We start from the raw sequence: 144,179 nt of genomic DNA, 5'->3' as shown, positions 1-144,179 counted from the left end.
TGTTCAGCAATGTGCCTTTAATCTAGCAGTGTGGTAGTTAATTACTAAACACCACCTGCCTGATTAGATTGTTTACAAAAAGCCTGCCTTTGAGACAGGAAGTGACTCTCTTTAGCTCTGACTGAGAGCTGACCTTTGGAGAGACAGAGCAGAGGTTCTTGAGTCCCAGGAGAGACTGACCAAAAGAAACCCAGATCTCTGGAGCTGACCAGTCTTGAGCTCTGCCAGCCACACAGCAGAGCTGATTGCAAGACACCAAATAAGACTTCTAAACCTGGATGCTGATATTTTTCTGTGCACGCACGGGTGCGGTTCCAGGAGAGCAGAGAAGCTTACTGTACAGCAACTAAACAGATAAGACTTTCATTATTAAGGGACTGCTTATATCTGCTTATTTTCATGTTATGTGTTTGGGCTGGGAGAAGCTTAACTAATGGAGATGTGTACTAATTGCAAGGATTTCACTACAAATACTCCCAAGTGAATGGAAGCTTTGTTCCCCCCCCCTGTGTTTGGATAATTTCCTGATGAAAAGGAAAAGGCACAATAAAGCCTATTATAATTTCACATTATAAACGTCTCCAAATTGTGTACCTCTGTAAACGTCTGTCTACAAAGACCAAATAAAGAGACACTGCATTTTCACCTATACCTCCTGCCTGAGATTGGAGTATATTGGGAGAAGGGGAACGAGTTCTCTTGCAGATACTTCACCCCATACAGCTGGGGGCTGCATGAGATGGAGGCGCTGCACCAGTAAGTGAGATTGAGGCACAACCCCAGAAGCCTGTCCTGTTCATCCCCTATACCATCATGCGGGAGACCAAGGGCCTCCTGTTGCCAGCAGGTATGCACCACCCTAAAACATGTAGCCAGAGCAGTATATGCCCTTGGAGACCCTATGTGAGATTGGGGGGGGGGGGGGAATAAGGATTACACATATATAGTACAATATAAGTGATACGTGAATATACTGTAAATGCAAAAATGTGATGAAAAGTGTCTGACAAAATAATGTAACACAAATAATAAAAATTAATAAACCAATCTGCCGTTCTGAACCCAGATGAACCGTCCTCTCTAGTTCTTTTTCGTAGGTTTCTTAAGGATATGGGGAGTGCAGATATGAACCTGAAATGAAAATACAAAATATGGTGCAATGCTGTTTGATTTGTTAAATGTATGTGAGTAGAAGAAAGTCTTTGAATGGCCCTAATGTGTTAACAAGCACTTTTGTATTTCCCCTGGTACTGTATATTGACCCCCTCCGTACTGTACTTTTAGGTAGATTCACTCATTGTGATAATACTTATAAGTATTGCTGTTGTGCCCCAAAATTTGAAAGAGAGAGCAATGATCGTGCAGAGCGTCGTTTCAAATAAAACAATGTATCAAACATTCGCAGATTTGCGCTCACACTTTGTACGCTCTTTAAAGATTTAGGTAAATAGGAGGAAACAGAGGCTTGATCTCCCTGCTTTGGGACAAACTGTCACCGCTGCTACAAAGATGATCCGACACCATCAGCTGACCGTCAGCATCTCTTCGGATCTCGTGCTACCCAGCTGTAGTTGCGTCTTCTTCTTCTGGCTGATGACCCTACTCGTTTCGCTACATTCTTCATCAGGAGTCTTCTGTCGCAACACTGTATGAGCTCTCTCATAGACCCCACTTTCCTAATTAGTCGTTCCAAGGTAACGAATAACAATTGGAATAATCTGTGACAACTAATGTATCTATATTTCAATGTCTCTCATAGCCTAACAATTTCGTGGGTATAACATACTGTCAAAAAGATAAATAGATGACTAAAAATACTACAATACATCTTAATATACAGTACATAATGAAGTGCTATTTTAATCAACATAGACGCGCTGATAGAAAACATAACTGGTACAGAATATTTATACACATACATAAAAATACATGTGAACCTATTCATAAATGGCTAACCAATCCTAAATATCCCTATAAGAATAAAGGAAGTTGTATGAATTATATCTATGAATTGTCAATGATAAAGCATACCAGGTGTCTTGTTTGGGAAATAGGAATACAATACAACGCTCAGCTTGTATTTTATTAGCTACAACTTGCAGCAACTATACATGACATAGCAGCACTGTATGAGAATGCAGGCATTTCAGCAATCTTTTATTCTATAACTCCATGGTGGGCAAATCCAATTAGAATTGTGCTTGTATTTACTGTGCATTTCCCCCCACTCTGCTTTTTTCTTTTGTAGTGTTCAGTACATTTGAAGCTGTTATTTTGTAAACATGGTAGTAGATATGTAAGCAAAGTTGCATTTTTATTTAAATTATTTTCTTGAATCGATTATAACATTTCAAAAGAGGAAATAATAATAGACTAGAGATTCTGCTTGACTTACCTATAGCTCAATCCTTGCGGGGTATGGAGGGGGGGTTTGGGGGTGGTACCTTGGATCCCTTAAACTTACGCTTAATTAAACACACATACTAGTGATTGAAAGAAACAGGTCACAGCTTTTATTGATAATGCAAAAGATAACCAATACTAGTTTACCCCGCTTAGTTGCTCCGTGAATCATCCAGAATCCTGAGGGATAACCCAGCTTGAACCTCTATTTGCCAGCAGCCTACCAAGCCACTTGGTCCAATCCAATACTTGAAGGTCACGCACATACCAGCCACCCAAGCCAAGTATGACACCACCTTCCTCCAAACCACTACCGGAGGTACCTTACACCTCCCCACTAGGAGCCAACATCCACCAGGGTCCCTTCTCCCTCTATCACCTTCCTGCCAGGGTCCCTTCCCCCTCTAATGCCTTCCCTCCAAGCTGCAACAAGAAATAAAACAGTTAAAACCCAACAAACCCAAAACCCAATCATTAACCCAAAAAAGGTAGGTAGGGTGGGGCTTCTTTACCAATCCCCATATGAAGAGCTAGGAAATTCTGCCCCTCAACACTAATATAACTTAAACCCATTCCTTACTCCTTCCCCCCCTCCCAACTACAAGTCCTTAAAAAGGGAGGAAAGTGCATCCAACCAGGTACCATGCAGTATGCTTCCCTCCCTTTAAGGTGATGTCACATCAACCAAAAAAGGGACAGCATCCCATGATACATCCACCAATAGGATTGGTGGATGTACAATATGATTCCATTAAGTTTCGTTGATGGGTAATTTTCAGCCATACTTGATGACTGTTCACATGGTACAGTACATTCACCAATTATATAAAGTCTGTCAAGTCTCATTTGACAGGAAATGGATGATGCATGAACACCTGCCAGAAAGAAGAAAAGAAGATCTACTCACCAGTGAGTTTGGCTAATAGGGCTATTGCCCATTATGGTGTGTTGTGGGGTGTTTTGTTGGGGCTAGAGAAAGTGGTTAATCCCTTAATTACCTTAGCGGTTACTAGTGCTAAGGAAATTAAGGGGTTACTGGCCAGAAGATAGTGTTTTAATGGTTGGGTGCAGCTGAGGATGAGGAAGAGGATGGCCTTCATCCCAGCATTAGATAATAAGATGGATGGCCATCATCCTGGCATGGGTAAGTAACACATTTATTTACTATAGGGTATCCATTGAATACCAATGTAAGTATCTGTGTCCTCATTGAGGGCATAGTGGTGAGGATCGGGCTTAGGCCATGCCTCCACGAAGTGTCTCGTGATGCTCCCGGTGACGCATCTCACGCTGACAAGATTGTGCGCTGGCGCCGTTCAGGGGTTGTCAGGTGCAGGATCCAAATACAGTTTAGCACTGGCAGCAGAACAGCTGATTCATCTAGAACACATTCAGTGCTAACTCCGTCCCGTGACGATCAAGTAGTACAATAGTGATTATCGTATTCAGCGATGTTCCTTCTCTTGGTTTGTCTACAATCAAGAGTCAATTATCTGCTGCTGCTGTGTACCTCTCATCCTATTGGTTCACCGACCTTAATATGCTCAGCGATCCCTGCTCCAAATCGGCTCAGCATAGTAGTCCCTACCTTGTGACGAATTGCTGACCACAATCTTCTGCTTGCCGTACCCTGCCTTGCTTTGCGTTTCCTTGTCTTGCATTCCAGTTACCTTTACCATGGACCTCTACCCTACTTCCTGGACCTCTGTAACCCTCGACCTCGGCTTGGATATCTACCACTCTACCTTCTGCAACCCTCAACCTCGGCTAAGTTACCTCAACTACCCTCCAGTCTCCTACCCGTAATAAAGAATTGTTTAATATATGTAGAAAAACAGTGCTTTAGATAACAGAAAAAAAGATTATAAGAACATACACTTACAATAAATGCAGAACAGTTTCTTCAACGAACAGGATAAAACATAAATCCCTATACATTACATTACCATATGTCATAGGGTTTCCCCCAGAGAGGTCACTGGTGTAGAAATATGAAAATACATGTGTTTGCGCCAAAACACACCTCTATTGAATTTTTATTTTATAACTCCAGGGCAAGCCCTAAATACCATTCTTTTCCCATCGAAAATCACATCAGTCCAGCCCTGTCGTAAATCAGCTGCTAGGTTGACGATTTTACGACACAGAAAAAAACCCTCCTAAATATGTTTAAATTCATGCCTTAATATATAAACGAACTCATAACTTCCTTTCTCGAATACTTAGACACACGAGTCATATCAATAGATTCGGGCAACTATGACTACGTAACAAAACTAATTTTCACCATCTTGCACCTAAATTTGAGTGAAAGGGATATCTGTCCTTGGCACCTCCTACCAATATAGTGTGTGGTCTTATTGCATGCACCTCCTTGCAACGATGACAAATATGCACCTGTTTTTAGGAAGCGTAGATGATGTCACATGATATTCTTAATAAAGTCCTCCTACTAAGTGGTGGCCTTTGGGTCACCTCTCTCTGGGATGCACAAGGGATATATCTGGAATGTTAGTTTCCTTTGAGACTGGAAGACTGATATCTGGCTATCGTTGATTGCCTTCTAAATGACACATATGTCCCATTTAGGGGGCACTCAGTGATAGGGCCCTCCAATTAAGCTCTTTTTGAAGATTAACACAGACACAGGAAAAGTCTTGACCTATCATAAACCCAATATATTGCGTTAAAAAAAAAAAATCACACTGTAGCTATGTTAACCCCTGAAGCACCAGATTGATTAAAAGACTTAATATCTCATGATATTATCATGACACCCCTGCTTCCGGAGATATAGACCATCATAAGGGGTGCCGGTAGCCACTCTGGCTGGGCCCACGTGGCATGGGAGCTTTAAACCCCAACTGGAGCGGCTACCGGCACCCCCTACAGGGGTCTATATCTTCGGAAGCCGGGGGTTACCAGAATTGAAATTAATGGGGTTCACCTCCAGAGACCCTCTGTTTTCAATACAGTGTATAAAAATAATAAAACACTGGATTGCTGTAAGAGCTGCTCAGAGAGACATAGAGAGAGATTGCTTCTCTCTTAGACTCCTCTGCAAAGCCCCTACGGACTTGTGGCTGGCTCGATAGGATTAATGTTGTGGGGGTCCCATTCAGAAGCGGGGACCTCCCCTGATTTGATGCTCCCGGGCAGCTTACTGATTTCTTTGCCGCAATCAACCCCCGGCCTGGCTGTGCTTTTACATCACAACTTCTCACACCCACGCAGGCAGCAAGTCTTTCTACATCTGTAGCAACATTAGGTCCCTCCGCCACCCCACTTGGTAGGCAGTCATGTTGCCCTACACCCAAGGGCTCAGAGCCTGACTTGATTTACCTGTGGTTTAATCCTTGGGGGGTGTACCTTGGACCCCTTCAACAAACAGTTTATTAAATAGCACACATACTGTAGAAGTGCTCAGAAGAAACAGATTGCAGCTTTTATTGACAATACAAAATATAACAGAAACAAGGGTACACCACTAAGTTTCTCGTGAACCGTCCATTAGCCAAAGGGATACTCCTGGCTTGAACCTCTATTTGCTAATAACCACCCAAGCCAATTGATCCAAACAAACAACCCTGAAAGGTCACTCCCATACCAGCCACCCAAGCCAAGTATGACACTGCCTTCCCCAAAATCCCTTCTGGAGGTATCTTAGACCTCTCCACTAGGGTTCCTTCCCCCTCTAGCGCCTTTGCATCATCAGGAAGGACATTTAAACCACTTAAACTGCCCTTGCAACTGCCACCAAACAAAACACCTTTTTAAGACCTGTCTGTAAACTCAAATTGAAGAGGTCATTCCCTATATCCGACACATGGACCCCTTCACTTCTAAACAGACCCCCCTGACCACATTCCAGATCTTTATATCTCAAAGATACACCCCCCAGCTTCATCACAAATTCCACCCTGAAACCCAACTGCTTTCCCCCCAACTTTTTCTACGATCTTCGTAACTCTCCCGTTAGAACGCCCCAAAAATGTATCTCACACCAACAGGTCCTTTCTAATACCTTTTGATACCATAATGAAATTGTGGTCTGCCCTAATCCCTGACATAGTAATTACCAGCTGCTGCAAAACACTCTCCCTGTGGGTAACACCTGTGCAGCAATGTTCGAATGCCCCTCTAAGGGACTCAATGAGTTAAACTCCCTTCACAGGGCAGAACATTGCACTGGTGTTGGGTTTCCTACCTGAGCTGGGAGGTGGACATAATTAACTCCTGATTGAGCAAGGATAAAAGGCAGGAAGTTGCCAGAGACAGTGAGTTAGTTTTACCCCAGGAGGGTAGAGAGGCTTCTCCCAACCAGGAAGGACGCTGGTTGTTCTGGACCCTAGGACTGCAGGAAGCAGGCCAGCGGGGTCCAGCTGGGAATTCCACCCAGGATAAAGATAGCTACAGGCTGGACACAGCCTGCTCCCCAGAACCGGAATTCCTGGCTTGCTGAAGGAGCTACAGTACACAGAGACCCAGGGATGGAATCCCCTGAAACATACCAGATAAGAACTAAATACTATACTGCTGTGCTAATGACTGTTTTGTTTGCATATAATATTGCATGTTGTGGACTGGCAACCAGGTTAGCTGGTGGCCCGTTAGAAAGGGCTGAAGTAGTAAGTTAGTTTCCCTAAAGGGAATAGGTGTTTATTTTAAGATTTCGTTTTGCTTAAAGGGACAGTGCACTTAATGTTTAGTTGTTTTGTGGAGAATAAACCACTACAGTTAAGCTTTACATACTGTCTTAGCGTCTAACTGACCTTGCCTACACGCCGCTCCGTGACAGCCCCAAAAATAATGGAAATTCCTTAAGTGTAGCCTTCTTAAACTCCCCAAAATTGTGTACCATACCCACCAACTTCCTTCGGGGCAGCCAAAACACTCTTTCAAATCGTATCTACCTCAATACCCAGGAGAGAAAGACAGGTTACAAGGCCCCTTGTCTTCTCCTTTGCCAGCGGCACCCCAAAATATTCTATCAGTCCCTGAAATTCTTGCAACAATCTCGCACAAACACCCGAACCAGCCTTACCCACCAACAAGAAATGATCAAAATAATGCAAGATGCTATGTAACCAAGTCACATGGTACAGAGCTCATTCCAAAAATGAACAACAAATTTTGGAATAAAAGAAGAAATTGCGCACCCCATCGGCAGACACAAGTCAACAAAAATGTCACCCTCCAACCTAAAACCTAGCAGATGGATGCAAGCAGGGCACACAGGAAACAAATAAAAAGTTGACTCCATGTCTGCCTTTGCTAGCAATACCCCTATGCCAGCTTCTGTGCTGTCAAAAGCAGCATATTGCACCCCGCATAAATCTCTATCAATTCAATAATTTACTGACTATCCCTCCAGACAGTAAAGGTGGTGAATGAGCTAAAATGAGCTGGCTCCTTCTTGGGTATTACTCCTCGTAGGGATATTCTCAAACATTTGACTGGGGGGGACTTGGAATGGACTGCCATCCTACCCAACTTGACCTCCTTTCTCAGCTTGGTCGTTGCCACCTCAAGATGTTCATCCACGGACATAATATTCCTCCCACAAGGAGATGCTCCCGCCTTTTAATAGGGGATTAAGAACCCCTCCCTAAAGCCCTCCCAAATAATGTCTGATACCACCCTGTTTGGGTAGCAAGTGAGCCAGGGTTCCATCCTTTCTATGCTCACTGGTGTCCTTGCTTTACTCCAATCTCCACTACTGCTTCCTAGTCCCTTCCTAAAACCTGCCTTTGTGTTAAGGAAGCACTTCCTTGTGGGATGACTGCTGCTCCCCTCCTCCCCCCATAAGACACTACCTTATGCCCACAACTCCTACCTGCCCCCTATCCAGCTCCCCACCACAAACAGAAGCCCTACCACCTGCTGCCCTTAAAAATCATAACTGCCCCACTGCGGACAAATCTCAGCTCCTGCTAGCCCCGTAGTCTGCCTGTTTTAAAATGGCTAACCTGGATTGCTTCCCTGCACTCCACCCCCATCATTTCTAGCCCGTCCCTCACAATCCTCAGTCCTCATGATGAGCTCAGCTGCTCCTTCTTTGCCCCTCCCACGCAGGCCACAACTCCTCTCCGCATCTTCCACCCAATCTCAAACAGATGCCACCATTCATCAATGGCACCAGGCTCACCAGAGGCATGGAGGAGCAGGAAGTTAATGCTGAACATTGCTGAGACATTGGTAAGTAATTCCTACGTGTCGTTAGGATATTTTACAAGCTGATGAGTCAGTCCTAAGTATATTCTAACCTTGATTTAAACCTCCTAAGATACTCATTAACCTGGTGTGTTATTTATTAAGATACCACTGTCTCTGTTGTGTTGCTTATTCAGATATTCATCCACCAGCTGGGATTTATAAGTTCTAAGTTAAAATCCCTCAGGCAGTACTTACGAAAAACACAGAAACATTCACCACTCTTATAAAACATTAAAAAAAAACATTTTATTTATCATATTTCTATTTTTAATAATTGTAAAGGTTATTTAAAACGCCAGTCCCCCCTGGTCAACATACAATTGAAATGCAATAATGTATATACACTTACCACCTCTCCGACCATTTCTAATGGTAATAAAGTAGTTTTGCTAATTATGAGCCCTAAAACCTAAATGTGTCTGTGAGCTATAATAACATGTTACGGCAGCAGGACATACAATATATCTACTGCTTTGATTAGACGCTGCCCTGAGGCTTAGCTCATCCATAGACCTGCATTTCAACAAGGGGATCTTGCTCTGAAGCTGGCAGGTGGCAGGCTAAGGAGGTGTGAAGAACTACTTCATGGAAAGGGTGGTGGATTTGTGCAATAGCCTCCCAACAGGCGCCAATACGGTGATAATAATAATAATAATGTTATTTATATAACGCGCTTCTCCCAATGGGATTCAAAGCGCTCACAGTGGCAAAAGCTCAAAAAGGTTATAGAAGAGACAAAAACACAAGGAAAGATAGAATACAGGATGGAACGGTGCTGTAGTTATTAAATGCCGGACAGGTTGTGGTTCATTAACTAAATACCTGGGAATTTAAAACAATGCCTTGGATAGCCACAAGGCTTCCCCGAGTACGGAAAAAAACCAAGGATCAAATCGGGTCTGGTGTTTTACAGCAGATAGCAAAATGGCAGCCACGGGGGCCAAGTGGTTCTTATCTGCTGGAACAGTCTATGTCTGTATGGAAAATGGAGTCTTGGAGAACCAAACATCGTGATGACATGGAGCTCGGTTGACTGCGCTGAACATGTATTGACATTCCATAGTAAGAAACGACAGTGAAAAGTTAAAGAACGGCGCTACGTAACTCCGTTTCTGCAGCTGTTTTCATTTTTTATATCAGTTGATAACTTAGCACATTTAGCCCTACAGTAAATCTAAAACATTTTTTAACAGTACAACTGAAAACAACAAAGAATATGTACAGTATTAGCAAGTAGAATATGTAGATATTATCTTTGAGGAGAGAAATTAAGCAAGAACTCTTTAACTGAACTTTGGGCGTTGGGGCAATGTTGAGCTTCAAATGACATGTGCAGCGTATGTAGTTGTCGGGGCTACAAGAGGCTTCTTATTGATCCTACACATTAATTGATCAGAGTTCTGATCCACTTAAATCTTTTTCTATTTTAAATCCAATAAACTTCTAATTTACATAATTAAATCTCCAAAACAGAAAAGTTCAGGAGTATTTCACAGATAAAAATGAAAAAGCAGCGGTAAGAAGTACAGGAAACATATTGTTTCAACCACATGTACAGTACGGTAACAGCTCCTTCATACTAAAGTTGAATAAAACATCCCAATAATAAGCTTATTGTTGTAGGGCTGCTTTAGCATATAAGTCTTACGCCGGTGCTGCCCGCAGACCAGACCCATCCCCTGAGCTGAAGGGGAAGTGGTAATACACGCACCCGCAGCAAAGGGAGCGTGTCCAGTGTGTGGTATAAAGTGTTGCCAGGCCAGATGTAGTCAAGTAGACAATACTTGCCGGTACCGGTTGTAGAGATAGAGTGAAGAATGCCTTGCCGAGGTCAGGGAGTGGAGAGCGGAGGTAGGTTGTAGTCCAAGCCGTGTTCAAGGGGTAACCAGAGTGTGCGTTGTCCAAGGAGTGCCGAGATCGAGAGCCAGAGGGGGTAGTCGTACGAGCCGCGTCAGAACCTGAGAAAACACTAAGAGAATCCAGGAGTACTTCCATGCAGAGACTATGTCAAGCAAAGACTGAGAGCAGAGAGGAGCTAGATAAAGCAGGGAGATGCAATCAGGAATGGAGGCGGGACAGGAAGAGCTACAGGGAGACACTGCAGATTGGTGCAGGCATAACAAGCCAGGTGAGTCTTGTTGGTAACCTGAGAATGCCCGTGCGGCGTGCGGGGGCGGAGCCTGAGGTCTGGGGGACAGGAAGAAGAGTGTGCAGAATGAGCGCAATCCGTAATGCGTGGACTGCGCCAGAGGAGGGTGCAGGTGTGTGCGTGGGAGGGCGCGCCCGGCGCTGAGCAGAGGAATCGCCGAGGGGAGTGATGCCGCGACGGCGGCAGGGGCGGGGAGCCGCGGAGTCCGGTAAGGTAGGCTTGTGTTGTGTGTCCAGGGACTCCCTATGGAAAGAGAGTGCTCTGTGTGGGGAGCGCGGAAAACGCCGATTCCTGACAATAAGTCCCATGCCATATTACCCATTGTTCATACTGCAAACCTGTTTTACATTTATTTTGCGTGGAAGCAATTATACAATAATCCACATTTTTGTTTAAACCAAAGTAGCAACATATTTATTATTTTCTTTTTCTTTATTGTTAGTTCATAAACAAAATGATGCCATGACAGTCTATCCCTCCTATCTTTGCAGATTACAGCATAGAGACATATCCTCCTCTGTACTTTCTGCCCAGTGTGTCCTTTGATTTAATGTCTCATCATCAGTAAACTTGATGTCTCCAGCAGCTGTGCTTTGGTTTGTCTAAATGAAGCTTGTCCCGCCCCCCCCCCCCCCAAGGAACTTAAACCTCTGACCTTTTCTCTCCTTCTTTGGGAATTAGACACCGGGCAAGTAAATGAAATAATAGTTTATCCCACCTCCTTCCTCTCTACGTCTCATGTCAGTGCCTTGCAGAATTGATGGCTCTCACATGGTTAAGGGATTGACAGCACTATGAGTGGCACTCTCTCTATGGTAAAGACAGCATCTGCCATGAGTAATTCCTTGCGTCCTACAAGTGACCTTCATATGAAGAGCATCACTCTTTTTAAGGGTCCAAGAATATGGATTTTCTGCAAATCAACTTTACTTTCCCTTGCTTTAGAGCCGTTCCGTGAGGAAAGTCACTGAATGTGAAATTGCTCCCTTTAAAGCACGGGAGCCTGTTTCAAATCCCAGGGCCAGCTCCTTGTGACCTTGGGCAAGTCACTTTACCTCCTAGTGCAGTGGTTCTCAACTCCTGTCCTCAAGACCCTTCCAACAGGTCAGGTCAAAGACAGAGCAACTGATTGAGCCACCTGTGCTGAGGCTGGGATATCCTTAAAACCTGACCTGTTGGGGGGTCTTGAAGACTGAAGTTGAGCAGCCCTGTTATAGTGCCAAAGGCACCAAAATTAGATTGTAAGCTCTACAGGGCAGGTATGCACTGTGCCTGCAAAACTCTATATGCAGCGCTTCGTACACTGTCAGCGCGATAAAACGCTATATGCAGCACTGCGTACACTGTCAGCGCGAGATAAGAAAAAAAATATTATTACACATCCTGATCATCTACTTCACTGGGAAATTCTCCAGAACTTGTCTATTTGGGGAAATATTAAAGGTATAAAGGGATATAGCAAATAAGTAAACATGGGAAGGATGTTGATCCAGGGAGTAATCTGATTGCCAATTCTTGGAGCCAGGAAGGAATTTATTTTGCCCGTTATGAGATATCATCGGATGATATGTCACTGGGTTTTTTTTTTTTGCCTTCCTCTTGATCAATAGACTGTAAGTATACTGTAGATATAGGATAAAGTATCTGTCGTCTAAGTTTAGCACAGGTAGAACTTGATGATGACACATGTCTTTTTTCAACCTAATCTTCTATGTAACTATGTAAAAGCAATAGTTTAAAGCCCCCCTGAAAAAGAGCAGAAATATGTTTTCTACGACTTACCAATTTCAACGAAATGAAGAATACACTTTTATGACTGGAATTCAACATTATATCAATAACTTGATCTTTTTTTTTGTTCTGGCCGAAAAATCCCCATTGAAGTGAATTGGGATCTTCAGACAAAAAAAATCTCAAACGGCCGCTTTGGACTATATATAATTAGCCCTTATGCTATTATTCATATGACCACTATTAGGTCATTCTATTAGGTCAAGATAGGTATAAAGATGTACCAAGAGAGGTACACAGAGAAGATCCCTTTGTAGGCGCACTGCAGACCTTTATAAAATAATGCGGTCAGGGGTGAAAAAAATGTGTGTATAAATGAACTGATTTTATTAATAGATATATATTAAAAACAGTGTATGTTGTCTGTATTACGTACTCATATACAGTATTAAAAATAGACACTATATGGTCTATGATCTATTGTGGTCAACCTGTAGATATTTGGCCAGAGTGTCCTTGCTTACTATTAACCTGTTTTAGTTCAATGTAGTATGGCGTACTGTAAGTAATAATCATTTAGTCAAAATGCATCTCTTAGTCCTACTAGTCAGTTATCTATTAATAAAATCAGTTCATTTATACACACATTTTTTTCACCCCTGACCGCATTATTTTATAAAGGTCTGCAGTGCGCCTACAAAGGGATCTTCTCTGTGTACCTCTCTTGGTACATCTTTATACCTATCTTGACCTACTCCCCAGGTAGCACGCTTCTACCACCAAGGGGTCTGAGCGATTTTCCTCTCTATCGTCATTCTATTAGGTCACTTTAATGGGAGTGTGTTGCTATTGGCCACTTTAGAGCTTGTTGAATAAGCCCCTACTTTTGAGATACATTTGCTATACTGTACAACAAACAGGAAAATGGTAGACAAGTGTACAGTAACGCTGCGTTGTGAAACTATTAAGGCAGAATCTATCCCTAACTGGATAATGATAATGCTGTATAATACCACGACCTCTATAAAAATGAAATTGGGGAAGACCCTGCAAGAACAACCTAACGCAACATAGGAGACTTTATCCATGTCTCGTTAGCTTGTAATATCTTTGTCAATTAGTGTGTTACCATACTACAGGTAACAAACATTATGCCCCAGATAACAATGTTGATGTTAGATTTTGGTAAGGTGCTTATAACTGCTATAGCATACTTTGCTATCAGATAACATGATTGTATATGTTACAAATCTGTAATAAAATGTTACACAGGAAAACAAATTGTAAGGCAGCAGATCCAAGGAAAAAGGCGCAGGGGCGACCATAATAACCAGAGGCCGTATGAAAATATTGTCCACTATTTTTTCAGTTCTCCATAGAAACATAATGTACAGCTGGGTGTAAATAAATGGAGTTTGAGCTCACTGGGAATGTGTGTGTTCATTTTCGTGTTAAACTTCAATGGAGGGGAGGGCAGGTTCAAAGCAGCATATCATGGTCTCACTCTGAGTAACACTTTGTCTACTCATGGATCAGTGGGTGGGGTAAGTAAATAATAAGTTACCCCTGTATACACTTTAGGGTACCCGAGTTCTCCGCAGTTTCAGTACTTAGGTTCCTAGCAGTTTGTCGGTAAGATATTCAGAGCTCACAGTTACTGTATCTTACCCATCTACAGCAGCCACTAGTTTCAGCTTGAGACGTTCAGCTAATTAGAACAATTAGAGGACTGTTTGTATACTATATGTAGAAATGTAATTATCTACTTACAGGATTAATTAATCAAATGTACTAATTGAGAAGCACACAGTTTTTTTTTATCACATGCAATTTATAACCAATCCTACTGCATAATAAAATTAATCAACTCAGACATTTCAACCAATAGGAGCACGCGGAAGTCACTTCTCTATGTGCACATGTAGTGTATACTGTTTGCAGATACTGAGGTGTGTATGTTTTGTTCTTTATTGGACATGTTTCACTCATTCAGACACAGGCTTGACCTGTTTTCCTAGAAAACCGCCTACGTGAATCTGTGAATCCCAACAGGCTTGCTACCTGCCGGCTCCTGATGAATGTGTGTGCTGTAATGACAGTGCTATGATCCCATAATGTTACCCTGTGGTCTCCAGGCAGATCAGCAAACCAAATATCAAATGATACGAGGATGAAAGCAGCATTACAGGAGCAAAATGTCAGCCCATGCTAAGCCTCTAGGATAATATTTCTTTATGTTGTAGCATGTACATTGAGTATTTATACTACATACACAATACAAACAATTCAAAGTTTAGAGCACTGATTTTCAACCGGGGCTCTGCGGGCGCCAGGGCGGGGTAAGAGCTTGGACGCGCAGCGCTGATCAGCAACTCCAGAGCTAAGCAGCAGCATCCCAGGCACTGCGATCCTTCCTCTCCCTCCTGTCTGCGCCGGAGGTCGCGTTCAACTTCCGGCTGACAGGAGAGAGCTGCAGATTTGAATGAACGTGCTCGACGTTTTTAGCACCCAATCCACAGAAGGAATTTAGGGGGGCTGGGGGGGGAGGTGGAATTCGGGGGAAACGGATTTGAACTGTTCCACCCATCTCTATTAGCACATCTTTGGAAAAATTGAAAAAATACATCAGCATATTGACACTTAATGCAAAGGAGGAAACTAACTTTCTAAGCCTTCGTTTTATAAGGAGGATACACATACTATAAATATCCTCCATCCATCAGCACAAAAGGATTTAGAAAAAGAAGTTGATTAATTTTAAGAACATTTTCATTTCAATGGGTCAATGCACTGACTTTAAATTATATTAAACCGTCTGTCTTAATATCAGTATATCAAGCAATTTTAGATTACTACGATCAGCAAGGGATATGGGGAAGAATACCAATTATAATATATATTTTAGGCACAATGGGATATCTACTAACGGTCAACATAGTTGCAATAAGTTTTCCGTTATTAAGAAATTGAATCAGTGTTATATATTTTTTTAGCTTTACCACCGTATTCACCAAGATATATTTATTCATAAAAGAGAAGAGATATTCATCTCATTGTCATGCACCAATAATTTGTTAACTCAGTTTTAAAGAGTCAGTTAAAGAGTGAATAAAAGACTGTTGTATGACAAACGTTCCTGGCGCCCCCATTATATCACAACCTCGCTATCTCATCGCCCAGCTGCCTGAATCCAGCACCCAGAGCCAAGGTAACCCATGCAGGTACTATGAGAAAATACTTGTAGCAGTAAAAAAAAAAAAAAAAAATTCTGAAATGACATTTTTAATGTATTATAATGTACCAAACATTTTTTATTTCTATAGCAACCATTTACAAAGTCACATCCCCTTCCTCTTCTGAAACAGGCTCTGACACACCCCTTTTTGAGCTGCCCTCTCTCTAGTAGTGCACTAATTGTATCTAGTGACTGCCTGGTCACATGATCTACCCCGCAGAATTTTGCATCTTTGGTGCTCTTCTGCTCCACTGACACCCATTTAGTGAACCCCTGAGCCAAATATTTGCCGATCGATCACAGGTGAATGGATCGATCGGCATCTTAGCTAATTACTTATCATTGTGTGGATTGTATTGATGCACATATTAAAGGGAAAAAATACAATAAAAAAAAAAAGAAACAGCAGCTAGGACTGATGCTTTAATATATGCAGCATATATGCAGCCTTTGATTTTATTTACTGAAAACAGATTACTTAAGCTGCCGATGGATTCGTTCTCCCGTGATTGATCAGCAATGAGCCTGCTTTCCTGGGTTCTCTTAATGGCCGCCTTTCAGTTTTAAGCAATCTTTCAGTGAGTGTAACCAAGCAGCTACAATGTATCCTTGTAACTTTGCCTTTTGTTGCAGTTTGCAGCTCAAACTGCTGGAAACATTTGCAACAAAGTTCACAAACAGGAAAGTGTTGCAAAGATCTTGCTCTGCTTGGGACCTATGGTAAAGCCTGTTATGGAAATACTCAGTATTTGAAAACTCTGAGAGAAAAGGGGGCAGGGGGGAAGAAGAAGGTGTGAGAGGAAGGGGGAAGGAGTTTGATTGAGGAAGAGGAGAGGGGGGTGATTGAGGAGTGGGAGGGAGGTGAGATAGGATGAGAGGGGGGTGAGAGAGAATGGGGCTATAATATAATAATAATAGCATTGTAGACGGACGTACACAGAGGTACACAATTAGGAGGCTTTATAATGTGAAATTATAATAGGCTTTATTGTGCCTGTTCCTTTTCATCAGGAAATTATCCAAACACAGGGGGAACAAAGCTTCCATTCACTTGGGAGTATTTCTAGTGAAATCCAATGCAATTAGTTCACATCTTCATTAGTTAAGCATGTCTCGCAGCCCCAAAACATATAGCATGAAAATAAGTAGATATAAGCAGTCTCTTAAGAATACAAGTCTTATCTGTTTCTTGGAGGGAAAATCTTCTCACTTCCTGGTTCAGCTTCAGGTGTAGTAGTTTTCCCTGTGTCTTGAAATCAGCTCTGCTGTGCAGAGCTCAAGACCGGTCAGCTCCAAAGGTCAGCTCTCAGTCAGAGCTAAGGAGAGTCACTTCCTGTCTCAAAGGCAGGCTTTTGTAAGCAATCTAATCAGGCAGGTGGTGTTTAGTAATTAACTACCACACTGCTAGATTAAAGGCACATTACTGAACAGGGATTAGTCCCCTGTTACAAGCATGTTCTTGTACAGTGCTGCTAGTTTTATATAGTGTCTTTACTCAATGAGCCACTCCTTCACCCATAATAATATTACTGAATGTTCACCTACAGTAGGGTGCTGACGACCAATGCACTGGCCTTGCATACAATACAAACACCTGCAAATAAAACACAAAAGCCTAAACACCCATATATGCACATGTTGACCCCTTAGCAGCCCAATTAGTCAGCTAGTCATGGGTTGACCTTTAAAATTGCATGCCAGGAAAATAGCATACTGTATTTCACTTCTCTGCTAAATGAAAAACAAATCATTCATGTTAGATGTTAGCCCTAGCAGTATACATGGTGGATTGTAGGGTTTAGGCAAATACGTCAAAACCACCTTCCAATAAGGTGACATGACTCAAATCTTGCGGCCATGCCCATTTTTCATAACTTTTAACACTTAAAACGAAAGGGGTGGACAGGGACGGACTGACACAAAAATGTTCAAATGGGGGGAAAACTGTATGTTCAACACAAAAAGTACAATAAATATAGAGTGACCATATTCCCCAAAGCAAAGTAGAGCTCTACTTACAAAAAGTCTTGCAAAAATGGAATTCATTTATTTCAGGAGCAATGGAGACAGCAACAATGTTTCAGGTCCTAATCCCCTGATAAAAGGTCTGACCTGACCTGTAGGACCTGAAACATTGTTGCTGTCTCCACTGGTCCTGAAATAATGGAATTCCTTTATTTCAGGACCAGTGGAGACAGCAACAATGTTTCAGGTCCTAATCCCCTGATAAAAGGTCTGACCTGACCTGTAGGACCTGAAACATTGTTGCTGTCTCCACTGGTCCTGAAATAAAGGAATTCCATTTTTGCAAGACTTTTGTAAGCAAAGCTCTACTGTACTTTGTTTGGGGATTACCATCACTCTATTTTCATATCTTTGAGCGGCATTTCCCTTCTCAAACCTATTCGCTCCTATAAAAGTGTCCAAATTCTGAAGAAGCACGTGCAGTACCCGCTTTTGTATTTCCAATGTGTGACTCTCCAGCCGGCAGGTTTTAGTGCATGAGATGTGATAGGTAATTGCTCTTCTGCGAGGCTCTAAGGGATTGTACATTTTAGCAAACGCCTGATCGCAACAAACTGCCCAGGAAGGCAGTGATCAGATTCAGAACTACTCATCCACTCAGATGATTAATGAATAGCATTAAATAAAAGGGATTCCCATGGGGAGCACATTAGATAATATTATGGCTGGAGGTTATTGGGAAAGCAAATTCATGTGGTCCTTGGGTCACTGTTTCAGCAGGAATAATATTGCGGGCATTATAAATGTTGGACAGTAGACATAAGGATCAGGGTGGATACAATAGTCATTAATGGTTAGATTGCAAAGCGCAGCATTTAGCAACATAATACAAAATACTTTCCCGGTGACATCAAAAGTTGGAGTCAGGGGTGCTTAGCCGGTCAATAGATACTGTAGTTACAAATTTCAATTGGTATATATTTGTATTTTTTTATACAAACACTGGTATACATTTTTCTCACTATAATAGGAGCTTGGAGGAGCTGGAGGGTCGGGCACTACAGATCAGTTGGGGGGACACCCCCAATGTATAAATTAAATGCTAATGGATTTTTTTTTTTATTATTTCAAAGATAGAGAGAATGAGAACAATCCGTTCTTGACTGCACTCGGTATCATAAAGTTTAAAAAGTGGGAAAGATCAATAAAATGTAACCTTTACACATTCTTTCATTAAAAAAATCGCGCGATACATACAACTTACATTTTTAAAAAGGCCAGTTTATATTGACCAAAGTACAATCCAAATCTTCAGTCTATAATATCACTAATGTGTTCGGAAGAGTATCTAATACTATTGTTTGTAGGATTGATCTGTATTTACACAATCTCAACCCAATATTAAACTATAAATATACCTTGCAGAGTTCTTGTTCCTTTGTTATATATATATATATATATATATATATATATATATATATATATATATATATACTTTAAAAGTGAGGAGGAGAATTGAGTGTGAGATGCGGGATTTGATCGGAAGTCAGGAGAGTGATTTCAGCAGGGGAGATGCGGAGACAGATTTAGGAAAGAGCAGAGTGATTCCGGCAGCAGAGTTTAGGATAGATTGTAAGGGAGACAGGTGAGAGGCAGGAAGGCCGGACAGCAGGAGGTTGCAGTAATCAAGACGGGAGAGAATGAGGACCTGAGTCAGAGTTTTTGCAATCGAGTAACAGAGGAAAGGGCGTATCTTTGTGATATTGCGGAGGAAATAGCGACAGGTTTTAGAAACGTTTTTAATGTGAGAGGAGAATGTGAGAGAGGAGTCAAGTGTGACCCCAAAGCAGCGTGCTTGGGGTACTGGGTGAATGATCGTACTTCCAACAATAATGTGGAAGGAGGTAGTAGGGCGGGGGGTGGCGGTGCTACAGGGTGGGGGTGGTGACTGCGGCGGCTGGTGGTACTGCGGGAGGCCTGGTGTCTGGTGGTGCTGCGGGGGGGGTGGCACCGGCTGGTGGTACTGCGGGGGGCCCGGCGGCTGGCGGTGCTGCAGGGGTGGCGGTGGCAGGCAGTACTGCAGTTGCCACCGATCCCGCCCCGCTGCAGGCAACTGTCGCACGCTGCTTCTCAGGCGCGCGGCGGGCCTCCCTCTCACGTTGACTCACCGGAAGCTTTGCCCAGCTGACTTCCGGTGCTGCCGTCAGAGTGACCCGGCAACGGGTGCAGCCACACTGCGGTTTTTAAATTTGTATTTATCATTACCAACGGCCACGGCCACGCAGAGGTACAAGGAAAGGGTCACAGTGTAGTATTAGGACCTGCAAATTTGGTTATACCTTGGCGTTGGTATGCAGGCTTATGACACTTTGGCCAAAGGGGTTTAACTAAATGACCAAGAAAATATAACTACTGAAGTATTTAACTTTATACTTATTACCATATATGTTTTGTCAGTTGGATGTAGTATTGGGCTCCCCTGTCTTTTGTTGTATACATTTGCCACGCTCAGTAGCACTCCCTTTGACATAAATATATATATGTGGTGGATGTTGGAGTTTGAGCAAGCTGGGAATGTGTGTGTGTTAATGGTAATGAGTGCAATCAGAAATTAATATTTGTCTCTAACCGTGTTTGCAGTATTCCCATCTGTCACGTTCATCTCTTCTAGTCTTAGGCCGAGTCCATAGAAGGACAGGCCGCGCTGAGCCCCTGCATCTTCAATGAGGATGCCTTGAGAAGGGGCTCACGCGAGCGTCCGCAGGCGTGCTGAGGCTTTGGAATTTTCAGCCGAGCGCCAAGCTGTTTTTCAGCGCGCTGTCGGCTGAAAACGTCCAATCAGCCTGAAGCAGTGTCAACGTCACGGCGCCGTGACGTTGGCGCCGTGATGTTGACATCAGTGCGTCGCAAGCGATTGGCCCAGCGACGTCACTGCCCCGCCTCCAACCACCTCCCCCCCGGCTCCCTTCGCGCACGCTGGCTCGCCTGCAAGTCCATGCGATCGCGCAGACTTCAGCAGGCGAGCCTCAGCGTCAGCGCGCCTCTGCTCTGATCATGCCTCTATGGCCCCGGCCTTAGGCTGAAGCAAGAGTTTCTTTACTGGTTAACATTTTTTTTTGTTTATTTGACATGGAGCAACCTTTTTTTTCTCTCTGAAGAATTGCATCACTTTTGCCTTGATGCACGGACCCCAGAGAGAAGATTCATTCATACACAGAAATCTTTGGGCGCACTGCAAATTAGGCAACAACCTGTCACCGTCATAAATCAAACTTGAAAGGGCAGGAACTGCACTATTGAACACGTATTTTGCCATAACTATGTGTTCAATAGTACAGTTCCTGCCCTTTTGAGGTTGATCTATGATTAAGCCGAAAGTTACCATGTCAAAAATAACCAAGGATATAAATGCCATAAGTACGTTATGGGTAACAAAAGTGTATCACATGTTCTTAACAAAATAATTTACTAAATGTCACACTGAAGTTACTGAACAACGGGCAAACTACATTTTGTTACTATACTTATGTAGCCCCCTCTGGATTTCCCCAGTGTCCCCTCACGACCCCCTTTACCTCCGCGGGTGCGTTAGAGGTTGCGGTTAGACCGCTGTAGGCAGGGAGATGCTGGCAGGTTGAGGCAGTGGTGACTGAGTCGCCGGAGATCCGCGGCGGCTCCCATATGCAGGGCGCCGCCATGTTCAGCCTGCGTGCCAGTGTCTCCAGCGCGCAAAATGTATCATTTTTCCCTTCCAGGGGGAAAGCTGCAGCCCTATTGGCCGTACTGGACCACCTGAACTATGCAGAGGCTCATGGGACACGTAGTCCCTGCTGCGAGCCTTCTCCGATTGGCTAACGTTCGCGCACATACACTGCGCATGTGCAATCTTCTGTAATGGCCACCACACTGGGGAACCTAAATGTGCATGCATATATGTCATGCAGATTATTAGATATTGTAATTCTAAGTGTAGCCCATGTATCCCCACCCTCTGTGAGATATATGTCTACAGTGAACGTGTGGTGCAATACCTGTGGCTCACATTTCTTGCTGCAGGTACTTCCAGGGACACAGATGGACCACTTTATATATTAAACATACAAGTGTGCTTTTTTAAAAAAAAATTAATAACCCAGAATACAGAGACAGTTTGCTTAGACCAGGGGTTGTCAACTCCCGTCCGCAAGAGCCATCAACAGGTCAGGTTTTCAGGATATTCCTGCTTCCGCACAGCTAACCCAGTCTCCGACTAAGCCACTGACATTGCTGAAGCAGGGATATCCTTAAAACCTGACCTGCTGGTGGCCCTTGCAGACTGGAGTTGGCCACCCCTGGCTTAGACTGAGCTGCAGGTGTCAGTTTTAAGAGCACATTGTGTAACACGACTCTGGAGCAGTTTGGGTTAAGCCTATGGTGGAACCAGTAATACATCCTTGGAAGGTGCTATAATTAGCCATCCTAATTCCAGAGAGTAAGGAAAGCCACAGAACATCTCATCCTTCTGCCCTCTCTTGGACAAATCTTGTGGTCCAGTATAGAGGTTTCTCCCTATGATGCACTGGAAAACATCCAGGAACAGAGGTGCAGATGGACCCTTTGCCTTTAGTGCGCTTGCGTTTCAACAGCATACAGCATCCCCCAACCAACCAAATACTCCCTTAGCACTTTCCCCTGTAGATTCCTCTCCTGGAAGGTTCCTGGGGTTGTTTAGGATGGAAGGTTTTAGGGTTCCACAACACAAACATTGGTGCAATTCCCTCTATCCTTTACCTACAGTAAGTCAACAAATGTTACCCCTTCTATTCCATAAGACATTAAAAAGTAACGATCCTACTTACACGTTAACTATGGCCAGTGGGTGACCTGCCCCATGGGTCCATTACACTGCCCTCCCTCCTGTAAGGAAGGTGTGTCTTCCCCTCCTGCCTAAGCTAGAGAGAACCTTTAATTGTACACAGGACCTCATACACATTAAGCACTAAAACATTACAATTATTTAACAGTTTAAATTGCATCAAAACCTCTGCTACATGTGCTTAAAAATGTGCAATTACTAGAATTTGTATAAGCAACTGGATGTAGGTTTAAAAGAGCACTTCCTCCAGAGGCAGGGGCGGGGCAACTCCAAACCTCAATGGCCACCAACAGGTCAGGTTTTCAGGATATCCCTGCATCAGCACAGGTGGCTCAATCAGTGGCTATCTCAAAGATTGGACCCCCTGTGCTGAAGCAGGGATGTTCTTAAAACCTGACCTGTTGGTGGCCCTTGAGGACTGGAGTTGCCCACCTCTGTCCTAGGACAACACTGAGTGACAGGTGTTGGGGGTTAAACCTGGGTCATGAATGCCATTTTCCCCAAGATCTCACACCTGAGTGCTTACATTGGGGTTATTAGTTACTGTAGTTTGTAAACATGATGAGGTGAGATTTTGAAAGGGGATGGATTTTTGGGGGGTTATTACCTTTTGTCTGATGCCTCCTCCCCAGCCCACTCTTACCTTTTATTGACTCTCTGATAAGGACTGGGTGGAGTAAGGGAAAAACCTGAAAAAAGAGCTCAATTTCCAGAGAAAGGAAAGTGGCATCATATTTACATTACGCATGGTTACATTTGTTTAAGGAATACAAGTAGATTGTTCAATTATTTACAAAATCTGTTTCTTGTGGACAGTTACTATGGATTACCTATTTAATGATAAATACCATATGTACAAAGAGGTAGGGAGTTGGACGGCACCATATGTCCAATTTAATTGATTGGCCCACTCTAGGATCATTTTCCGTAGTTAAAGCTGCAGTTCAGGCAATATCCTGCATGTGTGTTTTTTTTTTAATAAATCAGTTCTGTAGTAAGAAAAAATACTTTTAGCATTTTCTGTTTTAAAAAAAAACAACTTTGAAAGACCAACTTTCTTGTATTCTATTTTAACAAGCATGCTTGTTCCTATAGCAACGATTTACATTCCCCATATTTAAAGATGTCGCCAAACTTTGCCGATCAATAGACGGAGAACGAATTGGCCGGCAGCTATGCAGTTTTTTAGGTAAGTAGAGATTGCCCAGATAAAACTATTGAAGTTAAAAAAAAAACGGGAGCCTGAACTGCAGCTTTAAATTCTTTGACCAAAGAACTTGCAAACCACGTCAATATATCCCCTCTTCTGCAAGTACTATCTCTACTGTATCTGTAAAAGCTCTCCTAACCACTCTAAGGCTAGGTCCTCGCTACCTACCTTGACCACTGCACGGCCAGATTTGTCTGAAGTCAGAAAAACTGTCTTCAGAACTGACAACAGAGCGCTGGCCACGCCCCCCCGGCGGTTCAGCCAATGAGTGCAAACCTGCCGGGTGACGTCATGGCTGCCAACCCCATCTTTCCTCAGTGCAGCCCGGGGATCTCCCCTACACGCGCCGCCCGCCTGGCTGAGGCGCGTGCAGCGCCGACACTGGGGCCGAAGCCTAGTGGAGAGTGAACTGTCTCAATAGACTGGTCATTCACGGGTGCATAACGAGTCCTGCCATGGAAAAGGTGGGATGAGTGAGCTTAAAACCAGGGAAGAGGGGTCACTAACCGCCAAACAATTGAAATTTACAAACACACACAACCCCTGGAAGCTCGGAATTTAAGCATAACTATTTAATTTGTCATATTGGATCTAGCACTGAGGCTTTTTGCCTCTTTGTAAATCTAGCTGAAGATCTCTGCAGTGGGCCTTCCAATAAAAATGCAAATACAATAAAAAAAGGAAGGAATACAATGTAAAAAAAAAAAAAGGCCTTGTCCATGCTGATCACAAGTGATCAAATCGATGTAAATCCATTGGAGCGTCCATACTGTGCGCACGTGCACGTGAGCGTGGGTAGGTGCTATGCGTGCAAATACCACATTTTTATGTCTTTGTCGCACGATGGGCCGGTCAGCCAATGAGGTTGAACCACGCCTGTGACGTCACGGGTGCTCTCTCCCGGCAAGCCCTCACCACGCCCCCTCCCCCCCACCGCGCAACAATGCAAGCCAGGAACCGCCCCTGCTGCAAGCGAGAGCCACGTCAGGCACGCTGTCAGCATGGACGAGGAATTAGGTTCATTTTGGGCAGGAATGCAACTTTAAAATATAACTGAAGATAAGAGGTTAAGAGAAGAGAGAATAATAATCCATGATATTTCAGCACCTCACTAGATTTTTTGGGGGGCTATATATTCCATTCTCTTGGCTCCAGTACTACAGCATAGGGTGAGCAGATGTCCCGGTTTAGCTGGGACAGTCCTGTTTTTTTAGGTTTGTCCTGACTTTTTTGGCCAATGTCCCAGTTTTTTATTGGCGCTGACCGCACTTACGCAATCGACACTTGCTGTCCACTCGTGCACCTTCGCGATCGGCGCTTGCAGGCCGTGCATGTGCATGTGTGGCCGGCAAATGCCAATCACGCTTGCGTCGGGCGTCAAACGCCGATCACGCATACATGATCGGCGGGTTGTCGTTCACGCATGCACGATATTTGTCCCGGTTTTTCCCGGGATAAATGTGGTCACCAATTCTACAGCAAGAACACAAGGCCAGATTCATCAAAGCAAAAGGTGAAATGGGATTTTGGGGCTTCAACTACAGTAGTACTATGCCTAAAAAAATTACTTTTTGGTGTATAATTGGGGCATAGAAATCTAATTTTAAATTGTACTTGTGTACTAACCTGAATTTTCTCCATCTCCAATATCAGTATCAATTTTTTCCCCATTTGTTTTGACACACAGAAATACACTGTGCTAAGTGTACAGATGTAAATGGTATGTATTAAAAAGGAATATTTCTGTGCACCCTCCCCCCCCCAAGAATAAAGTGTGTCAAAAGTGTAATAGTGTTAGCGCAGAATTAAATTTCTATGTACAATATCAACTAAAAATCCATTTGGCACAGCACGGATGTTTCATTATATTAATTAACAAAATGTATTACTTTCACAGTATGGCTTTTTAAAAGTAATATTACGTTAATAATTTATATCTACTGATACTAGTTATAAATTAAAAAAAAATACACATCATTTTACTTTAAATTGTATTAATCAGATATTCAACATGATGTAATAATTTAAAATGAATTTCAAACAATTAATTAATTATGCATCATATGTATGAAGTCTCATAACGACCTTCATACATAAGGTATGATGCACATTTTAGAAAACCCAAATGTGATTTTAGTGCATAACAATAATAATAATAAAAATAATAACTATTTCATATAGTGCTTTTCTCCCAATGGGACTCAAGGAATCTCACAATTTACAATCTATGTTGTTGGTGCCTGAGGCACAGGGAGATAAGGTGACTTTGCCCAAGGTCACAAGTGGCTGACGCTGGGAATTAAACCAGGTCCTAGATTCAAATTGAGTGTCCTTGTTCTCAGAGTCAGAGCCACTCCTCCATAAGCCCCCTTCATCTTTGTACCCAGTGGCTACTTTCCGGAGGAGACATGAATAATGTCGGACAGACGGAAGGAAATGCGAACTCCTAATGGGAAACGTGTAAAACTTTTATTACTGGGGTAATGAGCGGGTTCTTAAAAGTGACAAGGGAGGCACATTGTTATACCTACTTCCGGGCTATCCAGAGGACGTAGGAAATAACTTGATGCTATGCATACATTGGTGCTGTTTTTTTGTACCAAGATTTTTAAACAGGGATCCTCCTGTCTGCAAAAAGGGGTTAAGAAAAAAAGCGTATAGAAGCCTGAGACAATCCATAATCTGGATGGAATATATGAAAGCAGTGAATATACAGGTACGTTTTGTTTGATATACATTAGAAATAAGAGAATGCTAGGAAATAGGCCATACTGACCCACATCTGGATATTTGGTAGAAAAATGCGGATCTTTTCATTATCCAAAGGAACTTTTTTTTGATGGAGAAAGTAAAAATTGACTATTTTTCTTTCAACAAAATATGGGGTCTATATAATTAACCCTTTGACGGTGCCATGGCATAGCCACCACCTCATTGGCTCTGGTACTCTAGGGACACATAGACGCAGCGGCTATGTTATGGGGAGGAGCTATAGGTAGGTAGGTAGGTAGGTGTGCGCCCGTGTGTGCGTCCCCTCAAATAAATTAGGGCTGTATGCCTGTTCTGAGAAAGGAGCACACCTGAGGTACCATGGGAGATATGCAAAGTATATTTAAATTAGTTACATGCCACACTTACTTAAAAGGCTATCCATAAGACCTATATAGTCGTGACAAGGTTTTTAATTTATTTAAACAGACAGATATAGCTGTGTGACTTCCTCTTAATCTACATAATTACCCAACAGTTCCAAAAATTTTTCACACTCTCTCATATACATCTATCAAGAATCAGTCCTGAAGAACCAGTTTAATTATCCTTTTTTCAGGCAGAATCCAGCAGTAAACTGCTTGCCTTTGATTTACTTTGATGACACGTTCACTTTTGTTACAATCGAATCATCATTTATCATTTATAATACTAATAATGTTTGAATTTTGCAGGCACAATGAATCTCTGCCTCGAAAAAAACTTAAATAACAGTAGTATATTACAAAATATGGATTATGATTGTGTCTATTGTAAATAGGCTAGTAGAGGAAGCCTTCTGTATGGTTAAAGCAGTGTTTCTCAAAGGTAACCCGACCACACTGAGCATTAATGCCTAAATATCACTACCCTGACGTAACACTTGTTTGGGCCGGGCAAGGAGGGGTCACACAAGCAAAGTTCTTTACTTCAGAGATTGTTTAGTTATTCATTTGACTAAGCTGGTGGGGGTTTCGTGGATGCCAGATTGGGTCCTAGGGCAGGTGGTGGGCTAATGCCCCGGGTTGTTTGGGCAGATGTTGTAATGCCCGGTTGGTAGGTATTACCATGGTGGCTGAGCCGGTTACCCAGCCAGCATGGGGGGGAGGGGTCACAAGTCACGTGTATGCATGGGCTCAAGACACAGCCACAGGCACAGTTCTGTATACAGGTCATATGTTGGCGTTTAATTAAAGCTGTGGTTGTTATACCCCATACAGTGTGACATTTTATACTGTACGTGTCTGTTATTGGGGTGAAGGGGGGAGGAAAGTAGGGGAATCCATGGTTCAAGCAGCAGTGCTCAAACTCAGTCTTCCAAGGGCCACCAACAGATAAGGTTTCAGCACAGGTGGCTCAATCAAAATGACTTAGTCACCGATTGAGCCACCTGTGCTGATGCAGGGATATCCTCAAAACCTTGAGGGGGAGATGAGCACCACTGGTGTCAAGAGTTATGTTTCCTGCTTGTGAGGGGATAGTTGTGTAAGACTCTGTAACTATTAGGGAGCAGTTAATTTACTGATTCTGCGTAAGCTAAAAGTGTGCGATGAATACTGTACTGAAATGGCAGCTAAGTAACCAGAGAATGAGAAGGATAGAAAAGAAGTGAGCAGGGATTTGAGTCAGAAGTCTGTAAATAAAACTGAAGGGATTGTGAAGGTCAGAAGTTGAGTCTCTGAGGCAGAGCCTTGGAAGTAGTCAGTAAGACCAGTGACTTGTACTGCTAAATCGTCACTAAAATCCAAGAGGTCTTTACAAGTGCCAGAGGTCTAGTAGACAAGAGCCCTATGACTTATAGGACCTCCTTATGCTAAGACTCAATAGAGTTCTCAATAATACTGTAGGTTGTATATTCCACACCCCTTCCACATGGAAGTGCCTGGTGAGAATCTGGGGATCCCGATGAACCTTGATGGGTGAAGTGTATTTTTGCTTTCGGAAGATGTCATATTACAAGGAACTTTTCCTTTAAAAATAAATAAATATAAAAAGACACCCCACCTTTCCAGAACTAAACTGCATTAATTTGAGCTTCGGGGGGGCCCCTGCTCCCCAAGATACTTATGTAAAAACCTTCCCCTCCCACACATGGCTGCAGAAAGTTATGTATGCATGCTGCCTCCAGGTAGATGTAGGAGTTTATCTGCTCTACATGCCACAGAGTCAAGTTCTGTAGTGTGTTCATGATGGACAGGCCCTCTGGCCAATAACTGTGACTCAGGAAAGGAGTGATATCATTGGAGAGTATGATGGATGATGTCAGAGGAGGGACGGAGACATAAAGAAAGGAAGGAGCACGTGAAAGAGAGGGAGAGTTCCAGAAGGAGGCAGAGAGAGGAAGTAGTTCTGTTCCAAGGCACCTAACAAGATCTACAGCGTGTCAGCAGAGCCGTCCATGCATTGTATTCTGGAGGCACTGAGAGCGAGTCTGGAGAGGGTACCGATTGAGTAACAGGGACCCAGAATACCTGGGGGGTCCCAAGCAGTGAGTAACCTAAGTGGAACTACATCCCGGAGACCACCCAGCTACCCTGCAGTATTCTTTTGCCATCACACACTGCTATACACACACTTGGCGAAGTACCAGGCCTGCACCGCTAACCATCAATATATTTCATAAGAGCTCCAATGCAGTGTCGGCACAGATAGTGGTCTCTCAGTCCGTATCTGAGCCATCTGGACTGAGCAATAAACCAGTGTTTATTGGTCCATTGCACAGTGGGGTACATTATATCTCTTTATGTACATGTGTAAAAAGGGTCCTCAAAGTAAGAGGGCCCCTGTATGTTTTATTATTGTGTTCCTCATATATATATATATATATATATATAAAATATAGTTATCCCAAACTATATCTGTCACTCTGAAGATGTCTGACCTCAGCCAGGCCTACTGCGGGCTGCTGCTCATCTGCCACACACAGGGGAGGGTGGACTCAGGCTCCCGTCCTAGTGATGACAAATACATATAGGGAAATAAGGAGGGGTTGCACTTACATCGGAAGGTGATGCCAGTATCTCACTTCTGTTTAAAGTTCCCGCGTCATGCTGGCCAAAAAAAAAATCCATAAGGGATGACATCACGGCTTCCGTGAGATTCAGGACCTTTAAACAGACAGCTAAATGGGTAATAGGCCTGCGGTGGATGTAAAGGTGTAATGGGCTTGGGGGGTGTAAGGCGGTAATGGAACTTGGGGGGGATGTAAGGGGGTGATGGGCCTTGGGGGGTATGTAAGGCTGTGATGGGCCTCAGGAAAGGACCTTGGATTGGGTTAGGCCTTGGAATGTAATGGGTCTGGGGGAGATGTAAGGTGGTAATGGGCCTTGGGGGGGATATGAGTGAAGAGAGTGATTGGCCTAGGGGGGTATGTGAGGTTGTAATGGGCCTTTGGCTGGGGGAATATAAGGCATTAATGGGACTGGGGAGGGGGGATAAGGGGTAATGGGACTGACTGGGCCCAGTCTCAGTGGAAACTGTATTCCTGGGCCCCAGGAAAGCTGTCTGCGACCCTGCAGTTTAGTGTACACTTTATCTACAAAGGTGTAATAATTCAGACAGCTATCCTTCCATTACAATTTCCACCCAGCCCATGACCATCTCCAGGGATCTACCTGACTTTAAGGAAGAATCGGCACTGCCCGGCTCCATCTAGCCCTCCTGGGCAAGGTCACACTGACCAACTCTCCCAATCCCTGATTTGTAGCTGAAAAACACATCATCATTCATAATCTCCCCGAAAATAATTCTGTCTCTAAGATCTGTATTCTCCCATGAAATGGAGCATTCTTAAAAGCACTCATTTGTTCGATTAAATATGGATGCAGCTGTGTAAACACCGTAGCTCTTAAAATCTAAAAATCCTTCTACCACCTTTTCTTCCTCATAAAATACCACACTGATAATACCACTTCCTTGTGGTTTTCAGCGTTGCTTCCTCCTAAGTAAAAGGCTTGGAACAAATGGCACTGAGAATTCCATTGGCCGTGTTAGCAGCGAGGACTTAATCAATAATATGTGTCGCTTTGTTTGACCACCGCCAGCTTTTTCTGAATCAGGAAACATTGCTTTCAATATTGTGCTTGCAGGATTTGCAGCACGCACAGACAATTTATATTTTATGATAAAATAAGTAAAAAAACGGAAAATATCTGTTAACGTATCTGGTGTTGTGCCAGATCTTGCTGCATTCTCATGCCTGGAACTGAAATATCATTTGCAGTGGACATATGTTTTAACCATGCTTGATTTCATATATTTATAGAGTATTTTTCTGTCAGGTTGCTAGACATTGGCTAGTCACACTTTTTCTTTATACCCATTGTAAGCTCATTTTAACTGGGACTTATCCCTGTTTGAGAGAAACTGCCTCTAAATCCAGCAGTGTGCTGGTTAATTGCACACAGGCAACCAACCAGACTCCACCTGACTGATTAGGCTTTTTAGACAAGCCTGATGTGAGAAACAGGAGAGAGACTCCTAAGCTCACATTTGGCCTGACAGAAGGAGAGCAGAAAAGCCTGCTCACAGACAAAGTCTTGAGCACAAAGGCTGTGGTGAGATCAAGACACCCAGACACCTATATTTCCTGAACACAGAGGACCCAGGAACCTGCCAAGGTCTGACATGGGAGGCCATCTGCTTAAGGTACTTCCTAAGACTTTGGGATGATAGGGTGCTTATTGGATTATCCCTCCAGTCCTGCAGATAGGGTCGGGGGAAGTAAGTTAGCCCTTACAAAGGGATAGTGGTTTGTTTTTTGTTTTGTTGTTTTTGTATGTTTTGACTGGATAAAGGAACAGGCTCAATAAAGCCAAGATAATTTCAACCAAATCGGTCTCCATTAGGCTACGCTTATAGTGCCGGCTACGGCTACGGCGATGTCAGGATGCGGTTGCTAGAAAAACCAAATTGAGATGACTTCCAGAGATCGCGACCAAGCCGGTGCTCCATCGCGCTTTCGCGTCGTGCTTACTATAAGCACACGCGATGGCAGCAATGCATTTTTGACGCGACGTCGCATCGCTGTCGTCGACACTATAAGCGTAGCCTTATATGTACCTCTGCACACATCTCGTACATTCATCTGCAGACGGATAATACAGGTACAAACCTTTTTGCAAATCTGCACTTTGCATTATATCAGTTGACTCTCTCTGCAGTTTTATCCTCAGATACTTTAACCCCTAAAGCCTCGAACATGGTGAAAAGAAGAGCGCTGAGCAGCACTGACGCTCATGCTCTCCTGCTCAAGCAGGAGCTTTTTCGTGTCCCTGCATGAGCATCAGCGAGCGTGCTTGTGTGCCGGGTAGGAGGCGGGGCTGGAGGTGGAGCGGGAGGCGGGACAAGCGCGCCACGTCACGGCGCCGACGTCACGGGCTGCCATTGGCTTTTGGCAGTCACGTGACCGGCCGTGCTCTTCCCTCAGCGGGAAAACTTAAATTTCTCTGTCGGCTGCAATTCCACACGCCTACGCACGCCTGCGGAAGCGTGCGGAAGCCCCGTCTAAAGCTGTGCTGATAGGGATAATGTTTCCCCTCAGCGCCTTCCGAGGCCTAAGAGAGAAAGAATCTTGCATAAATACTAGAGCTTGGAAAGTATCTGGAAATGAGTAACTGTTTAAAGATATTAGTAGCAATACTCCCAGTTTTAATGGCTTTTTGCTTTTATTATGATTACAATTTAGAAGTAATACAAATAGCTACAGGTTGTAATGTATTAAAATAGTGTTATATAATGTACTGCCCAATTGTCCACAACAAGTATCTACAATACTGAATGAATACACCCAATGTAAAGATACAATTCGGCCTTCTCTTGGCAGCTTCGTGTCAAATATGTACGTGACGGCCTCTGGGACGTGGGAGGTTTTGGCACATCCTTGCTCATTTGACCGCTTGATATAATGGAAGTGCACACAAGAGACTAGGGCCCATATTCACTAAGCTGTGCTTTTCCATAACACATCTACCGGCACCGCTGCCCACTCACAGCCCACTCAAGTGAAAGGTGTCTTCGGCAGTGGAGAGTGTCTTAGTAAATATGGCTCTACCTGCTGTTACTGTTACTTACCTACCAGATGTTGTTAGCTCAGCGAGCTGCAAATGTACACAACAGACACTGTTTAATAACTGGGAGAGGTGGCCAGCCTGGCTTTAGGGTGATGCTATGCATGCTCAGAATCTGAATAAAGATGTGTTCAACAGTGTTTGCCCCATTCCCGCTTCTACGTGCACTAGGAACTCGTCATCGACAATGTGGGACGTTTACATCTTTTGTGTGTGTGTGTGATTTTTAAGGCAGCAGTCCAGCAACTCGATTCTTTTTAGAATCGGATCTGGGGATGAGCGTCTCCGGATTATTATCATCTCCGGGGACCCTGCAGTTCATACATCTTGCTCTAGGTTTGCCTTACCACATCACACCCGTTGTGTTTATCTCAAAGCTGATTTAAGACAGAACTGCACCTATAAATGAACAACACCCTAAGGATTCAATTCCCCCTCCCCCCCCCGCCTTTTCAGAACCAGCTCAACCCTACTCTGGGGACCACCGGGCTGCCGTGAAAATGGACTTTTAATTGACTACAAATATTGCGATGGGGTCAGTAATAGAAAGCTGCAATGCCATCTCTTCCTCTCAATATGAAAAATGATTTATTTGGACTTTGGTCCAGTTGGTCTGATGCTTGACAGCAGCAACTAAATACTTGAATAAAGGAGAAGGATATCGATGATTTAATTTCATTTCCCAATCAAATTGCCATACTGACATCCTAAATCCGACATCAGAGAAGATACAGATGTAGCCAGACTCACTGTCTCCGGTGGACGAGGCCACAAAAGTGATAGTCTGCGTCACCGGAGACTGTCTGCCGCATTCGCGCTGCAGGGCGAGGGGTCCATTTTTTTGGATTTATCCTGCGCCAGGAAAACTATGGTTGCCTGACTGTAGCTTGCTCTAGTGCCAAAAAACAATAAATCTGGCTACATCTGCATCTTTTCTGATGTCTGATTATCGGACAGATTGACTTGTAAGTGTCACAATGTCATTGGAAAATATAAATAAAATCATTGATATAATTATTCTTTTTCATGTATTAAGTGTTTCAGTTATTTGATCTTATCAACACTAATTGTTGCATATCTGTGGTGCGGCGGTCATGCTAACTATCCTTACTACATCTGTTTATACACATAATACTCGAGCAATGTGTTAAATTTATATATTTATATACATAATAATAATAATAATATAAATTTATATACATAATACTCGAGCAATGTGTTAAATTTATATATTTATATACATAATAATAATAATAATATAAATTTATATACATAATACTCGAGCAATGTGTTACATTTATATATTTATATACATAATACTAATAATAATAATATAAATTTATATACATAATACTCGAGCAATGTGTGTAAATTTGCCATTAAATAAAAAGGACAGCCTCCAGAAATATTATGTTATTTCTCTAAAGCCATAAAAAATGTGCATGATTTCCCAGTAATCAGTGTAAAAAGTAAGTTTTAAGGCAACTTGTTCAAAAAAAAATAAAATAAAGGTGTAGGATTGCGCCTTTAAGAAAGGCCTGCCCACAACAAATATGTGTCAACAATTCATAAGAGAATATGATACGCACGAGGGGAATCGTAAATACAAACACCGTTAAAGGCAAGCGTAGCGGGCATGGCTTGGATGTGTAGTGCTTTCGCTGGAATTGTGTGAGCTTCACTTCCTCTTCTGTGATCTTTCTTCTGGGTGAAATATTGACAAAGGGAGAGCTGCTATCACACAGACTAAACGTAATCTAATCACAGTTTAATGGCACATCAGCAGACACATTGCTGATTAGGAGAAGCAGACTGCTGGAACGCGTTCCTTCAATATGTTCGATGCTCTAATAGCTGTGATTCAAAGTATTATCATCCAGAATTGATTGCCGTGTGTTGCATAATGTCCATGCAACTTACAAAATACAATATAACCTCACCACATTAAGTGCTTTCAACCAGTAAGAGCATTACTTAGGATCAAGATGTTGTAAAGATGACCACGGCGGTCTCTGGGATACTTAACATAGCAGTTCAACTCTAAAATATCTTTTGAACTTCTTATCCCCCAGAATTCCGGGGATCATTTTGACAAAATCCGTCCAGCGCACTAAAATCCGCATGCGGATTGCATACGCACAGTCCGGACGGATTCATTCAAATACGTCATTGCATACAATCCAGACGGATTTTTAAGAATTCCTTTTTGCACAAATGCAGGAACACACACCGGGACACATAGAAGGTTAGCATGTGTTAGCTAAAATATTGTTATAAATTGGGAAAAAAAATATTTTGAACTCTCCCTACATTGGACACCCCCTTCCGAGGGCTGACGCGAAGGATGTCTGCAAATCATTATGATGTCACAAGTATGATGTCACAGGCCAGAATATAGCCTACCAGGTACAACAGCCAGTGGCTGACTCGCCACACATTTTGAAATATATAGTAGATTGTTTAAGTTAGCCAAGTGATAGTGATGATTGGACAGAATCAGCAGGAGGGGAGGAGAGACAGCAAGGAGGGGGAAGAGACACAAAGAGAGACAGCGAGGACAGAGAAGACAGAGAGAGAGATAGCAAGTAGGGGAGGAGAGACAGCAAGGAGGGAAGGAGAGACAGCAAGGAGGGTAGAGGAGACAAAGAGAGAGACGGCAAGGAGAGGAGGACAGCAAGTGGAGGAGGAGACAGGGGGATGAGGAGGAGGACGGAATGGAGAGCAGTATGCACATGGGGCAGGAGGGAGTGCAAAGAAAGGGGAAGAGAGACAGCAAGGTAAGAGGAGTAAACAGAGACAGCAAGGAGAGGAGTAGACAGATGAGATGAGTAGTAGAGGAGGGAGTATAGAGCACACAGAGAAGAGCAGACACAGTAAGGCTGCGTCCATAGAGAGTGCAGCTGTGCGGAGGCGCGCGGAGGTTCAGGGAAAGCGTGTGCTTTCCCTGGCCATAGTACTCGGGCTGTGGGGGCTTTGCCAGTGATGTCACGGAGCTGGTTCGCCCTCAATGGGCGAACCACTCACGTGACCGCTCTATCGCGCGAGAAATCAGTTTGATTTCTCGAGCATCGCGCGCCCCCTCCTGCCTTCGCACGCATGCGCCCAATCGCGTAGTGTGCGGACGCGTCCACGTGGTCGTCCATACTATGGACACAGCCTAGGGCAGGGAGTGCGGAGAGGGGGGAGGAGGGAGTACAAAGAGGAGCAGGGCATGATGGAGGAGAGAGAAAGGTGGGGAAGAGGGGACAAGAGACCTCAAGGCATTACCGGGAGGGGTGAAAACAAAGAGACATTTTTCATTAATAACCTTTAAGATCTGCTAGATCAGTGTATTTTATGCCGGGTACAGCTGGTATTATTTATAATAGTCATACATGAAAATAATAAATTTTGTTAACATATGTAGCCCTTTTTGTGAACGCCTGCAATAAGGAACTACTGTGGTGCATGTACCTGTGTCCTCAGGAGCTCTGAGCCTCCGCTATTTGGGAGCCTGGGGTCATACCTTTATTAATCGCGGTGCAGCGCCTCCACTTGCCCAGGATCCCCATGATAGAGATTATACCCTGAGCAAGAACATCACAACAGCATTATGCAACAGCAACCTTTTATATATCATGCATAAAGAACAAATGATCTGCAGAATAAACATATAACATTACACACACACACACCGTGGCTCGGCCACACCTTATTAGGGATAATGTCCTGTACACAGGTGGCTCTGCCACTCTCCCTAGGAGTATGTCTTATAACCAGTATAGGTATGGTACCATAGGATTTGCACAGTTGGCCCAATTAGTTAGTGGGAGGCGGGATCAGCGCCTGGTGACCGGTGTAGGTGCACTTATAAACAATGATACCTTCCGGTCAATGCGATGACCATCACACTCCACGCAGGGTCCTAGCGTTGCTCCAGCCTTTCGCCGTCACTCCTTGCTGCAGCGCCGTCTGTATCCAATCCAAGATGGCGGCCGCAGCTCCGCAGCCAAATCACACTAATGGGAAATGTCCCTACCAACTAAGGCCGTCCTTACAAAACAGCACCCTACGATGACAGGGGAATACTCCTCGGGCCGGGGGGGTACCTTTCACCTAAGCGGACGGGTCACTGACCCTCCGCTCGCGCACACGAGGTTCCGCCAACCTCCTCCTTCACCTCCCTCTCTGCTCTCTTCCACCGCCCACACGCATCCGGTTCCTCTATATCCAGAGTCTCGCACCCGATTGGTTCTCAGCCTCAGCTGACTCTCTCGCAGTTCGGAGTTCAGAGTTCAAACCCCCAAAGTCTCCACAGATTGGTTACCCTTCGCGCGCTTCTCTCGCGCATGCGCAGCCCAACTTGTACACAGTGACCTTGCTGACAGAATGACTAATATGGCGCTGCCTTTGTGATTGACAGCGCGGAACCTTTAGATATATATATGCACATCCTTACATTCTCCCCTCTCCAGAATCCAACGTCCCCGCTGGACTACATAAACCACATATATATCTAACTATTCACACAACCCTCTCAGTCCTAGATCAGGTTACACATTCCGTTAATCAGTACCATCATAGCTTGCATCCTATGCCGAGCCCACTGCTGAGCCTCATAATGGGGTGCCCCAAATTGATCATATGCCATTCGCATGGGAGGCTGACAGGCTCTTTGACTTCGCCGGGGTTGATTCTCCTCTGCTTCTTCTGCAGAGTATCCAGTCTCAATTTGTGCTTCCATCTCTACCCTTGAGGGGTTTCCAACATTAGTACTGTCTCTTTGGGGTGTGAAACATGGACTTTGAGGATCTAGGGGCTGACTCGCGGGAGTCAAAGGGTCAATGTTCGGGCCAAGAGGCTCTTTACCCGTGGCTCCTTCGGGAGATGCCTCCGCGGCCGGAAGGCCCCTTTGAGAGGTTCCTTCCATTGGATCCTCAGAGGTGGCAATTTTTACAGTCTCTGGGCCATCCTCTGTGTGTTCAACTCCTCCATCTATGGGCGTGGCTGGGACTTCCAATTCATCCGTCCCTACTCGAGGTATGGGAAGCAGATGATTCCTATGCCACACTTTTACGCGGCCTTCAGAATCCTTGATCCGGTACACAGGAAGACCAGGCATTTGTGACTCCACCTCATACACACCCTCCCGCCACCTGTCTGCCAATTTATGCTTCCCAGGAACACCTAAGTTGCGTAAGAGGACCGCATCTCCGGGGTGAATTTCCTTATGACGTACTTTGTGATCGTAGCGCCTTTTATTTCCCGCATTCAGTTGCGCAGTCGTCCGTTCAGCCAATTTATAGGCCAACTGTAAACTGTCCCTTAGTCGCTGGACATATCGGAAATGCGTCCTATTGGATACCCCATCGGTAGATATCCGCAGGCGCACATCCACCGGTAACCGGGCTTCTCTTCCGAACATCAAAAAATACGGGGTATACCCAGTGGACTCATGTCGGGTACAATTATACGCATGTACCAATGCCTCGACGTGTTTACTCCACTCCGTCTTTTGCGGGCTCGTCAGAGTTCCTAACATATCTAACAAAGTGCGATTGAACCGTTCAGGCAAAGCATCCCCTTCGGGGTGGTACGGGGTAGTACGCGACTTGGCAATGTTCAGTAGTGTGAGCAACTCCCGTATCAGTGTACTCTCAAAGTCTCTGCCCTGATCAGAGTGAAGACGATTCGGCAACCCATAGTGAATGAAATATTTCTCCCATAGTACTCGGGCCACCGTTACGGCCTTCTGGTCTTTCGTAGGGAACGCTTGGGCATACCTAGTGTAGTGGTCAGTGATCACTAGAACATTACTAACTCCCCGATTGTCGGGCTCGATACAGAGAAAATCCATACACACCAAATCCATTGGACCCGAGCTTTTCAAATGTGCCATAGGAGCCGCAATGGTGGGCAGTGTCTTTCTTTGTAAACAGCGATTACACCTCCGACAATGTTGCTCCACGGACTCCCTCATTCTCGGCCAATAGAACCTATCCTGTAGTAGCCCAAATGTCTTGTCAATGCCCAGGTGACCATGGTCATCATGAAGGGCCCGGAGGACTAGGGTTCTCAAACGTTCCGGCAAAAACAGCTGACGCCGATCGGGATGGTTGTGATAAGGTATCACCCGATATAACAAACAATTGTCCATTTCGAACTTCCCAAACTCATTTGACAGGAGTTTCACCAAGTCTTTGGGGGCTCGCTTCAGTATAGAAGGGTTATCTTGTTGTACCGCTTGACGTGCTAGCTCCACTATGGGGTCTTGTGTTTGATAATGCACTAGATCCCTCCACGAGATGATATTATCGTCAGTGATATTCATCCCTTCTCGACCCTGATAGGCCCGAGGAATAGCCCGCGAATGGCATCCCAACGAGTCAACGACCCGTAATTCCGAGAACGCCACGTGGTCGTCGACTACCGCAGCCACAGAGCAGAGGGCACGAATCCCGGGACCCGGTATCTCTTCCCAAACTTCCTCATCAGGGGTGGATTGAAGGCCAGGTCGACGAGACAGGGCGTCGGCACCTATGTTGGTGGGTCCGGGTTTGTATTTGAGGTTGAACCTGTAATTGGCTAGAGCAGCTAACCACCGATGTCCTGTGGCGTCCAATTTGGCAGACGTATTGATATAGGTCATGGGATTGTTATCCGTGCGTACTTCGAACTGTACCCCATATAGGTAGTCATGCAGCTTATCTACCACAGCCCATTTTAGCGCCAAGAATTCCAGTTTATGGACCGGGTAATTCTGCTCGCTAGGGGTTAAGCTTCGGCTCGCATAGGCCACCGGACGCAGCCCGGTCTCATACTTCTGATGCAAAACCGCTCCTAATCCGCTAAGGCTAGCATCGACATGTAGAACATAGTCTCTGTCGGGGTCCGCGTAGGCCAAGACGGGAGCCCGAGTGAGGCTGGTCTTTAAGTTCTTGAAGGCCTGTTCACATTCTGGAGTCCATGTCTTCCCAAAGGGTGTCTGCGCCGAGATTCCTTTTCTCCCGGTTTCTCCCGGATACACCTTTAGAAGATCATTCAGTCGCTTGGCCTTGCTGGAATAGCTCTCTACGAACCGCCGATAATAGCCACAAAACCCCAAGAAGGACCGCAACTCTTGAACATTTTGGGGTCTAGGCCAATTCACCACCGCCTCTATCTTCCCTGGGTCGGTGGATACCCCATCAGCCGATACAATATGGCCCACATACGTCACAGAGGACCGACAGAATTTGCATTTGTCCAGCGACAGTTTGAGGCCCTCCCCCTGAAGTCTATCCAGCACCTTCATCAGTCTCTCGGAGTGCTCCTCTAGAGTCCGCCCGAACACGATAATGTCGTCCAGGTACACTAAGCACTCTCGCGGGTTAAGATCTCCGAGGGTCTTTTCCATTAGTCTCTGGAACGTGGCCGGGGCACCGCAGATCCCTTGCGGCATGCGGGTAAATTGGTAAAACCCTAATGGACAGATGAAGGCCGTTTTTTCTTGGTCTTCCTGGCCCATGGGCACTTGATAATATCCGGACCTGAGGTCGAGCACACTGAACCATTTGCTTCCCGTCAGAGCGTTCAGGAGGTCCTCGATTCGGGGCAGTGTGTACTGATCGGGAATAGTACGGGTATTCAGAGTTCTGTAATCCACACATAAACGGACCGTCCCGTTCTTCTTGCGGACTACCACAATGGGTGAGGCGTAAGGGCTCCGAGATTCCTGCACGATGCCAGCCGTTTTCATCTCGTCGATTAATCCCCTCACTTCGTCAACATCCCTGGGGGCAAGCCGGCGGGAGCGCTCCCGGAAGGGGGTAGCGTCGCTCATTCGGATGGTATGGTGGGCGCTGCGACTGCAACCCACGTCCATATCACCAGTGGAGAACACACTCCTTCGGTCGTGTAGCTCGTTCTGCAACCTCTTCCTCCACACATCCGGGAGTGGCGAGTCGCCGAAGTCAAATTCCAACACTGACTCGACGGTAGTAGGTGGGCACCTAGAGGGTCCCGTCGAAACCTTCTCCTCAGGAGTTACAGGGTATATCCTTCCCAGCGTCTGCCGCCTGTCGATAGTCATGGGGTACGGGGATATATTCTGCACGTACACCCAGGTGCGCCTCGGAATCTTCCCGGGCCATTCCTTGACAGAGGCTAGTACTTTGTATCCCAAGCGTTGTTCGTCCTGGGCCATACTTTCCACGGTGAAGAGTTGATCCTCCAACCGTCGTCGGGGGTAGTGACAAGCGGCGACCATCATTCGTCCTTCCCCCGGGGGAATTTGAGTCAGTCCCCATTCTTGACTGTAAAGGACGCCATACTCTTCTTCAGCCGCAATTCTACCGCAGACCTCTTGGAGGGCGGGGCAGGCCGCTAAGGCCAGCAGTGGGGCTTCTCCCGCTTCTTGCAAAAACTGGCGAAACACCGCGCGCACAATGTCAGCGTTGGTCCCTAAGATGATTGGGGCGCTGGGGTGGTCCTGAGGTTCGGGGCACACTAAGGCCTCCACTTCCATGGGGTGATGTTTACCAGTATTCAGCTGGAGAATATCTAACTGCACCTTTACTACTCCGTCTATGGGGTAATCTTCATGACTCAATCCCCGTAGTCGCAGGGCATCCGCAGATAACAACGGCAGTCGGTGGAGATGTTGGTCGTAGAAGGGCCGGTACACGATGGTTACTTGAGAACCCGTATCCAACAATGCGGCGGCGTAGATGCCTTCGATAACTACGCGAACAATGGAAGCGGGGCCAATTCGGGAGCTCTGAGAGGGCGGCAACACCTTTTCATCCTCCAGGGGTTGGCACGGCATCGATTGCGCCGGTCGGGACGACGTCCTCCGCGAGGTGGGGCAGTGTGCCCGTAAATGTCCCATCTTTCCACATGCGTAACACTGCATTTGACTGAGGTAAGCTTCGTCTCTCATGGTTGGGGGACTTCGCCCAGTCGGGGGACGAGGTCTGGGTGTCACTGGGGTAGGGACATCCTCGGAATCGGGATCCCCAGGTTCGGGCACGTCGGGCTTTGGGTCCACTTTCTTGGCTTCTTTACCCCCGGGCGGTGGCTTCTTTCCAGTGGCTAAATCACGCCCTAACAACACCATCTCGTGCGCTTGGACCCGATCCATTAAGTCGTGAAACGACAGGGCTTGTCCGGGCGTTATGCAGCTACTGACCCGCACCGACACGGGGTGTAGGGGTAGGAGGCCCCTCAGCAACTGAGTGGTACGTAGTCCGTTGGCTTCTTTCCTTGGTAACACGCCTTTCCTCACCATATTCCAAAGATCCAGGTGTAGTCGCCTGAGAAAATCGGATACCATTTCCCCTTCCTTCTGGGCTAACGCATGAAATTTTGACATCAAAGTGTACATATCCACCGGAGCTCCATACGCCTTGGTTAGGCAGTAGATGAGATCCGCTGCATCAGCTTCCGGGTTGTCATCACGGTAGTAGTGTACCATGTGGGACGCGGGGGGTCGTAGGCACTCGACGATGCGCTGTCGGCGGACCGCGTCCGTGCAGGTCCATTCAGGCAGTACCTGTTCGGTATGATCCAACCAGTCCTCTATCCCTACTTCCCCTTGGGGCGTGGGTTTCTCACCGGAGAAGGCCTTTAACTTCCTGTACTGGAGCGACTGGGTGGTATTGTGAATAGCGGCGGCTAGTGCGGGAAAAGAGGTGTCTCCCGGTAAGCTATCCCCAACGGCAGGTTGAGCGTCCAATCTTGATAGGCTAAGTCGGTTGAGGCCAGCCCGCAGGCCGGACGGGGTAGATGAGGAGCCTAGGCTCAGGGCTGCGGGCCAGCGAGGGTGCAGGCCACGGTCAGGGGAGTGGTCTGGGCCCCCCGTCGCGGCGCCAACGGTGGGGGTATACTCTCTCCGGGGGGTGGAAGTGGCCAGGGGCACAGGGGTGTCCGCCTGGACTATGGGACAGCGCACCCCCGGGGCCTCGGGCAGCAGCAGTATATGGGGCAAAGCCTCGGGGCATATATCTTGTTCAGTGGCATACAAGATCCGGCGCCAGGTCTGGTCGCGGTCATAAAAATGGTCTTGTACTTGGGCATTGTCCAGGAGAGGGAGCTTTCGGACCTGCTCGGTCACTGTGCCTAACGAGATCATGGCGGGGACATGGCCCAGCGCGAAAACACGGTTCAAGGGAATCCCGCGCCGTTGGGCCCACTTGCGCACCTCGAGCGCCGAGGGCACCGACATGATGTGGGTTGGTTGCACAATAGAGACAAAAAAAAATGTGGGGGCACCCCAGGTCTAAGATCTCAGCAGCGCCTCCAAATGTAGCCCTTTTTGTGAACGCCTGCAATAAGGAACTACTGTGGTGCATGTACCTGTGTCCTCAGGAGCTCTGAGCCTGGGGTCATACCTTTATTAATCGCGGTGCAGCGCCTCCACTTGCCCAGGATCCCCATGATAGAGATTATACCCTGAGCAAGAACATCACAACAGCATTATGCAACAGCAACCTTTTATATATCATGCATAAAGAACAAATGATCTGCAGAATAAACATATAACATTACACACACACACACCGTGGCTCGGCCACACCTTATTAGGGATAATGTCCTGTACACAGGTGGCTCTGCCACTCTCCCTAGGAGTATGTCTTATAACCAGTATAGGTATGGTACCATAGGATTTGCACAGTTGGCCCAATTAGTTAGTGGGAGGCGGGATCAGCGCCTGGTGACCGGTGTAGGTGCACTTATAAACAATGATACCTTCCGGTCACTGCGATGACCATCACACTCCACGCAGGGTCCTAGCGTTGCTCCAGCCTTTCGCCGTCACTCCTTGCTGCAGCGCCGTCTGTATCCAATCCAAGATGGCGGCCGCAGCTCCGCAGCCAAATCACACTAATGGGAAATGTCCCTACCAACTAAGGCCGTCCTTACAAAACAGCACCCTACGATGACAGGGGAATACTCCTCGGGCCGGGGGGGTACCTTTCACCTAAGCGGACGGGTCACTGACCCTCCGCTCGCGCACACGAGGTTCCGCCAACCTCCTCCTTCACCTCCCTCTCTGCTCTCTTCCACCGCCCACACGCATCCGGTTCCTCTATATCCAGAGTCTCGCACCCGATTGGTTCTCAGCCTCAGCTGACTCTCTCGCAGTTCGGAGTTCAGAGTTCAAACCCCCAAAGTCTCCACAGATTGGTTACCCTTCGCGCGCTTCTCTCGCGCATGCGCAGCCCAACTTGTACACAGTGACCTTGCTGACAGAATGACTAATATGGCGCTGCCTTTGTGATTGACAGCGCGGAACCTTTAGATATATATATGCACATCCTTACACATATATAATGAAACATCCGTGCTACATCAAATACATTTTTAGTTGATACATAACAACTGTATTATGTGCTAACAATATAAACAGACTTTGGGGGATTTACTGCAGCTTAACCTTGGCAGACGATTTTGTTACACTTTTTTGTGAAGAAACATATATTTTCTATTACATACTGTACCATCCACATCTATATGCCTAGTGCCGTCCATATCTATGGGACAAAAAAAAACAGTTCATTTTTGACGCCGATGGCACAGATTAAGAACCGTAAGGTTAGTAGATGTGCAAATGAAAATGACATTTCTGTGGGCCAATTTTGCACCACAAACTCTGTTTACGATGCTTAGTACACACTGCAGGCCCATAGGTATTTGATAGCATCAATTCTAACTTGGGGACTCCCCTATTACAGATATATTGGGCCATATTTACAAAGAAAGCAATGCCATAGGATGACCAGAAGACACCTTACATCTGATTCATTTGAATGGACTACAAAGGGACCAAGCTGCCAACTGACTGTCTAAAATCCTTAAAGTGTGTTAGTATAGCGCATAGGTATACCAAGCACTGATGAAGTCTAGTGATGTTACTGTAACTCTAATCATTGAATTACTGGCCAGGAAATCCCCCGAAGAATGTATTTCTGGGCTAGTTTTCAGGTCCCCAAAATCTGATGCTCCTGATGTTTAGCAACGATGCCTTCTCCGACAACACCAGAAAAAACATCCTTCGGAAGAGTAGGATAAAGAACAGCAATATCCCTTAGATAAGAGTCTTGCACACTAAACCATAAACTCCAGCAAGCAATGCTGGTAAATTACCTCTCCAAAAAGAGAACACAGATCAATAGAATATCAGCATTCGGAATTCAGCACACTGTGTTGAATAAGCACACAGCAGGATGTGCAGAATGCAATGAGACTGGGGGCAAAAGTAAACAGAGACAGACAGTAATTGTTGTTTGACATGTTCACATTTGTATATTACCATTGCAACAGGAGGAAAGGGTGACTTTGTGGAGGGCAGGACAAGGGACATTAATGCAATATTTAGTAAGGTTATTGGATTTCAGACATATGTAGTAAATCTTAAAAAATATCATTATAAATCCTGTGCATATCAAAGAAGGAGGTATTTTGTTTTATTCGGGAAGTATGGCAAAACGCTGAAACAGGTAGCAGAGCAAAGACAGTCTGGCTAATGGAGGAACAAAAAGGAAAGGGACGAGGCCGACCCAAGGTCAAGTGGAGGGGAAACAAATCTAGCCAGGAAAGATAAGGAAGGGGACAAGATTGTGTGTGAGCCAAATGAAGGGAAGAGTGGATATGTGAATGTAGACTTGTGCAAACAAGGAAGAGAAGAAGCGGCAGATCCAGATGTGTCCTGTGCTTTTGACCTCATTCCTGCCTTTGGACCTGGTAAAGAGAACACAGAAACTTAAACTTGTAGCCAGGCCAAATGTATGCAAGCATTATGCAAATATGTTGCACTGGTGGCATGTGCTTAAAAACATGGGGGGAGGGGGGGGAGACTGTCTAAAATTCTATAAAGAAGGAATAAATAAATACATTTTTTTTTCTTACTTATTTTCCTGCTTGTATGGATTTAAAAAAAACATGTATGGCAAAAAATATATAATTTCACAGTACCCAAAAAGTAAACAAGTGCATCAGTGCCATATGTAGGGATTTATTTTAAATTAAAGTCTATATAAGCCTGGTAGGAAAAGGCAAATTCATCTGTCCTGAAAAGTTAGTATGGGCCGTTTTAAAGAGACAAGAAAAATAGATGTACTAAAGGTACACGGAATATTTATAGACAGACTAAAATAGAATGTTATATCTTTAAAATAAACCAATGGAATTGTCCACTGACTTTCAAATCTTTTGTGGGGAACGTTGGTCACATAGAGTACAAGTTTTTGTTTTACAAGAAAAGGATGTTCCCAATTTATTTGCTATAACATTTCTGCAATATTTCTAAGTGTTTGCTATTCACCACTGCATTATTCCTAATAAATTTGACATGAAAATTAGGTAATTTCCATTTTTTTTTTAATAAGTCAACGGGCTTCATGTATCAAAGACAAAATGGTGGTGTAAAGTTATTTTGTTGAAACTCACGCTGTAATATACCGGAGCCAAACGGCACCTGTGTATTAATGTTGGTTGCACCATTTTCTGGTATGTCTGCATCTAACTTTTTAACTTTCACTTTGTAAATAAATAACACACAGAGTTTGATGTATGTTAAATGACATTTTATTATTTTTTTGTCTTGTTATATTCTCCCTGAGAGGTAGTATTTCTGACCAGTCTTCCTATTTATCCTACTGTAGTCTACAAACTATTGTGTATATCCTACCTATTATAGGTTTTGACATTACATTTTATCAGGTTTAGTGCAATTTTCTGGGATCTATTCTGATCTTCTTCGATCAGACTTTGTATCGAAACAAACGGTGATTCCTGGTCAGAGACAATCTCTGAGGGTACTCTGTGCAAACGGAAGATTTCATAGATGAAAGAGTTTTGAGGCGGAGGGTAATTTGTTCATGGAAATGAAATGGGCCTGCTTAGTAAAGTGATCAACCACTACTAGAATGGTAATCATACCTTGTGAAGGCGATAACTCAACAATGGAGTTCATTACCAAGGCCGGTCACGAATTGACAGTGATAGGAGTAGGCCGCAGGAAAGAGCTCAGGACACCTTGGTTTGAGCACAAGTGGCCACAAAATCTATGACATTGCTCAGAATCTCCGGCCACCAGTATGTGCGTGATAAATATTCAGACATTTTCATCGCTCTGAGATGGCCGCCTAACTTGGACTGATGACCCCCAACATAAAAGTCTATGTCAGGTTGGTGGCTAAGCCCCGCCCCTCGGACGGGTCCCGCAACCAACCCAGGCGGCAAGAGGTAGCTCACGCAGACAGGCGCCCGTGACATAATCAGGGCAATCAAACCTGGAGGCGACGCACTCGCCTCGCGCCACGCTCCTCCCACGTGTGCAGGTCACGTGGCGGCTAATGTCAGGACTGCCCTCAGCTGTGTCACACCTGACTGTCAATTAGCTACCTCCTATTGGCGCTCAGCTTACGTCTGAGACCACTCCCCCTGCTGCCTTTCCATTGGCTCCTGCCCCTTCTTATGCCCTATCTGCCCTCTGTTTGTTGCTGAGCATAAACTGTTGCTTGTGTGCCATGCTCACTGCATCCAGAATTCTTTGCCTGACCCTTTATTGTGACCCCTGCTCGTACCTGGACTTTGCTCTTCTCTATCCCTGGTCCTCGGCTTGCTCCAGTACACCTGCTCTTTCTTCTCCTTGACCTTGGCTATGGATTACGACCACTCCTCTCTCCAGCCCTGAACCATGGCAAGTACCTTCAAACACTCAGATAGGCACTGCCAGAAGATGGCCCCTAGAGCCAGGATATTTCAACCTGTGTTGGCATCTTGGGTCCAGAATTCAATAGTGTATTTCCCCACAGTGTGTGCACCCTGATGGATCCAGAGATGTGATGTGGAAGCGGACTATACCCATCCTGTGGCATCAAAGACCCTCTGAAAGGCCTGCATGAAGACAGTTGAGTAATATACCAGGGGAAAATCACTCTCCCATAACAGAGATGCCCATGTCAGGGCCTCGTTGAAGAGCAGGGAGCTGATATATACCACCCTTGTCCAATGAGAAGCAAACATGGACGGCAGGAGCATGAACTGAATTGAGCACTGGTTTAAGAATCTTCTGCAGGCAGCAGGATCTTCTTCATAACATAGAGAGGCAGGTATATGGAGTTCCCGAAGGGCAGGAGGAGCCATGAGTTGCAGAGCCTGCAGGGATTGGAGCAATCTGGAGGGAATTCAGTCAGGCAGCAATGGTGTTTAGAGATGAGGAGATTAGGGCCAGTTGTTGGTCTTGGTCCGAAACGCATTTCTCGTGGTTTCCTTAAAGATTCCCTTTGGAGGAAACAGGCTTTCCTACCTCAGCGGGGTCCATGTCTGGCCAGAGCATAATGTAACAATGCTCATCTCAAGACAGGAAGCGTCCCAGAAGGATGAGGTAGGATATTAAATTACCGACCTGAACCGGCAGTGTAAGGGAGTCAAGGAGTTAATCTCCCTTTACAGGGCAGGAAATTGCACTGGTGTCGGGTTTCATGCATATGATATGTGAAACTCCTGATTAAGCAGGGTGTAAAAGGCAGGAAGTAGCTGCTTTTCAATGTCCCTGTTGGAGTCTGTTGGAGGAAACAGACAACAGAGCTCCCGCCCACAGGGATCCAGGCTTGTTGACCAGAGGGTTTTGCCTGGCAATATTGGGGAACCCAAAGCCCACACAGCAGAGAAGCCTGTAAAGAAATAGGGCAACAAATTTACTGGGAGCAGCAGGACTTCACCGCCTGCATTTTAAGTCCCTGGAGAAATCGGAGATGCCGGACCAGAACACACAGATAAGACTTTCTATATGGTTCCCTGGTATTGGTAGTGTTTTATATGTTTTGGGGTTGGTAACCAGCTTAGCTGGCGGTCCAGTTAGAAAGGGCCGGAGTAATGTTTCTTTAGTCTCCTAATGTAAAGTAGGTGTTTATGTTATGATTTATGTTTTGCCTTAAAGAGGCAGTAGCCCCAAAGTTTTAGTTGTTTTTGTGGAAAATAAAACCACTCAAATATTATGGTTTGCCCAGAAATGCATGTGTGGACTCTTCACTGACCTCGCTTTCAGGCCGCTTCGTCACAGGGAGACAGAGTCCTGAATTGATCATAGAGTAGTCGGGGTCACAGGCTGGGATAAAGGCAGATGTCAACAGTGCAAAGTCGAGGTCACAGGCTGTGGTCAAGACAGGAGGCAGACGTGCAACGTCTGGGTCACAGGCAGTGGTCAAGGCAGGCGGCAGTGCTAGAAGATTGGGGTCACAGGCAGTGGTCAAGGCAGGTGGCAGAGGTGCAAGTTTGGGGTCACTGTCTGGGATCAAGGCTGGGTGCCAACAAATAAAATCACTGGAGTCTAACAGAAACCATGCTATGGAAGCTTCCTGGAGGAAGTAATCCAGTAAACAAGATGGTCTCGGTATCTTCAGTGTGGGTGGAAGTGAGGAAAGGATTTCCAGGGAATAAGATGGTTGTCGGAGCTTCAGTGTGGGTGCTGATAAATGCAGAAGCTTTATACATAGATATGTATGTCTGACCTTGCATAGTATACGAGTAATGACATCCAAGGTGTGACAGAGTCTGGAAGAAAAGACATACAAAAAGAGCTAGCACTAAACAATACTCTGTATTGTGTGTGTGAATGTGATATACAATATTGTGCAAAAAAAAAAATATATATATATATACATATTATGCAAAAAGAATGATAATGTGTCCAAAGAAATGTCTCTGATAGAAACAAAGTCCTAAAAAACTGGATTCTCTCGGAAACCCAATTCAGAAGATAGTTGGGGTAGGTTCTCTTGGGCGCAGGATGGGGTTCCAGAAGATATGTTGAAACAAGAAAAACAAAGAATATATAGTGTAGTATGTTCAGGTGAAAAACACAGCTTGCTGATACTCCTATAGAGTTTAAACTCACACTTTAGTCATCTCAAGTTTTATGCTTGAACCGCTGTAAAATGGTAAATTCACTCAGCTGGGTCCTCTATGATGCTAGGATCTACATTAAATAAAATTTCCAATCAGGCATCGCTCGGACAGCTTTATGTGACAGGTCTGATAGGTATCAGCGTATCAAGGATGACACAGGTGGGCAGTGTCACAATAAGTCTAATAAGGAAGATAGATTTCACATTAACAAAGCAGGTAGTAGTGATGGTTATTAGTGTGAAATGTAGGAAGATCGAGTGCCATGGTATCCAAACAGATTTGTGTGAAAAGAGCAGGTCTGGCAGGAAAGACAAGTTCACAGTTTCAGAGACCACGGAAAGCAGTGCGAGGTCAGATGTGTCACGATCAAGCGAATTATAGCACAGAAGTGTGTAGCAAGAGATATTATGAGCAACTGTCAGTGTCAGTTTTAGCAGGCGTGAGCTATATGAATTTACCAGGTTAATAGGAAGGACACTCCACACCAAGCTTAAAGCTGCAGTTCAGTCAATATGCTGTATGTGTGTTTTTTTTTTAATAAATCAGTTCTGTAGTAAGAAAAAATACTTTTAGCATTTTCTGTTTTAAAAAAACAACAACTTTGAAAGACCAATTTTCTTGTATTCTATTTTAACAAGCATGCTTGTTCCTATAGCAACGATTTACATTCCCCATATTTAAAGATGTCGCCAGACTTTGCCGATCAATAGACGGAGAACGAATTGACCGGCAGCTATGCAGTTCTTTAGGTAATTAGAGATTGCACACATGAAACTATTGAAGTAAAAAAATAAATTAAAAAAAAAAAAGACTGAACTGCAGCTTTAATGTGAAGATGTACTCACGGCATTTGCAAACTTCAGTAACCAGAGTATGTAACATTTGGACAGATGCCACTGATGGCAGAACGTCCCTGTGTGACACAGGTTTTACTGGAGTGACAGGTGTCACAGTGCCAGTGTTGGCAGAAGGAATCTACATTACACTAACTGGTTTGATGGAAAGGATGGATGACACAATATCTGGCATGTTGGAGAGGGACTGTCTGACACTCACAGGTCTGATAAGAATGATATAGTACCAGTGTCAGAGCTGAGCGCTTTGATAGTTATGCCAGACAGATGTGGCTATGGGTAGGGATGTGACTGGTCTGATTGCAGGATGTGACATGGACAGATGAGGTGCCATCACGTGGCCCGGCCTCATGAAAAGAGGAGGTTGGACTCATTGATCAGTGATACAACAGTGACAGAAATTAAAGCACGCCAGTGCTGGTGACAGATTTTAAAACAGAGCATTTTAGTCATTGACAGATGTTGCAGTAGAAATAGATATGGCAATAATAGCCCTGGTTATGATAAAAAAAATTGGCAGAGGAGAGGGAACAGTGATAGTAACAAATCTGACATTGAGTTGTGTGAGTGACAATGCTGACAGAAAGGAGAAGTGTTAAACCCCAAACATGTCTTGGTCAGTGCTCCAAAAAAAAAAAAAATGAAGTTAATATAATATAATAATGTGAATTTTAGTGAAATACTAAAGCAAGTCAAATATCAGATAATATTAATATAAATGAATTCGCAAATATACTCTGCACAAATCATGATAGTGAATGTGGCTCAGTAAATAATAAACCAAATAGCAAGTGCCAGAAAATGGAACCCACAAAAAAATCTCCCCTCAGACCCTAGAATTAGGAACCGTCTCCTAAATTCCTTGGTACTGTATGTGTTTTCTACAAACGAAAGAGAAGCGTAGGATGGCACCTAAAAAAAAAAGGAAAAAGACAACCAATAGCAAAAGAACGTTTGGACACAAAGTTGAGGTCTTGTTGTATCTTCTGAAGTGTCCACTCACATTTATTCAACTAAAAACTGACATATCTCAAGCTCAGTCTCTTCCTTTGTATAGATTCTGGTGGATGGAGAAAATCTCAGGAGAGATGGATAAAGAGACACAATATTGTAGATGGTACACAAACATGTATTCAGGCATAATCTTTAGCGCATTTAAAAACAGTTTACAAATAGAAGCCAAATCTGCTGAATCAGGCACCCGCTCCAACCTCACCACATCTATGAGTGTCGACGTCTCACGTAATGGTTCCATCTGTCACTTCCAGTAGCGGCTGCCTGGGAAAAGCGAACGCATTTCTTTTGATCTCCTCTCACTTCCTAGTCTCCAGATGCATTTCGCCGCTTAACTGCTTCCTGAAGAGTCAATTATTCCCCTTTACCAGAGGGTGTATATTAAGGAGTGGTCTAACAGCAGGGAGTGGTGTGACAGTTCTAACAGCAGGGAGTGGTGTGATAGTGACAGTTCCAACTGCAGGGAGTGGTGTGACAGTGACAGTTCTAACAGCAGAGAGTGGTGTGACAGTTCTTACAACAGAGAGTGGTGTGACAGTGACAGCTCTAAAGCAGTGAGTGGTGTGACAGTGGCAATTTTTACAGCAGAGAGTGGTGTGATAGTTCTAACAGTAGGGGGTTGTCCGACAGTTCTAAGAGCAGGGAGTGGTGTGACAGTGACAGTTGTAATGCAGGGAGCGGTGTGACAGTGACAGTTCTAAACAAATGGAGTGGTTTGACAGTGACAGTTCTAACTGCAGGGAGTGGTGTGACAGTTCTAACGCAGGGAGTGTTGTGACAGTGACAGTTCTAACAGCAAGGAGTGGCATGACAGTGACAGTTCTAACAGCAGGGAGTGTTGTGACAGTGACAGTTCTAACAGCAAGGAGTGGTATGACAGTGACAGTTCAAACAGCAGGGAGTGGTGTGACAGTTGTTCTGCTCCGGTGACCCCCTGCCCATCTACACTATTAAAATTTATATTAAAACAGCTTCATTACCTTAGCGGCATGCGCAGAAGCGTTGTGGCGGCCATCACAGGGATCGCGGACTGGCATATGTGTCGCTCCGTAGCTCAGGGCCTTCCCAACGTCGCGCATGCGCAGTGCTCATAACGCACGTGGTGGCAATAGGAAAGGGCTCCGCAAGGGACTACAACACCCAGCAGCCACTGGGGCTGCTAACCACATGACACCTGGGAGCCAATCGCGCGACTGAGATCTCCTGCTGAGAGATACATTTGGCACACTCAGGGCTTGAGAGGCAGTCGGTGCTGGGACCAGGACAGGGTAGGAGGTAGGTGCAGGGGTCTGTGACCCTCTGCACTAGGCCAGATTCCCCCGAGGCCCCAGCTAGGCCCCGACTCAATACCATAGATTGTGATTGCTCCAGGGACAGGCCAATAGGTAGGGACCCTGCCCTTTTAGCTGTTAGTAAGTACAAGGATACAGCTACAAAGCTGCACAGCCCTGATAGGTGTGTTCTGGGACCAGACCACCACAAGAGAGAGAGACTACCTGCGTGTGGGGCCGCTCTGCAGGATACCACCTCACGCTGAGGTGGACGTGTCACGGAGGACCTCGCTGGATCGGCAGATCCTCTCCGTTATCTCCTCGGCGCGCCCGGCTGCTGGAGCACCCGGCAGGTACCTTTATCCTACAGTGCACCAACAGTATACACACACACCATAGTGGCAGCGCTGACCACATATAAGGGTGGGGCAGTTATCCTTGTGGACACCTGGGTGGTTGGGTGCCCGAGGGCCCCTCAGGTACGGTGGACACTTTGTGAGTGACACGGTGGTGGGATAAGGCCCTGTGTGGCAGAGGTATAGCTGTAACCAGTAGTGCTACCATTATCATTGTTGATGTTATCTGCTTATATACATATATTCTTAATCAAATGTTATAGATATATGCCTTGTGTATTATTGTGTGTTCCTGTGTGGGGGTATCCCACACTAATTAGGATCCTGCACAGGTGGAGACGCTGTCACCTAGTGAATCAGGTACACCCCAAGCTCCCAGCGGCGGAGGCACAGACCTCCTGTGAGCCAAAGGTAAAAGCACCACATACACCGTTTGCGCACCCCTGGTGTAAGTATTATCATATGAAATGAACCTACAGTACAAAGCTTTTAAGGCAGACATAGACCTGACTGTCTATTTATATTTGTTCTTGACATAATTTAAACCAGGGCAAGGAGCAGTGAAAAGGGCTATTCGGTGTTGGGGAACCCAATGGTTCAGATTGGGAAACAATCCATAAATAAATAACCTGGTTTAGGGGTTAGACCTTGCTGGGATTGTGTGTTTATTCATTTTAATTTTCTACTGGCGTCAGTTGATTGGAGGTTAGTGGCCCCTCCTCCCAGGGTTTAAGTTCCTGTGTGGACAAACCCACTGAGGTCATTCTCCCTCCACCAGAGGTAAATGAGAGTTTGCATAGGTAGTCTTAGGACCTGCTTACTGGTCATGCCTTGGCGTGGCTTGCAGGCTTATAACGCTTTGGCCCGAGGGTTTAACTTAATGACCCTTACTCATGAAAATACTGACATTGAGGTATTTAACTACACAGCATATTTTGTCACATTGGATGTAGCATTGGCTATTTTTGTCTTTTGATGAATAAATAATCCATACCGGGGGGGAACTAGTACTTTAAAATTCTACCCGGAAACCTACCCCCAAACAGCAGAAAAAAAAATGTCATGGAGTACACAATATAGAAAGTTGTATTTTATGCCATTTAAATGTAATACGTGCTGTTCTCCTGAGGGGCTAGTTAGGTACTGATATCTGAATGAGAACAGCTAGCTGCTGCCGTGCAGCGAAGTGCGTTGGGGTTAGGAGGAGAGCCGGGCTGTTTTAGGATAGGTTATTTTTTTTAGATTTTAAACCCGTTAGCTGCCATAGAGGTCAGCATCTCATTGTAAAACAAAGCAATGCACAAACCACTTCAAACTTCCTAATTCTCTTTGGTTTTATGAAAATCTTCTATTTGCTGTTATTCACACGCACACGCACACGCACACACGCTATGACGTCTGGGTTGCAAATGAGACAAATGTGGCAATTAAGTGATTTTACATTAGTGACAATCTGGACTTTTTCTAGCTCTTCTTTTAGATTTTTTTAACTGTAGCAATTAGCATGGGAAAAGCCCTTCCGCTGGCTTATTAATAACATAAAATTGTGAGTGAGGCATGATATGCTCAGGGTTTCCAGTTTAAAAAAACAAAATGATATTATAGGACAATGAGGTACGATGCCTTTTTGTGTGTAAATTATTACTGGTGTCTGGAGGATAGAATGGATGCAATAACAAATCCAATTACTGGCAGAACAGCACAGGCACTTATTATATCATAACTTTTTCAATGTATTAATATGCAGACTGAGATTCTGAGATAATGGAGGTGTAGCTCACCCCCAGCACTAAAATATATAACAGATTGTGAACACAATATTTGATCTAAAAGAACACACAACTCATTATTGTGTGGCTCATGCAGCTCACATATAACAGAGGAAAAAGACGCACAAATTGTTGCTAGCGCCTTCTTTTCTCCATAACAGATACCTACTAGAACATTTGACAATGAAGTACGTGACTAGGTGAATAAAGAGTAAAAGGGATGTGCTTTGTAATGTTTTGGAAGGGAAGGAGTTTGGAGATTACGATAGGCACAGGCTTTGATTGCTGGATCGGAAATGACCAGCACTGGCTTGAGCGTGCCTCGGAACCGAATGTGATCAGAACACTAATCGTACAGGGTTAAACCGAGACGCGGAGAGAGCATGACTCATGTAAGGCCGTGCAGGCAGTGACTGGAGACGGTAATTAGGCTCAGTCCAGTCTGTTCCAGTAAAAAGCATTGCAGCTCCTGGCAACATTTCTGCTCTGTGATACCATTACTATGACAATACCAGCAAGCCGGCGGATAAGAGGAAAAAAAAGCTACAATATCTCCGACAAGAAAGTAGAAAATGATACGTGAGAATCCCTGCTGGTTAGGGAGAGTTAACGGCCAGTACATGTTCTGCATGTGCAGTTTTTGGGGTGCGTGGACATAGCGTTGAACAAGTACAGTAATACACCACTGACGTATTAGTTATCACATACCTAAGAACACTAACATTTTCAATGTAACCCTTTTGCTGCTCAGTGGCAATGAAAGGGTTGAAGGCAGATTACAAGCAAAACATTCTACGCCCTTGTAGTTTTTTCCCCCTTTTATTTTTAATTTAAAGCATTTCTGTGTGGTTGTTTAGGCTATATGATTTAATTTTTTTTTAATTTTAAAACATTGGAAAGCGGTCAGTTACCACATTGGAGATTTGTTGATGCAGGAAAGTTTCAGGTATCATCGATATAAATCAATGTGATTTCACATAACTTTCTGCTCTCTCTAGGCTACAGGAAAATACAATTGAGTTACTGTAAATGATCTAGCACAGGGGAGCGCAAACTTTTTGTGCTGCGCCCCCCCCTTCGTCTTCCCTGCTGCGTTGCCCGCGCCCCCCCTTCCTACCTTAGAGCTGCGTCGCCCGCGCCCCCCTCCCTACCTTAGAGCTGCGTCGCCCGCGCCCCCCCCCTCCCTACCTTAGAGCTGCGTCCAATAATGCTGCGGGGTCATGTGACGTCACGTGAACCGCAGCGTCATTTGACGCGTGTGATGTCACGTCACATGACCCCGCGGCGTCACTTGATGCCGCATTGTCATGGCGCCGCGTCACAGAGCGGCTGAATCGGGGTAAGTAAAGTGTTGCGGGGGCCTCACGCGTTCTCCCGGCATTTAATTTAAATGCCGTGGGGAAGAGCGCGGGGCCTCTGCAATGGCCCACTCCTCCCCCCCCCCCCCCAGCAAAATCTCCCGCCCCCCCACAGTTTGCGCACCCCTGACCTAGCACATAGATACTTCTAACAGTTATGAAATATAATTGTTAAAACCCCCACTGTATCATTTCTACAGCTCCAGTGGAGTAAGCGATGTTGGAACCATGCAATAAGTAAATGAATATCTCTACATATATCAATTATACATTTTACCCCATTAAGAAAGTGTGTGTATATATATATTTATATAAAAAATCAACCCCACACTGATGAGACCCATTAAGGTCGAAACAGCTGTCTGTGGGTGGTTTTCTGGGTATACACCTTAACCCTGGCTGTGCTCAAAGCTGTGACCATGCAGCAAGCTTAAGCCTATAGGGAACCATGTTAAAAATGGTTTTTGAAGCAAAAAGTGGCACTGTGTGCTCATTTGCATGTCATTTCCCAGAATCCCTTGCTGCAGTGGAAGTGCTGTATGCTGGGTGATAATGGGGAAAGGCGGGGTTGCAGACCTGCCTAAGACATGCAGATGAGCATACAGTTGTATTTACATTTGTGTGTGTGTATATATATATATATATATATAGCAGCTCACATTTCTCTTTGTGACTATTTTACATTGTCATTTTGTTACATATTAGACCTTGTTGGTAAATGCAATGACAACTATTACATGTGGATTGATTCCAGTCTCCACCAGGCAATTCCAATTTACTGGATTTATGTGGTCAGATGTCGCTGAGCCTTTTCAGCTGACTAAGCTTCTCTTCCAGCCAGTGAATCAGGTTCCCGACCCTGCTCTCTCTCTGCCACTACTTTACTTCTCACCATTGCATCCTCACACGCTGTGATTCTGTGCATCACTTGGATCTCAACCTAACAGAACTCTTCTGAATTGCTAAACTAAATGGTGACAACCAGTGGTTTCACACGTGTGTTCCGTGGTACTCTGGGGTTCCCGGGTAGGTTGCCACTGCCCCGGGGTTAAATGAAAGAAATTTGGTAATGGCATACATGTCATTTTTCCTGACACTCCAATTCTTTTTTGCTACAAGTATATTGTTACTAATTAAAACACAAAACCCAGGATAAGAGGGAAGGGGGGAGGGAAAGATACCCTCGCTACTGCTCTATACCAAAGGAATGACGGTGCTGTGATCTGGGGTAATATCGAATACAGACCAAGAGAAAAAGGACCCCAATGTGACAGCACTTAGTAGAAATAAGAAAAATGAGGAGATATTGGTAACTGAAAATGCACAATGATTCTCTTGGGTATATAGTAGATTTATGTGTTGGTTAAATTAAAATAATTTTATTTCGAGACATGCGCGGAGTTAAAATAAATGAGAGGAAAGACAAACACACACACAACTAGCCCTAACAAGTTGGGTCACTAGGCCCAATTGTACAAATATCTAATAAAACTGATGCTTCTGATATTCTCCAGACATAAATAGGGGTAGACCAAGCTACCCTCTCAGTCTCTTAAATCCTATTGGATCAGTATTGTTTCCACTTAAACACTAAATACAATCAAAACCAGATATCTACAGACAGTAGAGCATACTGATGCACTCATCCATTGACCGCTTCTGATATCAGCCGTGATGGTAAATCTAGAAGGTAGCTTTGACACATCATGTGCCCTGCTACTGTAGTATTTAGCATTTATTTAGGTTCCATATATAAAGTTATTTTGGGGTTCTGTGGACTCCTGATGAAAGCTTTGACAATGTGAAACGCGTTGAGTGTGACCAGTGAAGAGGTAGTGGAAGGTGAGACACAGCGCGTCCTGCCTACTTACCAACCCGCCTCCAGCTCCGTCCGGGGATTCCACTGAGAGACGCGAGGACGGATGATGCTAGTCCTACAATGTGTAGAAGCTGAGAGTTTGCTGCAGCCGCCGGCATTAATGTAAGGATCAATATGCTTGATTTTAGCTAGCACCGTGTGAGTGTAGCTCATCATTTACTCATCCCAGATAAAGTTTTTTTTTATCAGTCTGTGCTACGTTCCGTTTCCTTATTCTATTCCACAAAGGTTCCTGCATATGCGGTCCCTATACTTGCTGATGCGTTTTGGTATTACAGAGCAAAGAAACCTTTACATACACACTTATACTTAGAAATTTGTGAGTACAAATTTCTTTGGGTTTATTGAAAGGGCTCTAGTGAAGATTATAATTTTTAAAGACATATCGCACTATTTGCTTGTGTTCTTTATTCTATATATATTTGGCGCTCCCCGAATCACCTGGACACCTGAAATATCTTGGATTGAGGTAGCAATCCACACAAAGGGTTGAAGCTGCAATTGATTATTTGTTTGTATTGGAATTTTCAATTCACATTCACTTTAAATCATTGTGAAATACGCGTGTGCACGATTTTGCACTTTTATATAATTTGGTATTTTCTTTATTAAGATTTACATCACTGAATAGAAAAAAACACAAGGCGCAAAAGCGCACCGCGGATTAGCATAAAAATAGTATTTAATATTTAATAATTGGTCACAATGACCACAGAGACAAATACAAGAAGGTGATGTACAATGCTAAACACCACACACACAATTTAATAATGAAAGTAAAAAGGGGGAATCCCAATGGATACTACCCCTTGTAGTATTACCGTGCACCCCAAAGCTGGAACAACCTACTGGAGACTCTTACATCCACCAGTCTAAGTTCTTTCAAATCTAAGGCTGTCACACATTTTAATCTGGTCTGTAACTGTTTCATACGCCCATAATACAAATTATCTTTAACTGTGCATGCAATGTCTTGTATATAATGTACACCCTGCTCATTATGTAACTGTATTTGTAAACATGTATTATTTGTCTTAACTCCGTGCCAAGGACATACTTGAAAACGAGAGGTAACTCTCAATGTATTACTTCCTGGTAAAATATTTTATAAATAAATAAATAAAATAAAGTTGTAGTTGCATTTTCTCTGCTGAACATTATCTGACATATGTGAAAACACAGTTATAGGATGTATTCAAATTGTAAATAAGAGAAGCCAAAATACCAGTAGTTCAGAGAAATGCTGTTATTATAGATGGGGTGGCATGCATAAACGTGAAAATAATAGTATTGTGATGTTTTATGTGTTGATCAAGTTTTATTGTTAAGGTTTCCGTATTTAAGACCATAGTATGCTTATGCAATTGATCTCTTGACGAGCCAACGTAATGACGCAGAACGCATTGAGAGTATAACGTGGGCAGGCCCTGGCCTAGGAATGGTTCCTCTGTGTGCGCTGTAGGATGTCTGTGATGCACGTCTGAATACACAATATGATGGTGGCATGTCTTCTCGATTTATTTTTTTGCTATGAAGAATAAGGAGATAAAAGAATAGTTTTTTTTAAGGAGAAGTTGTGTTATTATTATTAGAAGCAAACGGTAAACGCGCAAGTGAGTAGTTCTTTCTATTAGTATACATCCTGTCAAAAGAGAGTTTCAAGCTTATATCATGACTTTTGCTGCACATGCCTTTCCGCTAACTCATATACTGTACAATACTGTAACATATATGACTTGAAGGGGTCCTGCCATTATATTGATACACAGCATGTCAGTGTATAAAGGCCGTCTGTGCCAAACTAGTGTCGCCCATATCTGTGAGCGGTTGGAGAGTGGTTATAAGAGTATTTATTTGGCACAATATTATAATGATATGTATCAAATAATATATAATGTATAATATATGTATCAAAGTTCATCTGGACAGAGATTCACCATACCCACTGGTCCAAACTGCAGCATATATTAGTAGAGGATATTTGCAGTCATACTTTCATTGATCCAGAACACCACATTTAGTGTTCACATTAAGGATCCAAGCATTTAATTCTAGTTTTATCACCCATTTTTTTAAATTATTAGAATAAAGTGTATGTTTTAAAGTGTTCACCATATCACCACGTGTTTAGAGTGCCCTTACTGGATGCAAATTAACCGACCAGGACCCAGGGACAGAGTCCTGTTAGAGTATCTGTAGTCGGTAAGCAGGCAGGAGGTTAGGACAGGCGGCAGTGGTGCAAAGTCCAGGCAAAGGGCTAGGGCAGATGGCAGGCAGCGTGGTCGGGGTCACGGTCTGGGGTCAGCAGCAGGGATTCCAAAGGAACAGGCTAGGTACAGCAACAGGCTAACCTCCAGTGAAGGCTCACAAACAAGGAAGGCTCAGTAACTAGAACCCAGGGTGGCCAGGAACACAGGGAAACGTATACAATGCTCATGTAGGGGCTGGAAGTCACTGGCTGCTATTTAAGCCCTTGAATAGGTGCAGCCAATATAGCAGGCTGCCAGTAATCCAAATGTCCACAGCAGCCAGGTAAGGGCGGGTCCCAGCCAAGGCCTGCACTGGAACCCTTACAGTTAAGAAATGTGTTACGGGCTGACATTTTCCTGCCTAATTGAATTTTACATTGTGCAACATTTACTGCAATGCTATACAGATTAAATAGCTTTAAAGTGTTATTCTTAATGAATTTGTACATATGGGTCATTGAGCCGTTGTTTAATCCGCACACTGTGTTGTTATTTGTTCTGAAACATGCATTGGCCCCAGGATTGTGGAACAGCCGCTGCTGAACCTATTTCCTTTTTGGTTTTGTCAGTGTTTTGTGACAAAGACTGTAAGTAGCATCTTGATAATTGTGTGAATTGAAGCATTAACACACATCCAACATCCTACCAAATGGATTAGCCAATAGCCACCGAAACATACAGAATCGTCAGCGCCAGTTATTGTTCCCCTTCTAGTTGTTGCTAAAATTAGCATTTGTTGACACATCCCGGCCTTACAGAGGCATCATTATTCAAATGAGCTAAATCGTTCAGCAGCAATTAAAGATTTTCAAGTTGACATTTGCACTTTCAATGTGTATACAGTAGAAGCACCAATTACCACTTAAAGACGTGGCAATAACATTTTTATTGCCTGTACGGCATTTCTTTTCTGGGAACAATATGGAAAGGATATGTAAAAGTTACACGTGCAACAAAGTCACTCACAATAAGTAAGTAACAAGTGATATTTAAAATAGCCCTTTCTTTTTATCATGGTTTTTATAATTAGTATGTGCAATCCCTCTGTCTGAATATCCTATTGCCCTTGTTAATCCAAACAGATCAATAGAAAGAAAGGTGTCAATAATCCATACCATATATTCAGACCTAATCAATATAACGTGGCACTATTTTGTGATTATTTATGTATAATTATGTTTCAGTTTTCATCTTGAGCAGATAAGCCCCGTGACACGAGACTATTTTTTGTCCCAGGTGAAAACCTTTTTCGTTATTTATTCAATAAAAGGTCAGACATAAGAAGGGAAGAGCTTCAACATGGTAAACCAATAAGGTAGCATAGTGAGAAGGAATAGTACTGTGGTTACATCATGGCCTTTGAAGTGGGTTTGAATTCTAATGTCAGCACAGAGTGACCTTTAACAAGTCACTTTTCTCCGTGGGCTATAGCAGGGGTGGGCAACCTATTTTTCAATGTAGCCATAGGTGTGGCGAATTAGAAGTGAAAATAGCCACACCATGTAAAAATTCAGGTATTATGTTGCGCATATGAAAGTTTTAAACACACACTGAACAAGTTTATAAATTCTCAGGGCCGTTCTATAGTGTGTGCGCGCAGGCCTGTGACCCATGCTTTTTGTGTGTATGCTGTGAGCGAGTGAGTTACTGTGTGTATGTGTGTGTATGTGTGTGTATATGTATATGTGTCTGTTATAAATACGTTTGAAATAAATAAATACTTTAATAAATTATTTATTAACATTGTACATGCGTACATACACACCCATTTCCGCGGCGGTAGCAGCGCGAAATCTTTCTTTTCCTCATCTTCCCCCGTCGGCTGGTTACACGCTCACTGCCATGCGCGCGCGCGCGGCACCATTATAGAAAGGCTGACTAACCTCAGCCAACTATAAATGCTCGCGCGCACGGTGCAGCAAGCGCACGCACTATAGAATGGCCCTCAGGCCGCAAACCCTCTCATCCTCTCACCCCCCTTCATCCTCCTCTCACGCCACCACCACTACCCTCATCATCATCATTTCCTCACCCCTCATCTCATTTAACCCCCCTCATCATCTCCCCCAGCACCCTTGTCCTCCCACCAGCACCCTTGTCCTCCCCCCTGCACCCTTGTTCTCCCCCCAGCACCCTTGTCCTTCCCCCAGCACCCTTGTCCTGATCCCAGCACCCTTGTCTGGCCCCCAGCACCCTTGATCTCCCCCAGCACCCTTGTCCTCCCCCCAGCACCCTTGTCCTCCCCCCAGCACCCTTGTCCTCCCCCCAGCCCTTTTCAGCAGTCCCCCTCATCATCAGCCCCCCCCCCATTCCTACCAGATCGCGGCGCAGAGGCGATGGAGGCAGTGGTGGCGGGAGGGGGTGGGTGGTGGATGGGGGGGGGAGGGAAGCGCGGTAGCGCATCAACTTCAGCTGGAGCCGGCTCGGAGGGGAGCGCGGCAGTGTGTCAACTTCTGAAGCCGGCTCGGAGGGGAGGGAGCGTGCGCATTTTGAGTGGGCGCGCGTCACGTGCTGGAGCGGACAAGCGCGGCACGCATGTGCTGGAGCGGCCGGGGGTGAGGGAGGGGAGCGCGTCACACCGCTGGAGCGCGCTCCTTCCATACCAGGGGAGGAGGCGCACATGAAGTCCCGGCGGCCCTTTTCGCCACAGTTTCAGTGCCAATTCGCCACAAGTGGCGAATGGCGACAGGGTTGCCAACCCTGGGGCTATAGGCACCAAAAGTGAGACTGTACAGGTGTAGCAAGAGAGAGTGTCTTCAGCACCGGTGCAAGCGGCAGTCATGTGACACTGGAGAATTAACAGCGTGGGGGGTCCAATACAGAAGCATGGACCCTCCACAGCACGACCACAGCAGACACTGCTTACGGCGTCGTGGCTCCCGGGACAGTGAGTCTTGCTACATCTGTAAGTTCTAAGTGACAGGCACTTGGTGAAAAACACTACAATACGTTCACTGTAAAAACATTACACCGCTAAGCCACGGAAAATAGAGAATATTACCAAGAACAAACAGTGTGAATGGAGTCTGCACACAAACAGGGTTTTATGCCAGGACAAAAATATGTCTCAGGATACGTGTCTGACAATAGGACTGATTTTATCTCAACAATAACCCGTATTTAATGTTTGCCTATGCTTGGTATCCCAGTTGAATATACTGTCAATCAATGTATTATTTTCTGCAAAAAATAAGACTATTAAAACACAATGCGTCTAGGACAAGAGCACAGACAAGACCTCCAATGGTGTAGTATGTTAAAATAGAATTTATTATAAAAGTAGTTAACAAGTATTGCACTCACATACTGTATTCTGCTGAAATGATAGGCAGTTGAAGGGCTGACTGAAGGATATACAGTGTTGTTGCTCTCCCTGGTGGTCTCCGATGTTAGCGCCATGCAATTGCAACTAGTGCTGGTTCCCTAGGCCTCCCGCGGGCTTCAGTGCAGCGTTGCGTTCTTCCGGAGTAGGGTGACATCACGAGGGGAGAGGGCACGACTGCTACGGATGCCTCTGAAGTCCAAAAAGCCTCCTACGTGTTTTGCACGTCACGGCTTGCTAAGGCCTCGGGCACTGAGCCGTGCTCCTGCTCTGCCTCGCCTGCTCAAGCTGGTGCTTTTTTGCGTGCTGGCAGGCGAGGCAGTGAGCGCGCTTTGGGGCGGGGGTGGGGCGAAGGCGTGACGGAGGCGTAGCGGAGGTGTGGTGGGAGGCGGGGCTAGTCCCTCGCTCCCATTGGATGTTTGCGGTCACGTGACCGCTCCTCCGCTCCCCTCCGCTTCGAAAATTAAACCAGGCTGTCGCCTGCAATTTGCTGAGCCTCCGCACGCATGCGGAAGCATCATCTAAAGCCGCGCTGATTACAGATGAAGGGGGTAAGTTCATCTGCTCAGCGCGGCTCAGCTCGGCTCTGCTCGGTCTGTTCTACCATGTCCAAGGCTGTACTCTGAGAGATTGGACTGTCCTATCTCCTTCGGTCAGCCCTTCAATTGCCTATCATTTTAGCAGAGTTCGTGAGTACATTACTTTTTAATTACTTGTGTAATAAAGTCCATTTTAACATACTACACCATAGGAAGTCTTGTCTGCGCTCTTGTCCTAGACCCATTCTGTCCTCTGCTGGTGCCAGAATAACCTTCTTCAAGATCAGCATGACTCACCTCATCATCATCAGATTATTTCCACCCCACGGAGGATTTATTTCCTCTCCCCCTTTTTTTGCCCATCCCCCTCCCCCCCACGGACCCATTGAGTTATTTCCACATATAGTTTATATAGCTTTATGGTTTAATATGTTTTTAATCCCCCGTTCCAATTGACCTCATTTATGGTTGAAGTGTATAACATAGTATCAGTGTCACTCTGTGCCCCCTCCCTTCTACATCCCCTAGTGCATCATTGCAGGTTGAGCACACAGGAGCTCTTTTTTCCATTTTTATAAAAAAAATATGTACTGTAAAATGTTGTATTTATATTGCAGTGTACAAATAAATACAGTATATTCTTAAAACAGGCCTGCCCCTTACTCCACTCCTTTAATATAGTGTGTACCTCCATGAGTGTCGCTATTTCTTCTTTCATTTAGTAACGAGGCGCATATAAAGTCGTTCTGCTCCTACAGTATAAGTACATCAACAGCATGATACCCCTCTGCAAACTAAGGTTAGAACTTCTTTTTTTCTTTCTATTTATTAAATGCAGCAGATTTTTAATATCTATACAGACAACAACACTCTTTGTTCATATATGTATAGCCATGGCTGGTCCTGGGTATTCGTCTGCCCTCCCTGGCTCATAAGTCCTGCTAGGTACAGGCAGTAAAGCAATAGGGAAGCCCCTGCTTCTGCCACTGATAAGTGATTGGTGAACGGTGCTTTGGGTATATACACAGATAGAGATGGGATAGAGAAAGAACCCAAATGTAGCACTCAGGTTCGCTTTCTGGTGATGAATGAATGGGTTAAAACAGGGGTGAGCAAACTTTTTATGCCGAGCCCCCCTTTTCATCCATGAAATTTCTCGGGCCCCCCCTGCCTGATGTAATCAAAATCACATGACGTCAGCGCACGTGAGCTGGTTCAGCCATTGAGGGCGAACCAGCTTTGTAACGCCCCCGCCACGCGTCTACAAAAAAAGTATTTATAGCACAAATTACATAACTTAAAAATAAATATTATAATATTTGTCTAATAGCGTTCCCATTTCTGCTGTATTATTAATCTCTCTCTTCCCGCCACATTAGAACACCTCAGGACCTCTCTAACCTCTTCCAGTCTCTCCCTGTATTTCTCACTCCCCCTCCAGTCCCTCTCTATCCCTCCCCTCAGTGTCTCCCCCCACTCTCTTTCCCTCCCCCTGTGTGTCTCTCTTTCTTTCTCCCTCCCCCTAGTGTCCCCCTCCCTCCATTGTCTCTCACTCTCCTTCCAGCCATTGCCTCTCCCTCCCCCCAGTGTCTCTCTTGCACTCTCCAACCAGCTATTGTTTCTCCCTCCACCCGGTGTCTCTCTCACACTCTCCCTCCAGCCATTGTGTGTCTCTCTCCCTCCTGCCAGTGTCTCCCTCCCTCCCACCAATGTCTCTCTCATCCCCATCCCCATGTAGCTCTTTCACCCCCCTCCCCATGTCACTCACTCTCACCCCCCTCCCCATCTCACACTCTCACCCCCCTCATGTCACTCACACCCTCCCCATGCCTCAGTCTCACACTCACTCCCCCATGTCCCAGTCTCACACTCACTCCCCCATGTCCCAGTCTCACACTCACTCCCCCATGTCCCAGTCTCACTATCCCACCCCCCCATGTCCCAGTCTCACTCTCCCACCCCCCCCATGTCCCAGTCTCACTCCCCCCCCATGTGCCAGTCTCACTTCCCCCCCATGTGCCAGTCTCACTCCCCCCCCATGTGCCAGTCTCACTCCCCCCCATGTCCCAGTCTCACCCCCCCATGTCCCAGTCTCACTCCCCCATGTCCCAGTCTCACTCCCCCATGTCCCAGTCTCACTCCCCCATGTCCCAGTCTCACTCCCCCATGTCCCAGTCTCACTCCCACATGTCCCAGTCTCACTCCCCCATGTCCCAGTCTCACTCCCCCATGTCCCAGTCTCACTCCCCCATGTCCCAGTCTCACTCCCCCATGTCCCAGTCTCACCCCCCCCATGTCCCAGTCTCACCCCCCCCCCATGTCCCAGTCTCACCCCCCCCATGTCCCAGTCTCACCCCCCCCATGTCCCAGTCTCACTCACCCCCCCCCCCATGTCCCAGTCTCACTCCCCCCCATGTCCCAGTCTCACTCCCCCCCCATGTCCCAGTCTCACTCCCCCCCCATGTCCCAGTCTCACTCACCCCCCCCCCCCATGTCCCAGTCTCACTCACCCCCCCCCCCCCCATGTCCCAGTCTCACTCACCCCCTCTCCCCATGTCACACACGCAGGAAGCAGGAAGCAACGAGATGCTGCTGTGTACTGTAGCACAGCGCAGCACAGCGCAGCACAGCGCAGCACAGCGCAGCACAGCGCAGCACAGCGCAGCACAGCGCAGCACAGCGCCACCTAATGGCCAAAAGAAAAATTGCAGATGCAGACGGCTTTTTTCCCTCTGCTCCTGGCAAAATCGCCGCTGCTTCCTGCGCCCCGCCTAAACAATCTTGCGCCCCCCAGGGGGGCGCGCCCCCCAGTTTGCGCACCGCTGGGTTAAAACATAAACTTTATTTATCTGCAACATGTAAATAAAATAATGGGTGTTAAAACAACGACCTGTCGGTATTCAGATCTCCAATGCTGAAACTGTATAGGTTCAGGATCTAAAGTAATGGTGTGTTCTTTGTGATCCAGGTAACACACTAAACAACAGTCCTTATAAGGATCTGAGGTAGAGAACAGATCGTACAGGGTGTGCTCATAGGTAAGTACAGAGAACTACAAATCACTGATGGCAGAAACTGCCTGAACCAAATTGTAAATATATATATATATATATATATATATATATATATATATATATATATATATATATTCAGTGGTTGACAAATCACCAAAAAATCTACTCGCCACACAAAAAAATCTACTCGCCACCTAGTACCAAACGTGTGCTGCTTGGGCCAATATTTACTCGCCCGGGGGTTAAATCCATCACCCGGGGCGAGCAAATGTATAGGTTTGTCGAACACTGTGTATATATATATATATATATATATATATATATATATATATATACAATGTGGTAGGACTTGTAGTGACTGGTGCATTGAGGTATATGGGAGCCTATGCAGTGTTAAACAAAAATGATTCCAGCATACAATAGGATCTCAGCTTATTCTTCTCTGTGGTAAGTATGGTATACACAGCGCTGTGTCACGTTGACCTAAAGTGACCTAATGAGGTTTGCAGTGATAAGGTATGTATGCCCTCTGGTAACCTTTGTGACAGATGTTATAGACAGTGTGCTCTATGTCACAGACTAACATAGGGTTGTAATCGTCCTTCTCAGGGGGAACCTGACACAGGGGTGAGTCACAGATAGAGAGGCTGTTTGGGATCCTCTGAAGGTACAGTAAAGTGACCCTTAGACTGCTGTCAGGTAGATCCCTGAGTAACAGCAATAACCAGCGCAACCTAAATGAGTTGCAGTTCAACAGGGGAACTAAACTAAGTACTAAAACCATATAGAGAGCACTTCCCTATATCAGATCTTACAGAAGAGGCTCATAGTGTCCGTCGGGGCACTTTAAGAGCCTATATCGATTGCATGGGCAGCCTCCGTACGCATCAGCACGCATGCCGAAGTGGCTGCTAAAGCCGCGCTGATGACAGATGCAGGGGGTTAGTGCATCTGCTCAGCGCGGCTCAGCCCGCCTCAGCGAGGTTGAACTTACTATGTCCCAGGCCTAATGTGCACGGCCCACACGTGGAGTTTGCTGTTTGTTAAGGTTAGCTTCCTATGCGTAATTGTGTCTCAACAAGACCAGGGGGCAGATTGACTTCCGTGTTTTTAGTTTGCTCAGAAGGATATTGGAAAAACGCTGCTGTCCTTACAATATAATAACAGCTTCAACTTTACTTGCCTTTTTTTGTTAGGCGCAGTCTGACTTACAGTTACAATAAAGTGAAAGAACTCAACAATGTAACAACTTATTCTTGCCTTAAGTATTTTATTTTCCTATAGCAGGAGGGGCCAACGCCAGTTCTCAAGGGCCACCAACAGGTCAGGTTTAAAGGCTAGTCCTGCTTCGGCAGAGGTGGCTCTGTCAAAGACTGAGCCACCTGTGCTGAAGCAGGAATAGCCTTAAAACCTGACCTGTTGGGGGCACTTGATGACAGAAGTTGGCCACTCCTGTCCTATAGTTTTAGATATGCTAAACCGTCATTCAAATTCTCAGTACAATACACAAGAACAAAACGGATAACATAAAAAATAGGAATTAAAAATGGACACTGTAAGGAATCTATGCTGCTCCCCCATGCTGAAGAAGATATCAGCCCCATTCATTTTCAGCATGTTACACCAAGGCCTATGAGTGCTCATTTGCATTTTATTTTTATCACCTGTGAGCACATTCACATGTCTCAGACAGGTCTGCTGCCTTTCCCCATTATCTCTTAGCATAGTGCTTCCACTGCAGCCAGGGATTCTGGGAAATGACATGCAAATGCACACTCACAGTGTCACGTTTTACTAACCAGAAAAGTAACAGCATTAAATAAAGTAGAACTGCACACATACACACATTATAGCGGCTATGTGTAACTTCCCATGTGCACCGCACAGATGTCAAGTAAAGGTTAACAATGATACCAACTCAACAACATTCAGATCTTTGAACCAAAGAAGAGCATTGTTTATAGAAGGTATTTCTTGGATCTATGGTAAGCAACCATGAGACCTTGAGAAATAGACCTCCAGCTACTAGCTCAATGGTGCGCAAACTGGGGGGCACGAGACTGTCTGCGGGGAGGGCGCGGGGTTTACAGAGGCCCCGCACGCTTCCCGAAGGCACTTCAATTAAGTGCCGGGAGAGCGGCGAAGGCCTCTGGAAACCTCACTTACCTTGGCTCCGGCGGCTTCTTACATGCGTCGCCATGGCAACTCTGCATCAAATGATGCCGCAAGATCATGTGACGTCATGACGCCGCCGCCGAAGCAAAAGTAAGAGGGGGGGTGGCGCGGAGAGAGGACAGCTGCCGTCAGGGTGGCGCAGGGAAATACTTTGCACTCCCCTGTACTAGCTAATGGTATACAGATGGTCCTCGCTTATCCGATGGAATGTGTCCCGCAAACTGCCGTCAGATTACGGACTGTCGGATTGCGGGTCCATGTTAAGATGCGGCAGTGAGCATCGGATAAGCGGTTCCGACATAGGATAATGAATGCATTCAGCGGACTGCATTATTCGGCGTCGGATAAGGCCTTCGACGAATAGCGGACCGTCGCATACTGAGGACCACCTGTGTATATGTAAATCTTTCTATCTACCTGTAACAGGGCTGATACCAGTTGCCTCTCTGTCCTTGTTACGTAGATCCTGATAGCGCTGCAGGCTGTGACAAGCTATTCCATGGGGCATTTGACCCCCCTCATGCTACTCTTTGAGTGGCAGAAGAGACGGTGACCTGGTGTTTGTGTACAGCTAATAGAGGTGCAAACACTAGGCTCTCCCCTTCCAGAGCTCAGAGAGGAAGTTCCAAACTGATGTGCTAGTCAGTTCTGGTCTGGAGGTTAAGACTGGAGGAAGGGCCGTGAGTCTCTTCTATCAGGGATGAGCGTGTCCCCCAACCCCATAGGGGGCTGTGAGACCATCTAAATTCTGCAGAGGCCTCACTACTAACGAAGGTCCAGCTCCATGCAGAGGTCTGGGGACCTTCTACTATCCCCTGCATCTGCTGTATGTAATATCTGCAGTGTCTACTAATAAAGCCTCTTTTATATATTACCTGCCTGCAGTAATTGGGCAGGGGTATGGGAGAAGTGTGCTTTGGTGGGACCTATCTCTAGGAATTCTGGAGCTCACTGGAGCTGGAGGCTGACATCCTGAGCAAAGCCTGATCACATCAAAAGCTTGTCCCCACACCAACGCGGACATCTCAGCTCTCCTGACCCTCACAGGTATGTCAGCACAACCACACCTGAGTAGCAGCCATAACATCTCCCAGAGGGGGGGGGGGGGGGTTGAAGCATTACAATTGGAGGTGCTGCTGACATCAGGGACAGGCTTTCAGGGACTTTATGGCAGCAGTAATGCAGCAGGAAGACTTCTGCGGGGGCAGAAGTCAAAGAAAGACCGGGGCCAGGGCCCCTGATGGTATGTACCAGGGACCCCTTGAGCACCCATGCACAGCAAATAGGGGCGACCCCCCGATGGGATGTTTCCCGGGAGCACTGTTACCCTATCCACATTCCTTCCTCTAGAAAGGTTGGAATGTTGGGGCCAAGGGGACTTTCATGGCGCTGAAGGACTCTTGGGTACCCGGAGCTATTAAATAGCACAACATACTGTGCTGTGGGGGAGTCGCACCAGGATCAGTGTCTCCGGGAGTGTGCCCCCCAGGTTTCTATTTCATATAGAGGTGACCCCCCGATGGGATGTTTACAGGGAGCGCTGTTACTCTATCCACCTTCATCCTGCGCAAAAGGGGTGAAAAGTTGGGGCTAGGGATCTTGCATGGCGCTGAAGGACCCTGGGTTACTAAAAAATAGCACGACACACTGTTCTGTGGGGAAGTCGCACCAGTATTTGGCTGTCTCTGGGAGTGTGACCGCTGCCATTCATTTCCATATCATGTTCTGGGGGCTCCCAGTAGGAAAATAATCCTGGGAGCGTGTACCCCATCATCACCATATCTCTGCTAAAAAGGGACAAGCTATTGCAATGTATGCAGAGACTTGTGCATATGGCAGGCTCTGGACTCTTGATAAAGGTGTTAAAGGAGCAAGAAAAGAAATGGGCCTGTGATGGTATGTACCAGGGACCTTGTGTATCTGTCTGTTCTCAGTAATGTGCTGTGTTCTAAGATGGCGGACACCGCATGTTCGTCTGTTCTAAAGTTCCAAAATGGCGCTCCCGACAAGAAAACAGGACCGCGTGGGCTGCAGTTCACAAATTGCAAAAGTTTGCAAACCAAGTTGCAAGCTTTAGGCGCCAAGCTTGGGCAACACCTCTCAAAGTGACTGGCTCAGCTGTAGCCATGTCACAACCTTCTCAGCAACGTCCTTCCTAAATTCCACCCAGGGGAACGGCAACAACAACTACAAACCAATGGGAGCCTTCCTCTATACTGGGAGGGGTCCCTATACTGCCACACTGAGCTCAGTTCCACGGAGCTAAGCTTGAAAGAAGAGGTCCTTGTACAACCTCTGCCTACTACCTCATGGCTACAAGCTCAGACCTGGAGACTAGGAGGGCCAACAACTATAACCTCCCTGGTGGTTTCCTCATGGTGCGCTTTCATGGGCAAACTCATCTTAGATGCATTTGCTAATGCAGTGGACAACCTGGAGGCCATCCCTGCCTTCATGCGCGGTGCCAGCACTGTGGCACCTTCTATATGCAGCCTGCTAGTCCTGATAACTCTGCTTGGGGGACTCCTATCTTTGATGTGGACGCACCGGATGGTGTGGCTCCTGCCGTACCTCCCCCTACTGCCAAATTTATTATGGGCCTGTGTGCCCTGACCATCGCGCTCGGATGCCCAAGTGGTCCGGTGCCACCTATAGTTGTATCTGACCCCCAGGCTGTGGAGGATGTTGTGGGCCTGTGTGCCCTGTGGCCTATCCCAAGAGGTGCCTGAGTACCGGTGCCTTGATCCAGCTTTTCCCAGATGCTGTCAGCGGTCCCAGGACGGGGGCCTATGAGTGGCGTGGATCCCGTGGGTGTGTGGACTGCCCCAGGGGTGTTGCGTGCGGTTCCCCAGGCTGACCAGGAGCAGGCAAGCGCCATACACTCGGTTGCAGGGGCGAGCGAATCGCCATGACATCGCGTCCTGGCAGAGGTGTCCCCATCGGATTCGAAGAAGATGATATCTGCCGTGCTGAACCAGTGGAGAAGAAATCATCTCCTACCGGTGTTCTGCAGCAGCGTTCCAGGTCAGAGTCCTCCATCCAGAGGGCCGTGGTGACACCGGAGCTCCGGAGATGTCCTGCACCTGCAGAGGACGACGTCGCGATGAAGGATCAGCCGGTTGCAGAACCTGTGGAAACAGACGGTGTCCCTTACCTACGGATTGGTGAGACTCCTGCTGCTTACCTCCAACAGGATCCTGTTGTGGCCTAGCCATATGCGGAGCAGCCAGACGGAGCCCTCCCTCCATTCTCCCCCTCCCTCTATTCTCTGCCCCCCTCCCTCCATTCTCTATCCCCCTCCCTCCATTCTCTATCCCCATCCCTCCATTCTCTCTCCCCTCCCACCATTCTTTCTCCCCCTCCCTCCATTCTCTCTCCCCCCATTCTCTCTCCCCCTCCCTCCATTCCCTCTCCCCCTCCCTCCATTCTCTCTCCCCCATTCTCTCTCCCCCTCCATCCATTCTTTCTCTAACTCCCCCTACATTTTCTCCCCCCCCTCCATTCCCTCTCCGTACCCCTCCCTCCATTCCCTCTCCTCCTCCCTCCCACTACCCATCGCTCATTTCCACTCCTCTCCCTCCCTTCATTCTTACCTCCTCCCTTCAATTTCTCTCCCCCTCCCTCCCACCGCCCCTCCCTCTATTCTCTCTCCCCCTCCCTTCATTCTCTCTCTCCCCCACCCTCTATTCTCTCTCTCCCCCTCCTGCCATTCTCTCTCTCCCCCCCACCATTCTCTCTCTCCCCACCATTCTCTCTCTCCCCCCTGCCATTCCCTCTCTCCCGTCCACCATTGTCTCTCCCCCCTCCATATTCTCTCACCCCCCCTCCATTCTCTCTTTCACCCATCCTCCATCTTCTCTCTCCCCCTCCCTCCATTTTCTCTCCTCCCTCCATTCTTTCTCCCCTTCACTCCATTCTCTCTCTCCTCTTCCCTCCATTCTTTCTCCCTCTACCTCCATTCTTTCTCTTCCCCTCCCTCTATTCTCTCTCTACCTCCCTCCCTCCTCTCTCCCTCCATTATTTCTCTCCCCCTCCCTCCATTCTCTCTCCTACCTCCCCGTACCACTCCCTCAATTATTCTCCTCCCTCTCCCTTCATTCTTCCCTCCCCCCTCTATTCTCTCTCCCCTCCCTTCATTTTCTATCTAGCTCTCTCTTCATTCTCTCTCTTCCCTTCCCCCCATTAACTCTATCCCTCTATTATCTCCCCCTCTCCATTCTCTCTTTTCACCTCCCTTAATTCTCTCTATCCCTCCCTCCATTCTCTCTCCCCCTCCCTCCATTATCTCTATCCCTCCCTCCATTCTCTCTCCCCCTCCCACCATTCTCTCCCTCCCTCCATTCTCTCTATCCGCTCCCTCCATTATCTCTCTGCTTCCACCCCTCATTCTCTCTCCCCCTCCTGCCATCCTGCATTCTCTCTCCCCCTCCCTCCCTTATCGCTATCCCTACCTCCATTCCCTCGATCCCTCCTCCCTTTTCTCTCCCCCTTCCATCCCTCCATTCTCTCTACCCCTCCCTCCTATCCCTCCATTCTCTCTCCCCCTCCCTCCCATCCATCCATGCTCTCTCTCCCCCTCCCATCCCTCCATTCTCCCCCTCCATCCATTCTCTATCCCCCTCCCTCCATTCTCTCTCTCCCCCTCCCTCCATTCTCTATCCCGTACCGCTCCCTTTATTCTCTCCCCCTTCCCAATTCTCTCTCCTGTACCCTCCCTCCATTTTCTCCTCTTCCCTTCCCCTCCCTCCATTCTCCTCCTCTCCCTCTCTTCATTCTCTCTTCCCTCCTTCCATTCTCACCCCCTCCCCCCATTCTCTCTATCCCTCTATTATCTCCCCCTCTCCATTCTCTCTTTTCACCTCCCTTAATTCTCTATATCCCTCCCTCCATTCTCTCTCCCCCTCCCTCCATTATCTCTATCCCTCCCTCCATTCTCCCTCCCCCTCCCACCATTCTCTCCCTACCTCCATTCTCTCTATCCGCTCCCTCCATTCTCTCTCTGCTTCCACCCCTCATTCTCTCTCCCCCTCCTGCCATCCTGCATTCTCTCTCCCCCTCCCTCCCTTATCGCTATCCCTACCTCCATTCCCTCGATCCCTCCTCCCTTTTCTCTCCCCCTTCCATCCCTCCATTCTCTCTACCCCTCCCTCCTATCCCTCCATTCTCTCTCCCCCTCCCTCCCATCCATCCACGCTCTCTCTCCCCCTCCCATCCCTCCATTCTCCCCCTCCATCCATTCTCTATCCCCCTCCCTCCATTCTCTCTCTCCCCCTCCCTCCATTCTCTATCCCGTACCGCTCCCTTTATTCTCTCCCCCTTCCCAATTCTCTCTCCTGTACCCTCCCTCCATTTTCTCCTCTTCCCTTCCCCTCCCTCCATTCTCCTCCTCTCCCTCTCTTCATTCTCTCTTCCCTCCTTCCATTCTCACCCCCTCCCTCCATTCTCTCTCTTCCTCCCTCCTCTTCCCCTCTCTCTCCCTCCATTCTTTCTCCCCCTCCCTCCATTCTCTCTCCTCCTATCTCCCCATACCCATCCCTCAATTATTCTCCTCCCCCTCCCTTCATTCTTCCTTCCTCCCTCTATTCTCTCCTCCCCCCCTTCATTTTCTCTCTACCCCTCTCTTCATTCTCTTTCTTCCCCTCCCCTCTCTCTATCCATCCCTCTATTATCTCCCCCCTCTCCATTCTCTCAACCTCCCTTCATTCTCTATATCCCTCCCTCTATTCTCTATTCCCCTCCTTCCATTCTCTCTCTCCCTCCCACCATTCTCCCCCTTCCTCCCATCATTCTCCCCCTCCCTCCATTCAATCTATACCCTCCCTCCATTCTCTCTCTGCTTCCACCCCCTCATTCTCTCTCCCCCTCCTCCCATCCATCCATGCTCTCTCTCCCCCTCCCATCCCTCCATTCTCCCCCTCCTTCCATTCTCTATCCCGTACCGCTCCCTTCATTCTCTCCCCCTTCCCCAATTCTCTATCCTGTACCATCCCTCCATTCTCTCCTCCTCCCTCCATTCTCCTCCTCTCCCTCCCTTCATTTTCTCTCTACCTCTCAATTCATTTTCTCTCTACCTCTCAATTCATTTTCTCTCGACCTCTCAATTCATTCTATATCTTCACCTCCCTTCATTCTCTCTCTCTCCCCCTCCTCTCTCTCCCTTCCTCCATTCGCCCTATCCCCTCCCACCCCCTTCTTTCTCTCTCCCCCTCCTCTCCCTCCATTCTCTCTTCCCCTCTCTCCATTCTCTCTCCCCCTCCCTCCATTCTCTCTCCCCCTCCCTCCATTCTCTCTCCCCCTTCCTCCATCCTATCTCCCTCTCCTTTTTCCCCTTCCCTCTCCTTCCTCCCCTCCACCATTCTCTCTCCTCCCCTCACTCCCTTGTCTCACCCCCTCTCCTCTCTTTCCCCCACCTTCCCTCCTGTCTCCCCCTCTCCCTGCCATCTGCCTTCTCTCCCTTCTGACTCCCCCTCCCTCCCTTCTCTATCCCCCTCCCTCCCTTCTCACCCCCTCCCTCCATTCTCTCTATCCCCCCTCCCTTCTCTTCCCCCTGTGACGGTAACTTTGTAACAGGCTATAATAATACACCAAATAACTGGGTTGAACTGAACGAGGCTTAGATATAATAAAGTATATTTATTCCTTAAATAGGTGAACACAGCAATATAGTACAGTAACAGGCAAGAATGTAACACTTACTTGGGGTTGGGGGATGAGAAGTATCAGATAGCAATTCTCCAGCAATCAGGTAAGTATTGGTATTTGAAGACAATGGATATAGGGTTGACCACAGTTTATATATCTTGTAACCCTATTCCTAACATTGAGTACAGGCTATTGGATAACAATTATCTGTATCCAATCTTTAACGTAGGAACACATTTTAACCCATGCCCTCCAGCTAGTTAGCCCATGCGCACTAGGACCCTGAGGGTCTCATTTCTGTAGCCCCACATTTACATCAGGGACGCCGGCCAGTCTACCAAAAGGAATCTCTGGCAGGATGCCCCTTGTTTGTAGGTGTAAAATATGACACTCACAGACCACTCTAGTTTGAGGTGTCTCCGCCTTTAGGTAAACAGTGAAGGTGGCAAAACCCTTTGAACAGTACTTAGTCTCTAGTCATTGGGTTGCCTCTCTGACCATCTGCTTCCCTTTGTGCAAAGGAATCTTCTCGGGTTTTTATCCCTGCCTTGGGATACAACATTAAAGGTAAAACATAAACATATTAAAATATCCGGTTCTGTTGGGTCCAACGGATCCAAACTACCCAGATCTCAATGCCGGAACTGGGACACCATTTTTTCCAAGTTTCAGCCCGCTGAGACCTTCAGAACCGGAGATACACAAATACTACTTAAACCGTTTCCTATTTTAATACAAAATTCTCAGCTGTAAATGAAATCACGGTTTTTCACGAAATCCCCATTGAAAACTGTAAGGAATCCACTACTGGCTTTGACTATAGCCGTGCAGACCTGTGCAGTTGCAAGCTTCCTCTGGCAATCTATGGCACAGGTGCTGCCTCTCATTGCAGCTTCTGCCCTGTGCTACTTCATTGGAGGAATTCTCACACACCCTCCTCCTGTGATTGGATCTCCGCCCTTTATATTCTAGGCGTTGGCTCTGAACCAGCGCCGAGCATAACTATTCCTACCTCTATGTTACTGTCTCTGCCACAAACCACCCCAGGCCTCTCTCCTAGCGTTCTTACCTTCCAAGTTCCTGAGTATCCAGAGGCCTGGTCCTGGACGTCTGTGCTGAAGCATTGTTGCCAGCACTGGCCTGCTGCTATCTCCTTGCAGTGGCCTACCCCGGACGTCTGTGCTGAAGCGTTGATGCCAGCACTGGTAACTGCTGCATTCCCTCCTAGCAGTGGCTACCCTTCCTGTCCTGTGGCCTGCCGCTATTCTCCTGTAGTGGCCTATCCTGGATGCCTGTGCTGAAGCGTTGATGCCAGCACTGGTAACTGCTGCATTCCCTCCTAGCAGTGGCTACCCTTCCTGTCCTGCGGCCTGCTGCTATTCTCCTGCAGTGGCCTACCCTGGACGCCTGTGCTGAAGCGTTGATGCCAGCACTGGTAACTGCTGCATTCCCTCCTAGCAGTGGCTACCCTTCCTTTCCTGCGGCCTGCTGCGATCCTCTTGCAGTGGCCTGTCTTGGACTTCTGCGCTGAAGCGTTGGTTCTTCCTGACGCTGCCCTGCGGTGAACTTCGGCCAGCCTGCTGTCTCCTCCTGCTGAGATCGGCGTCATGGGCCGAGGCCGCTCCTCGCGCAGAAGCCACCCCCGCGCTCAAGCTCCTAAGCTGAAGCGGGGCACTCCTGATTTCCTGTTGCCGAACTCCTGCTTCATTAACGACGATGCTGCCTTCTCCAATCCTGACCCTGCGATGTACGACTACGAACTGCGCACTCCGGATCAGTCTGCGTGGACTAAGGTCGGTGATTATATAACCCCACCTCAGCCCCGCGGTCCGGTCCCGGTTTGTGGCGAGCATCGGCGTAACAAAAACAACGGGCTCCGCCGCCATAGACTTTCAATGGTAAACCGCCGCTATTGGCGGCTATGGGAATCCGCCGCCATAGACTTTCAACGGGGCATCGCCGCTGTTGAAGCCTATGGGGTTTCTCCGCCATAGCCGGTCAATGGGAACCGGCCGCCATTGAAGTCTATGGGAGAAACTCCCGAACCTTTAAGGTGGTCCATACTCCGTCGGGTTGGTCAGAGAGGGTCAAGGATGGTTCTGCAGTCATGCCGGAGCAGTGACTACAGGTACCCCAAACCCTGGCCCTCTGGACCCTCCAGAACTGGAGATATGGGCTTATGGTTTGTAGCGTTTCTGACTTAATCATTTTCTTGAGCTGCTTCTGCCGCCACCATTGGAACCTATGGCGCGACCCGCTCTTTCAGCATGACCCTTTCCGGGGGTCCTGGATTCGGGAACCGGTGGTGGTCGAGTGGGGGGCGGTCTAGAACTAGGGGCAAAAAGAATTTTATTTCTGTGTGCCCTAGAACCGAAGATTCCCACGCCACTTAACGTTGAACTTGACTAATCAGTGATCAAAGCTCTTTTTCAGATAAAGTATCCGCTTTGCGGTTTTGCGGTTTGGACGGCAGCCAACTCGTTCCTGGAAAGCGCCGTCGAGGAATCTCCATTGAAGTCAATGAGCCCATTGACTTACAATGGGAAACCGTTGCTCCTCCTCTCGGACGCCACCTGCTGGTCTTCGAGGGAAACAGGTCCAAAACAGCTAGATCCGCCATTGAAATGAATGGAGCTTCAATGGCGGCCTATGGGACCCTGCAAAATGGTGCCTGAAAAGGCGGGAAAATTAAACAAAGGGCTATAATCACTATACAGCTATTAACCCTTGCCCTCCCGGATGGATCCCAGTGTGTGTGTGGTGCAGACACTGACATAATAATAAAACATGGGAACAGGGGAACATACATTTTCATGATATAACAAGGTGCAAACCACATTCCTGGACCACAGTCCAGTTAACCCCTTGTCTCCCTGGTGAGGTCAGGGGGTGGCCATATGGGGTGTAACCCCTTTAAAACCGGGCCAAACCCTCTCTCCCTCTACACCCCCTCCCTCCATTCTTTCTATCCCTCCCTCCCTTCTCTATCCCCAACCCCATCCCTCCATTATCTCTCCCTCCATTCTCTCTTCCATTCCCTCCATTCTCTCCCCTCCATTCTCTCCACGTCACTGCATTCTCTCCCCCTCGCTCCCCTCCTTCTATTCTCTGTCCCTCTACCTTCATTCTCTTCCCCTCTCTCCACTCTCTCTCGCTCTCCCTTCATTCTCTCTTCCCCTCTCTCAATCCCTCCCTCCATTCTCTCTCTCCCACTGCCCCCATTCTCTCCCCCTCTCCATTCTCTCAACCTCCCTCCATTCTCTCTCCCCTTCCCCTCCCTCCATTCTCTTTCTCCACCCTCCATTTTCTCCCTCCCTCTATTCTCTCTATTCCTCCCTCCTTTCTCTCTCCCTCTACCTCCCTTCTCTCTCCCCCTACCCTCCCTCCTCTCACTGCCTCCCTACATTCTCTCTCTCTCACCTCCATTCTCTATTCACTTTCCTCCATTATCTCCCCCTCCATCCCCTCTCCCCTTCCACCCCCTCAATCTCTCTATCCCTCCCTCCATTCTCTAAGCCCTCCCTCTATTCTCTCTATCCCTCCCTCCCTTCTCCCCCTTCCTTTATCCCCTCCCTCCATTTTCTCTCCCCATCCATTCCCTGCCTCCATTCTCTCTCTTCTTCCTCCCCCTCATTCTCTCCACCTCCATCCATCTCCCCCTTCCATTCACTCTCCTCCTCCCCCATTCTCTTTCTCCCTCCTGATCTGTGGAATAGGAGAGGGGGAAGGGAGGGAGGGCAAGAAATGGAGGAAGGGGGAGAGATAATAGAGGGGTGAAGGGGAATAGAATAGAGATGGGGGGGTGAGAGGAGGGATGAGGGATAGAATGGAGGGAGGAAGGGAAGAGGGGGTGAGAGAATAGAGGAAAGAGTGGGGGATAGAGAATGGACGGAAGAGGGGGGAGAATGGAGGGAAGGGGGAGAGAGAATGGAGGAAGGAGGAAAGAGAGAATAGAGGGGGGAGGGAAATAAAGTTTATGGGAGTGAACAATAAAAAGTGGAGCTAGAAAGAGGGGGAGAGTGACAGAGAAAGAAGGTGTGTGTGTATGGGGGGGGGGGGGGGAGCAGTTGGTTCATTTTTTTTAATGTGTCCCGGTTCTTACATTTGCAAATCTGGACACCCTAAGTATGAGACATTGTTTATGAAAAAGACATATTAAGAACGGATCTACCAAATTCCTCCCTGCATTAGACACAGATGTGTGTCTAACGCAAGAAAGTTGATCAACCTCTACCCTGCCAGATGAGTGGTTAACGCGTTTCTTATCTTTGTTTACTTTAATAACATAATGTCTAAATGTTTTCAGATGGTGCACCCACAGTTGTCATAAGTACATGGATGAAACTGGGTGAGCTAAGAAGTTATTTACATAAGTGAGAAATGTGGCAGACGGGAAACAATGTAACAGTACGTGTTAGTGTCAAATGAAATACTGTTTGCAAGTTAATATGTTATCTCTCACTCACTGTACATTATTGCTGAATATGTTGGTTTTGTTACCATATAAATAAATTATCGTAATAATAAATAATTTAAATGTGGAGGTCAAAAACTAATTAAAATGGAAAAGCTTCATGTCCAAGCATCGCATGCATGAGAAACAGACATAAACCTGAATGAGAATCAGCAGTGAATTCCCTCCTATAATTAAACCTTTGAGATTAAATATATTGTCAGCAGAGGATTTAATTATAGTGCAGATTCCACAATGTCTTCTGTCAAACATACACTATTTGGGTGTCTTGCTTCCCTCAGTTGAGTGTGCGGAAAGACCCAGATAATAACACATTTTCAGAATTCCAGCAAATCTGTTCTGAAGTATTTTAGATGCTTGAAGAAAATGACTGAAGCAATAGGGAAATCCCTGCAAAGAGAGATCGTAAAGAAATGTCACACGTGGGCCTAGATATATTAGCACAGTCACTGGAATGGGGGAAATACATGGGGTCTGGAGCTAGGAGTGTAGGTTATTACATAGTAATGTATATACGTTACTGATTTCGTATGTACAGCACTGCCACACAAACAAATACTTCCTGCACTCCTGGTGGAACAGGTCGTGGTATGAGCTAAAGCTTAACACTATTTGCAGGTGCAATCCCACATAGTCGGTCAGTCGAATTTCTTAGGGGCCTCTGAATGGGGAAGTTTTTGTCAAACAAGTGTTTTCTTGCCCCTTATCGCCCCCTGGCCTTATCAGAGATCCAATAAAGATAAGTTGGGGGGGGGGGGGGGGGGGCTCTGGCTGTACAAGCACTTGCTGATCACACAGGGAATCAAACTTTCAAAAATACTTGTCAGATTTTGGTAAAAAAAGATATCAATTACAAAGATGAGACCCCTTAAACATGTCACTGGAATTCATTCATGTTGGTCCTAGGAGGGATTGTCCCTTTAATGTGTTCATTTGCATATTTACACCTAGAGCAGCCAGAATGGGAGAGGGAGGATTCATTGAGCCATATCTACAGTATAGAGCTCAATTAAGTCAGGGCTCATAATTGTATTCTCCCTGAGTTTAATGCATATCCACAAATCTTATTACATGCAAAAATAACATGCATTTTTTTAACGCTTATGTATAGGTTTAACATCACTTTATTGTAATGCAACATTGTGTTATCTGCCAATAACCTCATGTTAGGTACAGTTTGTCGTTCATAAAGGTGGCGTTACTTATATGTATGTATTTATGTATGTATGTATGTCTTTATTTATATAGCGCCATTAATGTACATAGTGCTTCACAGCAGTAATACATGTGACAATCATATAAATAGCAAATACAATACAAATAACACAATGGGAAGAAGTGCTTCAGACATAAAAGTAACATTTAGGAAAAGAAGTCCCTGCTCTGAAGAGCTTACAATCTAATCTAATCTACTTCTATCCAGACCCTAAAATATTGGTTTTGCTTGATGCTGGAGAGATAGAGAGACACCCAAATTCTGCACTTATGTGCATTCGTTTATATTTTATTACTAGAGTAAAATCTTTGACAGGGTTCACATTGGTCACAGCCACAGGTAGCTGGTTAAAGATTATGCAATTTGAACATTTTCACAGCGGTGCAATCCTATTTGTACAAAAATATACTTTTTTTTAAATCAATAAAAGAAGACAACATACACATTTTGGTCCCAACCTGAACCTTTCTCAAGATGTCTGGAGATTGGGACTGAAACGTCGACCATTTTTTTTTCCAACTTCAATTTTTTATTGGTGTTTTCAAGCATACAGAATATCACAACCCGTTGTATAGTACACCATTTTTTTTATCCCCTTACTAGAACACGGGACACTATATTAAACATGACAAACAGAGGGAGCTACCTAACACAAAAGACGCGACACACCAGACATACATGACATAGGACCTGGGGGGAAGGGGAAGGAGGGGAGGGGGGGGGGGGGGAGGGCTTAAGGCATCGTTGTGAGAAGAACGGTGTCGACCGCTGAGGCTTCTTTGGATCCGTCTTGGGTTCCTGTGGGATCTCCTTCCCACTGTTTTAGCTTGAGTCCGCCATATCTCTCCCTTAAGTGTGGTCGGGACCGTCGTCCAGTGTCTGTCTACTTGTCCGTCGCTATGTGCTGTCATGTCTCACTGCCCTCAAAGGACAACGCATTTGTTGCTATCATTGGAAGATTACTGTGGCACTTACCCCTGGGATGTCTGTCTGAGCCAGCCATGGTGTCCAGACTTTTAGAAAGTTTTCGCCGGTGTCATTAACTAGACTCGTTAATTGTTCCATCCGGCAGACATGCCAAATCCGATTTCTAATTGTGGGGATGATTGGTATTTCCTGTTGCTTCCATAATGCTGCGATCTCGCATCTTGTGGCGGTTGCCAAATGCGCGATCAATTTATGCGACGCCTTTGATATACCCTGGATCCGCCTGCCCAGTAGGAACAGCCACGGGTCCAGGGGGATCTCTAAGCCGAGAATCCTCTGTAGCCAATCTCTAATTTGTTCCCAAATCGGGACCACTCTGCTGCAGGACCACAGCATATGTTGCAAGTCTGCCACCTCCCCACACAGCTTTGGGCAGAGAGGGGAGTGGCCCCTAACAAATTTAGCTAACCTTAACGGGGTGTAGTACCAGCGCATAAGGACTTTAAATGCGTTCTCCTTTAATGTGGTGCATATTGAGCTTTTCGCCGCTACCTGTATGATCTTGTCCCATTCCTCGTCCTCTAACGTCTCGCCTAAGTCCGCTTCCCACTGTCTAATGTATGTGAGTCGGTGGTCCTTGGGGGTCTCTGGACAGATCACTTCCCTGTACATTCTAGATGTTAGTGCCCTTGTGTCCGTACCCCTGGAACACAGCTGCTCAAAATTTGTTCTTGCGGGTCTAATTGGTGTTTTATTATAGAAGTCTCTGATCTGGAGGTATCTAAAAAATTCCTTATTTGATATCGCCGTTGTGGCCTTTTTTTATTATCAATGCACCTTTATACAAGTCCACGTGAGTGCTCTCAACCATTCTTAGTATGACTGTAACAAAGTGCCTTCTCTGTTTAAGTAGTTTTACTGGAAAACCTGTGTAGAGCACTGGAGTCCAGCACTGAGCAGATTAAATCAGAGCAGATTGTGCAAATTAACCTTCTCAGCTGGCTGCTCCTTTAAAAAGTGGAGAGAGAATCTCTAGTCCAGGGAGATGACCTGGACTGCTGAAGGGATCACAGGGGAGCTGTGTGTCTCTGGTTCCCCACACACACACTGGACTGCTGTGGAGAGAAGCCTGCACAAAGACTTCCAGACCCCAACCCCAGCCGAAGGTAACTGACCTTCACTCCGTGATATATATTTGTTGTTGGTAAGGGGCTTAGCCCAAACCCGTAGACAGGGTCTATGCTGTTAAGGCCAGGTCCCCGCTGGCTACTGCAGTGCCCGCTGTGGCGGACGCTGCAGGGACAAGAGCCGGCCCACAACGGGGCCGGGCCCGCTGCGAGGGGGGGCCGCCGCACTGCGCTGACAGTTTCTCCTGCTCTCGAGGGAATTGAGATCAGGACTCGAGCGCAAGGCCACGCCCCCCGGTGGTTCAGCCAATGGGGGTGATCCTGCCAGGTGACGACACTCCCATCACTCCCCCGTCACGCCCCCCTGTCTTTCACCCTGCAGCTCACTGCAGACCACGGGACTTGGCTGCATGCACCGCCAGCCTGGCAGGCACGCGTGCAGCGCAGGCAGCGGGGCCTAGCCTTAGTCAGCGCTCCCTAGAGGAGCTAGGTGGTTTTGTTTCCCTGTAACCCTATTTTTGCTGGTGAAAGCTATTTATATTCAGAAAGTTGTGGCGAATAAAATCCTGTTTTGTTTTCTCTTAAAATGTCTCCTGTTCTAAAAAAACTAACTCTGCACACATCTCCTACAATGCCACATAGACTGCTTTATCTATGTCCCTGTGTGCACACGTGGCAGTAATTCCAATCTCATGAGAGCTCCTTCCTTTTTATGTCAAGGGAAACAGGGGAAGATATAATTCAAACAAATACAAATAAGCAGAGCATTGACCTGATTTCCCTTAAACCTTTAACTATTCCCCTAGTTGCATCAATGACATAATTCGGGGTTCCCTATGTTCTAAAAAATATCAGGCCACACATCTCCTGCAGTTCTGCATCCATATACGTGACCGAACTCCGTCTACACGGACAGCATCAGACAGTCCACAGTGGGTGCTGGGGCACATTACAAAAGTACACGTCAGACAAAACTTAACAATAAGGTGTTACCAGCCAGACTTACAGTTAGGTCCGGAAATAATTGGACACTGATACAAGTTTTGTTATTTCGGCTGTGTACCAAAACAAATTCAAGTTACAGTTAAATAATGAATATGGGCTTAAAATGCACTATATCAGCTTTAACGTGAGGGTATTCACATCCAAATTGGAAGAAGGGTTTAGGAATTACATCTCTTTAATATGTAGCCCCCTCTTCTTCAAGGGACCAAAAGTAATTGGACAATTGACTCAAAAGCTGTTTCATGGACAGGTGTGGGTTATTCCTTCGTTATTTCATCATCAATTAAGCAGGTAAAAAGTCTGGAGTTTATTCCAGGTGTGGCATTCGCATTTGGAAGCTGTTGCTATGAACCCACAACATGCGGTCAAAAGAGTTCTCAATGCAAGTGAAACAGGGCATCCTTAGGCTGCAAAAAAAAAAAAAGAAAATCCATCAGAGAGATAGCAGAAACATTAGGAGTGGCCAAATCAACAGTTTGGTACATTCTGAGAAAAAAAGAACGCACTAGTGAGCTCTGCAACACAAAAAGGCCGGGACGTCCACGGAAGACAACAGTGGTGGATGATCATAGGATCCTTTCCATGGTAAAGAAAAATCCCTTCACAACATCCAGCCAAGTGAAGAACACTCTCCAGGAGGTAGACATATCATTATCCAAGTCTACCATAAAGAGAAGACTTCATGAGAGCAAATACAGAGGGTTCACCACAAGGTGCAAACCATTCATAAGGCTAAAGAATTGAATGGCCAGATTAGACTTTGCCAAACAATATCTAAAAAAGCCAGCCCAGTTCTGGAACAGCATTCTTTGCACAGATGAAACTAAGATCAACCTGTACCAGAATGACGGGAAGAAAAAAGTATGGAGAAGGCTTGGAACGGCTCATGATCCGAAACACGGTGGAGGCAGTGTGATGGCATGGGCATGCATGGCTTACAATGGCACTGGGTCACTAGTGTTTATTGATGATGTCACAGAAGACAGAAGCAGCCAGATTAATTCTAAAGTGTATAGGGATATATTGTCTGCTCAGATTCAGCCAAATTCAGCGAAGTTGATTGGACGGCGCTTCACTTTACAGGTGGACAATGAGCCAAAACATGCTGCAAAAGCGACCCAGGAGTTTTTTTAAGGCAAAGAAGTAGAATATTCTGCAATGGCCGAGTCAATCACCTGATCTCAACCTAATTGAGCATGCATTTCACTTGCTGAAGACAAAACTTAAGGCAAAATGACCCACGAACAAACAACAACTGAAGACAGCTGCAGTAAAGGCCTGGCAAAGCATCACAAAGCAGGAAACCCAGCGTTTGGTGATGTCTATGCATTCCAGACTTCAAGCAGTCATTGCCTGCAAAGGATTCTCGACAAAGTATAAAAAATGAACATTTTATTTATGATTGTGTTAATTTGTCCAATTACATTTGAGCCCCTGAAATAAGGGGACTGTGTATGAAAATGGTTGCAATTCCTAAACGTTTCGTACAATATTTTTGTTCAACCCTTGAATTAAAGCTGAAAGTCCGCACTTCTATTGCATCTCAGTTGTTTCATTTCAAATCCATTGGGGTGGCGTACAGAGCCAAAATGATGAAAATTGTGTCAGTGTCCAATTATTTCCGGACCTAACTGAATATATGTAGTAAAAAAGAACAACAGACTGTACATACATGAAATTACAACTGAGATATAGTTATAAAGATAAAACATGCTAAAGTCTGTATTACAATCTTCAAGCGATCACCATATACAAAACATCAATATCATTAAATAAGCCTGAATGTTGGAATCTAGTTTAGGGTATATTACAGTACCAGATTGGGAAGATTTAATCTGTTATGCAGAAAGCAGTGAAGCTCAAGCTCATCATTGAGACCCTTAGGGGAAAGAGTGTCAAGAGTGAAGAACCAAAAAGCATTGTCTTTCTAGCAATAACTTATCTCTATTGCCACCCTCCATAATGGTCTAACATGTTCTATGCCCATGGGGCATAAAGATGAAACTGAATGTCAAAATGTTTTACAGTGTTGCACGAGAGTCAATTTATCCGTGCCTGAATGAATTTAGAAATGGTGTTCTATGAATCTGGTATGTGGTTCCCTGGAGGTCTAACCCACATAGGCCAGACCTCAGGGACACTTGAGCACATAAACAACGTATTTAGTGATGCAAGCGATTCTAGATTTAATAAAAAATGTGGTCTCCATGTTGCTCCAACACATTTTGTAATTTCATCCTCCTGTTTGACTATTAATCGTCATTTTTTTTATATCCCTTGGAATCTAGTCGAGTAATATCTTCATCCAATGATGGTAATTTCTTCTCGCGATATGTCTGGGCCACTGCCATTATAATTTCTTCTCCCTTCCAATGATGTCACAGAAGATGTTTGTGTGCCTACAGACACATGCATCCTATTCATGTCTCTTCTGGTAATACCCAGCAACCTGTACATTTGCCCATACTTTTTTGAGATGTCTGAAGCTTCTGAATTATCTTCGCATTTTGGGTCCAAGTTTCACATCCATACGTGAGCAAAGGCAAAATACACTAGTTAAACACTTTCCTCTTGAGGCTCAGTGAAAGGTCCCCTGGAAAGAATGGCTTGTTTTTTTTCCAAATGCGCTCCATCCCATTTTAATTTCTTTATTGATTTATTCGATACTGTAGGTTACCATCCATTGATACTTGTGTAACACCGCCCCCGTCTCCCCCTAAGGGAGATTTGCATGCTACGTATGTTATGGTGCTAACCTGCAGGCTCACAGAAAGCCTGGGCCTCCGCTCATAGGGAGTTTGGGAGTGTGGGGTGCAGTGCCTCCACCCGTGGAGATCTCAGCGTAGGCTGGATGGCTCCTCACGGTAACATATACATCAAATAACCACAACACACAGCAGTGATAAGCAATACTTTTTACCAGCAGGTCCCTCCTGATACACATACAGCAAAACAATTGGAACAGTATACACAGACCATGATATACCCAAATTCCCGTTCCCTTGGGCACCTGAGCCGGCTAGGTGTCCAGCAAGGCAGCCCCGAATGTATGTGAGGGCAGCGTTACCCTCCCTGGTGTATGTGGTGGTGCACGTGGGTACCTTTATGGTTACAATGGTGTAGCCAGGGAATCCACCCTTAGATAGCAGGAGCTGCATCCATGATCCCACGTAGCGGGGCCTCCCAACAATATTACGCTCACTGCTTAGCAGCCGCGCGGTAGTATTCCTTAGCCTGGGGAATCCTCCTTGGCGATTCGTCCTGTTTTGTTGCTTCGCTGGTACTCGGCTACCAGGAATGTCCCTGAGGTATGGCCGTCCCTACAGTACTCAGCTCGGGTGGCTCAGGGCCTAATTCGGGCCTACGGGGTTCTCTGGCCTAGTCCTGGGCAGCCTAACTGGCCTGCCAGAAACAACCTTCTCCTCCGCGGTCTCCCCAGTCTCCAGAGTATATCCTGTTCCTCCTTGGGATATCCTCTCTCTAGCCCTTTGGGAGTGCCAACATGGCTGCCGCACCTCCACTTAAAGCTGCAGTTCAGTCAATATCCTGCATGTGTGTTTTTTTTAATAAATCAGTTCTGTAGTAAGAAAAAATACTTTTAGCATTATTCTGTTTAAAAAACAACAACTTTGAAAGACCAATTTTCTTGTATTCTATTTTAACAAGCATGCTTGTTCCTATAGCAACGATTTACATTCCCCATATTTAAAGATGTCGCCAAACTTTGCCGATCAATAGACGGAGAACGAATTGACCGGCAGCTATGCAGTTCTTTAGGTAATTAGAGATTGCCCACATGAAACTATTGAAGTAAAAAAATAAATAAAAAAAAAAAAGACTTAACTGCAGCTTTAAGAGTTCAGCTCCCTCTAGAGGTGCGGAGTACTACCCTGCTACACTTGCTATCAGTGATTTTTTTTCGGTCTTGTTCAGTGTGTCTCTGCATGTGTCTTGCGGTTTTTCATTAGATGATATGGCCAGTATCTTCAGTTATATGAATTATGAGCCAATTGTGTGCAGAGCCACCTCAAGGTGGGGTAGAAGAGAGTGTAAAACTATTTTTTTTCACAATGAATGTACTAACACATACTACACCTATGTACAGTATTCTGTGACATTGATTGTTTTTCTGGTGTAAGAAACATACCTTAAATTAGGAAACAGGCGTTTACTGCACGGCAAATATATGTCGTTAAATGTTTTTTGCACATTTAATGGTGCATTTATATAACAAACAGAGTTAAAATCACCAAGCACATTCTTCCAAACTTATGATGCACTTTTTGCTGGCCCCTTTGGCAGTGACGGGGTTAAATCATAAGTGTTATTATAAGCTGCTACTTTTATAGCCATTTATTTTATCAGTTGCTCTCAGCTAAGGCACAATTCCATCCTATTAAGCACCGTGACTCCCTTTAAAAATGTATTGTGACTCCACGGAAACAATTTAATGTAACCCCAGCCCACTTATCATTTACTATATGTAAAAATACTATTGGCTGTGGCACTGTAGATCCTATTTAAAAAAAAAATTATATACAGTATATATATATATTTTACTACCTCACATTATTTAATACACTTTTTGAATTCTCATCATAACAATATGGCAAGAATAAAATTATTAAAGAATAAAATATTAATTTACCAATTTTTTTTTCCAGCAGAAACCCCAGAGTTCTGCAGAACAGAGGTTGAAAAAACACTAAGTAAGGCATTTGCATAGCAAAATACTGCAGGTGTCAAAATCATGCAAATCCCATGAATATGCCTGAAACATGTTTAGTATTTAGTTACATAGAAGGCAAAAAAATATATTACCAACAATATCACTTTAGTTTTAAGTGTAAATGATGCAAATGCTGGACGGTGGATGGCTTTACTCTGTGACGCTTGATTGAGATGGGATCTGCTGAGGTGCTGCTGCTGGTTGTGCTGGTCTGGGGTTCCGAGAGCCCCCCAGGGAAACCCTTCATGGACTTCACCCTTGCCGTATCTACATCCATAGTGACTTGGCTGCCATAGTTGGAGAGGCTTGATGAAGAGTCCGCAGGGTTGGCATTGCTCTGCTACGGTGGAGGACGTCTCAAAATCTTTCTTGACAAGGGATGTTGAAGATGTGTACAGCAATCGGAGTCAGGAACAGCGAGGTAATTGCTTTCTCTGAAAATTGTGCTGACACTGTCATTGTCCTGGACTTTATGGAGGCAGTGGATATTCACAATCGGGTGTAAATAGCCGCTTGGCTATTCGCACTCGAGTTTAAATAGCCAGCTGGCTATTTGCACTCGAGTGTAAATAAAAAAAATTAAAAATCATCCGAGCCAAGAATTGAACCCTGGTCTGCTCAGTTCATGGGCAGCAACAATACCACTCAGCTATAATACCTGCTGATGCTTTTTAGTGAATAAAGGCATTTAAGTATTATAGCTGAGTGGTATTGCTGCTGCCCATGAACTGAGCAAACCAGGGTTCAATTGTTGGCTCGGATGATTTAAAAAAAAAAAATGGTATTTACACTCGAGTGCGAATAGCCAAGCAGCTATTTATACTTGAGTGCAAATAGCCACTGCCCTTTATGGACCTTTCTCATGGTTATCCTTGCCCACTATCCACACCTGGATGCATGCAGAAGACCCCTCATGATTATCTGGTCAGTGGTCCCCCACGCATACAGTAGCTAGACTTGCTCCAGATAGACCTACTCCCTATTGTCTGTTCAAGATGTTTCTGATTACCCAGAGGAGGAAGGGCTGTCTGTGCCCAATCCACACTTCTGCAGCCTTTATGGTGGTAAAGGCCCCAATACTTCTCTTCTGTCTCTTCTGCCATGAATACTGTCACCAACATGTTTTGTCCAGCAACAGAAAATTCTTGGCACATTATCACAGTCACAATGTTTCCTTCTCCTCTCACAGCAATTCATAGTGAGGTTGTTGTTTCTCATCATGGGATCAGTCATTAATGTCACATTTCTGGATCAAAACATTGCATGTAATTGAATTGGTATCTACCTTGTCATTAATGATTTGTCAAGCTCCAGGCATTTAGGAAAGAGGTAGAATGAACGAATCCTAATTCAATTCAAAAATTCAGAAATTATGTTAGAAGAGAGATTTCGTAACCTAAACTTTTAATCCCATCACTTCTACAAGATTGACCCGGAGACACGGTGGCATGGATCGGTTCGTGATATTAACGTCACAGCTGCGGCAGCTGCGGCAACTTGACTTGGTTAGGGATGTGAGAATGTAGCCTGGTTTCCTTTGTGAAGGAACTAAAAAATATATAAATCAGGAAATATTTTGGCAAACATATCAGTGCTAATTAATTCAGGAAAAGGCACCAGTGGAGAATTTTCCCCACGTATTCTCACATATTTAGGTAAGTTGTGGTGGGTAAAAAAAGTGACAAAAAGCCTTCATAGTAGTCTACAGTAAATAAAAATAGCACTTGTGAGCATATATCAGACAGGTGTGCAACCCTGTCTTTCGTCATTATCTCTTAGGCTAAGGCCCTGCTGCACGCGTCTGAACGGCAGCCTTGCTTGCCGGCGGCGCGTGCAAGTCACTGCACCGTGATCTGTGGTCTGCAGTAAACTTTTTCCGGCGAGGGGGGCGTGGCCAACATGGGTCAGGGGGCGCAGCCATGACGTAGGGGGCGGGGCCATCACACAGACACAAGCACCGCACTGGATCCGACTGCTGGAAGGGGGGGGGGGGGTGACTGTAACACACTCCACCGGCGGAGTGTGTTACAGTCACCCCCCCACCCCCCTCCAGCTGTCAGATCCAGCATTAGGCATCGAGCTCCCATTACTCGCAACAGCAGTTACTGATAGGCGGAGAAAGACCTGTGACGTCAGACGCCATCCCCTCTACCAAACAGCACCGCGGCAACTCATACTACAGGACCCAGAGTGGTCAATCTGCTTGTTTTTATTCGTGAGCATGTAAGTGCATCTGAGCTCTTTGGCTCTATTATTGTTTTATTAACTTGTGTTGCGCTACATTTCTCCTTTTTCTCTTTATCATTGGAGAATTTCAACATCATCCATCCCTTTGATTCCTGTTTCTACATCCATTACACCCAAGACGAGTTCTTGCGCTTTCTGTGTTCCCCCAACAGTGTTCCACATTGTAATTGTTTTTGTGAATGTGTTTTTTTTTTTCAAAAAATATTTCCACACTGTGAAGATCTGAGTTTTGCCAGAAAAATGTAAAAAATGTTTTGAATCTCTCTAGGCTTTGAATATTTTACTTGAACCTTTCTAGTCTGAAAGGTCTGGGGGGATGCTGAGAAAACTAGTGCTGTGTCCTGCAGTGAGATGCGCTCATTGATGCTGTACATGTCCCATTTAAAGAATGAAAAGCAAAATCAGACTGGGCCACGCAAAAATATCAAACAGAAAATATCCCATTCAAAAAGGATCATTTCCAAGGTAGGTGCAACATCCTTGGGGTAAATCCTCAGAATTCAGTTAAATTTGTGCTAATAATGACAGGTTACCGAAATAGGTAACGGATGTTATTTTCCCTCAGTTTAACGGGTATCCTCAAAGCTAATGAGATGCAAAAATAACGTCCGTTCGTAAAAGTAGCAGCGCCAATAATGGCGCAGAGACGCTTTAACCAATACACTGCATGTGTGCATTGGCCAAACTTTAATGCACGTTAGTAACGCATGCGGTAAAGACGCATTGGTCATGGACCTTGCCTAAAGCTAATGCAATTATTGTTCTAATATGGATAACTTAACATGTTTACACTTTTTTTCACTTAGTGTCCTTCCTTAATTTATTTTAATTGTACATTATTAAAAGTTAATTATTATTCTAGAGGTATGTATGGACTGATATGACAGTACTGTACACCCATACTTAATACAGTCATGATTAGAGTAAATACATATTAGGTCACACAAATATATCCTACATTTACTTTAATAATTATAAACCACATTATAGTTTATGATGTGTTTCAGGCATTTCTATATGATCCCTAATATATATCTTTCTATGACACGAAACTTTTGTAATGAAAGGGTTAAGTCCTACAGTATAGTCATTACATTGCCTGTAGGCTATTCCCAGAAATAACGCTATGATAATGATGTGCGTCTCGGCAGGTTTTGGGATGACCTAATTATCGTAGCGTTATTTCCCTGCGCTGACATCCACGGAGGTTTGTGGATATGCGATGTTAGGGTAACGGCTCATTAGCATATGATTTTAAGCCAGCCGCCCGGTAAAATTTATCGATGCTAATCAACTTTGTGGATATGCACTTCGGGTATCGATACGATGAATGGTGGTACCATAGCAATAACATATTTAACAGACTTCTGAGGATCTTCCCCCTCGTAGCCAATAGTTTATAGAAAAATAACTCAGCCGGTTGTAACCTCAAAAAAGTATAAATCAATGTATTAAATTGTTTAGGCAAAGAAGGGTGGGTAGCCGTGTTGGTCCTTTCTCCCATGTAGTAACAGAGGATGGAGAGGAAGTAGGTGGTAATTCAGGATCAGCCTTATTTTTTGCGGGGCGCAAGGCGGCACGCTGGCAGTGGGGCCCCTCCTGTGGGAAAACGTAAGGGTACTTACCTTGAAGAGCGGCCCTCCTCTGGCAGCGTCATGACATCACAGCGGCATGTGATGTCACGTTGCCATGGCAACGCGATGCTACTGGAGGAGGGTCGTTCCAGAGACGGTATGACCCCCCTCTCAGAAAAAACACACACCTTTGGGTGAAAAGCGGACCTGCCGGTCCTGGTACGCTGCACTCCAACCTCCTGCTTCCCCCTCCGGTCGGGCAGAATTTGGATCCCGGCAACAACAGGAGGAGGGAGTGCCCAAGTGAACCACTTTGCCCTAACAAGTGGTCCGATAAAAGGTATCATACCACCTACTTCTTCTCCCTCCTTTGTTAAATTGTTTATACTTTTTTCAGGGCACAACAAGATGATGGACATTGGACCATTGAAGAAATGTCATGTTTGGAAGGAAAGACGGTCCCATTACAATGCAAACTCAATCAACTTGGCTTGGACTTTAAACTTGAACTAAATTGTGAGATACAGTAGTCACTTTAAAGAGGACCACGTGTTTAAGAAAGCTGATAACAGTACTATGTTGTGCTGTATACAGACTGTTTATGTGCGAGATAAGCAGGACTGTTGTTTAGACATTCTAAAAACAAAATCATAAACTGAAACACTCCAACATATGGTCGTTTCTTTGTTCTGAAATAAACAAAAATAAGCAAATGGAATAGAACAAGGCTAAATGGATAAATCATCTGTTTGTTAACTGTTAAACGTATGTCTTATCTTATGTCTAGTAAATATAGGTCATGGCTAGTCATGCAAATTCCATCATGCAAATTCCTCTCCAGAGCATAATCTTTCTCACCCCTTTGTAATTGGAAGTCCTTGGGTGCTACCCTTATCTGCATAAGCGATTCCGCTTGTCCAGGATCATGTTCAATAATCTCAACAATAACTCTTAATTGTATTTTATGGTCTAAATTGATGCCCCAACAGCTTTGTCAAACTCAATTAGAGCTTTTACACAAGAGATGGGTGCAGGCTGAATAACACACTTTCTCAGTATCAAAGACTCTTTACAATGACTGCAAAACTGTGTAAAATAGCTGCTACCTAAAGTGGGAAATAGACACTTTATGAGTATGAATTTGTCTGAAAATGCTGTTAAAAGTATCCAAGTACAAAATAATTAGTTGATGTTCTCACTTCAGAAATCAGATTTAATGTGGATTTAGTACAACCACATTTAAGTCATTTAAATATACTCTGCATACCCATATTCACATATATCCCAGATGGGCTCCTTTTTGTATACATGTGTATCTCCACATGTTGTATAAAGGAGTGTTTATTTGGGGATGTATATACAGTATAGCACTTGGGACGGACTCTTTCTTCCTCTCCCACCCTATACACTCTCTCACCCACCCTCCTTCCCCCCCACACTCTTTCACACTCTCTTTCTCCCCCCCCCCAACACACACACACACACACTCTCTCACTCTATCCTCCCCCCCCATACACACACACTCTCTCTAATGCTCTCTCACTCTATCCTTTCCCCCCACACTCACTCTCTCCTTCTCCCCTCTAAATCTCTCCTTCCACCCCACACTCGCTCCCTCTCTCTTTCCAACCCACACTCGCTCCCTCTTTCCTTCCACCCCACACTCTCTTCCTTTTTCCCTTTCCTCCCCCTCACAATACATGGACTATGATGGGAACTGCAGGGAATAAAACACAAAAGCGCACCGAGGGTCAAGATTTAATTAAAACATGTTAGTAGTAGTAACAATAAAAACTTACATATAAGGGTAAGTACATCCAGTATTAAGGTGCAGAGGAAACAGTCCTGGTGGTGTCCTGGGCATAAAGAGATGGTGCAGAGGCTTACAAGGTAGACCCACGTGCTGGGGCTGCCTGGCTCAGCACCATATAGTTCTTACTTCCGGGTTGCAGCTTCTCGCAGGACCCGTGAATAGTAGAGAAACTCACTCCGGCGTGCCGAAGGGTTTCTGGTTGTTGATGGGACAGCTGGGGGTAGGTACACCTGTGGGCTGACTTCTAGCTGCACCGTAGGGCTTTCGCAACGCGTTTCACACAGTGTTGTGCTTCATCAGGCGATATTTTGGACACCTACGTGGGGGCCTTTTAAACAGTAATACTGGGTTCCCAATAGGGTAGAGAATTAGCCAATAGGAGTACATGCATAATAAATGCAATGCACTAACGAGGCTTAAAAGGTATTGTGAATGCAAACGGTATGCATTGAACCTTATATTAATAAAAACAAATAAATTTCATCAGCAATATATTAATAATTAAATAAAAGACACTGCAAAAAGCCACCCATGTAGGTAATAACCCATAATTGATCATGTAAAGGTATTACAGGATCACACTTGAATCACAAAGATACATGCAATAAATACATAAAAACACATTGTAAATGGGGGATAGAAAGGAAGGGAAAGAGGTGAAGGGTTTAAATAGATAGAGTGAAACAGATAAATGAGAGGAGAGAAAGAAGGATAATATAAAAAGAAAAAAGAGAGGGGGCGGGAAAGGGAGAGAAGGATGAGATAAACTAGCAGGGGAAAAAAAAAAAGGGTGAAGAAGAGGTAGAAAGAAAACAAAAGAAAAAGAAAGAGAGGAAAAAAGAAATGAAAAAGGGAGAAAGAAAAGGGGGGGAGGGAAGGGGAGGGGGGGGAAAGGGGAGGAAGGAGTGAGAGGGGGGGGGGGGGGAAGTCCCAGGGGTATAGGGATTAAGAACTAAAAATGGATCTCAATAATTTTAATAATGGATAAAAAATCTCATTAGTCTTAATGCAACAACTAATATCTGTTTATCTCAAAAAGGGTGTCAGTTCGATATAATCATTGAGACCTCCTGGGTATTTGGACTGTAGGGTAAAGATCCAAAATTGCTCACGTTTGGCAAGTTGTAGATCTCTATCTCCTGCCCTCACATTGCTTTTTATTATCTCAATACCCATATATTGTACACCCACTGTACTACAATTGTGTACTTCTTTAAAGTGAGTCAAAAGATGAGTTAGAGGTTTGGAGGTCCCTTCTAGTTTAGGGATATTAGTTATGTTACGTAAATGCTCCATAATGCGTAGTTTCAAATTTCGCTTTGTCCTGCCCACGTACTGCAGTCCGCAGCTACACTGCAGAATGTACACCACATACTGTGACAGACAATCAATAAAACTCGAAATTTTGAAAATAGTCCCTGTAACGTGGGATTTAAAGGTCTTACAGGTTAGCATTTTTGGGCAAATCTTGCACCTAGCGCATTTATGATTTCCCACGACTCCCAGTTGGTCCCTTAGATCTTTCTTGGGTTCTTTGTCTGTTCCCTTTAATAGACTAGGGGCAAGGATGGTTTTTAAAGTTTGTGCTTTTTTAAAAACAACGGGTGGTTTCGGGGCAAGGAATTTATTTAAAATTGGATCCATATGTAAAATGTGCCAATGTTTGGTCAAAATATTTTTTATGGAGTTATGGGAAGAATTAAATTGTGTCACAAAATATAGTGTCTCTTGTTTGTCTTTTTTATGGTTGACAGGGGGGGAATCGAGTGTGTGAATGTTATCGACTTCTAAGTCAGTGTTTTTACATCCTATGGTTTTGGCATATGGTTTTGGCATCTCAAAAATGAGATTCTATCAATGTCTTGCTTAGATCAATTACCCAAACTTACAGAAGACATGTGTTCTAAATTGAAGAAATTTGAAAATCAAATATTGGCATCCAAAAATAGGAAATTTCTTAGGGATAAACTTGACTATTCTCTAAACCAACAGAGATCATGGGATAACTCGAGAGACAAGAAACAACAGGAAGGAGTAGATGCTTCACATAATCCCAAGACGCCCGTTCCTACTCCCAATTTAGACCATGTAAGTAACAACCCACATAAATCTCACAAATATCATCCACAACCACCCAGAACACCCAGAGACCCCAATTATTATCAACACAATCCACACTTCTTTCCTCATCACGACCAACATTATAGACACACGCCTCAACATCATAGAGACAGCACTTCATATAAACCCCCATGGGGTCACCCCACGGGACACCCTAGTCATTGGAAATATCAAAAATCAAAAAATAATAAACATTACCAGAAGTATCACTACACACGTGATCACAACCCTAGAGAACCCCCTAGGAACTCAAGGAGTACAGTGACACAACAGCAACCAAACATTAAAGATATCAAAGAGAACCCAATCCCAGTGACTAATAAATATGAGGTCTTAGGAACATTGCCAGAATCACAAAATGAGGATTTTTTAGCCAGATTGAATCAAGTCAGGCAAACAATACCAACCTGGGATCCAAATCATCCACCAGAGACCAAACAACAACCATCAAGAAAAAGGGAGAATTCAGAAGGGGAACAAGGGGGAGAGGAGGAATCATTACAACCCTGCAAAAAACCCACCCAGACAATATCACACTGATTAACAACGGTATTTACAATTTATCATCTATCACTGTAGATAATACACTTATGATGCTGTTAAGTAAAGGTTTATCATTTGCCCCCACATGTGAAGCTAAGAATTTCGATCTGTATGTGGATCTTCAAAAATTCACTCGAAAACTCACACTGGGTAGACATTTTTCGAATGCTCCATACAGTGTTGAAGCAGCATCCCTCGATATATGTTCAAATATTGAGGGCTTTACCATAGAAGAACAAGCTGCGTTGGTTGACCTCACCAACTTAGCAGATGAGGGATATATGGATGCTCATTCTAAATGTCCAGTGAACCATACGAACTATAAACCTCGATCAGTCTTTTATCCCTATCACTCTCGTGGTCATTATATAGAAATCTTCAATAAATTAGTAGAGAAGGATTTTAGAGAACTGTGCCAAATTGAACATGGGAAACATAAATACACTAATAACCTAACTACACAAGAAAAACTAGTATTACAAGAATTAAAAAACAATCAAGATGTCATTATACGTGAGGCAGATAAAGGCGGGGCCATTGTCCTCCAAAACAGGACTGATTACTGTAGGGAGGCATTACGGCTGTTATCTGATAGTAATTCCTATCGGAAACTATCCAAAGATCCCACCAAACAATATCAGGAAGATCTTAAATTACTACTTGTAAGTGCACGACAATCTGGTGTGCTAAGTAAGGCAGAATACGAGTACCTATTTTGCGCTGCTCCCACCATCCCTATCCTTTATCACCTACCCAAGATTCACAAATCCCTCACTGATCCTCCTGGGCGACCTATTATATCGGGTATTAACTCTCTCACAGCGAACCTTTCCCAATATGTAGACACTTTTTTTACAACCTCTTGTGCCAACATTACCTTCACACTTATTAGACACTACCTCGGTTCTTACTCTACTTCACGATTTTCCTTGGGTGAACACCTATTTACTAGCCACTTTAGATGTACAGGCACTTTACACATCAATACCTCACAAAGGTGGATTAGAAGCTATAGATTTCTATCTAGCACTTCACGATACACTCCCACCTATACAGCGTCACTTTATTCACGATTCCATAGAGTTCATTTTGCAACACAATTATTTTCTTTTTCAGCACGACTACTATGTACAACACTGTGGTACTGCTATGGGGACCCGCTTTGCACCTTCCTTCGCCAATCTTTACATGGGATGGTGGGAGTCGATGCATATATGGGGTATCACTGTATCTCCTCCTCAGTTAAAACTCTGGAGGAGATACATTGATGATATACTAGTTATCTGGGATGGCGATGAGACGTCATTTAAAAACTTTGTTGATAGAATAAATAACAACAACTTTAATCTCACCTTTACTAGCAATGTCCAAAAGGACAATACTACCTTCCTGGACCTATCAATCTCCATTAAGGGAGACTCTCTTCTTACCCAAACTTTCTTTAAAGACACTAATGTAAATTCCTATTTGCATCCCAAAAGCGGACATCAAAAGAAGTGCATTGACAATATTCCGTATAGCCAATTTCTCCGCATCAGGAGGAATTGTGCAACTGTTGATAGCTATATGGAACAGTCACAAATACTGATTAAACGCTTTAGACACAAGGGCTATCAGGAGGAATTAATATCCGAATCCTACCTTAAAGCACTGAATAAAAATAGGGATTCATTACTACTAAAAAAGAAAAAGAGTAAACAAATTCATGCCAAAACCATAGGATGTAAAAACACTGACTTAGAAGTCGATAACATTCACACACTCGATTCCCCCCCTGTCAACCATAAAAAAGACAAACAAGAGACACCATATTTTGTGACACAATTTAATTCTTCCCATAACTCCATAAAAAATATTTTGACCAAACATTGGCACATTTTACATATGGATCCAATTTTAAATAAATTCCTTGCCCCGAAACCACCCGTTGTTTTTAAAAAAGCACAAACTTTAAAAACCATCCTTGCCCCTAGTCTATTAAAGGGAACAGACAAAGAACCCAAGAAAGATCTAAGGGACCAACTGGGAGTCGTGGGAAATCATAAATGCGCTAGGTGCAAGATTTGCCCAGAAATGCTAACCTGTAAGACCTTTAAATCCCACGTTACAGGGACTATTTTCAAAATTTCGAGTTTTATTGATTGTCTGTCACAGTATGTGGTGTACATTCTGCAGTGTAGCTGCGGACTGCAGTACGTGGGCAGGACAAAGCGAAATTTGAAACTACGCATTATGGAGCATTTACGTAACATAACTAATATCCCTAAACTAGAAGGGACCTCCAAACCTCTAACTCATCTTTTGACTCACTTTAAAGAAGTACACAATTGTAGTACAGTGGGTGTACAATATATGGGTATTGAGATAATAAAAAGCAATGTGAGGGCAGGAGATAGAGATCTACAACTTGCCAAACGTGAGCAATTTTGGATCTTTACCCTACAGTCCAAATACCCAGGAGGTCTCAATGATTATATCGAACTGACACCCTTTTTGAGATAAACAGATATTAGTTGTTGCATTAAGACTAATGAGATTTTTTATCCATTATTAAAATTATTGAGATCCATTTTTAGTTCTTAATCCCTATACCCCTGGGACTTCCCCCCCCCCCCTCTCACTCCTTCCTCCCCTTTCCCCCCCCTCCCCTTCCCTCCCCCCCTTTTCTTTCTCCCTTTTTCATTTCTTTTTTCCTCTCTTTCTTTTTCTTTTGTTTTCTTTCTACCTCTTCTTCACCCTTTTTTTTTTTTCCCCCTGCTAGTTTATCTCATCCTTCTCTCCCTTTCCCGCCCCCTCTCTTTTTTCTTTTTATATTATCCTTCTTTCTCTCCTCTCATTTATCTGTTTCACTCTATCTATTTAAACCCTTCACCTCTTTCCCTTCCTTTCTATCCCCCATTTACAATGTGTTTTTATGTATTTATTGCATGTATCTTTGTGATTCAAGTGTGATCCTGTAATACCTTTACATGATCAATTATGGGTTATTACCTACATGGGTGGCTTTTTGCAGTGTCTTTTATTTAATTATTAATATATTGCTGATGAAATTTATTTGTTTTTATTAATATAAGGTTCAATGCATACCGTTTGCATTCACAATACCTTTTAAGCCTCGTTAGTGCATTGCATTTATTATGCATGTACTCCTATTGGCTAATTCTCTACCCTATTGGGAACCCAGTATTACTGTTTAAAAGGCCCCCACGTAGGTGTCCAAAATATCGCCTGATGAAGCACAACACTGTGTGAAACGCGTTGCGAAAGCCCTACGGTGCAGCTAGAAGTCAGCCCACAGGTGTACCTACCCCCAGCTGTCCCATCAACAACCAGAGACCCTTCGGCACGCCGGAGTGAGTTTCTCTGGGAAACCGGCATTTGAAGTGGGCTACTATTCACGGGTCCTGCGAGAAGCTGCAACCCGGAAGTAAGAACTATATGGTGCTGAGCCAGGCAGCCCCAGCACGTGGGTCTACCTTGTAAGCCTCTGCACCATCTCTTTATGCCCAGGACACCACCAGGACTGTTTCCTCTGCACCTTAATACTGGATGTACTTACCCTTATATGTAAGTTTTTATTGTTACTACTACTAACATGTTTTAATTAAATCTTGACCCTCGGTGCGCTTTTGTGTTTTATTCCCTGCTGTTGCCCGCGTTTGGAGCCATCCTGCGACGGGACCTGTGGAGGAGGGGTGCCTTCACATCACATCAGCTGCAAGAGGGAAGAGTTGATCCACTACGAGATCCTGTTAGGAAGCAAGAGCGCGGTTTGACTTTCTTATCTATGATGGGAACTGATTGCTATACAATGTAGTCCTGTGGTCATTTGGCATCCTTTGACTTAGACGTGAAGATAATATACCTAATGCTTGCCCTGAGGGACTGAATTACAAAACTCCGGACACAACTGCTAAAAGCATATGAATGGATTTGGATTTTTTTCTTTATTTTTCTGCATTACACTAACCACAGCCTGCAAAATGCATATTTTTCCAGTCTTTTTTTCTCAAATTAGATTACCCTACATCAGGGGAAAAAATGGGGCGCAGCGAAAAATAATTTTATAAACATAAAACTGCAGAAGGTACAAGTCCAGTGACCCAGAATGACTCTGAAATGTATATACCTATCACCCAGAATTCTCAACTTTTCACACCACCCGCTGACCACACACAGTCCCTGCAACCTCAAAACCCAAACCCACTTCACTATGTATACAGTATATATCTCATAGGAGTGCTTCTGGGTAGTGACCTAATGTATACAACCAAACACAACAAAGCCTCAATGCTACATTCAACATGATAAATGACTACGTTAAATACTATCTGTTTTTCTTCTCATATGTAAAAAGTCCTTAGTCAATCCTTTGGCCAAGCCAAACAATCAAGTGTAGCTTCAGAAAAAATCACATATTCAAAAGTACTGGCCAGTTATATGGGCTGGACTTTAAGTTTGATGCATTTCAAGAGCATATTACTGAGGTGGAAAGTCAAATTACAGCTGTTGAAATACAACAAAATACCCACAACAAAGAAATCAAGCTACTCAAGAATGATATTTCCAAATTGAAAGACAGCCGAGGACAGAGAGAACAGAGACCTGTGGTCCAACCAAGAGCTTGTTGGAATCCCTGAAGATGCAGAGAAAGATTAATCTTTAGAGGCCTTTGTCCAACAGCTTTTGAAGGAGGGTTCTACACCTTCTGGAGGACAAGCAGGACTGGGAAATGGAAAAAGTGCCCCGTGCACTTTGGTCCTAAACTGAATCCAAGGGACAGACCAAGACACCTATTGATGTGATTCCTAAGATATCAAGATAAGGAACAGATAAAACAACCGTCAAGAAAGATGGACTCTACATTATAAGAAGCACAAGTTTGCCCTTTTCAATTACTTCAGGGCAGAAACTATGTGGAAAAGAATGAGTAAATTGCAGGCATAACATCCAGAAAAAGGGGCTGGAAGCTTTTGTTTGGTTTCCAGCCAAATTCATGGTTCTGGTGAATAACCGGCGCAAAATACGCTCATCGATAGCCAGATCCAAAGCATTCGTAGAGAGGCCAAACATTCATTGCCAGGAACTTCCGCAAAAACAGACTGAACACACAGAGGATATAATCCAGGGGATGTTCCCCCAGTATCTCACTCTTTGCTGGACTGTATTTTTTTTTACATATAGATACACACGGTAATGGTTTGGTTTATAATATACAGTAGTTGTTGTCAACTCAATGCACCCTGACTAATATTATTGCTTCAAGTGGCATGGGTTGATTTAACGATTGCAGGATTCCGATATCGATGTTCTGTTCCAAACCTTTAACCCTTCAATATCTCATTACCTGTACTGTTTATTATGTATAATGTGTTGTCCTTGTTGTTGCCAAATGTAGGGGAAGGAAATCGTAATGCATCGGAGGCCATGTGTTGCCTTGATCTGGAGGCCATGACGAGGCTGGGGGCTTCCAATCAATGGCTTCTTAACTCTTCTTTTATGTTTAAGTGTAGTCAGAAACCAGATCTTCTAACGGCGATGAGATGCTGAGGATCATTTCTTTCCATATAAGAGGTAGGCATTCTCCCATTAAAATGAAACCAATATTAATGACTCTTAAAAGTCTCTATCTTCATGTTGCTCTCATCTGGGAAACATCACGACTGTTATAAAACAAACAAAAAAAAAGGATATTCAATACTCATTTCTCTAGCTACAACTCGAAAAGAAGAGTTGTCACAATTTGAATGAACAAATCTTGCCGTTCTGTGGAATCTGAGTACAAAGACCCTGAGGGTAGATACATTATAATTAAGGGAAAGTCCAAGGAAATCACGATAGCAAATCTGTATGCTTCAAATGGCAATGCTAGCAAGTTTATTAAGGACACTATCTTTCATTAAACAATTAGCCCAGGAGGTGCTTATCATTGAAGGTGTCTTAAACACCATTCCGACCCTATTGGATAGAACAAGCAATGAAGTTAAATGGTCATGACATCCAATTTATTAATACTTGACATGAAAACCATCTTGTGGATTCTTGGATGAAGAGCAATCCGGGGATGAGAGATTATACATATTTTTGGTCTTACAATATTCTTCTAATATCCCTATTGGTCATTTCCTAGTGGATATAACTCAAAGAGGAATGATTAAAAAGTGTGATATAGCTACATAGTTACATGGTAACTCATAAAAGGGGAAAAAATCCGATTACTCCCTGGATCAACATCCTTCCCCTGTTTACCTATTAGGTATATCCCTGTATACCTTTCCTCTCTAAAAAGATGTCCAACCTTTTCTCAAGATATGTGAGTCTTGCTGTAAAACTAAATCCATTGCATGATTCTGCACCAATGTAAAGTATGCATCATTTGCTTGTGAATAATAACCCTTTCTCCAACTATTTTTGTTTCTGTACCCTGAAAGCAGAAATGTAATAAAACATATGTTTAAAAAAAGAGCATGTCCCATGCCACTAAGCATTGCTATAAGAATGGGAACCATGAGACAATGAAAAGAAATTTAGGAGTAGTGACATTAAATTTATCCAATGGCATAGAGCAAAGGGCACTTTTCGATATAGATAGTGTATATGGCTGGCTGGACTTTCCTGTTTATTGGGATTGTACGCTTGCCTGGCAAGCATCCAAATCTAGGAATTGTAAAACGAGTGTCCTATAACTAGGGCAGTGCAATCTGTTATTGTGAGTACTCGCTTTAGCAAATTAAGTTCGCACAGTTATATCCTTAGGTACCGCAATAAATGGAAGCTTGTATGTGGTGTTTGTATGATTAATTCTCACAATATATCTTCCCTTCAATGGTATACATATGTTCCAGAATAACCTGTAACTAATATTTTTGTTGGTCTCAGCTTAGTTTTCAGTCTTTTATATTCTTTTTCAGGCGGAAGGCTTACCTGAGCTCCAGTGTCCAGTTTCGAAGGGTTGAGTCAGATTGGGCTCAACTGCATGCACTCGACTTTTCTAAATCTGCAATTTATAACACTTTGCAAAATTATTATTTTTGACAAATTTATGACATAGCGTCCCAAAAGCTCTTTGCTTAGGACCATGCTGCAAACCACACTTCCTCCATAACCTTCAAGGGGGTGCTAGGCCCTATCTATTAGCACTATTCAGCCACTTTGGCACACAATAGGTTAACCTGAGTTACAAGTTACAGTTTAAAAATACATGTATCATTTGTTATTGGGGTCAGGGCCCCTGCCTGATTTTCTGTGCTTGTCTAAAAGTGAGGTTATCTAAGGGCGACCTGCTCTGGATTGTAGGGTAATTAAAACTCTAAATGCACAACTGTTTGCAGAGTATCAGAGCTTAACCTGGGGTTGTCATTGATGGCCCACTAAAAGGATATTTGTATTTTATGGGGTTTAGTGGCAGTACTCAGACTTACTAGAGGACCTGGGTGTCATCCTGAAAGGGGACCTCACATTCCGGAAATCTCCCCCTGCAAGTAGCAGAGAAAGGTGACAAATAAGGTTTATGAAGCAACTAAGAAGTTGGCACGGTAGCCTGTGTGCAGAGGCATTAGTTAATCCGGGAGCCTGATGTAACCAGCAATCACAAAGGAGAGGTTTGAGTAGCACTTAATTATAGCATTACATATTTAATGCTAACTTACATAGCCCTCACATCAAGTGACATATTGTGCAGCCATAAAGACATCTCAAAGGAAACATGTCATTTAATTGTATTGGTGATACAGATAAAGAAGGTATTTGTTGTGGCTTTTGTAATGAGGCTTTTGAGTGTAAATTTGAAAAGCTATAAAACATACCGCCCCGGAGTCAACACAGAGCGATCGGCTTCATCGGACCCGTATTGGCGATATCCACGATTAACTTTAATGGCAGATATCATCGATTCAGACGCGATACAATGGATTTTGCTTTGCTGACTCCGGGCATGTCTAAAAATGATAGAGAAGGCACTACAGTATATGGTTGAGAGGCTTCATTTGTTTGCAAACTCCCCAAATACTGTACATCCAGGCTCTTTCATTTGCAGACCCAGGGCCAAATCCAGACACAAAAGGGTGTAAGGTTGGCCCTTGTACTGTGCCACTGCTAATTTCATTGCAATTGCTCAAGTAATTTAGTGCACTTTTCTTTCACACTGAGACTCGTGATGCAGCTATACTATTACAAATAAATATGGTACAGCAGGCTTGCCAACTTTTCATAATGCACTTCATCCACTTTAAGATAAAAGTAGGTAGCATTATTAAGTCCCAATGTACTGGATCCAACAGTGCTACCATTTCAGCCACTTCAAATAACTGGAAACAAAAGGCAGGCAGAGAAACAGACACACACAAAACAGGACAGGAAGCATAAACAGGTCAGGCAGTAAAAAAAACAAGCCAGCTGTGCGGGTTTTTCCTTTGTGTATAGCAGTAAAAAAAACAAGACTGGACACAGAAAACAGGACAGCCAGATACTTACAGACACCCAAAACAGATCAGGGCACACAGAACAAGGCATTAACAAAACAGGACAGGCACAACACCTGAGAGATACACAGATACACAACGGGGAAGACCGACACACACACACACCAATCTGCACACTGCGCTCTTTCCTGAGGCCCTCTGTGGCATGCTGTATTCCTTTTCCTTAAATATTCAAGACTCCGTTCCTTCTCTTGGGGACCCTAACTTAACAAGGGCACTGTCCCTATCTACAACATAAGCAGGGGGGCCTGGTCAGTGCTATTACTTTATAAAAAATTACTTATCTAGTCTCGCCAAGGCTCCTCTCCTCTGAGCCTCCAGGAACCTAACCTTCTTGAACCTTCCCTCTCTCTAATATACTCTCTGTGATGTCATGATCCCATTGTAACACAGTGTGGGGCCCAATACACTCCAACCTTCTAGAAACCCTTAGGAGAGATGCCTACAAAACTGTCTTATAGTATTTCTATCTTATGAAAAACGAATATGTACCGCACCTTGCCAGGAACACTAAATTCCATTATATCAGCTACTTATGTTTTTTTTTTTTTTCATTTTTATTAACGATGGCACCATAATTGCTTTGCAGACAAATAAACCAAGCTAACAATTTTGTTAAGTGGCAAACAACAGTCGTGTCAGCGAACAGTTTGGCATGGAAATGTTAAAAGATGAAGTTGAAAATTGGATTTTAAAATGCTTACACAGAACTTGTCTGATTTGTTTAAAAAAAAAAAAAAAAAAAAGTGTCAACCAGGTATATCTGATTTGACCCATAAAACATGCTACTGTCCTTACCTTTCCTCCTAGGTAGGACTGTCCCTTTAGCTATATCCATATCATTAGTTTAATTTGTACCTAAGTGGAACTGCACCTTCAAAACACCTGCACCAACCATGCATTGCTGACATTAGTGTGAAGGATAAGTGGCATGGATTCTTCGCCTAATCAGATTCAGGATGTGATGTATTGCTTGTCGGAGCACAATGCTTTTACAGACGACCATAAAACTGCCTCTCCTTTACTGCTCTGTCTCTGTGGCTGCCTTGTTACCCACTGACATATAGCGTTTGGCCTCACCCCCTAGATTCTTTTATCTAATTGAATTGTAAATCACGATGCTTTACAAGTTGGGAGATGTATCAGATTAGATAGGCCAATGCCTTTTACAGTTCTGCTATCCCTTTTTCTCAACTCACACTGGTGCCCAATCCTCACAGGAGAAACAGTCAGTCTTGCTTAAATAAGACCTTTTGATGAGATTAACTCCACCTTAATATAAAGTTAATCAGTCAGTCCCAGCTGAGTTGATCTATTCCAGGACTGATCTCAGTTCTTCAATAACAGGTGAGCACAAAGAGTTGCCCAGCATGGGGCAGCTAAGCATTAGGGGGGAGCTGTTTAATTCACAGCTGTGACCTTCAGCATGAGCTGAGATTTAGACCAGACGGATTTCGTGTTTCATTACCACCTGCAGACAAGCCCCTATGTACCCTGCTGTCTGTGTCTCTGCTCAGAAGATTTAAATCTCTGTGGCATTGGGCTCTGTGTCAGCTGAAAGTCTTAATCAGGCGCAGGTAATTGGTGCTTACACCGAGTTACAGTATATGTAACCCTTCTAATACAGAAAAGCCACACTGCATTGCAGAGCGGAATTTCTGCTACCTACTGAAAAAAGAGTTTTGGTATAGGACTAAATAAACTACAGGCAACACTATGTTTAATGGGTTATATCTGAATATTTAAATGTATTTTTAAGAACAGACCAGTGTAATTATTTTGAAATACTGTCATCAATGTATATACAAAGAAGAGACTTGTGAGGTTTTCATAGCTCAATACTCATTATGTATGAAGAGATCTCAGGTTGGCCCACTAAAAAGTATCACAACCTACAACAGATCTCCACTCCTCTGAAGAAAATCCAAGAAGTTTAAACCAAATCCTTTATTTTTAATTTTTTTAAAGATATCTCAGAAATGTTTCTTTACAATGTAAGTTGAGGCTCGGGAATTTTGCACCTAAATTATTATCACTGGCATAGAGGAAACAAGTTCAACATTAACACCCCGTCTCTGATCTTTGCTGTAAATATAAACGTCCACGCTCTAACTTTTCTGTGCCCTATTGACTTACCAGATAACTCATGGCCAAATGGTTTTTTTAGAGAACTGATCAGGTTGCCCACTCTGACACAGAGCCCCTTCTGTCTCCTGTATCCAGGGTCTGACCACTCTGACACAGAGCCCCTTCTGTCTCCTGTACTCAGGGTCTGACCGCTCTGACACAGAGCCCCTTCTGTCTCCTGTACCCAGGGTCTGACCGCTCTGACACAGCCCCTTCTGTCTCCTGTACCCAGGGTCTGACCGCTCTGACACAGAGCCCCTTCTGTCTCCTGTACCCAGGGTCTGACTGCTCTGACACAGAGCCCCTTCTGTCTCCTGTACCCAGGGTCTGACCGCTCTGACACAGAGTCCCTTCTGTTCCCTGTACCCAGGGTCTGACCGCTCTGACACAGAGCCCCTTCTGTCTCCTGTACCCAGGGTCTGACCGCTCTGACACAGCCCCTTCTGTCTCCTGTACCCAGGGTCTGACCGCTCTGACACAGAGCCCCTTCTGTCTCCTGTACCCAGGGTCTGACTGCTCTGACACAGAGCCCCTTCTGTCTCCTGTACCCAGGGTCTGACCGCTCTGACACAGAGTCCCTTCTGTTCCCTGTACCCAGGGTCTGACCGCTCTGACACAGAGCCCCTTCTGTCTCCTGTACCCAGGGTCTGACCGCTCTGACACAGAGCCCCTTCTGTCTCCTGTACCCAGGGTCTGACCGCTCTGACACAAAGCCCCTTCTGTCTCCTGTACTCAGGGTCTGACCGCTCTGACACAGAGCCCCTTCTGTCTCCTGTACCCAGGGTCTGACCGCTCTGACACAGCCCCTTCTGTCTCCTGTACCCAGGGTCTGACCGCTCTGACACAGAGCCCCTTCTGTCTCCTGTACCCAGGGTCTGACTGCTCTGACACAGAGCCCCTTCTGTCTCCTGTACCCAGGGTCTGACCGCTCTGACACAGAGTCCCATCTGTTCCCTGTACCCAGGGTCTGACCGCTCTGACACAGAGCCCCTTCTGTCTCCTGTACCCAGGGTCTGACCGCTCTGACACATAGCCCCTTCTGTCTCCTGTACCCAGGGTCTGACCGCTCTGACACAAAGCCCCTTCTGTCTCCTGTACCCAGGGTCTGACCGCTCTGACACAGAGCCCCTTTTGTCTCCTGTCCCCAGGGTCTGACCGCTCTGACACAGAGCCCCTTCTGTCTCCTGTACCAAGGGTCTGACCGCTCTGACACAGAGCCCCTTCTGTCTCCTGTACCCAGGGTCTGACCGCTCTGACACAGAGCCCCTTCTGTCTCCTGTACCCAGGGTCTGACCGCTCTGACACAGAGTCCCTTCTGTTCCCTGTACCCAGGGTCTGACCGCTCTGACACAGAGCCCCTTCTGTCTCCTGTACCCAGGGTCTGACCGCTCTGACACAGAGCCCCTTCTGTCTCCTGTACCCAGGGTCTGACCGCTCTGACACAGAGCCCCTTCTGTCTCCTGTACCCAGGGTCTGACCGCTCTGACACAGAGCCCCTTCTGTCTCCTGTACCCAGGGTCTGACCGCTCTGACACAGAGCCCCTTCTGTCTCCTGTACCCAGGGTCTGACCGCTCTGACACAGAGCCCCTTCTGTCTCCTGTACCCAGGGTCTGACCGCTCTGACACACAGCCCCTTCTGTCTCCTGTACCCAGGGTCTGACCGCTCTGACACAGAGCCCCTTCTGTCTCCTGTACCCAGGGTCTGACTGCTCTGACACAGCCCCTTCTGTTCCCTGTACCCAGGGTCTGACCGCTCTGACACAGAGTCCCTTCTGTTCCCTGTACCCAGGGTCTGACCGCTCTGACACAGAGTAACTTCTGTCTCCTGTACCCAGGGTCTGACCGCTCTGACACAGAGTCCCTTCTGTTCCCTGTACCCAGGGTCTGACCGCTCTGACACAGAGTAACTTCTGTCTCCTGTACCCAGGGTCTGACCGCTCTGACACAGAGCCCCTTCTGTTCCCTGTACCCAGGGTCTGACCGCTCTGACACAGAGCCCCTTCTGTCTCCTGTACCCAGGGTCTGACTGCTCTGACACAGAGACCCTTCTGTCTCCTGTACCCAGGGTCTGACCGCTCTGACACAGAGCCCCTTCTATTCCCTGTACCCAGGGTCTGACCACTCTGACACAGAGCCCCTTCTGTCTCCTGTACCCAGGGTCTGACCGCTCTGACACAGCCCCTTCTGTCTCCTGTACCCAGGGTCTGACCGCTCTGACACAGAGTCCCTTCTATCTCCTGTACCCAGGGTCTGACTTCTCTGACACAGAGTCCCTTCTGTTCCCTGTACCCAGGGTCTGACCGCTCTGACACAGAGTAACTTCTGTCTCCTGTACCCAGGGTCTGACCGCTCTGACACAGAGCCCCTTCTGTTCCCTGTACCCAGGGTCTGACCGCTCTGACACAGAGCCCCTTCTGTCTCCTGTACCCAGGGTCTGACCGCTCTGACACAGAGCCCCTTCTGTCTCCTGTACCCAGGGTCTGACCGCTCTGACACAGAGCCCCTTCTGTCTCCTGTACCCAGGGTCTGACCGCTCTGACACAGAGTCCCTTCTGTCTCCTGTACCCAGGGTCTGACCGCTCTGACACAGAGTCCCTTCTGTCTCCTGTACCCAGGGTCTGACCGCTCTGACACAGAGCCCCTTCTGTCTCCTGTACCCAGGGTCTGACCGCTCTGACACAGCCCCTTCTGTCTCCTGTACCCAGGGTCTGACCGCTCTGACACAGAGTCCCTTCTGTCTCCTGTACCCAGGGTCTGACCGCTCTGACACAGAGTCCCTTCTGTTCACTGTACACAGGGTCTGACCGCTCTGACACAGAGTAACTTCTGTCTCCTGTACCCAGGGTCTGACCGCTCTGACACAGAGCCCCTTCTGTTCCCTGTACCCAGGGTTTGACCGCTCTGACACAGAGCCCCTTCTGTCTCCTGTACCCAGGGTCTGACTGCTCTGACACAGAGCCCCTTCTGTCTCCTGTACCCAGGGTCTGACCGCTCTGACACAGAGCCCCTTCTGTCTCCTGTACCCAGGGTCTGACCGCTCTGACACAGCCCCTTCTGTCTCCTGTACCCAGGGTCTGACCGCTCTGACACAGAGCCCCTTCTGTCTCCTGTACCCAGGGTCTGACCGCTCTGACACAGAGCCCCTTCTGTTTCCTGTACCCAGGGTCTGACCGCTCTGACACAGCCCCTTCTGTCTCCTGTACCCAGGGTCTGACCGCTCTGACACAGAGTCCCTTCTGTCTCCTGTACCCAGGGTCTGACCGCTCTGACAAAGAGTAACTTCTGTCTCCTGTACCCAGGGTCTGATCGCTCTGACACAGAGCCCCTTCTGTTCCCTGTACCCAGGGTTTGACCACTCTGACACAGAGCCCCTTCTGTCTCCTGTACCCAGGGTCTGACTGCTCTGACACAGAGCCCCTTCTGTCTCCTGTACCCAGGGTCTGACCGCTCTGACACAGAGCCCCTTCTGTCTCCTGTACCCAGGGTCTGACCGCTCTGACACAGAGCCCCTTCTGTCTCCTGTACCCAGGGTCTGACCGCTCTGACACAGAGCCCCTTCTGTCTCCTGTACCCAGGGTCTGACCGCTCTGACACAGAGCCCCTTCTGTCTCCTGTACCCAGGGTCTGACCGCTCTGACACAGAGCCCTTTCTGTTCCCTGTACCCAGGGTCTGACCGCTCTGACACACAGCCCCTTCTGTCTCCTGTACCCAGGGTCTGACCGCTCTGACACAGAGCCCCTTCTGTCTCCTGTACCCAGGGTCTGACTGCTCTGACACAGCCCCTTCTGTTCCCTGTACCCAGGGTCTGACCGCTCTGACACAGAGTCCCTTCTGTTCCCTGTACCCAGGGTCTGACCGCTCTGACACAGAGTAACTTCTGTCTCCTGTACCCAGGGTCTGACCGCTCTGACACAGAGTCCCTTCTGTTCCCTGTACCCAGGGTCTGACCGCTCTGACACAGAGTAACTTCTGTCTCCTGTACCCAGGGTCTGACCGCTCTGACACAGAGCCCCTTCTGTTCCCTGTACCCAGGGTCTGACCGCTCTGACACAGAGCCCCTTCTGTCTCCTGTACCCAGGGTCTGACTGCTCTGACACAGAGACCCTTCTGTCTCCTGTACCCAGGGTCTGACCGCTCTGACACAGAGCCCCTTCTCTTCCCTGTACCCAGGGTCTGACCACTCTGACACAGAGCCCCTTCTGTCTCCTGTACTCAGGGTCTGACCGCTCTGACACAGCCCCTTCTGTCTCCTGTACCCAGGGTCTGACCGCTCTGACACAGAGTCCCTTCTATCTCCTGTACCCAGGGTCTGACTTCTCTGACACAGAGTCCCTTCTGTTCCCTGTACCCAGGGTCTGACCGCTCTGACACAGAGTAACTTCTGTCTCCTGTACCCAGGGTCTGACCGCTCTGACACAGAGCCCCTTCTGTTCCCTGTACCCAGGGTCTGACCGCTCTGACACAGAGCCCCTTCTGTCTCATGTACCCAGGGTCTGACCGCTCTGACACAGAGCCCCTTCTGTCTCCTGTACCCAGGGTCTGACCGCTCTGACACAGAGCCCCTTCTGTCTCCTGTACCCAGGGTCTGACCGCTCTGACACAGAGCCCCTTCTGTCTCCTGTACCCAGGGTCTGACCGCTCTGACACAGAGTCCCTTCTGTCTCCTGTACCCAGGGTCTGACCGCTCTGACACAGAGTCCCTTCTGTCTCCTGTACCCAGGGTCTGACCGCTCTGACACAGAGCCCCTTCTGTCTCCTGTACCCAGGGTCTGACCGCTCTGACACAGCCCCTTCTGTCTCCTGTACCCAGGGTCTGACCGCTCTGACACAGAGTCCCTTCTGTTCACTGTACACAGGGTCTGACCGCTCTGACACAGAGTAACTTCTGTCTCCTGTACCCAGGGTCTGACCGCTCTGACACAGAGCCCCTTCTGTTCCCTGTACCCAGGGTTTGACCGCTCTGACACAGAGCCCCTTCTGTCTCCTGTACCCAGGGTCTGACTGCTCTGACACAGAGTCCCTTCTGTCTCCTGTACCCAGGGTCTGACCGCTCTGACACAGCCCCTTCTGTCTCCTGTACCCAGGGTCTGACCGCTCTGACACAGAGCCCCTTCTGTCTCCTGTACCCAGGGTCTGACCGCTCTGACACAGAGCCCCTTCTGTTTCCTGTACCCAGGGTCTGACCGCTCTGACACAGCCCCTTCTGTCTCCTGTACCCAGGGTCTGACCGCTCTGACACAGAGTCCCTTCTGTCTCCTGTACCCAGGGTCTGACCGCTCTGACACAGAGTCCCTTCTGTTCACTGTACCCAGGGTCTGACTGCTCTGACAAAGAGTAACTTCTGTCTCCTGTACCCAGGGTCTGACCGCTCTGACACAGAGCCCCTTCTGTTCCCTGTACCCAGGGTTTGACCACTCTGACACAGAGCCCCTTCTGTCTCCTGTACCCAGGGTCTGACTGCTCTGACACAGAGCCCCTTCTGTCTCCTGTACCCAGGGTCTGACCGCTCTGACACAGAGCCCCTTCTGTCTCCTGTACCCAGGGTCTGACCGCTCTGACACAGCCCCTTCTGTCTCCTGTACCCAGGGTCTGACCGCTCTGACACAGAGCCCCTTCTGTCTCCTGTACCCAGGGTCTGACCGCTCTGACACAGCCCCTTCTGTCTCCTGTACCCAGGGTCTGACCGCTCTGACACAGAGCCCCTTCTGTCTCCTGTACCCAGGGTCTGACCGCTCTGACACAGAGCCCCTTCTGTCTCCTGTACCCAGGGTCTGACCGCTCTGACACAGAGCCCCTTCTGTCTCCTGTACCCAGGGTCTGACCGCTCTGACACAGAGCCCCTTCTGTCTCCTGTACCCAGGGTCTGACTGCTCTGACACAGAGCCCCTTCTGTCTCCTGTACCCAGGGTCTGACCGCTCTGACACAGCCCCTTCTGTCTCCTGTACCCAGGGTCTGACCGCTCTGACACAGAGCCCCTTCTGTCTCCTGTACCCAGGGTCTGACCGCTCTGACACAGCCCCTTCTGTCTCCTGTACCCAGGGTCTGACCGCTCTGACACAGAGCCCCTTCTGTCTCCTGTACCCAGGGTCTGACCGCTCTGACACAGAGCCCCTTCTGTCTCCTGTACCCAGGGTCTGACCGCTCTGACACAGAGCCCCTTCTGTCTCCTGTACCCAGGGTCTGACCGCTCTGACACAGAGCCCCTTCTGTCTCCTGTACCCAGGGTCTGACCGCTCTGACACAGAGTCCCTTCTGTCTCCTGTACCCAGGGTCTGACCGCTCTGACACAGAGTCCCTTCTGTCTCCTGTACCCAGGGTCTGACCGCTCTGACACAGAGCCCCTTCTGTCTCCTGTACCCAGGGTCTGACCGCTCTGACACAGCCCCTTCTGTCTCCTGTACCCAGGGTCTGACTGCTCTGACACAGAGTCCCTTCTGTCTCCTGTACCCAGGGTCTGACCGCTCTGACACAGAGTCCCTTCTGTTCACTGTACACAGGGTCTGACCGCTCTGACACAGAGTAACTTCTGTCTCCTGTACCCAGGGTCTGACCGCTCTGACACAGAGCCCCTTCTGTTCCCTGTACCCAGGGTTTGACCGCTCTGACACAGAGCCCCTTCTGTCTCCTGTACCCAGGGTCTGACTGCTCTGACACAGAGCCCCTTCTGTCTCCTGTACCCAGGGTCTGACCGCTCTGACACAGAGCCCCTTCTGTCTCCTGTACCCAGGGTCTGACTGCTCTGACACAGCCCCTTCTGTCTCCTGTACCCAGGGTCTGACCGCTCTGACACAGCCCCTTCTGTCTCCTGTACCCAGGGTCTGACCGCTCTGACACAGAGTCCCTTCTGTCTCCTGTACCCAGGGTCTGACCGCTCTGACACAGAGTCCCTTCTGTTCCCTGTACCCAGGGTCTGACTGCTCTGACACAGAGTAACTTCTGTCTCCTGTACCCAGGGTCTGACTGCTCTTACACAGAGCCCCTTCTGTTCCCTGTACCCAGGGTTTGACCGCTCTGACACAGAGCCCCTTCTGTCTCCTGTACCCAGGGTCTGACTGCTCTGACACAGAGCCCCTTCTGTCTCCTGTACCCAGGGTCTGACCGCTCTGACACAGAGCCCCTTCTGTCTCCTGTACCCAGGGTCTGACCGCTCTGACACAGCCCCTTCTGTCTCCTGTACCCAGGGTCTGACCGCTCTGACACAGAGCCCCTTCTGTCTCCTGTACCCAGGGTCTGACCGCTCTGACACAGCCCCTTCTGTCTCCTGTACCCAGGGTCAGACCGCTCTGACACAGAGCCCCTTCTGTCTCCTGTACCCAGGGTCTGACCGCTCTGACACAGAGCCCCTTCTGTCTCCTGTACCCAGGGTCTGACCGCTCTGACACAGAGCCTTTTCTGACTCCTGTAGCCAGGGTCTGACCGCTCTGACACAGAGCCCATTCTGTCCCCTGTACGCAGGGTTTGACCGCTCTGACACAGCCCCTTCTGTCTCCTGTACCCAGGGTCTGACCGCTCTGACACAGAGCCCCTTCTGTCTCCAGCCCCTTCTGTCTCCTGTACCCAGGGTCTGACCGCTCTGACACAGAGCCCCTTCTGTCTCCTGTACCCAGGGTCTGACCGCTCTGACACAGAGCCCCTTCTGTCTCCTGTACCCAGGGTCTGACCGCTCTGACACAGAGTAACTTCTGTCTCCTGTACCCAGGGTCTGACCGCTCTGACACAGAGCCCCTTCTGTTCCCTGTACCCAGGGTCTGACCGCTCTGACACAGAGCCCCTTCTGTCTCCTGTACCCAGGGTCTGACCGCTCTGACACAGAGCCCCTTCTCTTCCCTGTACCCAGGGTCTGACCACTCTGACACAGAGCCCCGTCTGTCTCCTGTACCCAGGGTCTGACCGCTCTGACACAGCCCCTTCTGTCTCCTGTACCCAGGGTCTGACCGCTCTGACACAGAGCCCCTTCTGTCTCCTGTACCCAGGGTCTGACTGCTCTGACACAGCCCCTTCTGTCTCCTGTACCCAGGGTCTGACCGCTCTGACACAGAGTCCCTTCTATCTCCTGTGCCCAGGGTCTGACTGCTCTGACACAGAGTCCCTTCTGTTCCCTGTACCCAGGGTCTGACCGCTCTGACACAGAGTAACTTCTGTCTCCTGTACCCAGGGTCTGACCGCTCTGACACAGAGCCCCTTCTGTCTCCTGTACCCAGGGTCTGACCGCTCTGACACAGAGCCCCTTCTGTCTCCTGTACCCAGGGTCTGACCGCTCTGACACAGAGCCCCTTCTGTCTCCTGTACCCAGGGTCTGACCGCTCTGACACAGAGCCCCTTCTGTCTCCTGTACCCAGGGTCTGACCGCTCTGACACAGTCCCTTCTGTCTCCTGTACCCAGGGTCTGACCGCTCTGACACAGAGTCCCTTCTGTCTCCTGTACCCAGGGTCTGACCGCTCTGACACAGAGCCCCTTCTGTCTCCTGTACCCAGGGTCTGACCGCTCTGACACAGCCCCTTCTGTCTCCTGTACCCAGGGTCTGACCGCTCTGACACAGAGTCCCTTCTGTCTCCTGTACCCAGGGTCTGACCGCTCTGACACAGAGTCCCTTCTGTTCCCTGTACACAGGGTCTGACCGCTCTGACACAGAGTAACTTCTGTCTCCTGTACCCAGGGTCTGACCGCTCTGACACAGAGCCCCTTCTGTTCCCTGTACCCAGGGTTTGACTGCTCTGACACAGAGCCCCTTCTGTCTCCTGTACCCAGGGTCTGACTGCTCTGACACAGAGCCCCTTCTGTCTCCTGTACCCAGGGTCTGACCGCTCTGACACAGAGCCCCTTCTGTCTCCTGTACCCAGGGCCTGACCGCTCTGACACAGAGCCCCTTCTGTCTCCTGTACCCAGGGTCTGACCGCTCTGACACAGAGCCCCTTCTGTCTCCTGTACCCAGGGTCTGACCGCTCTGACACAGAGCCCCTTCTGTCTCCTGTACCCAGGGTCTGACCGCTCTGACACAGCCCCTTCTGTCTCCTGTACCCAGGGTCTGACCGCTCTGACACAGAGTCCCTTCTGTCTCCTGTACCCAGGGTCTGACCGCTCTGACACAGAGTCCCTTCTGTTCCCTGTACCCAGGGTCTGACTGCTCTGACACAGAGTAACTTCTGTCTCCTGTACCCAGTGTCTGACCGCTCTGACACAGAGCCCCTTCTGTTCCCTGTACCCAGGGTCTGACCGCTCTGACACAGAGCCCCTTCTGTCTCCTGTACCCAGGGTCTGACCGCTCTGACACAGAGCCCCTTCTGTCTCCTGTACCCAGGGTCTGACCGCTCTGACACAGAGCCCCTTCTGTCTCCTGTACCCAGGGTCTGACCGCTCTGACACAGTCCCTTCTGTCTCCTGTACCCAGGGTCTGACCGCTCTGACACAGAGTCCCTTCTGTCTCCTGTACCCAGGGTCTGACCGCTCTGACACAGAGCCCCTTCTGTCTCCTGTACCCAGGGTCTGACCGCTCTGACACAGCCCCTTCTGTCTCCTGTACCCAGGGTCTGACCGCTCTGACACAGAGTCCCTTCTGTCTCCTGTACCCAGGGTCTGACCGCTCTGACACAGAGTCCCTTCTGTTCCCTGTACACAGGGTCTGACCGCTCTGACACAGAGTAACTTCTGTCTCCTGTACCCAGGGTCTGACCGCTCTGACACAGAGCCCCTTCTGTTCCCTGTACCCAGGGTTTGACTGCTCTGACACAGAGCCCCTTCTGTCTCCTGTACCCAGGGTCTGACTGCTCTGACACAGAGCCCCTTCTGTCTCCTGTACCCAGGGTCTGACCGCTCTGACACAGAGCCCCTTCTGTCTCCTGTACCCAGGGCCTGACCGCTCTGACACAGAGCCCCTTCTGTCTCCTGTACCCAGGGTCTGACCGCTCTGACACAGAGCCCCTTCTGTCTCCTGTACCCAGGGTCTGACCGCTCTGACACAGAGCCCCTTCTGTCTCCTGTACCCAGGGTCTGACCGCTCTGACACAGCCCCTTCTGTCTCCTGTACCCAGGGTCTGACCGCTCTGACACAGAGTCCCTTCTGTCTCCTGTACCCAGGGTCTGACCGCTCTGACACAGAGTCCCTTCTGTTCCCTGTACCCAGGGTCTGACTGCTCTGACACAGAGTAACTTCTGTCTCCTGTACCCAGTGTCTGACCGCTCTGACACAGAGCCCCTTCTGTTCCCTGTACCCAGGGTTTGACCGCTCTGACACAGAGCCCCTTCTGTCTCCTGTACCCAGGGTCTGACTGCTCTGACACAGAGCCCCTTCTGTCTCCTGTACCCAGGGTCTGACCGCTCTGACACAGAGCCCCTTCTGTCTCCTGTACCCAGGGTCTGACCGCTCTGACACAGCCCCTTCTGTCTCCTGTACCCAGGGTCTGACCGCTCTGACACAGAGCCCCTTCTGTCTCCTGTACCCAGGGTCTGACCGCTCTGACACAGCCCCTTCTGTCTCCTGTACCCAGGGTCTGACCGCTCTGACACAGAGCCCCTTCTGTCTCCTGTACCCAGGGTCTGACCGCTCTGACACAGAGCCCCTTCTGTCTCCTGTACCCAGGGTCTGACCGCTCTGACACAAAGCCTTTTCTGACTCCTGTAGCCAGGGTCTGACCGCTCTGACACAGAGCCCATTCTGTCTCCTGTACGCAGGGTTTGACCGCTCTGACACAGCCCCTTCTGTCTCCTGTACCCAGGGTCTGACCGCTCTGACACAGAGTAACTTCTGTCTCCTGTACCCAGGGTCTGACCGCTCTGACACAGAGCCCCTTCTGTCTCCTGTACCCAGGGCCTGACCGCTCTGACACAGAGCCCCTTCTGTCTCCTGTACCCAGGGTCTGACCGCTCTGACACAGAGCCCCTTCTGTCTCCTGTACCCAGGGTCTGACCGCTCTGACACAGAGTCCCTTCTGTCTCCTGTACCCAGGGTCTGACCGCTCTGACACAGAGCCCCTTCTGTCTCCTGTACCCAGGGTCTGACCGCTCTGACACAGCCCCTTCTGTCTCCTGTACCCAGGGTCTGACCGCTCTGACACAGAGCGCCTTCTGTCTCCTGTACCAAGGGCCTCACCGCTCTGACACAGAGCCCCTTCTGTCTCCTGTACCCAGGGTCTGACCGCTCTGACACAGAGCCCCTTCTGTCTCCTGTACCCAGGGTCTGACCGCTCTGACACAGCCCCTTCTGTCTCCTGTACCCAGGGTCTGACCGCTCTGACACAGAGACCCTTCTGTCTCCTGTACCCAGGGTCTGACTGCTCTGACACAGAGCCCCTTCTGTCTCCTGTACCCAGGGTCTGACCGCTCTGACACAGAGCCCCTTCTGTCTCCTGTACCCAGGGTCTGACCGCTCTGACACAGCCCCTTCTGTCTCCTGTACCCAGGGTCTGACCGCTCTGACACAGAGCCCCTTCTGTCTCCTGTACCCAGGGTCTGACCGCTCTGACACAGCCCCTTCTGTCTCCTGTACCCAGGGTCTGACCGCTCTGACACAGAGCCCCTTCTGTCTCCTGTACCCAGGGTCTGACCGCTCTGACACAGAGCCCCTTCTGTCTCCTGTACCCAGGGTCTGACCGCTCTGACACAGAGCCCCTTCTGTCTCCTGTACCCAGGGTCTGACCGCTCTGACACAGAGCCCCTTCTGTCTCCTGTACCCAGGGTCTGACTGCTCTGACACAGAGCCCTTCTGTCTCCTGTACCCAGGGTCTGACCGCTCTGACACAGCCCCTTCTGTCTCCTGTACCCAGGGTCTGACCGCTCTGACACAGAGCCCCTTCTGTCTCCTGTACCCAGGGTCTGACCGCTCTGACACAGCCCCTTCTGTCTCCTGTACCCAGGGTCTGACCGCTCTGACACAGAGCCCCTTCTGTCTCCTGTACCCAGGGTCTGACCGCTCTGACACAGAGCCCCTTCTGTCTCCTGTACCCAGGGTCTGACCGCTCTGACACAGAGCCCCTTCTGTCTCCTGTACCCAGGGTCTGACCGCTCTGACACAGACCCTTCTGTCTCCTGTACCCAGGGTCTGACTGCTCTGACACAGAGCCCCTTCTGTCTCCTGTACCCAGGGTCTGACCGCTCTGACACAGAGCCCCTTCTGTCTCCTGTACCCAGGGCCTGACCGCTCTGACACAGAGCCCCTTCTGTCTCCTGTACCCAGGGTCTGACCGCTCTGACACAGAGCCCCTTCTGTCTCCTGTACCCAGGGTCTGACCGCTCTGACACAGAGCCCCTTCTGTCTCCTGTACCCAGGGTCTGACCGCTCTGACACAGCCCCTTCTGTCTCCTGTACCCAGGGTCTGACCGCTCTGACACAGAGTCCCTTCTGTCTCCTGTACCCAGGGTCTGACCGCTCTGACACAGAGTCCCTTCTGTTCCCTGTACCCAGGGTCTGACTGCTCTGACACAGAGTAACTTCTGTCTCCTGTACCCAGTGTCTGACCGCTCTGACACAGAGCCCCTTCTGTTCCCTGTACCCAGGGTTTGACCGCTCTGACACAGAGCCCCTTCTGTCTCCTGTACCCAGGGTCTGACTGCTCTGACACAGAGCCCCTTCTGTCTCCTGTACCCAGGGTCTGACCGCTCTGACACAGAGCCCCTTCTGTCTCCTGTACCCAGGGTCTGACCGCTCTGACACAGCCCCTTCTGTCTCCTGTACCCAGGGTCTGACCGCTCTGACACAGAGCCCCTTCTGTCTCCTGTACCCAGGGTCTGACCGCTCTGACACAGCCCCTTCTGTCTCCTGTACCCAGGGTCTGACCGCTCTGACACAGAGCCCCTTCTGTCTCCTGTACCCAGGGTCTGACCGCTCTGACACAGAGCCCCTTCTGTCTCCTGTACCCAGGGTCTGACCGCTCTGACACAAAGCCTTTTCTGACTCCTGTAGCCAGGGTCTGACCGCTCTGACACAGAGCCCATTCTGTCTCCTGTACGCAGGGTTTGACCGCTCTGACACAGCCCCTTCTGTCTCCTGTACCCAGGGTCTGACCGCTCTGACACAGAGTAACTTCTGTCTCCTGTACCCAGGGTCTGACCGCTCTGACACAGAGCCCCTTCTGTCTCCTGTACCCAGGGCCTGACCGCTCTGACACAGAGCCCCTTCTGTCTCCTGTACCCAGGGTCTGACCGCTCTGACACAGAGCCCCTTCTGTCTCCTGTACCCAGGGTCTGACCGCTCTGACACAGAGTCCCTTCTGTCTCCTGTACCCAGGGTCTGACCGCTCTGACACAGAGCCCCTTCTGTCTCCTGTACCCAGGGTCTGACCGCTCTTACACAGCCCCTTCTGTCTCCTGTACCCAGGGTCTGACCGCTCTGACACAGAGCGCCTTCTGTCTCCTGTACCAAGGGCCTCATCGCTCTGACACAGAGCCCCTTCTGTCTCCTGTACCCAGGGTCTGACCGCTCTGACACAGAGCCCCTTCTGTCTCCTGTACCCAGGGTCTGACCGCTCTGACACAGCCCCTTCTGTCTCCTGTACCCAGGGTCTGACCGCTCTGACACAGAGACCCTTCTGTCTCCTGTACCCAGGGTCTGACTGCTCTGACACAGAGCCCCTTCTGTCTCCTGTACCCAGGGTCTGACCGCTCTGACACAGAGCCCCTTCTGTCTCCTGTACCCAGGGTCTGACCGCTCTGACACAGCCCCTTCTGTCTCCTGTACCCAGGGTCTGACCGCTCTGACACAGAGCCCCTTCTGTCTCCTGTACCCAGGGTCTGACCGCTCTGACACAGCCCCTTCTGTCTCCTGTACCCAGGGTCTGACCGCTCTGACACAGAGCCCCTTCTGTCTCCTGTACCCAGGGTCTGACCGCTCTGACACAGAGCCCCTTCTGTCTCCTGTACCCAGGGTCTGACCGCTCTGACACAGAGCCCCTTCTGTCTCCTGTACCCAGGGTCTGACTGCTCTGACACAGAGCCCCTTCTGTCTCCTGTACCCAGGGTCTGACTGCTCTGACACAGAGCCCCTTCTGTCTCCTGTACCCAGGGTCTGACCGCTCTGACACAGCCCCTTCTGTCTCCTGTACCCAGGGTCTGACCGCTCTGACACAGAGCCCCTTCTGTCTCCTGTACCCAGGGTCTGACCGCTCTGACACAGCCCCTTCTGTCTCCTGTACCCAGGGTCTGACCGCTCTGACACAGAGCCCCTTCTGTCTCCTGTACCCAGGGTCTGACCGCTCTGACACAGAGCCCCTTCTGTCTCCTGTACCCAGGGTCTGACCGCTCTGACACAGAGCCCCTTCTGTCTCCTGTACCCAGGGTCTGACCGCTCTGACACAGAGCCCCTTCTGTCTCCTGTACCCAGGGTCTGACCGCTCTGACACAGAGTCCCTTCTGTCTCCTGTACCCAGGGTCTGACCGCTCTGACACAGAGTCCCTTCTGTCTCCTGTACCCAGGGTCTGACCGCTCTGACTCAGAGCCCCTTCTGTCTCCTGTACCCAGGGTCTGACCGCTCTGACACAGCCCCTTCTGTCTCCTGTACCCAGGGTCTGACTGCTCTGACACAGAGTCCCTTCTGTCTCCTGTACCCAGGGTCTGACCGCTCTGACACAGAGTCCCTTCTGTTCACTGTACACAGGGTCTGACCGCTCTGACACAGAGTAACTTCTGTCTCCTGTACCCAGGGTCTGACCGCTCTGACACAGAGCCCCTTCTGTTCCCTGTACCCAGGGTTTGACCGCTCTGACACAGAGCCCCTTCTGTCTCCTGTACCCAGGGTCTGACTGCTCTGACACAGAGCCCCTTCTGTCTCCTGTACCCAGGGTCTGACCGCTCTGACACAGAGCCCCTTCTGTCTCCTGTACCCAGGGTCTGACTGCTCTGACACAGCCCCTTCTGTCTCCTGTACCCAGGGTCTGACCGCTCTGACACAGCCCCTTCTGTCTCCTGTACCCAGGGTCTGACCGCTCTGACACAGAGTCCCTTCTGTCTCCTGTACCCAGGGTCTGACCGCTCTGACACAGAGTCCCTTCTGTTCCCTGTACCCAGGGTCTGACTGCTCTGACACAGAGTAACTTCTGTCTCCTGTACCCAGGGTCTGACTGCTCTTACACAGAGCCCCTTCTGTTCCCTGTACCCAGGGTTTGACCGCTCTGACACAAAGCCCCTTCTGTCTCCTGTACCCAGGGTCTGACTGCTCTGACACAGAGCCCCTTCTGTCTCCTGTACCCAGGGTCTGACCGCTCTGACACAGAGCCCCTTCTGTCTCCTGTACCCAGGGTCTGACCGCTCTGACACAGCCCCTTCTGTCTCCTGTACCCAGGGTCTGACCGCTCTGACACAGAGCCCCTTCTGTCTCCTGTACCCAGGGTCTGACCGCTCTGACACAGCCCCTTCTGTCTCCTGTACCCAGGGTCAGACCGCTCTGACACAGAGCCCCTTCTGTCTCCTGTACCCAGGGTCTGACCGCTCTGACACAGAGCCCCTTCTGTCTCCTGTACCCAGGGTCTGACCGCTCTGACACAGAGCCTTTTCTGACTCCTGTAGCCAGGGTCTGACCGCTCTGACACAGAGCCCATTCTGTCCCCTGTACGCAGGGTTTGACCGCTCTGACACAGCCCCTTCTGTCTCCTGTACCCAGGGTCTGACCGCTCTGACACAGAGCCCCTTCTGTCTCCAGCCCCTTCTGTCTCCTGTACCCAGGGTCTGACCGCTCTGACACAGAGCCCCTTCTGTCTCCTGTACCCAGGGTCTGACCGCTCTGACACAGAGCCCCTTCTGTCTCCTGTACCCAGGGTCTGACCGCTCTGACACAGAGTAACTTCTGTCTCCTGTACCCAGGGTCTGACCGCTCTGACACAGAGCCCCTTCTGTTCCCTGTACCCAGGGTCTGACCGCTCTGACACAGAGCCCCTTCTGTCTCCTGTACCCAGGGTCTGACCGCTCTGACACAGAGCCCCTTCTCTTCCCTGTACCCAGGGTCTGACCACTCTGACACAGAGCCCCGTCTGTCTCCTGTACCCAGGGTCTGACCGCTCTGACACAGCCCCTTCTGTCTCCTGTACCCAGGGTCTGACCGCTCTGACACAGAGCCCCTTCTGTCTCCTGTACCCAGGGTCTGACTGCTCTGACACAGCCCCTTCTGTCTCCTGTACCCAGGGTCTGACCGCTCTGACACAGAGTCCCTTCTATCTCCTGTGCCCAGGGTCTGACTGCTCTGACACAGAGTCCCTTCTGTTCCCTGTACCCAGGGTCTGACCGCTCTGACACAGAGTAACTTCTGTCTCCTGTACCCAGGGTCTGACCGCTCTGACACAGAGCCCCTTCTGTTCCCTGTACCCAGGGTCTGACCGCTCTGACACAGAGCCCCTTCTGTCTCCTGTACCCAGGGTCTGACCGCTCTGACACAGAGCCCCTTCTGTCTCCTGTACCCAGGGTCTGACCGCTCTGACACAGAGCCCCTTCTGTCTCCTGTACCCAGGGTCTGACCGCTCTGACACAGTCCCTTCTGTCTCCTGTACCCAGGGTCTGACCGCTCTGACACAGAGTCCCTTCTGTCTCCTGTACCCAGGGTCTGACCGCTCTGACACAGAGCCCCTTCTGTCTCCTGTACCCAGGGTCTGACCGCTCTGACACAGCCCCTTCTGTCTCCTGTACCCAGGGTCTGACCGCTCTGACACAGAGTCCCTTCTGTCTCCTGTACCCAGGGTCTGACCGCTCTGACACAGAGTCCCTTCTGTTCCCTGTACACAGGGTCTGACCGCTCTGACACAGAGTAACTTCTGTCTCCTGTACCCAGGGTCTGACCGCTCTGACACAGAGCCCCTTCTGTTCCCTGTACCCAGGGTTTGACTGCTCTGACACAGAGCCCCTTCTGTCTCCTGTACCCAGGGTCTGACTGCTCTGACACAGAGCCCCTTCTGTCTCCTGTACCCAGGGTCTGACCGCTCTGACACAGAGCCCCTTCTGTCTCCTGTACCCAGGGCCTGACCGCTCTGACACAGAGCCCCTTCTGTCTCCTGTACCCAGGGTCTGACCGCTCTGACACAGAGCCCCTTCTGTCTCCTGTACCCAGGGTCTGACCGCTCTGACACAGAGCCCCTTCTGTCTCCTGTACCCAGGGTCTGACCGCTCTGACACAGCCCCTTCTGTCTCCTGTACCCAGGGTCTGACCGCTCTGACACAGAGTCCCTTCTGTCTCCTGTACCCAGGGTCTGACCGCTCTGACACAGAGTCCCTTCTGTTCCCTGTACCCAGGGTCTGACTGCTCTGACACAGAGTAACTTCTGTCTCCTGTACCCAGTGTCTGACCGCTCTGACACAGAGCCCCTTCTGTTCCCTGTACCCAGGGTTTGACCGCTCTGACACAGAGCCCCTTCTGTCTCCTGTACCCAGGGTCTGACTGCTCTGACACAGAGCCCCTTCTGTCTCCTGTACCCAGGGTCTGACCGCTCTGACACAGAGCCCCTTCTGTCTCCTGTACCCAGGGTCTGACCGCTCTGACACAGCCCCTTCTGTCTCCTGTACCCAGGGTCTGACCGCTCTGACACAGAGCCCCTTCTGTCTCCTGTACCCAGGGTCTGACCGCTCTGACACAGCCCCTTCTGTCTCCTGTACCCAGGGTCTGACCGCTCTGACACAGAGCCCCTTCTGTCTCCTGTACCCAGGGTCTGACCGCTCTGACACAGAGCCCCTTCTGTCTCCTGTACCCAGGGTCTGACCGCTCTGACACAAAGCCTTTTCTGACTCCTGTAGCCAGGGTCTGACCGCTCTGACACAGAGCCCATTCTGTCTCCTGTACGCAGGGTTTGACCGCTCTGACACAGCCCCTTCTGTCTCCTGTACCCAGGGTCTGACCGCTCTGACACAGAGTAACTTCTGTCTCCTGTACCCAGGGTCTGACCGCTCTGACACAGAGCCCCTTCTGTCTCCTGTACCCAGGGCCTGACCGCTCTGACACAGAGCCCCTTCTGTCTCCTGTACCCAGGGTCTGACCGCTCTGACACAGAGCCCCTTCTGTCTCCTGTACCCAGGGTCTGACCGCTCTGACACAGAGTCCCTTCTGTCTCCTGTACCCAGGGTCTGACCGCTCTGACACAGAGCCCCTTCTGTCTCCTGTACCCAGGGTCTGACCGCTCTGACACAGCCCCTTCTGTCTCCTGTACCCAGGGTCTGACCGCTCTGACACAGAGCGCCTTCTGTCTCCTGTACCAAGGGCCTCACCGCTCTGACACAGAGCCCCTTCTGTCTCCTGTACCCAGGGTCTGACCGCTCTGACACAGAGCCCCTTCTGTCTCCTGTACCCAGGGTCTGACTGCTCTGACACAGAGCCCCTTCTGTCTCCTGTACCCAGGTTCTGACCGCTCTAACACAGCCCCTTCTGTCTCCTGTACCCAGGGTCTGACCGCTCTGACACAGAGCCCCTTCTGTTCCCTGTACCAAGGGTCTGACCGCTCTGACACAGAGCCCCTTCTGTCTCCTGTAGCCAGGGTCTGACCGCTCTGACACAGAGCCCCTACTGTCTCCTGTACCCAGGGTCTGACCGCTCTGACACACAGCCCCCTCTGTCTCCTGTACCCAGGGTCTGACCACTCTGACACAGCCCCTTCTGTCTCCTGTACCCAGGGTCTGACCGCTCTGACACAGAGCCCCCTTTTGTTTCCTGTACCCAGGGCCTGACCGCTCTGACACAGAGCCCCTTCTGTCTCCTGTACCCAGGGTCTGACCGCTCTGACACAGCCCCTTCTGTCTCCTGTACCCAGGGTCTGACTGCTCTGACACACAGCCCCTTCTGTCTCCTGTATCCATGGTCTGACCGCTCTGACACAGAGCCCCTTCTGTCTCCTGTACCCAGGGTCTGACCGCTCTGACACAGCCCCTTCTGTCTCCTGTACCCAGTGTCTGACCGCTCTGACACAGAGTAACTTCTGTCTCCTGTACCCAGGGTCTGACCGCTCTGACACAGAGCCCCTTCTGTCTCCTGTACCCAGGGCCTGACCGCTCTGACACAGAGCCCCTTCTGTCTCCTGTACCCAGGGTCTGACCGCTCTGACACAGAGCCCCTTCTGTCTCCTGTACCCAGGGTCTGACCGCTCTGACACAGAGTCCCTTCTGTCTCCTGTACCCAGGGTCTGACCGCTCTGACACAGAGCCCCTTCTGTCTCCTGTACCCAGGGTCTGACCGCTCTGACACAGCCCCTTCTGTCTCCTGTACCCAGGGTCTGACCGCTCTGACACAGAGCGCCTTCTGTCTCCTGTACCAAGGGCCTCACCGCTCTGACACAGAGCCCCTTCTGTCTCCTGTACCCAGGGTCTGACCGCTCTGACACAGAGCCCCTTCTGTCTCCTGTACCCAGGGTCTGACTGCTCTGACACAGAGCCCCTTCTGTCTCCTGTACCCAGGTTCTGACCGCTCTAACACAGCCCCTTCTGTTCCCTGTACGCAGGGTCTGACCGCTCTGACACAGAGCCCCTTCTGTCTCCTGTACCCAGGGTCTGACCGCTCTGACACAGCCCCTTCTGTCTCCTGTACCCAGGGTCTGACCGCTCTGACACAGAGTCCCTTCTGTCTCCTGTACCCAGGGTCTGACCGCTCTGACACAGAGTCCCTTCTGTTCCCTGTACACAGGGTCTGACCGCTCTGACACAGAGTAACTTCTGTCTCCTGTACCCAGGGTCTGACCGCTCTGACACAGAGCCCCTTCTGTTCCCTGTACCCAGGGTTTGACTGCTCTGACACAGAGCCCCTTCTGTCTCCTGTACCCAGGGTCTGACTGCTCTGACACAGAGCCCCTTCTGTCTCCTGTACCCAGGGTCTGACCGCTCTGACACAGAGCCCCTTCTGTCTCCTGTACCCAGGGCCTGACCGCTCTGACACAGAGCCCCTTCTGTCTCCTGTACCCAGGGTCTGACCGCTCTGACACAGAGCCCCTTCTGTCTCCTGTACCCAGGGTCTGACCGCTCTGACACAGAGCCCCTTCTGTCTCCTGTACCCAGGGTCTGACCGCTCTGACACAGCCCCTTCTGTCTCCTGTACCCAGGGTCTGACCGCTCTGACACAGAGTCCCTTCTGTCTCCTGTACCCAGGGTCTGACCGCTCTGACACAGAGTCCCTTCTGTTCCCTGTACCCAGGGTCTGACTGCTCTGACACAGAGTAACTTCTGTCTCCTGTACCCAGTGTCTGACCGCTCTGACACAGAGCCCCTTCTGTTCCCTGTACCCAGGGTTTGACCGCTCTGACACAGAGCCCCTTCTGTCTCCTGTACCCAGGGTCTGACTGCTCTGACACAGAGCCCCTTCTGTCTCCTGTACCCAGGGTCTGACCGCTCTGACACAGAGCCCCTTCTGTCTCCTGTACCCAGGGTCTGACCGCTCTGACACAGCCCCTTCTGTCTCCTGTACCCAGGGTCTGACCGCTCTGACACAGAGCCCCTTCTGTCTCCTGTACCCAGGGTCTGACCGCTCTGACACAGCCCCTTCTGTCTCCTGTACCCAGGGTCTGACCGCTCTGACACAGAGCCCCTTCTGTCTCCTGTACCCAGGGTCTGACCGCTCTGACACAGAGCCCCTTCTGTCTCCTGTACCCAGGGTCTGACCGCTCTGACACAAAGCCTTTTCTGACTCCTGTAGCCAGGGTCTGACCGCTCTGACACAGAGCCCATTCTGTCTCCTGTACGCAGGGTTTGACCGCTCTGACACAGCCCCTTCTGTCTCCTGTACCCAGGGTCTGACCGCTCTGACACAGAGTAACTTCTGTCTCCTGTACCCAGGGTCTGACCGCTCTGACACAGAGCCCCTTCTGTCTCCTGTACCCAGGGCCTGACCGCTCTGACACAGAGCCCCTTCTGTCTCCTGTACCCAGGGTCTGACTGCTCTGACACAGAGTAACTTCTGTCTCCTGTACCCAGTGTCTGACCGCTCTGACACAGAGCCCCTTCTGTTCCCTGTACCCAGGGTTTGACCGCTCTGACACAGAGCCCCTTCTGTCTCCTGTACCCAGGGTCTGACCGCTCTGACACAGCCCCTTCTGTCTCCTGTACCCAGGGTCTGACCGCTCTGACACAGAGCGCCTTCTGTCTCCTGTACCAAGGGCCTCACCGCTCTGACACAGAGCCCCTTCTGTCTCCTGTACCCAGGGTCTGACCGCTCTGACACAGAGCCCCTTCTGTCTCCTGTACCCAGGGTCTGACTGCTCTGACACAGAGCCCCTTCTGTCTCCTGTACCCAGGTTCTGACCGCTCTAACACAGCCCCTTCTGTCTCCTGTACCCAGGGTCTGACCGCTCTGACACAGAGCCCCTTCTGTTCCCTGTACCAAGGGTCTGACCGCTCTGACACAGAGCCCCTTCTGTCTCCTGTAGCCAGGGTCTGACCGCTCTGACACAGAGCCCCTACTGTCTCCTGTACCCAGGGTCTGACCGCTCTGACACACAGCCCCCTCTGTCTCCTGTACCCAGGGTCTGACCACTCTGACACAGCCCCTTCTGTCTCCTGTACCCAGGGTCTGACCGCTCTGACACAGAGCCCCCTTTTGTTTCCTGTACCCAGGGCCTGACCGCTCTGACACAGAGCCCCTTCTGTCTCCTGTACCCAGGGTCTGACCGCTCTGACACAGCCCCTTCTGTCTCCTGTACCCAGGGTCTGACTGCTCTGACACACAGCCCCTTCTGTCTCCTGTATCCATGGTCTGACCGCTTTGACACAGAGCCCCTTCTGTCTCCTGTACCCAGGGTCTGACCGCTCTGACACAGCCCCTTCTGTCTCCTGTACCCAGTGTCTGACCGCTCTGACACAGAGTAACTTCTGTCTCCTGTACCCAGGGTCTGACCGCTCTGACACAGAGCCCCTTCTGTCTCCTGTACCCAGGGCCTGACCGCTCTGACACAGAGCCCCTTCTGTCTCCTGTACCCAGGGTCTGACCGCTCTGACACAGAGCCCCTTCTGTCTCCTGTACCCAGGGTCTGACCGCTCTGACACAGAGTCCCTTCTGTCTCCTGTACCCAGGGTCTGACCGCTCTGACACAGAGCCCCTTCTGTCTCCTGTACCCAGGGTCTGACCGCTCTGACACAGCCCCTTCTGTCTCCTGTACCCAGGGTCTGACCGCTCTGACACAGAGCGCCTTCTGTCTCCTGTACCAAGGGCCTCACCGCTCTGACACAGAGCCCCTTCTGTCTCCTGTACCCAGGGTCTGACCGCTCTGACACAGAGCCCCTTCTGTCTCCTGTACCCAGGGTCTGACTGCTCTGACACAGAGCCCCTTCTGTCTCCTGTACCCAGGTTCTGACCGCTCTAACACAGCCCCTTCTGTTCCCTGTACGCAGGGTCTGACCGCTCTGACACAGAGCCCCTTCTGTTCCCTGTACGCAGGGTCTGACCGCTCTGACACAGAGCCCCTTCTGTTCCCTGTACGCAGGGTCTGACCGCTCTGACACAGCCCCTTCTGTTTCCTGTACCCAGGGTCTGACCGCTCTGACACAGAGCACCTTCTGTCTCCTGTACCCAGGGTCTGACCGCTCTGACACAGAGCCCCTTCTGTCTCCTGTACCCAGGGTCTGACCGCTCTGACACAGAGCCCCTTCTGTCTCCTGTACCCAGGGTCTGACCACTCTGACACAGAGCCCCTTCTGTCTCCTGTACCCAGGGTCTGACCGCTCTGACACAGAGCCCCTTCTGTCTCCTGTACCCAGGGTCTGACCGCACTGACACAGAGCCCCTTCTGTCTCCTGTACCCAGGGTCTGACCGCTCTGACACAGAGTCCCTTCTGTCTCCTGTACCCAGGGTCTGACCGCTCTGACACAGCCCCTTCTGTTCCCTGTACCCAGGGTCTGACCGCTCTGACACAGAGTAACTTCTGTCTCCTGTACCCAGGGTCTGACCGCTCTGACACAGAGCCCCTTCTGTCTCCTGTACCCAGGGTCTGACCGCTCTGACACAGCCCCTTCTGTCTCCTGTACCCAGGGTCTGACCGCTCTGACACAGAGTCCCTTCTGTCTCCTGTACCCAGGGTCTGACCGCTCTGACACAGCCCCTTCTGTTCCCTGTACCCAGGGTCTGACCGCTCTGACACAGAGTAACTTCTGTCTCCTGTACCCAGGGTCTGACCGCTCTGACACAGCCCCTTCTGTCTCCTGTACCCAGGGTCTGACCGCTCTGACACAGAGTCCCTTCTGTCTCCTGTACCCATGGTCTGACCGCTCTGACACAGAGCCCCTTCTGTCTCCTGTACCCAGGGTCTGACCGCTCTGACACAGAACCCCTTCTGTCTCCTGTACCCAGGGTCTGACAGGTTTTGACACAGAACTGGCACTCTGGTGCATCCCGACCCCAGACACTGAAAGGTTAATATACCCCAGTATGCCGAAAATACTTATACACGTCTCATTTAAAAAAATAAATAAAAAAATGCACCAGTCAGTAGAACCATTGCCATTAGTTCGCTTTGGTCCTAAGTGTGCTGCCCAATTAAATTATTTCCTGTTGGGCAAAGTACTATTAAATGCTGTTTTGTGATCATTTATACAAGAGAACGAACCAAAGTCTGTGCTTTATGCTTGTGAACTGAAATAGTAGAGCTCCCTTTCTAAAATAAATCACAAAGATTTCTTTATAATGAGGCAAATCGTATGCAGTTCTGCAGATGTACAAAAGGAAAAACAAATTGCTTTCAATCTTATTTCATTTTTTTTATACACATGAATGATTATTTATGAAAGTTTTCCTGCTGCAAAATTGGGGCAGAACATGTGAAAAAAACGCACCAGATGTATCATAGACCAAATCCCCATGGAATATGGTATTTTTTCCCACGTTGGCTGATTTTTTGCATCAACTTTGTAGTCCAAAGATTTTCTTGCCCCAAAATTCCATCGTTTTCCACCTTGGATATACAGTATAACCCTTTAAACCCTTATGGAAGAAAATAAAGTGTAGGGTTGTTGATAAACAGCAGTGGCACTATTCTCTGTACAATATTATCTTGCTATCATTCTTTTAAATACTGCTAACATTCTGATGTCACCACTAGACTTGCTTTATACAGTATATAGGTTTCCAACCAAGACAATCTCTTCAATAGACGTGAAAATGTCTAGGGGTTTATTTTTTTATTTTTTTATTATTGTCTGTATACTCTTTTTTTCCCCCCCATTTGCCTGTTTTAGCAGAAGTGAGTGATTTGTGCGACTTTGCAAAATGCCCCAAAGTTGGTGACTCTCCCCACAATTGCAGAATAATGGCAGTATCTTCAGGCCCGTGTGCTATTCTCTGCAGTTAGCAAAATTGAAGTGAATTTTAATAGGGCAGCGATTCACTTGTTCCTGCACAATGAGTGGCCAATGCTTAGGAGAATCTTTGCAAAATGTTTGTGAGTTGGTCAGTTTGGCGTACTGTACTCGTGCAAAAATTTTGCTCATCTGTACCGTTCCATGTCTGTATATTAGGTGGAGAGATTGTGATTTGGCTGCCTGCCTGTTGGAAAGAGGTGAGCTCTTTGTGTATATATGTATATATACATATCAAATAAAAAGATAACTTCCGAGCACATTCACATGTTTTTGTCAGGTCTGCAAACCTGACTTTCACCATTATCTCCTAGGATACAGTGCTTCCACTGCGGCAAGGGATTCTGGGAAATGACATGCAAATGAGCACACCGTGTCACCTTTTTGCCTGAAATCCATTTTTTACATGGGAACCTTGTAAGCTAATGCTCGCCGTTCACACAGCTTTTAAACACAGCACAGTGTGCTCATTTGCATGTCATTTCCCAGAATCCCTTGCTGCAGTGGAAGCACTGTATGCTAGGTGATAAAGGTGAAAGGCAGGGTTGTAGACCTGCCTAAGACATGTGAATGTGCTCACAAGTGATCTTTTTATTTGCAATATGCTATAAGGTGGAGGTTTTTTGTCGCTTTTTTCACCCACCATAACTTATATAAAGTATTATCTTTCTACTCACATACGTCCTTTACTGGGTAGAGGTGGGTTGTGTGGATCTGTGTGTAGATATGACGGCCATTCCGGAGGGTGGGGGCCGAGGATGGAGCGCACCGGAGCGCAAGAGATCTCCGGCGGCTCTTGCGCAGGGCGCCGCCATGTTTCGCCGGTTCGCGCATGCGCCGTAAGCTCCCGGCGGGCCGAGAGAGTCGGTAGGTAGGTAGGGAGTCCAGACAGCCCTTACAGAGTTGCGCGAGAGTAGGGATAGAGAAGGAGAGGTTGCGGCGGCCATTAGGGGTTAGTGCAGGTGTAGGAAAGGCGCGCACGCGGCCCCTATGTGTCTTTAGGCTCCATGGGACTACAACTCCCATGGGGCATAGCGAGACAGGCACCAGGTGCCTCATAGGAGCCAATAGGGCTGCAGGATTACACTGGGCCAGAAAGGATACATTTCGCGCGCTTAGCCACGCTGGCAGTTGGAGCCAGGAAGCAGAGGGGGAAGGAAGGGTGCAGGGAGCAAGTGAAGCTCCTGCACCGTGTAAGGTCCCCCCACATTCCAGGTAGGCCCCAACTCCCCACCAGAGGTAGTGGGTAATTGCTAGGGATGGCACAAGATAGGGACGCTGCCCTTAGTGAGGTTTATGGTGCTGTCTTGTCAGAGTCACGGCTGTCAGTGCTGTGGAGTCTGACAAGAAGGCAAAGGGTTTGTGCAGCACGGTTGCTGCACGCACTCAGTAGATGGTAGCGCGTAGCTGCCCCATTAGTTAGTTGGTAGTGGGAGTCAGGACTGGGAAGAGTTAGGGGAGCGGAGCCGGCTATTAACCCCTTAGGTCCCAGATAGGTTCCCAACCCCTAGTTTAAAAGACTACAGGGACAGGCCCTAGGTTAGGGATCCTATCACAGTAGGGTAGATTAGATAGGGACTCAGCGGACGCTGCGGTTCCTGTGAAGCGGTTCGGACCCACGTTGGGGTCCACAGAGACTATTCCAGAGTGGGATTGCCCTGGCGGTACGCGTGTGTGCAAGGAGTCCGGTTGGGGATCAGATTACATCATCCTATGACTGATCCTTTGTGAAGTGTTGCTGATCCGAGCACCGGAGTGCTCGGCAGGTACCATACCATCATAAGTGCACCAACGGGCCCTTAGTGTAAATTGTGACTGCGCAGTCACCCACGTTCTCTCCAAGAGGGCGGGACATTGGGTGGGATTCTCGGGACACTGGGTGGGATCACCTAGTGTTGGGGAAGCGTCCTGCGCGACGCAGTAAGTGTCTCCTCTAGAGAGGGACACAGGTTATATTATGGTATTGCCGTGATATGTTGTCTTGCATGTTAGTAAAGTCCTTAGTTATTATACCTCACCGTGTATGTGATTATTGTGATTGTCCTGCGAGGAACCACTCCTCCTCTGGTGGGAGCCATCGCAGGTGGAGGCGCTGAATTGAGTAAGTGGTTACCCCTAGTATATATTGCCCCAGGTTCCCCGTGGCGGAAGCTCAGCCCTCCTGTGAGTCAACAGGTAATGCACCACACCTATGGTAACATTGTATGTTCCCTGTACCCCCTGTATCTGCGATTGGGGGGGGGGGGAACCCGTTACATGTGTATATTAAGACGTGTGGTTTGTGGATCTGTACTTGGTAAAGATATCATTTATATGTCTGTAATGGAGGTGAGGTGTGGCTTGTGTAGCTATGTTTTGCTTGTAGCATTCCTGTTAATATTATGGAGTTTGAGGGTATTATGTGTTGGGTGAGCTTGCCAAAAGTAATTATTGTTGGGTTATGTTTTGGAAGATTGTGGCCTTATTTATAAACATGTAAAAGCACAGTCAATATTTGAAGTTAGAAAGCTCTCTAACGCAAAAAGAAAACGCCAGGTGAATTTCGCTTATAAGACACAGTACATATCAAAGTAGCAACTGCCTACTTATAGCTGCTCCCCGTGGCATTATGGGAGGGAATTGCAACTACAGATTAAACAATAACATTATGCTATGATGCACTACCAAATTTAGGTATTTGTAAGTTTTAATGCCACTGTAATGTTCTCAATGTGAACCGGTGTCGGGTTGGAAATGATAAGGCACTGAATGGAGCTTGGCAAACTCTGCACAACATAATATCACCAGGGCATATATCGGGGTCTAGGGAGGCTGTAGAGTGCGTCTCCGGCGCCATCAGATCCAGGGAGGAATTATACGGCAGCTGCAATAATTAACTGTTTGGCTTTAGGCCTCTGTGGACCCGGCAGAGAGATTGCGGGAGAAATGGAAGTCTCCCAGGGAATACAGATGAGAAAAGAAAACAAACATGAAGGCCATCGAAGGATGTTGTCTCTCTGTATTACTGAGACAAGAAGATGTGTTCAAGTCCAGGGTGTGATGAAAGATTTCTTCCTGAGTTCAGACCGGGTGGATGTGCTGCATATAGAGAATATTAAGTAGGAGGAGATTTTCAACTTTTTTTTTATTTATCACTAACAGAAATGCTAAAGATCTATAGTTTCAGATTGTTAATTCCTGAAAACTTCTAACCCTTTCCACCATGTCTTCTGCTGGGAATATTCCAACCTGAATGGGTGGAAGTTAAAGCACTTCAGTGAAGGACACTGTGAAGGGACCCCCCCACTGTGTTAATCCGATGGGCCATTAGTCTGTCTGCAGAAATGTCACAGAAATGTTGCAGCATTACTGGGAGATTGCCCCAGATTTTCCAAGGCAAGTGTTCGGATACTCGTGGCTGCACCTGTATATTTCACTTATCAGGAAGACCAAGGAAAGAGACTAGTATAAGGGCTACTGCTGGAGCGCTGTCCCGTCTCTAAGGATCCTCCCGTTGGTTGCGAAGTTAGAGATTGTTTGTAAGGGTAAAGCCTGCCTTTGTACAGTTTTCAGTTTCCATGGCATGCGATGGAAACTGCATTGTACCAGGCTCCATCAGTTCAGGAGGGATTAATATATGGTCTAAAATGTGTGGGAAGCACACAGGTGTACAAACTTTGCTGGAAATGTATTGTGTATCATAGATGCAGCACCTGCATTTATGTTTATGAGACACAACCCCTTTGTCAGAAGAAATGCCCACGAATCACCCCTCATGTGTAGCACAGGTATTCTATATAAAACTTGTATCATTATTTACCCATAAAAATTGTTTAAGAAAAGAAACATTGACTGCTGTGTAGGCATACATTCATATTCCAGCTCAGGATCGGAAACAAAGAGGTTAGGGACTTTAAAAGAATGAAGTCTGAAGAAAGTTGGAAGCTCAACCCAAGGGCCGCAGACAGATTTCCTGGGGCCTAGGACTACAATTACGTCCGCCCCCCCCCCTCCTCTCTGCAGTATTGCGACCCCCCCATTTCACATCTCACGAGCCCCCTCTATTTCCAACCCTCTTCCCATGTATATCTCTCCCCTCCATCTCACTCCCTCTTCCTCACTCACCCACCTCCCACCTAGCATGTTTTTCTCTCCCCTGAATCTCACTCTTACTCCCTCTTTTCCCCACTCACTCCCATCTCTCTCCTCCCATTCAATCCCCCCTTCTGTCAATTACCCCACTCTCACTCAATCCCCCCCACAAAATACATACCAAAAAACACTACCCCCCTAAATACACATAATCCCACTCCCAATACATAATAAAAATACACCCACCCCACACCCCAATACATAATAAAAATTATACCCACCCCCTAAACATATAAAATACACGCAAAAATACACTCCCCAATACATATAAAAATACCATATATATATATATATATATATATATATATATATAGAGAGAGAGAGAGAGAGAGAGAGAGAGAGTGAGAGTGAGAATTAATTAATTACTTTTTTCTTACTATTGGTATAGGACATGCACCGCAAACTATTTATGGTATTGGGAGTGCTGGCTGCCCCATTTTGTGTTATATATATACATACACACACACACTGTGGGTGGTCGGGTCCTGTGTCTGTGGGGGTCCAGGCCAGCCTGCGCTGCATGTTGAGCCGGACCTCTGGCCAGGCCCGGCTGCCGGTCCTCTCGTGGCTGGGTCCTGGCTCTCCCTCAGCCTCAGGCCTCTTCCATACTCTGTCCACGCTGAGCTTCAAAGAGCTAGTGTGCGATGGGCCTTAGCTTCATGCCGGCGCGCGCCGGAAGCTGGGCCAAGCTTACTTCCGGCGCGCTGACGTCAGGGAGGCCCGTCGCGGCTGGGCCCGTCGCGGCCACCAGGCCCTGCTCAACCTTCCCTGTTCGAAATGGAAAGAGCTCTGAAACGTCTCAGCAACATGAAACAGACAAGTGCAAAAACAAGAACACTTGTAGTATCTTATATTGCACATGTACAAGTGTCTTCTTTGTACTAAAAACACATTTTTATGCAATGGTTAATTAGTGCTGCAATGGAAAGAGTCATGCACATTAAAAAAAAGGAAAATACAGTGAAGTCCAATTCAAGTAATTTTAATGACGTATAGAAGTCATAGCAGCATCCGATCTTTCGATGCATATAAGCACCTTCATCAGGGCTACAGTTCACAGCATAAATTACCAATATACTATATATAGTGCACCCAATTACCCATCACCCACTTCCTCCAGACACCAGGACAGCCGCGTTATGCAAATAGCTTCCAGATGGTGTTGTCGTGTTGTGCGTCGTGACGTCATGTGTGCGGCCTCACAGTGCGATGACGTCATGGAGCTCAGGGCCGGGGGAGAGGCGTACCCCTGGGACTTCCCCCAGAAGCGGAGAGAGAAGGTCTGGGAGGGTGGAAACCGAGGCCCGCAAAACAGTGCTAAAAGAGAGAAACTAAAAATAATAACAGGAACACAAAGAAATGAGGTAAGAAAGCCACAAAAGTCTAAAAAAAAACCCTGGTCTGGGATGAGAAAAAAAAATGTTTTTTATATACTTGAGTGAAATTTGTGACAAAAGTCTAAAAAATGATCAATAGTGATTAAAAATAGAACAATAATAGAATCCTGAACCGTAGTTTTAAGACTTTCATTTGACTTTACTGAATTTTCCCTTTGTTTGATGTGCTTGACTCTTGCCTTTTCGTGACTTTTTTTTATCTTGACCAAGATACTTTTTGTCTTGGGTATATCTCCCGTAGCCACCTTTTGGGGTCTTAAGAACCTGCCTTTGGGCATCCCAAGCTGCTGGCCTCTGAGCTCATTTTAATTAGCGCTGCTACAGTACATTGATACTCTCCAACACTACATCGTGTAATTCACCAAACATACAGTGTGGAAAGAGGAGAGAATGCACAGATGCACATGTTGACATGCTGGCGATACAACGTTCCTCTCTAAAGTATGTGCTAAATTTGCGTTTTGCTACCAGTTCATTAAGTGAGAGACTATCGGAATACACAAGCACGGTAGGTGTTAAACTAAGCGGTTTGTGTAAGTTATGATAACTGTTCAATTGCAGTTGTCAAAGAAAATGCCTGTTATGTTGGCAGATGTAGTGTATCTTTCAGAATAAAAGGGGGTACCCTAGGAATCATAATAAGTTGAGTATGTATCAACATGTAGAGTCTGGGACAGAACATCAGTTTGGGATCTTAATGGGCCAGGACTAAATGTGTTTTTACGCTGCAACCCCCATGAGCTACTGAACACCAAAGGGTTATAGATATTTGGTCCACTTTGTAATCTCTGGCAAATCATTACACCAGCTTACTTCTCAGTTTGTTGCTCTCATCTCCCAACGGTCATCATTTACCTCTTCAGAGCGCCATGTACACCCAGAAGGCCTGTGTTATGTCTGCAACAACCCGCACAAGAGCAGCTAATTATCCAGTTCTGCTGCTGCTGCTGCTGCATTCACATTAATAAATGGAGAGGGGGAAAAAAAGACTCCTGCAGCATTAGGTTCCACAACATAGGTCTGTAGTGAGAAAGAAATATGGGGATATGGTACATTTTCGTGTACCTGCTTTCCTGCTCAAAACTCCCCCTCCTCGTTATGTATGTATATCTTTATTTATATGGCGCCCACAGATGTACTTAGCGCTTTACAAGAGAGGAAATACAGTAAAGGGAACTATACTACAATAAGTGCAACAAATAATATCAGGCAATGTGAAAGGAAATCCCTGCCCCGGAGAGCTTACAATCTAAGTGGTATGATTGGAAACTTAGAGAAAGCCTGTGAGGGAATAAATGTAGTAGACGGCAGTACTTGGTAGGAGTGACTGGGGGTGTGGGACAGTAGCCATGAGTCTAGGCTATTGGAGCGCTTCATTAAAGAGGTGACTTTTATAGTTAGTCTTCAAGGTGAGGAGAGAAGGTGCTTGGTGTATACTGAGTGTGAGGGTGTTCCACAGGTAAGGGACAGTGAGGGGAAAGGGTTTAAGGTGAGAGAGAGAGCGGTAGAGGTAAAAAGGGTGGAATATGGTAAAAGAAGTTGGAAAAAATCTATATTTTAAAATGTTTGCTCAAATTGTTTTTCGATTCCATTAAACTGCTCAATCATTTGTGAAAACCAAAAAAAAAACTATTTGTAAAAGAGATAATGAAATGGTACAATGAAGCAAAATGACAATGAAACTTCATTACATACTTCACTGCAACACTTTTGTAGGTTGGTAATACGTCCTACAGTCAACTTCTCTAGTACTGTAGATGAGTATACAAAAGGATTTTTTCTAAATTCTCCACTCTTCCTGGGCTGTCTGTAATGCTTCTGAGACACCTATTTGCTGTATATCTTCTCTCAATAATCCATTCTGTACTGTGGTAGTTTTAATAATTAACCCCCAAAATGTTTACAGTGGCTATACAGTGCTACATGTTGACTAATATTGCCAAATGTTGAAGCATATTACATCACAGTTGGTCATATGTACTGTATTTATGGGCTATTCTTCTTTGTTAATTATCCCATGTCTGATTAACCTCAAATTAATCATTTATGTAAACGGTTGATAATATTACACAAGATTTCAATAGCATGTGATGCAAAGTCCTTCAATGAAGCAAACACAGATGTTATGAGAAATTATAAAAAAAAATATATATATATATATATATATATATATATATATATATATATATATATAGCACATGCTCCATAGCGTAATATAGTTAAAATAATTTAAAAAACATAAAAATAAAGTCTTCAAGACTTGCACTCACAAGGACAGATAGGTCACTCGCATTTGAGAGTATACAATCTCTATATTGTCGTCACGATCTGAACGGAGAGAGTCCTAGTTGTGCTCATCGGAGGTGTCCCATTATCAACAGGCCAGAGTAGCACCGGGTGCAGCCATCCCGCTAGCACTAAGCAGTAAGTGAATCGAGGTCCACACTGATCTCAACGCAGACAGCACACTGCACACTGCACACTGCAGACCGTTAGCTAGCAGCTGTTAACCAGAGTTCCTTACAAGCAGTATTGGAAATTGCTCTCGCATCAACCTCCGCCCGTGATTGGTGAAGCGTCAGATTTGCCCCAACGCGTTCATCCCCTGTTTGTAAGGGGGGTAATTATTGTGTAGGGGGTTTGTGTGTATGTGCATGGCCAGGGAGGATTGAGTGTGAGGAGTGGGAGATTGAGTTAGCAGGATTGAGTGAGAGGGGGATAATTGAGAGAGTGAGGAGGTGACAGGGGTGAGAGACAGAGGGGTGGAGAATACATGGGGAGAACAAGGAGGTCTGAAAGGGATGAGCTTGCAATCTATGATTTTGGTGCCTGATGCACAGGGAGATAAAGTGACTTGCCCAAGGTAACAAGGAGATGATACCGGGAATTGAACCAGGTTTACAGAGTCAGTGTCTTTACTCACTAAGCTGCTTGTCTCTAACCAGAAGTCTGACCCGCAGGGCTAAGGCAGGTTATGGAAACTGACCACAGCCCAAGGGACTGAGTCCTGGTCGAGGAAAAAATCTGGGTCACAGGACAAGGTCGGGACAGGATGCAGCAGCGTAGTCGGGGTCAGGGCAGGAAAGTGGCGAACAGAGTCCGAGTCCAGACAAGGGTACAGCGAAGGCAAAGCATAGCAGGAAACCAGATGGGGTCCAGGTAGACAAGGACCAGACACCTTTCTCGGGCACTGCCTGAGAGCAATGGGGAACAAGTCACTGGGATGTGACAAGAGTGTGTACCTATGCAAGGGCAGAAGAACGAGCTTCTGTTCATGGTGATGAAATATCCTGTTCTACCATTAAGAGCTCTACTGTTTTTATAAGAAAGTACCCCTCATGTGTGGATAAGTGGGCAGAATCTGGGCTTTCATGTCATCCGCTACTATGTGAGCTCACTGATGACACACTACTGAGTGAAAGTCTGGTTCAGCACATATGTTATCTATTAGAACAGAAAGGAAGAGGTTATTTTAAAACATTTGCAGTTTGGGTATATATATGTGTAGTACATACTGTGTATGTATATTATTTTTATTCATCTAGCATTAACAATGTATGCAGTGCTTCACACAGTAGACTTTAAAAAACGAAAATATAATACAATTGCATCAAATATAAAAGCCCATAATAATAATAATAAGAGAAAGCATCCCTGCCCTGCAGAGCTTAGACGTTCATGGGGATATTCATTATACTGTGATCGTGCCCTTCGGCAGAAGTAAATGGGAGTTTCCATGCGATAGTGCCTTAATTGGCACCATCTAATTTTATTTAATAACCCCCCCCTAAGAGGCATGTTGGGAGACTGACAGACAGCACAAGAAGCAGAGTAATATGTTTTACACCAATTATTCTTACAAAATGTCCACCAATAGTCTGCTCTTAACATTACAGTGATTTGTATTAAATACAGGCACCACCTAAAAGTACCCCTTGTAGAAACAAGTCCATGTGACGTGGTACGGTGGATGCAATAAGCACCTCTTTTGCAGACTGATGTAGGGAAATGTTGGGAAACGTGGAACTTGGGCTAAGTAATACATTAAACTCACATTTTCCAAGTGATCTGTGTTCTTGAATGGATAAGCTGGGGAAAGAATTTGCAGGAAATTGGGCATATTTAGTCACTGTAGCATGCTGTATGTTACAGTTCTGGGTACTTTTCCAGTCAAAAGCCACTGTACAATTAAATAACATCAGGTTAGATAAGGGAATTTTGGATCTAATAATTAGAATGACCTCTAAGAGTAACTAATTCTTCCTGGTAAAAGGACATAACTATATGGAAATAAACAGGCTGATTGCAGAGTGACTTTGCATTTGTTGTGTTAATAATTTGGCTGAAATTGCATTTAAACAACTCCGGTAAATATATTCCAAATCCCCGATAAGTAAATGATGCAGTGAAATAAATGACAGGAAATAACAATTTCACAGCAATGGTAATTATTTTGGAGTTGGTTAATGAATTCCGAAGTACCAGTCATCAATGTACTTTAAAATATTTGGAAGTTTATGGCATAAGCAAAATCCAAGAACGTTTCTGCTGTCCGTTAGCTCCGTGTTTGCAGAATACTAGCTCAAATTCCAGATATAGCCAAAGTGTCATATTAAGTACGCAATCTCTTATTTAGCCAAGAAAACACAGATTTAACATATAACCGGTTCTGAGGATTAATCTGCACATTATAAAAGTGGGTTTTGAATATTTAATCTTTCAGACTTCTGCAGTTTGTAAGGGTTAGTTATGGAAAAGGAATTACAGTTCAAAACTTTCATCTACTGTAAATGTTTATTGCTGTTATGTCCAAGAGTGATATACTTGATCAAAACCAAAGCTTATCTAATTCTGGACAAAACCTATTAATGGATAGAAAGGCATAAGTCCGTTATGAATTAAGTCAGTACAGACTCCCAGTCATAAAGTAAATTGTTGATAGAGTCCTGCCCCTTGTTTAAAAAAAATGACAATCTCACTTAGCAGGTAAACATTATTATACAATTTATCAGTTTAATTGGCCTCCTTAGAAACGTACCATCAACCCTAAACGAACAATTTTCTATTCTGTGACAAATTACTATTCATATATTCAGGTCGCTGAATTCATTCATTGCAGTTAATTATGGTTAAAATGAAAAAATGCTATCATGATTACAAACCAAGAACAAAACAAACAAAATACTTGAAAATGTGAGGATTAAGTAATAATAATGTGATCACAAAAAGCTATTAGACAAAGAATGTAAGAAACTTCTAAACATTTGTTTACCATTTACATTTGAATATAAAAAATATATTTTTAAATACCTATACTTAGCCACGATTAAGATACAGTATTAAGCAAGGCAATATCCTTTGTTCAGTTTTGTCTTGGAAGAGACTACCTTTTAACAGGCTAATGTTTCTGCATGGCTCCTTCGTGGGAGCTGGCCAGAGTGCTGAACCTTCATGTGGTAGGATGGAATAACAAACAATTGCTAGAACACACTTTTAGTATAAGTAATAATCTGCATAAACATCTTAAATGTAAAGATTTTTTTTGGAAAAAAAAACCAGTGGTTTAGATCATTTGCATCCAACTAAAACACTCCCTTTTTGTACCAAAAGGAAATTAGAAATGAAAGAAATTAGGTATCAACCAACTCCTCTATTTCTACATTCATACTACGAGTCAGGAAAGACTCATTGACATTTATAAAACAATCATAAACACGAGTACATTAACCTTTTCGGCGGCAGAACAAAAAGACCCTCAAACACCTAAGCAAAGACAAAGATCTGCTAATCAGACCCGCATATAAGGGAGGGTCAATCGTCCTACAGGACAAGAAAAACTATTGTAATTAAGTTAATGGACCATTATCAGATACAATATGTTATAAAATTTTTTTTTACTTTTGATCCCACAATGAAATGTAAAAATGAAATAGATGCAATAATTCAATTGGGACTTAGTAACAGATGGATTGAGGAAGAAACTTCTGTTTTCTTTCTAAAAAAACTTCCACACGTACTGTACCCATCATCTACACAGGTCTAAACATGGTGTGTTTTTTATTGTGTTGTGTTTTTTTGACTGAATAAGATCATAGGTTCCAGGGATAGCTAGATATATCTTTCTTATTTCTGCATACTGATCT

Source organism: Ascaphus truei, chromosome 3 (genome assembly GCF_040206685.1).
Source record: "Ascaphus truei isolate aAscTru1 chromosome 3, aAscTru1.hap1, whole genome shotgun sequence".
Lineage (NCBI taxonomy): Eukaryota > Metazoa > Chordata > Amphibia > Anura > Ascaphidae > Ascaphus > Ascaphus truei.
The sequence above is the reverse complement of the archived record's forward strand: the minus strand, read 5'-3'. Positions refer to the sequence as shown.